The sequence below is a fragment of the Homo sapiens genome, chromosome 13 (genome assembly GCF_000001405.40).
Source record: "Homo sapiens chromosome 13, GRCh38.p14 Primary Assembly".
Taxonomy (NCBI): domain Eukaryota; kingdom Metazoa; phylum Chordata; class Mammalia; order Primates; family Hominidae; genus Homo; species Homo sapiens.
This window is the reverse complement of record NC_000013.11, coordinates 18,759,110-18,897,834: the sequence shown is the minus strand read 5'-3', so window position 1 is coordinate 18,897,834 and position 138,725 is coordinate 18,759,110. Positions and strand designations below refer to the sequence as shown.

The 138,725-nt window shown below is 41.4% G+C and overlaps 7 pseudogenes across 1 annotated transcript; 5 read left to right on the top strand and 2 right to left on the bottom strand.

Moving 5' to 3' along the window:
• SNX19P2 (sorting nexin 19 pseudogene 2) lies at positions 2,095–7,035 on the top strand (annotated as a pseudogene).
• RNU6-76P (RNA, U6 small nuclear 76, pseudogene) lies at positions 17,678–17,781 on the bottom strand (annotated as a pseudogene).
• ANKRD20A9P (ankyrin repeat domain 20 family member A9, pseudogene) lies at positions 25,868–86,692 on the top strand (annotated as a pseudogene). The gene is made up of 22 exons (NR_138091.1): positions 25,868–25,974; positions 27,034–27,169; positions 29,703–29,758; positions 36,291–36,321; positions 38,962–39,031; positions 42,973–43,058; positions 45,870–45,898; positions 45,991–46,063; positions 52,022–52,092; positions 56,122–56,283; positions 57,678–57,858; positions 59,034–59,566; positions 62,010–62,456; positions 63,989–64,126; positions 68,908–69,013; positions 71,040–71,169; positions 78,457–78,795; positions 79,382–79,561; positions 80,889–81,111; positions 84,505–84,550; positions 85,717–85,770; positions 86,573–86,692. The product of NR_138091.1 is annotated as an ankyrin repeat domain 20 family member A9, pseudogene (transcript).
• Positions 28,544–28,650, top strand: RNU6-55P (RNA, U6 small nuclear 55, pseudogene; annotated as a pseudogene).
• On the top strand, positions 59,573–60,068 carry RHOT1P3 (ras homolog family member T1 pseudogene 3; annotated as a pseudogene).
• LINC00328-2P (long intergenic non-protein coding RNA 328-2, pseudogene) lies at positions 87,787–88,005 on the bottom strand (annotated as a pseudogene).
• SNX18P26 (sorting nexin 18 pseudogene 26) lies at positions 88,980–90,559 on the top strand (annotated as a pseudogene).

The window sequence follows — 138,725 nt, the reverse complement described above, 5'->3', positions numbered from 1 at the left end:
CAGCTTAACTCTAAGGAAATGTTTATCTTTAGGAACATTGTATTTGGTTAATTAAAATTTTAGATTCTGGAGCATCAATTGTTCTCTTACATGAAAATAAAAGCATGAATTGGGAAATAATGGGTTCCCCAAATTTTTGTGGGGGGAACAAAACAACTATCCATGTACATACAGTTTTTGGTTCCCCAGATCATTGAGCCAACTTGGCCAAAATAAGTAACCCCTCATTCCTCATCTTAAGAAGGTGGTCTTGCCTTGCTTGGAGACTTTAAAATGAATTCACTGGATGTAGTTAACTTTTAAGAATATCAGTTTACTTCATGTCCCATTTTCAACCAGTTACTGTACCTGGAATAATAGAATCAAATTGTGTCATGCACAGGTAAATAAGTAAATTCTGTCATTTAATATCTAAATTATGTATATATATTTACATAACTATATTTTACTTGTAATTCGATGAAGATAAGGCTTTGTATGTATGCTCTGTGTAAAATATGCTGTCTATATTCTCATGATTACAAAGTATAGATTGAGTAATGGAATGTATTTGAATTTTACATGTATCTTTCATTTAGCAGCAGAAATAAAATCTTAGCACTTGATTTAGTAAATTCCTCCATTTAAAATAAGATGTTACTTTAGCAGAAACAAAATTTATCTTAATGGGATAATAATTCACTAGTTTACCTCTGATGAGCATCAGCTAGTATTTAATCCATTGTGAAATTACACAGCATCAAAATAAAATATAATACAGTTAAAATACAAAAATTATCTTATTGATTAATTTAGACATGAGGAGTTAGATTATAAAATCAAGGTATTTTTGGTGTTTGTTTTGTTTTTAGGATATTAGCATATACTACCAAACGTGAACCATAGTAAAAGCTCTTCAGTAACACTTACTATTCCATTTTCAAATAACCCGAGTTTATGTGTCAGGTTGAAAAGCTTTTAGATGAGTGGTTTATGTTTCTGTATGTATCCAAATATTTGTATATCATGAAGACAGCCCAAGAAAATATGCACGTATGTCAGCTATTGCATAGAATGGTAAAGAATACATTCTTAAAAGAAACAAGAGAGTGAGATACATTCACTTAATGTTACAAATAGGTCTCTAGTATCTCAAATGTACTATTCACCCATTACTTTCAAACATTATATCAGGGCCAGGCACCGTGGCCCATGCCTGTAATCTCAGCACTTTGGGAAATTGACATGGGTGGATCACTTGAGGCCAGGAGTTCCAGGCCAGCCTGGCCAACATGGCAAACACCTGTCTTGACTAAAAAAAAAAAAAAAAAAAAGCTAGGCATGGTGGCACGCCCCTGTAATACCAGTTACTTGGGATGTTGAGGCACCAGAATCATTTGAACCTGGGAGGCAGGGGTTGCAGTGAGCTGAGATCATATTACTGACTCCAGCCTGGGCAACAGAGCAAGACTCTGTCTCAAAAAAACAAAACCAAAAACATTATGTCGTGGTATGTGATTAATCTGAATTCAAAACATCTTAACATAAACTGAATGAAAATTATACAAAATTTTGCTTGTTTTATTGCATTCTCCTAATTCCTCTAGCATCTATTTAATTCTATTTGTTTTGAATTTACCAACAATTCAAATCTTGCTGAGAATATTTGCACTGTAAATATTTTTGTGATTATTGATTATATTCAAATGCGCTCTCATTTTCAAAGCAATGTGTATAAAATTATTATTAAAATTGTACATAGCTTGAAATAATGTAATTGTCATGGGATACATTTATATATAATAATTAAAAGCACATTACAACACTTGTACCTGATCTTAATATTACTTAACCTTAGAAATATAGAATAAATGATAGGAATAATATGGGAGACAAAAGACTGTGTGAAAAGCCACATATTGTATATCTCTATTGTGTTTATTAAACTTTTTTTCTCACTGCACTTACAAGTAAATTTGTCATGGACCATGGTAATTTTTATTGTAATCTTACTGTAGGTACATTATGTTAGCAGGTTAAATGAAATACATGATCAAAGTCAAAAATGTATGCAAGGAAAATATAGAAAATTTAAGTTATAAAAAGCTACTGTTGGTCGCCAGTGGCCGGCAGGCTGGCAGCCCTAACACAGGCAGGGCTGCGAGTGCAGTCACCCAGGTCTGCAGGAGCAGCAGGCCGAGGCCAGCGGAGATGACCCCGATGAGCCCACTTCAGGTCGGGGCTGAGTGTGGGCGCATGGTTCCCGGCAGCGTGTGACCCAGTCCTGGCCCTCCGCCGTCCTCTGCATGTGTAAGTGTCCATGGGCCCCAGGGCCACAAAGGGGCCTTCTGCCTGGGGCAGTATCAAGGCTGCAGAGTTTTCCTCCAAAGCCACACCTCCACTGGAAAGGGCGAGTTCAAGGACTCTGTGGGTGGTAGCCATGGGCAAATGCAGAGCTGCTGCTGTCGCTTTGCAGTGCCTGTAGGACTTCGAGGGCCTGGAGCCTCGGTTCCCTGAACAGCACCCAGATCACCCTGTATCAGGGATACAGTTCCTTCCCACCTTCCCTAACTCTGGAGTAAAATCTTGAGGCTGTCATCTGGGGAAGCCACCTTGTCCGTTCAGCCATGAAGACAGAAACAGTGCCATCGTTCCGGGAGACTCCAGCTGGATCCAGCTGTCACCTTAATAACCTGTTGAGTAGGCGAAAGGTGATGGCTGTGGGGGTCTTGCTTGCTGGCTCCTGGCCATACACCTTCTGGTCAGCGTGTGGCTGCTGTGCCTTCTGTCTGCATTGCTAGTGGTGCTGGGAGGATGGCTGGGCTCCAGTGTCTCTGGAGTGGCTTCAAGTCCACTGCTCCTGGAAGGCTTCATCCCATTGGCCACCTGTCCTCTATGCCCTGAGGCAGAAAGACAGCTGGAACAGGAGATCAACCGCACCATCCAGATGTGATTATTTGAGATTTTATATTATCCTTGTACCGTTCTGTGAGCCAGGAGCCAGCCTTTGCGGAGGAAATGGAGGCAGCCATGAAAGAGTTGGTCCAGGAGCTTCAGAGGAGGATGAGCATGATGGACCATCATGCTCTTGCCCAGAGTGTTCTGCCTCTCTGTCGTTTTTCACCTGCAGAGCTACATTCAGGCAAAGGAGGCCACTACAGGGAAGAATGGTCCAGTTGAGCCTTCCCACCTCTGGGAGGCTTACTGCCAGGCTACTGCCCCACATCCTGCTGTGCACAGCCCCAATGCTGAAGCCACCTATACATGTGGTATTGTGAATTTGTTGCTTCAAGGGCTGGTGCCCAAGTCCCACTTGGAGACTCATACTGGATGCCATGTAGTGGTTGAACTCATCATATGCAGTGTAGTCTTACCACTGATCAGCCGGCTGTCAGATCCTGACTGGATCCACCTTGTCCTCATGGGTATCTTTTCCAAGGCCAGAGATCCAGCACCCTGCCCAGCCAGTACCCCTGAACAGCCCTCAGTGCCCACATCTCTGCCACTGATTGCTGAGGTACAGCAGCTTCCAGAAGGGAGGGCTCCTTCTCCAGTAGCAGCCCCAGGGTTCCTAAGTAAACAGTGAGCCAGAGATTCCTGCAGGCCCCTCCTCAGAGGTTGAAGGTGGCCAGGAAGCTGTAGAGGGAGATTTGGGTGGAATGTCTGAAAAAAGAAAAGTAGGAAACAACTCATCTCATTTCCTACAGCCAAATATTCGAGGCCCCCTGTTCTTATGTGGAGACTCAGAGCTGGAGTCTCTGCTGTCTGAAGTAGGCTAAGAAACCATCATGCTAGACTCCAGGCCACTTTCTGTCTGACAGGATTCAGGATGCCCTGTGTGCCCTAGAGGGTTCCCAGGCTCTGGAACCCAAAGGTGGTGAGGGATCTGAAGGAGCAGAGGCTGAGGAGGGTCCAGGGACAGAAACAGAGACAGGCCTGCCTGTCTCCACACTGAACTTCTGCCCAGAGATCCAGATTGACACAGCAGACAAGGAGATAGAACAAGGAGAAGTTACCACCTCTGTTACAGCTTTGCTGGAGGGGCTGGAAAAGACCTGCTCCTCACGGCCCTCATGCTTAGAGAAGGATCTCACCAATGATGTGACCTACCTTGATCCTAGTCTGCCACCACTTCTGCTTTCCTCCTCTTCACCTGGTCCTCTCAGCTCAGCCACCTTCAGCTTTGAACCCCTAAGCAGTCCAGATGGCCCAGTTGTCATCCAGAACCTTCATATCACTGGCACCATTACAGCCCGAGAGCACAGTGGCACCAGATTGCACCCATGCACACGCTGTACTGTGAAGTATGAGACATCCCTTGTCGGTGAAAACAGCAGCCTGCAGCAGCTGGCCTACCACATTGTGAATCACCGCTATTGGGAGTTCTTGAATCTGCAGGCCGTCAGGAGAAGAAACCAGATCTATGAAAGTTCATTAGAAATGTGAAGGGTCCTAAAAAGCTCTTTCCAGATCTTCCATTTGGAAACATGGACAGTGACAGAGTAGAAGCCTGTAAGAGCCTCCTATAATAATTCCTGAAGCAACTGTATGCCATTCCAGCGATTGCTAACAACAGTGAGGAGGTGCAGGAGTTTCTTGCTGTGAACACAGATGCTCGCATTTCCTTTGTCAAGAAACCATTTATGGTCTCTAGAATAGAGAAGATGGTGTTGAGTGCCATTGTGGACACCTTGAAGACAGCGTTTCCTTGCTCTGAATCCCAGAGCCCCACAGAGAAGCTGAGTGAGGCCGAGACTGAAAGCAAGTCCCATATAGAAGGCAAGAAGGCTAGCAAGTCCAGGCTGAGGTTCTTACCCAGTAAAATATCTCCAGCACTAAGTGTGACTGAAGCACAAGACAAGATTCTTTATTGTCTCCAGGAAGGCAATGTGGAGTCCAAGACCCTATCCATGTCTGGGATGGAATCTTTTATTGAAAAACAGACAAAGTTACTGGAGATGGAGGCAACAGAAGCCCCAGAAAAAGATCCTGAACAACTTCCCAAAGGACATGTGGACAGCTGCTTGTCAGATGCAGCTGTGCCAGCCCACGATCCAGCAACGACGGTTCAGGAACAGAGACAGAGTTAGCTGACACAGCCGTGAATCTGCTTCTCTTGCTACTAACAGAACAGTGGAAATGGCTGTGTACTGAAAACATGTAGATGTTTCTTCATCTTATCTTTGGTACCCTAGTTTAAAGGTGGCTAGACGTGCAGGTAGCTAATTTAACAAGTCCACAGTGCTGGGTGCAGTACCTCTGGCTTCTTCTGGAGTCCATCTGGCCTGGTGGAGTTTTGCCTAAGTTTCCACGGCCTGTAAGGACCCAGGAGCAGAAACTGGCTGCTGAGAAACAGGCTTTGCAGAGCCTAATGGGAGTCCTCCCAGATCTCATAGTAGAAATTCTTGGGGTGAACAAATGCCAGCTGAGTGTCTAGTCTTGGAGTCACTACAACAACCACTCATCAACAGGCATTTGATTTACTGCCTTGGGGACATTATCCTGGAATTCTTGGATCTCAGTGCCTCTGTTGAGGAGTCCGCTGCTACCACCTCTGCTTCAGATACCCCAGGCAGCCCTAAGAGGCTGGGTGTCTCCTTTTAGCTGGTTATTCCCGCATCCTTCCCAGGTCAGGGAAGTAGAGTTACTCGGCCACCCAGAGACCAGTGAGGAAGCCCGTGCCCTCTGGAAGTAGGCTACAGCTCAGAAGGCCTAGGCTCTCAGTGGCTCAATTCTCTCCCACTTCTGCTCCATTTGTAGCAGGTGACACGGGGTATGTGTCCCAGTTGCATGCACATTTATTTCCATGTCCCTTTTGTGGTGTTGGGATTGTTGTTGGTGAGTAGATTCTGTTTCCTTTGGGAAAAGAAGATGTGAGGTAGAGGAACAATCCCCCTTTGCTTCTCCTTTTGCTGTCCTCCCTGAGATTGTTTGCCAGAACCCGGCCCTGTGCACAGATGTACTTAATCCACCAGCACACAAGCTCTGGATAGAACAGGAAAAAAGCTATGGCCAGATTTCTCTGGAGGAAAAAACAACCTTCTGAGCTCTCTGTTCCTACCTGGAAACTAAAAATTCATTCCAGGCCATTCTCAAAAACCAGACTCCTGGGTCTTATCTAGTTTCCCAACAGTTCCAGAAGAAGAAGGAGGGAAGAAAATTTTTCAAGGGACTTCTTGCTCATGTGTTGCTATTTCCCAACACATCAGCCTTATGGAAGATGTCATCAGGCTGCTTCCCTGGAAGGCTACACTTTTCCTTTCCAGAAGACTTCAAAGCTGATTGCAAAAGCTTCTGGTAAATCCACCCCACCTTTCACACGCTTTCCTGAGAGGCATTTGTACCACACATTTTATTTTTGTCTCTCCTCCCAACCCCCTGCCCTAGAGCAACTGGATTTTTGAATTTGTGACCCTCCCATTATCTTCAGCAAATTTGCATGACAACTTGCATATTCAGCCTCAGCTTTTCCCAGGAGAAGGTAAAGCACTTGCCTCCTGTCTTAACAATGCAAAAAGAGTAGGAATAGCAAGCTGGGGGAATGAAATCTCCCCTCATAAGTCTTTGATGGGGAACTTTTATTGCTCTGAACAGATAAGATTAGCAAACTTACAAGGAATAGCTTCTTATTTCCTGTTCCTTATGGTTATAATTAGCCTTTAAAGAACTCCAGCAAAATGTTCTGTCAGGCCACAACATCTACTGGAAAGGCAAAGAAATTAGGAATTGCTGGAGGAGAAGGATAAATCAGGAGGAATTGCTGGTAGAAGAGGATGCAGACAGTCACAGGGAAGTGGTATATATTAAATACATGTGAATAGCTGGCAAAAAGGTGTCAGGGATGTTACTCGGAGCCATTTGGCTTCACACTTGCCTGTTAGTGCCTTGCTTTCGCTGAATTACCAGAGCCTACCACTTGGAAGAAGGTCTTGGAGTTAGACTAATGAGAAGGCAATGGGGTGCCAAAAACAAGTGTCAGAGTTCTCTTAGATTCTGAAGTAGGTGGTGAGCACACAATTAAAGTGGTTTATGGAAGAAAAAAATGCTTCTCTTACTGAATCTCTTGATTATAATTTATAATCAAAATTATTGTAAAACTTTTCTCCATTTGTAAGTAATTACACATATAAAGTATCTCCCTCATTCGGTAGATTTCATATTTCTTTCAGAAATGTATATCAAGTATAAAACATTTTGAATTCTAAATTGCATTTAAAATTATTCATTATTGGTTATATTATATAATTATAACCAAGTACAATAATGACTACATACTGTAAACTTTCTTTGCCATGTGGCACAAATAGTTAATTTACCTTTTCTTTGTTTATCTATCTTCTATGTCCTAGTCTATTTCAGTTTTCTCATAAGTAGTGGTTTTCATTGAACTACCAAAAAGTTATAAGGGCAACCACACTCGAAGAAAAACGTGTTAGTAACATATAGTTTAAAGCTTTTTTTATTTATAAAATTATATTCCAAATTGTTAAATTAATTTTATTACGTAGACTTGATGTCTGAAAACTTCTTAAAATAGAGAAGTTCACAATATGAGATACAGTACCTTTCTTCATATAATGACAAAAGACTTCAGTTCTGAAATTTTAGGAAAAGTTTTGCTTTAAGATTAATTAAAACATAAGTTTGCATAAGCAGAGAGCATGTAGGTACAGCTATTTTGTGGAAAACTTACTTTGTTATTAGAGCTGTTAGGAACATCTTTTGAGAATACTCAGGCTATATATGATGCTGCAAATTTATTTTCATAATTGCTATAACTGGCAGGGCAAGCAGATGATATGTTTGTAGCTATCTCGTGGTAAGCACATCTCCGGGAATAAAGAAGGGCCTTAAGAAGAGGGAGGCAGGTGGCACAGTCATCACATCATGAACACAGAGGCAGTGGCTCCTGAGAAAGAGTCATGATGACAGCTGAATTCTTTGTTTCTGTCTTATATGTAATCTAATTTCAAGGAAGTATCAAAGTGTCGGGGTGGAGAGAGGATAAGAATCACTAGCATGAAATCTAAAGAAGTGCAGACATCCAGTTGCCTTATGTCTTCTGAGGTGGATCACCCAGATTCACAATACAGATAATTAAATTCAGAGCTGCAGAGATAGGGAAAATAAGATGTGGAAATAGGCTTCATCTGAAGTATTATTCAGGTCTCCTCCGTTTCTTCCAAATGTCGTCCCCATCAGTATACTCAAGACATCTGATGGCATTGATGAGCAACTGAAAAATCATTTAATCAATCATCAGATTCTTTATCCTTAGTTAAAAATGTAGAGTCACAAAAGTCATGTATCAAAATACGCTCTTTTTTTAATAGAGTCTACTACCCATTGTGTGTCCTCTTAACCTTTCCAGAGTAGCAAGGTGTCCTTACAGCATAAATTTAGCATAAAATTAGACATGTTCCATTATAAAATAAAATGAATAAAATAAAATGAAACCCCGTCTCTACTAAAAATACAAAAACTAATCGGGTGTGGTCGTGGGCTTTTGTAATTCCAGCTACTTGGAAGGAAGGCTGAGGTCCAGAGAATCACTTGAACTCAGGAGGCAGAGGTGGCGGTGAGCTGAGATTAAGCTACTGCAGTCCAGCTTGGGCAACAGAGTGAGACTCAGTCTGAAAACAAAAAAAAAAAAAGTGGGCCTATTAGGTCAAAGTGTATGTGTGTTTTAAATTTGGATATACTCAAGGTGCCCTTTAGATAGGATGTCTATTTGAAATTCCCATCAACAGCATATTAGTATTCAATTCCATATATTCTTACTAGTGATTTGTCATCTTTAGCTTGTTGTTGGGATTCAAAATAGTTTGAAACAGTTTTTCTTCTGTTTCTTTTTCAGCATCAGGACTTACTTCCGTAGCTTAACTTGTGGGAGGGAGCTGATAAAAATGAAAGTTCAGTGACAAATGAGTAGTGTAGACCAGTGGTCTCCAAACTTTGGTTGCTTACCCCATCACTAAAAATTTTGAGCATTAAGCAGGTGTGGTACATGGTCCTGTGGTCCCAGCTACATAGTTGGCTGAGGCAGGAGGATGTTTGAGGCCAGAAGTTCAAGGCTAAAGTTCACTGTGATTATAGTGAATGAATATATGAATGTGAATTATGAATATAGCCACTGTACTCCAGCCTGGGCAACATAGTGAGGCCCTGTCTCTTTAAAAAAAAAAAAAAAACTGATGGGCTGGGAAGAATGAAGTTAGAAAAAAAAAATGATACAAGTTCATGTTGTTGCTTTGAAAAAAGAGACAAAGAAAAAAATTGAGCATCAATTCTTAATCCTTAGACATTCAATTTACAAATAATAAACATAGTAACTGATTATTGTGGACTTTGTAAAATACAAACAAAAAATTAACAAGGATGATCATGATAATTAAAAATAAAGTTCAGATGTTTTCCCTTTTTACCCTGGAGCATCTTGGGTACACCTGGAGGCGTGTGTGTGTGTGTATGTATTTATGTGTGTGTGTGTCTTTGAGACAAGAGTCTTGCTCTGTTACCAGGCTGGTGTGCAGTGGTGTGATCTTGGCTCAGTACAACCTCTGCCTCCTGGGTTCAAGTGATTCTTGTGCCTCAGCCACTCGAGTAGTTGGGATTACAGGTGTGTGCCACCATGCCTGGTTAATTTTTGTATGTTTTAGTAGACATGGGATTTTGCCATTTTGGCCAGGCTGGTCTGGAACTCCCAGCCTCAAGTGATCCGCCTGCCTTGGCCTCCAAAGTGCTGGGATTCCAGGTGTGAGCCACCTTGCCTGGTCTCCTGGAGGTATGTTATACTTGCTTTGGATACTACTGTTTTAGACTCTTAAGGTTTAATATTTGGCATTTGTAGATGCTTGTTTTTGGGCATTTCACTAGTTTTGCAGATGGTCCAGTTTAGTTGGATTATGAATGCCTTTAAATGTTCCATGCTAGACCAGGTGCAGTGGCTCACGCCTGTAATCCCAGCACTTTGGGAGGCTGAGGCAGATGGATCATGAGGTGAGGAGATAGAGACCATCCTGGCTAACACGCTGAAACCCCTCTCTACTAAAAATACAAAAAACTAGCCGGACGTGGTGGCACGCGCTTGTAGTCCCAGCTACTTGGGAGGCTGAGGCAGGATAATCTCTTGAACCCGGGAGGCAGAGGTTGCAGTGAGCCGAGATTGCACCACTGCACTCCAGCCTGGGTGACAGAACGAGACTCTGTCTCAAAACAAACAAAAAAAAGTCCCATGCCCTTGAGAGTCATATCTGCAATAGGGGCAAAAATAAATGTAAAGCATCAGTTTGATACTTTTTGCATTGTTGAGGTGGCTGAATTTGAAAAGGACAAATTGTAGGATAAGAAGGAATGTAAATAGTCTATTTCTTTTAGATATGAAGAATTGATATTGTGTAGAGCATGTTTTTAAAAATTATGTTTTTGGGAAAGCAGTTTGGCTATAATATATATCTCCCTGTTTTTTAAGAGGTTAGGTCTTAGAGACTGAGTGAAGGGATGAATGATTGCTACTTGCTCTCCTTTGCTTTCAAAGTACCACAATTAACCTGTCACTAACTCTATTTGGATTAACCTGAGCCTATAACAAACTTTCCATGATGATTCTTAGATTAAAAGATTTTTTTTTTCTGGAGTTTGAATAAGTTGCTTTTGATCTGTGGCTGCCTGCCCCCTGACTCCTATAAATTATGAAATCAGGAAACAAGGCTTTTTGATTAGAAAAAAATGAGTCTTTTCTCCCTCATCATGGGGAAATTAATTTCAGTTATTTCATATGGGTCATTGGCAGGGAAAGATAATATTAAAATCTTAGAGATTGTGAAAAGAGATTATATTAAGCAACTTGAGTGATTTTTTTTTTTGCCAGTTAAAAGAAATGAGATAATTTATAGTGAAGATGATTGCTATATACAGTGCTTTGCACAAAAGGCTACATATCTCTTTTTACCTTAGGTAACATGATTTATAAGTTATTTTCACATGTATCTTCTTAGATCATCACAAGGATTTGAGAACATCATTTAATCAGGACTGTTGTGACTTGCTTGAGGCCACATGCCTAGTGTTTGACATCATGTTTAAAGAGGTAGACTGAAACTTCTGCAGAAATAGAGACTGGTGGCTGTTCTCTCCCTTGTTCCCTAGCAGTTAATACATTGCCTGGTACAGAGTAAGCTATCAATATTTGTGGACTAACTGTTTAAACTCCTGCATATTTATTTACACATGTAAATAAGTTATAGCATTATAAAATCAACAGTTATGTTTTCCATAGTTATATTGTTCCTTCATCTTATGTGCACAGAAAATATTTTTGTGGAAAAGGTCATGAATTTTAGATCAACCTTTCACATATCCCTTTACTTTCTCTTAAGATACTTTCATGGTGACAAAAAAATACTGTTAATGTCATTCCTTTCACTGTGTGTGTTAACTCCTGTGGCAAAACTGTATATTTGTATATGTGTAAGTATGTATTTTGTTTATTTAGTAGGCTGCTATTTATAAAGGAAACATACTCATTAGTTGGTCTTTGCGTACATAATGGTTCCCAAAACGTGAACTCTATGGTTTGCTGTGAGTGAATGAAAAAGAGCAGGTATGATTTCCCACACCTTTGTCATTCTCTCCAGTTTCCTGTACATATGGTTGACGTACTCAGCAGTAAGTGTAACTTCTTTATACTGAAGAAAATTAGTCTTCCAAAGAACTAGTATGCTACTTCCCCCTTGTTCTGCAGTACTTAAAATCCTGTTTGGTAAATGAACTAATACACTTTTATATACAGAAGAGACCCTGGATGGCCATGAATGGAAATATTAGTAGTGATTAATTTCTGTCTTGGTGGGATAATGTGTTTTTTTTTTGCTGCTTATTCTTTTATCGTTTCCCATTTTTCTACAATGAGCATGTATTACTTTTATAAGTAGGAAAAACTATTTTATTTTATTTTATATTTTATTTTTTGAGACAGAGTCTCACTCTGTCACCCAGGCTGGAGTGCAGTGGTGTGATCTCAGCTCACTGCAACCTCTGCCTCTCGGGTTTAAGCGATTCTCATGTCTCAGCCTCCTAAGTAGCTGAGACTACAGGCCACAAGCCACCACAGCCAGCTAATTTTTTTGTATTTCTTAGTAGAGATGGGATTTTGTTATGTTGGCCAGGCAGGTCTTGAACTCCTGACCTCAGGTGATCCGCCCATCTCAGCCTCCCAAAGTGCTGGGATTACAGGTGTGAGCTACCACACTCAGCCAAAAACTGCTATTTTAAGGTCTTTATTTTTCATTGGATGTCTTGTGAAGGTTTAAGTCACAGTCACCATTGCACCATTGAGAAAGTGGGTCGTTAACTGGCTCCAGTTCCTAAGAGGAGTGGCAGCTATAAGAAGTAGTATGGGAGCAATGGGGCAGGTAAGCTGATTTGAACTTTATCATTGTGAACTCCACTATGATTAAAGACATTCTGGGATTTGATAACAATTATACACAAGAGGACTTAGCCATCTAGTTTTTCTTTTCTTAATAAGCTGATTGAGAATTATGAAATAAACCTTAAGAAAAATCAGTTTCTATGAACTCTGTAAACAGAGAACTAAGCCCAAACTCCCAGGTTCTGTATCGGGTGTGTTTGTGTGTGAGAGTGTTGTGGTGTGTTTTAAAATACCAAGTGGAGTTGTAGCAACTCAGATGGGATATGATTTATATTAATACATCTAATGTGAATTGGAAGATATTTAGGCAAATTATTTTTATTATGACAGTATAGGCTTATTGGAGTTTTGGTGTTAATATACATCTGGGAGTTGAGCCATTCTAAGTTTATATACCCATCTGGTGATATTTTAGGAAGAGCTGTGTCATATATCCTCGAGAATTTAAGTGATTAGAGCTTGTTGGTTTTTGCTCTTAGTTTACTGCACAATTTTAGTGTTTTAAATGCTTCTGTGAATGGAGAACATCATTCAAAAAGGTTAGATTTCTGGGTTAAGACATTCGTTATTATCTGCCTTTATTCTTTTAAAGGGTAAGATTAGGCTGGACTCCGTGGCTCATGCCTATAATCCCAGTACTTTGGGAGGCCAGGGTGGGCAGATGAGGTCAGGAGTTTGAGACTAGCCAAGGCAACATGGCAAAACCCTTTCTCTACTAAAAATACAAAAATTAGTCGGGCATGGTGCTGGGCATCTGTAATCCCAGCTACTTGGGAGGCTGAGGCAGGAGAATCGCTTGAACTTGGGAGGTGGAGGTTGCAGTGAGCCGAGACTGTGCCGCTGCACACCAGCCTGGGCGACAGAGGGAGACTCCATCTCAAAAAAAGAAAGTTGAAGAGGAGTTGAGGTAACAATTGTAGGTACTGTTAGGTTGGTGCAAAATTAATCATGGTTTTGGATTGTGAATTTTGAATCATTATAACTAGGCCCAAACACATCTCTATGTATCAAAATAGGAACCATTACAATCAACACATTCTTCCAATGAGAAAGAAGTTTGTTTATTCCTGTAGTGTAAAAATTCATGCTTCGGGATTCAGTGAACTCTTGGAAAGCATTTTCTGCATCCTGCTGGTTGTGGAAGCATTTTCCCTGCAAAAAAATTTCTAGATGTTTGCAAAATTGGTAGTCGGTTGGCGAGAGGTCATTTGAATATGGTGGATGAGGCAAAATTTCATAGCCCAGTTCATTCAACTTTTGAAATGTTGGTTGTGCAACGTGTTGTCGGTTGTTGTCGTGGAGAAGAACTGGGCCCTTTCTGTGGACCAGTGCCGGCTGCAGGCCTGGCAGTTTTTGGTGCATCTCATTGATTTGCTGAGCGTACTTCTCAGATGTATTGGTTTTACTGGGATTCAGAAAGCTATAGTGGATCAGACTGGGAGCAGACCACCAGACAGTGACCCTGACCTCTTTTTCGTGCAAGTTTGGTTTTGCGAAGTGCTTTGGAGCGCCTTCTTGGTCTAGTCACTGAGCTGGTCATCACTGATCGTCGCTGTTGTTGAATGAAATCCACTTTTTTTCACATGTCACAATCCAACCAAGAAATGGTTCGTCGTTGTTACGTAGAATAAGAGAAGACAACACTCAAAAATGACGATTTTTAAAATTTTCGGTCATCTCATGAGGTACCGACTTATCAAGCTTTTTGACCTATTGGCTGGGCGTGGTGGCTCACGCCTGTAATCTCAGCTCTTTGGGAGGCCAAGGCGGGCAGATCAGTTGAGGCCAGGAGTTCAAGACCAGCCTGGCCAACATGGTGAAACCCCACCTCTACTAAAAATACAAAAATTAGTCGGGCCTGGTGGTGGTCACCTGTAGTCCCAGCAACTAGGGAGGCTGAGGCACGAGAATCGCTTGAACCCGGAAAGTAGAGGTTGTAGTGAGCCCAGATTATGCCGCTGCCCTCCAGCCTAGGTGATAGAGTGAGACTCCATCTCAAAAAAAAAAAAAAAGCTTTTGCACCCTTCCAATTTGCTTCAATTGCCAAACAAGCGTAGAATGGTTGACATTGAGTTCTTTAACAATTTCTCGTGTAGTTGTAAGAGGATCAGCTTCGATGATTGCTCTCAGTTGGTCATCACCAACAACTTCTGGCCGGCCACTACACTCCTCGTCTTCAAGGCTGTCGTCTCCTTTGCAGCACTTCTTCAACCACCACCGCACAGTTCCTGGGCCAAATGTGTAGTTGATGTTGCGAGTTGTCTCCACTGCTTTATGACCCATTTTGAACTCAAGAAAATTGCTTGAATTTGCTTTTTGTCTAACATAATTTCCATAGTCTAAAAAAAAACACCAAATAATACATTATTAGCAAAAAAAGGTGAGAAATGTGCATTAAAATGATGTATAAATAACCACATTTATTTAAGAACGTATTCCAGTATCAAATAGCAAATTTCAACAATGCAAAAACTACAGTTACGTTTGCACCAACCTAATAATATGTATATTTTTTAGTTAGAAATTTTATAGTACAGAATAACAGGCTTGTCAAATACACACACACAAATCCCATAAAGAATCTACAAATCCCATATAGAATCTGTCTGTCTCTGAATTCCACAACCTCAGCTTATTTTTTAAAGTAAAATTTAAATATTTCAAAAATTTAGAAAAATAATGGAGAATAATTTAACAAACACCATGTACTAGTAGATTTTTTTTCTTTTTCTTTTCTTTTCTTTTCTTTTTTTTTTTTTTTTTAAGATGGAGTCTCACTCTGTTGCCCAGGCTGGAGTGCAGTGGTGCAATCTTGGCTCACCGTAACCTCTGCCTCCTGGGTTCAAGCGATTCTCTTGCCTCAGCCTCCCGAGTAGCTGGGACTACAGGCACACATCACCACGACCAGCTAATTTTTGTATTTTTAGTAGAGACGGGGTTTCACCATGTTGGCCAGGATGGTCTCCATCTCTTGACCTCGTGATCTGCCTGCCTTGGTCTCCCTAAGTGCTGGTATTACAGGCATGAGCCACTGCGCCCGCCCCATTCAGTAGATTTAATAGATGCTGACATCTTGTCAGATTTGCTTCAAAGATGTGTTTATATATGTTTTTATTTATTTATTTATTTTTGACATGGGGTCTCACTCTGTTGCCCAGGCTGGTGTGCAGTGGCAAAATATCTGCGCACTGCATCCTCCACCTCCCAGGTTCAAGCGATTCTCATGCCTCGGCCTTTTGAGTAGCTGGAATTACATGAGCTCATCACCACTCCCGGCTAATTTTTATATTTTTAGTTTCACTGTGTTGTCCAGGCTTGTCTCGAACTGACCTCACGGGATCTGCCCGTCTTGGCCCCCCAGAGTGCTGGGATTACAGGGGTGAGCCACTGTGCCTGGCCTATATTTGTTTTTAAAAATTAAAATATGCATACGGTTGGAGTCCCTTTTGTCATCCTCTCAGATCCTATTTTCTTATGTAGAAGTTACTTTTTAGCTTCATGCACTTATATTCTTCCTACAAATATTTAAATATATTTAACATGTAGTATTGTGTTTCAAATTTATGTGATATTTTAGTACATACATTCTATAATTTGAAAAATGACATTTATGTTGATATATGTGTATTATTATTATTATTATTATTTGAAACAGTCTTGCTCTGTCACCCAGGCTGTAGTGCAGTGGCACAATCTTGGCTCACTGCAACCTCCATCTCCCAGTTTCAAGTGATTGTTGAGCCTCAGCCTCCTGAGTAGCTAGGATTACAAGTGTGAGCCCCTGCACCTGCCTTACTTCATTAATTTTAATAGCTATGTAGTATTCAGTTATATGAACGAATAGTACACAGTTTTAGTCCTTTATTGATAGTTGTTATCAACAAATAAACAAATGTAAAATTTTTCCTCAAATTGGGTCAAGCTATATATATTGTTCTAAATTAGCTCTTTTTCTCCCAATAATAATAGTGTGCAGGTTTGTTACATGGGTGTATTACATGAGGTTTGGGGTACAATTGATCCCATCACCCAGGTAGTAAGCATAGCACCCAGTAGGTAGTTTTGTTTTAGTGTTTTGAGACAGGGTAGGTCTCTGCTCCCCAGGCTGGAGTGCAATGTTGCAATCACTGGTCACTGCAGTTTTGACCTCTTGGGCTCAGTCGATCCTCCCAGCTCAGCCTCCTGGGTAGCTGGGACTACAGTGGTGGGCCACATGCCCTGCTAATTTTTGTATTTTTTGTAGAGACTGGGTTTTGCCCTGTTACCCAGGCTGATCTCGAACTCCTGGACTCAAGCAATCCACCCACTGCGGCCTCCCCAAGTGTTAGGATTATAGGCATGAGCCACCGTACCCAGCCCCCAGCAGGTAGTTTTGAACCTTCACTCCTTCCCATCCTCTCCTCTCTGTTATTTCCCTATATCTATTGTTCCCATGTTTATGTCCACCTTTACCCAATGTTTAGCTTAGAATGATGATTTCCAGCTGCATCATGTTGCTGCAAATGACATGATTTTGTTGTTTTTTATGGCTGCAGTGAACCTTTGGGTAAAGAAAATTTACAAAAATATCTCACATCTTTTTTTTTATGAAAGTAAGTAGTAGTAATCCATAGTTCAGATCTACTTTATAAGTGAGTCACTGATGAAGACAGTAGTTACACATTTTATAGCATTACCTTGATGTGGCAAATTTTTCTTGTTTTGTTTTTGTTTTACGTGAATTAATTTGGATGAGACTTTCTTGAATAATTTACATTTATAGTGTTTGCCTCCAGTGGGGTTGAGATGAGGAGCCTTAAATCCAACAAAGTTGTATACATGCATTCATGGGGTGACACTTAGGTTATTTAATCAGGAAACACTCATATTTGTCCACATGTAGATGCTACACGTGGAGTTAGTCCTATTCTTTGGAAATTTCACTATGTTGCCCACGCTGGTCTTGAACTCCTGAGCTCCAGTGATCCTCCCACCTTGGCCTCCCAGAGTGCTGGGATTATTGACGTGAGCCTCTGTGCCCAGCCAGAAATGTGATTTTAATTCCATAATATATAGTATATGTTACTGTGAATGCAGTGTATGTTTATTCCATAAGTAGCAAATTGACTCATTCAACAATTTCAATAGTTTTCCAGTTGTTTTGTCTTTAGTTTCCCAGGCAAATAATGCTATTGTCTTCAATCACAGTATTGATTAGTTCATCCCATTCTTCATACTGATCATTGTTTTTTGGATATGAAATAATACAGACTACTGTAATAATAAAAAAAGATGGAACACCTCCCCAATTTGCATGCCATCCTTATGCAGGGACCATGCTAACCTCTGTATTGTTCCAATTTTAGTATATGTGCTGCTGAAGCGAGCACTCCATTTCTGTAAAGCTTATGTATTTTATCTAATATATTTTTATGACAAATTTTAAATATAAAATAAAAGTGAGAACAGTGGCATTCATTTACGTTTTGCAAGCCTTTTGATCCAAACTCAACAGAAGATAGCTAGATTTTTCTGTTTTTGGATTCAGTATGTACTTAAATGCTGTTCTGGCTGACATATATGTAGAAAATCAAGCTTCACAAAATATGTAGTTGGAAAAGGGAAGAATACTATAATAGCCTTTTCAAATAGTTGTGAATATTCTTCAATAGTACACAAAAACATGGCAAGTAGTTTCTTAAAGCACAGTTGTGATAGGGAATCTGAAATAATTTCCATGAACTTTTCATCTTCTGCTGGATTAAAATTCACTGGTCTATCACGAAACTTAAATAAATTCTTTAGCTATGCATGGTCTTGTAACATCACACATTTGGAAAATATTAGCTCACTGAGTTATATGGATCTTCAAAATGTTGATGTATTCCATTGTACAATATTTTAAAAGTCACATTATTTAATAAAATCACCAGTCTCATTAAAAAGTCTTTAAGTACTGAGAAGTGGGTCAAATTCAAGGTGTAACATAGAAGTTTGCCACAGTTCTAATTTTTACTTGAAGCCTCCAATTTTATCATTGGTCACAAATACTATCAGTTGTTTTCTTTGATGTGGCAGGCTTACTTCGTTCATTTTTGGGAAAATGACTGCCAAATAACCAAGTCCGAATAACCACTATATGCCTGTCAATTGTTATTTCAAGGCAAAGTGTTGTTCCATTAAAGGGGCTTGTTCAGCCCCTTTATGGAAATAATTTTGAAATAATTTCAGAAGTGCTTTCCCTTGATAAAAGTCTCATACTTTGGTATGCAGTAAAACCTCTATGCATACTTCTTGTCACATTGAATATAAAAAAATAAAAAATAAAAAGACATGTTCCCAAGGATCAATTTTAAAAATTAATAATGATTTCAACTGCTTCATGAAATAAAACCCTCGAAAAACTGACCGTAAAAATTGGCAGTGAGGAATATTAGTGCAGTGTGGTGCCACTGCTTTAACTTTTTTGCTAAGGCACCAGAAATTTAATACACCATTGCTTTGCTACTCTCAGTGGAAATGTCAACCAAGCAGAATAGGCAAAAAACATCTCAGTTTGAAAATCGTTTGACCTTGTGGACTCCCAGAAAGGTTTGTAAGACATGTAGGGATTTGTAGACCACACTTTGAGAGCTACTGATGTGGAAGCATCATTTCCAAGCAGCAAGGTGCCATTCTAGCAGTGTATCTGGACTGGCTCCAGGAACCTAGATATAATCAATAAGGTGAGACATTGAATTTACTGTATCATTGAATTTTATTTAATTGTTTTGTATTGAGGAGAACAAACTCATCTTGTGAATCATCAGCTTTCTGTGGTTTTGAAATTACGGAATCTGCTCTTCTCTAGCAAGGGAGAGGGGTCTTCTTCTGCTGGCCCATAGCACTCAGAGCAATCTAGGAGCTCAGATATCTCCCTCTGAGATTCGTCTCTATTTTTGACATAGAAGACTTGCAATGGCTATTAATTCAGCTGCTTCTTAACTCCTAGCATCCTTACAAACAAATATTAATCCTGATTTTCAGCATATTCTGCCTTCTGGCTGCAGGAGGTAAGAGTCTCTTTAAAGACACAGTAGAGGCCTTCTTCTTTCATAGCAGGCCCTAAGCTAATATTTGGGTGACATGAGCCTGTTTTTTGTTTGTTTTCATCCTTCCACTGTAGTTGAAAAACCCAGCCAACATCACTTCTCACAGACTTACACACACGTGTGTGTGTGCAAATTGTAGAACTTCTGTAGAATGCATATATATTATATATATATATATATATAAATATGTATATGTCAGTGTTTTCTCTTTTACCTGTGCTTCCTCTGAGTCCACCATAGGTGAGAGTCTCAGTAAAGCGATACTGAAGCATAAAAGTGTTCATTACCATCCCATTTATTGTAGCAATGAAAACCCTTTGCCATCTGACTGGCAAGTAACCTAGTTAGAGTATCTCATCATGAAGGTTTGCTTTCTAGAACATTTTGGGTTACTGCAATAACCAAAATTGAACCAATAATTCAAATAAAAATATTTATTTGGTAGGTGATCTCAGGAAGCAAGTCAGTGAGTGAGGAAATAAATTAGAGGAGGGAAAAATAATAAAATATATGTTAATAAGTTGGTTACCATTGTGGAGAACAAGGGCTCAAGTCTACTCTGAATCTCCGAGACACTGTAAAAAGTACCTTACAATTGTCCCGTTCAGGGGTGAAGGCATGTATGTTGAAAGTTGGTTATCATTGTGCTGAATGAGGTTGGTTAGCATTGTGGGGAACTTCATACATAGGAAGAAGTTGGGATACTTTTCTTTCTTAGGCTGATGGTCACTCTTGGGACTTTGGTCCTTTTCCAGACAGTTCTGTGTATGAGCCAAACCTGCCTCAGTAGCCGGAGAATACCCTCAATCAGATGCCTAAGGTAGAAAACCAAATGTAGAGTTCTTCTTCCCTAAAGTTCTGGGTGAGCTCTGGGAGAGATCTGGGAGGGGCTAAGGAGTATGGGTGGGGCTCTGAAAATATATATCATAGATCTCTACTTCACATCCACATGCAAACCAAATTCAGGAAGATAAAAGGAAAAATTATAATATGTTTAGAAGAAAACCTCGCAACTGATGGACCTCTTAGTAGAGAAAGATTTCTTTAAACGGATACAAAAAGCACAAAACATAAAGGAAAATATCCAATGATCTCTCTTTCCTAAAAGGTACCATAAAGAGACTGAATAAAAAATGCTACAAACTTGGAGGAGATATTTGCAATACATGTAAACAACAAAGGGTTAGTGTGTAGTGTATCTAGATACTTCTGTGAATCAAAAAAGAAAAAAAAAAGGAAAAGAAAACCCAATAGACAAATGAAAAAAAAATCAATGAGCACAAACTTCAAAGATGACAAAACAAAAATGTTCTATCAATATTTGAAAAGATATACAATCTCATTAACCAGGGTAAAGAAAATTAAAACTATAAAATTAGAGAAAATTGAACTATGAGAATGTATCAGGTGCTGGCAAGAATGTGGGGCCACAGAAACTCTCCTTCACTTTTGATGAGGGTGTAAATTGTAACACTTCTGCGGAATGCTGATTGGCATTTCATAGTGAAGTTGAACATGCGTATTTCCTGTGATCTCTCAGTACCACTTATCGCTATATACCTAAGGAAACTTTTGCACAATAGGATGTGCATGAATTTTTAAAGGACGTGCACTCTTCTGTAAAGAATAGAGCCTTTAAAAATATATCATAAAACTTTGTAAACAAACTGACATAAGGAGGACGTTGAGTTTTGGTTCTGTTTCTTACTATTTGAGTGGACAGTTACTCAACCTCACTAAACCTCAGTTCCCTCATCAGTAAAATAAAAATAATAGTAATTTTTAACTCATAGGCTTGTTATGAAAATTAAATAATACATGTAATATCCTTATTAATGTGCTTTCTTGTTATTGGCTCAATAAATGTTAATAAAATGAGTGATTCTTATTTTCACTATGGAATTCCAGAAAGGACCATTTAAAGAAAAAAGTCATTCTTACTCCTTTGAGATTTTAAGAACTTGTTCAATAGCATTTTAATTTTATTTCTTTCTAGTCACCTGGCCTTAGTAATAGTACCTACCCCACGAGGTTGTGAAGAGAATTAAGTGAGATAAGATACATAATGTACTTTAAAAGGCTTCTGTGCCTGATGGTAGTCATGCAACCTGTGCAGCCACTGTTATTATTTTTCTATTGTACAGGACTATTTTCTATGTTGCTAAAATCTATGAAAGTTGAGGGTTACCAAAAAAGTGGGCAAAGGAGACACACAGACACTTTTCAAAAAAAGACATTTATGCAGCCAACAATCATATGAAAAAAACTCAACATCACTGTTCATTTGAGAAATGCAAATCAAAACCGCAGTGAGATATCATGCATGGCAGGGATATGGCAGGGGATAGGTTAGGGGCAGTATCCGGTGATACACTGCAGGTGGGTGGGGGGCGGGAAAGGGGGGTACAGGGAGGTGATTGGAGGGGGTGGTTTCGGGCGCTGTGGCGGGCTAGACTGCTCATGATAGAGGGGGGCGTTGGGTGCGCTATTGGGGGCTACACTGCCAGCGGCAAGGGACAGTTTGGGGGCGATACCCCACCAGTGGCGGGTGAGGAGGTGTGGGTTGTGGGCACCATTAGGGGGCTGTACTGTGGTCAATGGGAGCGAGTTAGGGGAGCTATCAGCTGCTGCACTGCCTGTGGCGGGGATCAGGTTTGGTGCGCTATCGGGACCATATTATCGGTAGTGGCATACGGGTTAGGGGAGCTGTCGGGGGCTAAGCCGTCCACGGGGGGTGCGGGCTGGGTGCGCTATCCAGGGCATCATACCCCGCGGCTGGGGAATGGTTGGGGGTGCTATCCGCTATCTGGGACTGCATTGCCCATCGTGGGGAGCGGGTTGGGGGCCTTAAGGATCCGTGGCTGCACTATTCACGGCGGGGATCAGGTTGCAGCGCTTTCTGGGGCGTCACTGCCCGCGGCAGGGGGGTTGGTTGCGGGTCCAATCCGTGGCTGCATGGCCCACGGCAGGGGGCAGGTTGGGGGAGTTATCTGGTGCTGCAGCGTCTGAGGCGGGGAGGTTGGGGGAGCTACTGGGTTCTACGCTGCAGCGGCGAGGGGAGGGTGTTAGGGGCGCCATCCCGGGGCCAACAGCGGGCGGCGGGTTAGGGGCGCTATCGGGGGGGGGGTGCCCTGAAGGACACTCCGGTGGCCGCGAAGTGCCCTTGCCAGCACCCGATCTCCCTTCCGAGGAGAAGCAGTGCGGGCCGCAAGGGCAGACAGGCCCTCCTCCTCAGGCCGGGCTGGCTGCGCGCGTGCGATTCTGGGGCCGCCCAGGCGAGCCCAGTAGAACCGGCGAGCCCAGCAGTGCCCGCCCGCAGCTGCAGCCCCACCTGCCAGCGCGTGCCGCTTCCCAGCGACTTCCGGGAGCCCGGCGGCCACCGCGGTGCAGGCGCGCGCCCAACGGCTTTGCCAGGCTCACTAGGTCTGAGAGGTCAGAGGCTGCGAGTGTCGCTGCTGAAGGCTGTGGTGGACCGGGCTGGATCGCGGATTTTGGAGATCATAGATTTGGGATCGCGGATTGGGGGTTGGATCGGGGATTTGGGGTTGGATAGGGGATTTGGGGCTGGGTCGGCGGGGGCGGGGGGTGGTAGTGAAAAGGTGACAGGGATTTTGATGTAATACACCTAATAAGGTCTGAATATTTTTAAAAACGTTTTCTTGAAGCTAGGCACAGTGACATGTTCCTGTAGTCCCAGCTTGAGCCTGAGTTTGAGTTCAGCTTGAGCAACATAGTGAGACTTGCCTCTAACAACAATAACAGCAAAAAAATAAACAAAAAAACCCCTCAAGGTTTGGATACACTCCTGATTAAGAACCCCAGAATAGATAATTGCAACCTATAAATTTCTGTATCTCAGAAACATAAGAAATCTCTAGAAGAAGTGGCGTTTGATAGGTGCTACTTCAAAGTTCTCCTTTTCAGTAATATTAGCCTGACTTATCTGTCTTTCTCTACGTCTGTGACTGGGAAGTGAAAGGAAATATTATTGGCAATATCTCTCAGCTTACAGAATAACACCTTTTCCTTCCCACAATTAATCATTCACTACCATTCAGAGTCTTTAGAAATTTGCTTATGGGTAATCTTTCAATAGGTAGAGGCTGATCCTTTCATGATTTGATGTCCCTTTGTCACCATGCAGGTGATTATGTGTCAACAAATGTTCATTACAAGTTGGGCTTTCTCAATTAGAATAGTAGCAAATCCTAAACTATTTTTTTTAGTTGAAGTTGTATTATGAACTAGCTCAGTATGTTTGCTAAGTTTATAGAGCTTTAGCATAACCAAAATGTCAGTTTTAAACACTGAAGTCCATGGAGTTAATAAAAATACAGATATGAATTCTTTTAATAATTTAGTTTTAGCAGTCCTATGAACCAATTATCTATTTGGTTAACAATCTGGGAAAATTATATACAAATATATTTTAAATGAATAAATGTTGGAAAAATTCTCGAAGCAGGTATTATGAGTCTTTTTTTTTTTAGCAATTTTTATTATATATGAGAGTCTGATTTTTTGGTAAAACATGATACTAGAGAAAGAAAATATTTTACATGCAAATACTTGGATTATACACAACCATTTAGTAACACTTTAATAGCGAATATAAAAACACAAGGGCTATATTCTAATGTGGTACACAGATTTGTTTGTTTGCCTCTGTAAGTTGAATCAACATGTAAAATTTAGAAGACTGGTGTAGATATCTGGACTTCAGGCTTATTCAAAAAAATCAAATCTGGTGTCCCCTGAGTTTCTATCACTGTTTGGTCTGCTGTGCAGAGGTTGCCCCTTTAGAGAAGGCAGGTATTCTCCAGTTTCCTACTGTGCCCACCTTAGTACTTCCTTTACTCAGGCAACCTTCCTTTGTCCTTGTAAGTATCTGAGTTTACAACTCCTATGTTATAGTATATTTCGATAAAGATTTCAAGGTTTTTAAGTCAGCACGTATTTGTTATAATATATAGTCTATAGAGTATATAAATCCCTCAGTTATGGAGTTGAATTTTAGAATTTAGAAGTTTTTGAAACTCTTTTCTTTATATATACCACAAATAATTATCTGCCCATAAGAATGCCTAGAAGCCTTTTTAGGTTATTCCTGGTTATAGTTGGATAATTTATGAATATTGCAGACATTACATCTTTCTCCTCAGTGCTCTTCCTTAGAAATGCAAGTGACTTACTGGCTTTTATTATGCGAGAAATAATTCATATGGATCAGTATGAGAATTTTTTTGATAAGCCATTATGTTTTTATTTCGGATTTATATTTTGTCTAAAATAAAAAATAATTTTAAGTAGCCCTTTAAGTGGAAGCCAATAAAAATGGATTTAAAAAGTAGAGCTGCCCTGGGGTCCCGGGATTACCATTATAATTGAGAATAGTATTTCTTACTGAGCTTTGGTTTTTTAAATATTTGTTCTTAAGTTTTTTAAACCTATTTCTCTTACACAGAACATACTGAGCTTTCAAACAGTAAAGATAAAAATCTATTCTCTTGTATTAGGGAAAAAACCCATGGACTATTTAATAATAAGGAAAATAAGTGCATTTGAAGCCAATCTCTCTTAATTCAAAGCTCATTTCCATAGTGACCCATTTGGAGCAGGAGTGCCTGACATTCGCATCTGGGATCCTGACACCATTGATAGAAGTGAATCAGGCAAGTTTGTACCACCCAGAAAAAACCTCCACCTGCATTGGGAAGCTCTGGCAACTGTACCCCTAAAACTCTTAATTCCTCAAATGTTAATGTTTGCCACAAATAGTATTGTCAAATGGGGATTAGGTAAAATTCAAGAGATTTCTTGATTATTGGACATAACATACAGTTTTATAATACTTCTCAAATGCAGATGGTCATGGAGTCTTTCTCTTGGGGTATAATACTTCTGGTAAGGCAAATATTCTTTGGAATATAGTTTAAGAAACACTGCTTTAGTGAGAATAATTTAGATCATTAATTTATGTAAAAAACTTAAAATGTTTGCTACTGTGTCTTAGGGTTTTGGGGCTATAGAGACAAAAGATACAGCCCTTGCCTCAAGAAGCTCTTGGTTTCAGTGGGACACAGTGAAATGATTACAATGTACCATGCTAAGTGCTGTGATCAAAGCAAGGATTCTTGGGACTGGTAAATGTTTAAAGTGAGTTTTGGCAATGACCACAGTTAATCCGGGGAGACAGAGGAGGGTTGTTTGCAAGGCAAAAAGCAGCACATCAGAAAGCACAGAGGAGTGAGAAGGAAGGGACTGCTTTTCATTTACTTCCTTTGTATATTGTATGTTGAAGTTCAAAGCACCTTAGAGAAGATTTTCAGTTCAGTTGAGAAATATGTAATTTTGTGAATTATTAATTTTTCCTGCTGTTTTATAGGACAATAATACCCCACTTTTATTCGCTATAATTTGCAAGAAAGAGAAAATGGTGGAATTTTTATTGAAAAACAAAGCAAGTACACATGCCGTTGATAGCCTGAGATGGTACAGTAGTTCTTTTTAAATGAAACCTGAGTATTCTAGAGTGGTAACAGTCACTCAAGTCAGAAATACTAATAAGAAGATTAATGTAATTATTGGCATGTAGTGAAAAATGTCACCATGAATAATCAGATAGATCAGCAAATATTTAGACTGAGTAACATAAAGAACAGTATATAGTAGGATTCATCTTCTCCTATAATACAGAGTGTTTGTTATTTATAATTGGATGTTTTTGGTACTGTAATCTTTTATTAGCTAAAGGGTTTTGTATTAGCTTTATTAAGTTTTTTTTGAGATGCAGTCTGGCTCTGTTGCCAGGCTGGAGTACAGTGGTGTGATCTTGGCTCACTGCAACCTCCACCTCTCAGGCTCAAGCGATTCTCCTGCCTCAGCCTTCCAAGTAGCTGGGACTACAGGCGCGCACCGCCATGCCCAGCTAATTTTTGTATTTTTAGTAGAGATGGGATTTCACCATGTTGGCCAGGATGGTCTCGATCTCTTGACCTTGTGATCTGCTCTCCTTGGCTCCTCAAAGTGCTGGGATTACAGGCATGAGCCCCTGCACCTGGCCAGTTTTATTAATTTTTAAAGTGTGGACTTTTAGTTTATGACTACTAGTATTATCATCATCATCATTATTGTTGTTGTTGTTTTCAGTCTGCAGATAGCTCTTATCTGACCCCTAGCTGATATAAATTACAATATATCAGACTAGGAAAGCAATGGGGAAATCTTCATCTAAATCTTTACCTGCTTTAGATAAGTGACCTCAGCACAGTTTCTTGGCCATCAAAGGACTATGAGTTAGCAACTTGTATTATGTCATACCCCAGTGGGACAGGAGGCTTCCTTATTGTCCTTTTCTTTTAGACTTGGTGACAATTTATAAAGATGAACACCTGAGCACCCTAGATGCTTATAGACCCAAGCTAGTACATGCAAAATGTTATTATGTCTACACTGACAGGTGGATATTAAATTGGTAAAGTGTATCAAACTAGCTGTTTAAAAAAGTCTTTATTAAAGTTCTTGAGTGGAGTGATTTCCTTGTTATTTTAGAACAGCCCTTATGCTTGCTGTGCACTATGACTCACCGGGTATTGTCAACATCCTTCTTAAACAAAATATTAATGTCTTTACTCAAGACGTGTGGACAAGATGCAGAAGATTACGCTATTTCTCGCTGTTTGACAAAGTAAGTGTTTATGTTAAAAGGCCAGTTAATATTGAATTGAAGTTTAAAATAATTGCAACTATTCCATCTTATACATTAGGTGAGAGTTCCTAGTTTTGTTCAGATGGTTTGAAATAGCAATGAGTTAGTCTACCTTTTAGCCAGAAATCAAGCAGAAGTCTAGATTAGTTAGAAGTAGAGTGCAAGATGTTTTCAGGATTTTTAAGACCTTTATCCCTAGGGATCTCAATGTTGTTCATTTTATTCTAAGTATAATCCCCATGCATGGGATAAAAAGAGCCACATTTTTTACTTCTTTTCCTTTCTTTTCTTTTTTTTTTTTTTTCCTTGAAACAAGGTCTCTGTTGCCCTGGCTGGTCTTGAACTCCTGAGCTCAAGTAATCCACCTGCCTCGGCCTCTCACAGTGCTAGCCACCGTGCCTGGCCTGACTTTTCTAATTAGTTATTGGGTCTTGAAATGTCCAATTTAGCAGAAAATCTTGTATTTTCCCGTGGGGCTATCTCCTGTGTCTTCCTTCTTTGAATTTTCCAAGAAGCTAAGGGGTTTCCTAAGTCCAAGGAAGGCAATCTTTCTTTACAAGTCAGAAGAAGGGGGAAAAAGGCCATTCTGATCTTTCTGTTGTTTCCATGGTCTCACTTCCTGTATTGTTGCCATTGTAACCAGTCCTGCAATCTGATAATGATTGACCTTTGCCACCAGGATGCCTTCACTCATTCAGACCCCTCAGTTTTTGTGGTGATTCACACATAGAGTTCAAAGCTACGGTGTTTATTAATTTATGTACTTATGCTCAGTCGTTGTTCCCAGCACCCTGATCTGGCAGCTAGGCCTCCTAGCTTTACCCACACAAATGTCGAGCAAGTTGATCCTCACCCTACAGTAAAAACCTTATTTGGAGCCCACATCTTAGCTAGACTTAGCCTAGGCATTCATGGTAAGTTATCCTTTGAGACCCGTGTTTGTCTGTTCTTTAACCAATATTAGTTGGGATTGCTCTCAACAGTCAGGGATGTTAAAATCATGTTGCAGGAAGAGATTAGGGTTCCCTTTCCCTTTTGCTATCAGATCTGTACCTTGAGGCCTTTTTACATCCTGTGGAGCAGCTTTTGTTAGATAGCAGAAGGTTCCATGTTATCTTTCCACCGAGTAGTGGGAACCAACTTGCAATTGGCCCCTCAATTAATGTGTCTCTATGATAATGAAAATCTCCTGGGCTAATCACAACTCTTCCAGGAGTTTTAAATGTATTTTAAAATTCTACCTCACAGGAAGCCATTCAATAAAATTCTCTGAATCTAAAGTCAGTGAGTTAGATTTAACAGAGCTAAGCCTCATCCATAACTCATGAGTATCCATTTATCAAACAGGGCTTTGTACTTGTTTCAGCAGCACATATTTTAAAATTGGATCAATACAGAGCAGGTAAGCATGGCTGCTGCCTAGGGATGGCACACAAATTCAGAAAGCATTCCATATTTTGCATAGTCCCGGGAAGGTCATTTGACTATTTGTTGAGTAGCTCCAAGGAAGCAGTGTGAGTGAAACCAAAACAGAAGACACCCAATATTGAAATTGTGATTATCACTATAAAACTATTGATGTAAGGTGATCTCTGAAATGAGAACAGAGCTGAGTAATAAGGGGATGTTACTTGTTGCTAGTACATGTCTTGGAAATGACAAAATGTCAACTTGCATTTCCTTCATGGAAGTGAAAAACAATAAAAGCAGGGTTTTGTCTCATCTGTTAGTTGGAGAGGACCATGGAGATCCAGCGTCCTAGCACAGATCTGCTGGCTCAGAGTTTGAGGAGGTAGAGAAGGAGAGGTAGTTGTCCAAGCCCAGGTTTTGACACCTATTAGTTTTCTGCCTTTGGTGTGATTGATGAGCTCAGTGATGGGAGACAATTAGGTAATCTATTTTAATCAGATTAGTTATGAATTAGGTAAAATGCCCTGAATTACAAGCCACAAAGAATACAACTTAATAACCAAAATTAGCACTTAATAACATTTTCTGAAAACTGCAACAATTGAATATTAGAACTTATAGAAAAACACACACCAAGCAATAAAGTTCAAGAATAAATCATTCCATTGCTTTACTATTTCCTGAACATTTAAACATGTAATCTTATTACATCTTCCTAACAACCTACTGAAGTAAGGTAGCAAAATCCTTATTTTTTAGAAGAAACCAGGGAGCCTAAGAGAAGCAACTTGTCTGAAAACAAAATATCTATTACAGAGTGAGGATTTATTCTGAGTGCAGGACATGTTACATGATGTCCAGCTAACTAGAGTTCATTTACTGAGCTATGCTTCCTCCATTTATGAGTACTTCACTTTTTTTCTTCTTTAATTATAAGCTTAATAAGCTTGTAAGGTTTAAAAATTTGAAGTATATGGGATATTAAAATTCTGATATTAGGTCTGATATTGCCTGAAATGGTTTTAGAATTTAATATGTTTGGTAAATATTTTTTATTTCAGTATTAAAATAGCAATTTTATTTATTACTTTTGTATACGTAGAATTCAACAACAAATTTTGGAACATAAAAAGATGATACTTAAAAATGACAAACCAGGTAAGACTTCTGATAGTGAATTTCTTATTTCTCTTGGTGTTCCTACTCTTGATTAGAAAGTAAAAAGTAAGATGTAAGATTAAGGTAGTGTTAATAAAAAAAGACCAGTTTAAAAATATATGTAAATTAAATGTGCATATATGTATATACATATGTAAATTAATTTTTAAAATTTAACTTCTTTAGTTTGAAATTCAGATTTATTTAAGAAGGTAGTTGTAGCTAACTTATAATCTCAAACATGATTGTCTGAAAAAATTCCTTTATTTAATTATGATCCCTAAAATCCTATGTAATATTTTTGCGTAAATAAGAAAAAAGACTTTTAAGTTAGTATGTTGTATGTTTCCTCTATAGTCACATTATAACAAATTGGACTTGTTATACAAATGGATCTTCTATTTCATTTTTATAATAAATTGTTTATATTTAGTAAACAAATAATTACAGTTGACCCATGAATAATGTGGGGGTGAGGTATTCTGATCCCTGTGCAGTTGAAAATCTGAGTATAACTTTTGATTCCTTCACCTTAGCTACTAATAGCCCACCATTGACTGGGAGCCTTCCTGATAACATAAACAGTTGGTGGACACCTATTTTGTTTGTGCTGCATTATTATATACTGTGTTCTTGCAATAAAGTAAGCTAGAGAAATGAAGCGGTTAGAAAGAAAATCATCAGGAATGATATATTGACTTTTCATAAAGCATTAAGTAGATCCTGACAAAGGTCTTCAAGATCTTCAGGTTGATTAGGCTGAGGAGGAAGAGGAGAGGTGGATCTTGCTGTCTCTGGGTTGCAGAGGCAGAAGAACATCTGCATATAAGTGAGTCGCTGCAGTTGAAACCCTTGCTGTTGAAGGGTGAACTGTATTACATATTGATTTGTGTCACTAAGAAAGTAACTATCTTTAGAACCAGGAACTCAGCAATTCCTTTCTGGTACCATAAATAAATGGCAATAAGAACTGTAAAACTGAACCAGCATGCACCCATACAAATAAGAGATTATTTTTTGAGGATAGCTACTGAGCACAGAAGACAGAAAAGCAATTCCTTCATGAGAAGCACAAGTTATATTACATATTCTTACACAAGCAAAATGGTTTTATCTGTCATAGTTTATACACATACACATACACACATGCACATATACACATACATATGTGCGCACGCATGTGCACACAGACACCAAGTTAAAAGTCCTGCTGATTCTTAATGACCAAATCCAACTGTTCGCGGGGAGTGGTGGATAACACATTCTACAGTTTGGATGCAATTCTTTTGACTTTTTGACTTGTTCTGTAATGAACTGCCTTTAATGGGTGAATCATGTTTTTAGTTTTATAAGAAACAAAGAAAAAGATTAGAAGCAAGTAAACAGAAACTCTATGATCAGTAGTAGACTATTATAGTATATTCAATAGTCATATGTTTTTCTCCAGTTATACAATTTACTTGAATGATGCACAATTAATCAATTATTATTATTATAGGAGATGGGGTCTCTCTATGTTGCCTAGGCTAGAATAAAGTGTCTATTCATTGGTGCAAACATAGCTCACTGTAGCCTTGAACTCCTGGGCTCAAGCAGTCCTCCTACCTCATCTTCCTGAGTAGCTGGGACTACAGTTTTGTATGGTTATATCTGGCCTGATACACAATTGTTTATTTATTTATTTTTGATACAGTGTTTCCCTCTGTTGCTCTGCACTGGAGTGCAGTGGTGCCATCTTGGCTCACTGCAACTTCTGCTTCCTGGCCTTAAATGATCCTTTCACCTTTCACCTTAGCCTCCCAAGTAGCTGGGACCCCAGGCATGCACCACCACACTTGGCTAATTTTCTTTTTAAGGTTTTTTTTGTTTTTTGTTTTTTTTTGTTTAATAGATGAGGTCTCACTATATTGCCAGGCTGGTCTGGAACTTCTGGGTTCAAGTGATCCTCCTGCCTCAGCCTCCCAAAATGCTGGGATTTACAAGTGTGAGCCACTGCACCTGACCTGCACAATTATTATAAAAAGGAATTAAGCCCAGTTGAGTTGCAGAAAATTGACCACCTTTTCATTATTTTTTCTAGAAACATTCATATTGTACAACATATTGTCAATCACCCAGATTCTCTGTTTTTTATTCAGTTAAAATAGGATTGCTGCTTATTCCACATTATTTTCTGATATTATTGTGTCATTTATTCCTTTTATGGCTTTATTCCTGTGGATAGATATAGAAATACAAGAATCTCCAAGTCAAATATCAAGGGAAAAAAAGAAAAGAAAAACAGTTTAGGGAAAATTATTCTGTGAAATAGCCATCTGATTACAGTTACATATATCATATCAACTTAATACAAATCTTACACAATGTATTTGTGTCAAGGTTTCCCAAGACCACCCCAGGTTTGATGGTTCACTAGAAGGACTCACAGGACTCAGCAAATAGTCATACTCAGATCTTTAATTGATTACAAGAAAGGGGACAAGCAAAATTAGTAGAGGAAAAAGGTGCTTGTGGTCAATTCTGGAGGAAACCAGGCTCAAGCCTCCAGGAGTTCTCTCCTGTGGAGTGCCCGGGATCTGCTTAATTCTCCCAGGCCCACATTTTGACAACATATGTGCAGTGATGTCTACCAGTACCAGAGTCTCATTAGAGACGAAGTATCCAAGTTTTTCTGTGGAAATTACTCTGCCTTACATGTACCCAAATTCCAGACTCGTACAAGGAAAGCAGATGTTCAGAGTAACCACACTGTTTCTATAAACACTTTAGACACAGTGAGCCACTCTTCTCAGGGAATGGTGGAAACCCTCCCAATTCCAATTTCCTTAACACCAGCCAAGGGCCAGCCTTGCATGCAGGCCTTTCTAAGGATGGCAGTCTCTTGCCTGCTATATGAAATCTTTTCTGCACAACGCTTATAGCCCCAATTTAATTTTTGGGTTTGTTTTAAAATTTCATTTTAATAAGACATAATATTATAAGATAAGGTAACTTGGTACTAATTTCTGTTGTATGATCCATCTTAAGTTGCAATGCTGGTTACTTTTTGACTTTTGGTGACTAACAGGTATTTGTATATAAGTTACCATAGCAATGTTAGGTAATTATAATCTGTCCTTTTTATCTCATTAAGCTTTCAGTAGAATTGTTAAATTAAATAAGCATAATAATTTTTGAGTTAAAATTAGAATAAAAATTGTATTTTATTTTGATTACATGAATAATCTAGTTTTCATATTGTGCTAAATCCCTGTTTAGAATTATGAAATAAGATATTCAATCATTTTTAACAATATTTTCTTACCTAAGCATGCAATTAAATTTATTTATTTTATATATTTCATATACTTCAATTTGAGAAATATAATGACCACATGCTGTCACTTTGGTCTTCAATGATCTCCAATTTCTAGGGTCACTGTCTCTTGCTTAAATATATCATCATAACAGGTTCAGTGAATATCTTTATTTTTTATTTATTTATTAATTTTTTTGCGACAGAGTTTTGCTCTGTTGCCCAGGCTGCAGTGCAATGACAGAATCTTGGCTCACTGACACCTCCACCTCCCGGGTTCAAGCAATTCTCCTGCCTCAGCCTCCCAAGTACCTGGGACTACAGGCATGCACCACCATGCCCGGCTAATCTTTTGTATTTAGTAGAGACGGGGTTTCATCATGTTAGTCAGGCTGGTCTGGAACTCCTGACCTCAGGTGATCCACCCACCTTGGCCTCCCAAAGTGCTAGGATTACAGGCATGAGCCACTGCGCCCGGCCATATTTTTTTTATTATTTTAATTATTCTGGAGATCCTGGGATGCATAAACAGTGAATATCTTTTTTTTTTTTTTTCTTTGAGATGGAGTTTCACTGTCTCCCAGGCTGGAGTGCAGTGGTGCGATTTTGGTTAACCACAATCTCCGCCTTCTAGGCTCAAGTGATTCTCCTGCCTCAGCCTCCCAAGTAGCTGAAATTACAGGTGCCTGCCACCTTGCCCAGCTAATTTTTGTATTTAGTAGAGGTGAGGTTTTGCCATGTTGGCCAGGCTGGTCTTGAACTGCTGACCTCAGGTGATCCACCCGCCTATGCCTCCCAAAGTGCTGAGGTTACAGTCATGAGCCACTGAGCCCTGCTGTGAATATCTTTTTTAAATCAATAACTTTATTTCTTAGAGCAGTTTTAGGTTCACAGCAAAATTGAGAGGAAGGTACAGAGATTTCTTGTATATTCCATGCCTCCAACACATGCATAGCCTCCCCCATTATTAGTATTTTCCACCAGAGTGTGGTACATTTGTTACAACTGATGAACTTACATTGACACATTATAATCACTCAAAGTTCATAGTTTACATCAGGCTTCACTCTTGATGCTGTACATTCTGTGAATTTGGACAAATGTATAATGACATGACATGTATCTATTACTGTTATATTATTGACAGAACAGTTTCACTGCCCTAAAAATTCTCTATGCTATGCCTGTTCATCTCTCCCTTTCTCCCTAGCAACTTGTGGCAGCCATTGATCTTTACTCTGTCTTCATAGTTTTACTTTTTTCAGAAGAGTCATATAGTTGGAATAATACTGTGGATATCTTTTTGAATAGTTAAAAAAATCAAAGCTCCATGGCAATTGAAGGTAGTCATTTAAGATGTTCTTTGTCCTTTTGTTTTTCTTTTGCTTTTTTATCATTGTAAAGAATGATATATGCTGATGAGGTATGCTTTACATACTTAGAAAACATGATTTGTATAGATATTTGGCACATAATGGAAAGGGTTGAGGAAAAGGACACCACGCCGTACCACACAGCACAACCTGGAGCATCTTGCTCTGTGAGGTGGGTCCAGATACACTGTCTAGCAATGGAAGGGGGCAAGCGCAAGGGGTTGTACTTTATAAAACTGGAATCACAAAGTCTTTCATACTTACCTTCGGTTGGAAATAAGACCAGGCAGTGAATGCTATAGGTAAATACATATGTTCCTCACTGATCCTCTTCCTTTGAGGGATGAGGTTGACAACAGCCTGTGTTATGATGACATGACTCACCTACAACTAGATTCTGTTATGAGGGATGGCAAGGGAGTTTTGCTTTATGTGAGGTGAAAAAGAATTTTTTTCTCCTACTAGGGAGAACAGCAAGCATTGGCACATTCTGGTAGTAAAAGGGCATTGATAGTTTTCTTTCTATATATTTTTCACATCAGATAATACTGCCCAGCAGCCTGCCACACCTCCCCAGTGTTTCTTAAGCTTCTCTCTGAATGTGGATAAGCTCTTAAAGGAGTGATCTTTCCAGTGGTTCTTTCTGTGGGAGGTAAAATGGCAGGTGAACATGGGCCTTGTTATATGTAGGGCAGAGCAAATAGCTACAACTAAGGAAACCACCCAGCACCTTCCCCAGAAGAGTATTAGCCAGAGTAACACAGTGGTCTCTCTCGAGCTCTTCTCCACTGGCAGCTGCAAAGTTTTTGCAAGGATTCCTGTTTCTGGTCTGATTACTATGTTTTGCTGGCTTCTGGTGATAGGGTGTTTTATCCTAAACTGAACAGTTTGAACTGAAGAGCTAGAGAGGCTGTGTTGTGTTATAACAAAATAAGTGCAGTAGTTCCCCCTTAATTGTGGGAGATACATTCCAAGACCCCCAGTGGATGCAAGAAACCATGAATAGTACTGAATCACAAACTGTTTTTTCTATACATACATATCTATGATAAAGTTTAATTTATAAATTAAATCTGATGTAATCTGAAGATAGGGTGTGAGAATTGAATCGTGCCATCAGCAGGAATGATTGCTTGCTTTTTGGTGGGGAAAAACTCTCCACACATTTGGTCACAGAAGCCTTCTTTGTTGATGATTGTTGCTGTGGCGTGAGAGCAGAGAAAAACATGTCAAGTATGTCTTTCCGCACATACAGTGGATAAGGGGTACTACTGTATCCTCTAACTGCTCCTCATATTTTGGTCCAGAAATCATGCTCTTTGACACTGTTGACTCATCACACCTGTTCTGCTAACAATACCATTTTTACTCAATCTCATAGGGTTTGGCTAGGATGACTTGTATACTGCAGTTCACTTGTAGATACCAAATTTTAATAAATTTATTCTTCTTTACATCTAATAAATACAAAGGGAAGAGTTCTTACTGCATTAATTACCTACCAATAGGTACAATTAATGTTAATTCTAATAAGGTCCCAGGCATGCTCCCAAAGGAATTCTTTGTAACAAAGCATCAGTCTTATGCTTTTAAAAAACAAACCAAAACAAAACCACCACCACCAACAACAACAAAAACAGGATCTAAAGCATACACACAAGTGTGCACAACTTTTTTTATGAAGGTAGTGTCTTACTATGTTTCCCAAGCTGTTCTCAAACTTCTAGATTCCTCAAGTGATCCTCCTGCCTCATCCTCCCGAGTAGTTTGGATTGCAGGCATGCATCACTGTGCATTCTTATGCTTTTAATATTCTGTACATTTATTATTGATTTAAAATGCATTCTACCTTTTTCTTTAATAGATGTTGGAAGTTCTGATGAATCTGCAGTCAGGTAGGATTTTATAGATTTAAAGAATTATGTTAACTAAGAAAACATAGATGGAAGAAACTAGTATCTGTTGAGTGTTATATTCTGGGCTAGACATCCTAATATGTTCTATGCATTTATCATCTCATAAAGCCATCACAACATCTGTGTTCCTATAACCTACTGTTTATTAAATAAACAACTATGGATTAGAGCAGTTGATTAATTGCCTTATAATCTCATAGTTAACAAAGTAGCTGGCCTACAGTTGGACCGTCAGCCTGCCTGGCTTCCAAATCCCTTCTCTTGCTCCTCAGCATAGATTGATAGACATCCATGCAGCACTTGGATCAAGGTATAGGTCTGAATCAGATTAATCAGATTCATTAATTTAATTAATGTCTAAATTAATGAGAGTTTAAATACCTTAAATACCTTAAACTCTCATTTAAGGTTATTGTTAGAATGTGGTTAGTGGAAGAGATTGTCCAGATAAATTTGACAATTTCAGTGGTAACCAGTATCTTATTTTTACCATCAAAGGCTTTAGGGCAAATCTTACTTAGCTTTGGCCATAGGACTGTAAGTTTTACAAAAGCAAGTTTAGGCAAGTCTTAGAGAGAAATCATTTGACTTCCCAGTTTGGTTTTCCATTTAGGCAAGTATTTCTGCTACTTCCATAATACTTTTGTTAGTCTTGTTTCTTTTTCCATGACTTTTCTATAATCTTGTCTTGATTTTTTAGAACTTTCTTCTCTGCTTTTCTTGCTGTTTCTTTTGTTCTATTATTTTTTAAAATTCTGCTGGGTATGTATTCCCAGTTTTCCTATAGACAGAATCAAGAGGACATAGAATTACAGAATTTTAAGGAATCTTAGAATTAATTAAAATACTTTCTAGTATTTTTACCTGTATTGAACATTCTGGTCAAGTGATTCTCAGAGAATGTGAGGCTCAAAGAGATTAGGATGCTTTTTTTTTAGACATAGGAATTGGCAGAAATGAGATTTGAACTCATTTTGAGGCCCAGTACTCTTCCTTCTTTTTATATCCTATTTGCATGTGCTTTAATAATACAAATGGGAGTGAGTCTGGTGCACCCAGTGGATAGTATGAGAATGGAATTAGCTGGTGAACCCAATGGAAGTAGATAAAAATGGAATGAGCAGGGGAAGGCCAAGTTTGAAGAGAAACAACACTGGATTGGATAGGAGTATGGACTCTTCAATAAGAGATCAAAATATTGGGGTTTATGAGAAGTTTGATAAAGAGTTCAAGGGAGCTCTAAAAAGTTCGCTCCTTTTGTTTAAATCAAGGACTGACAAACTTGAAGAATTTTACTGAAAGATGCTAAAACATTTTGAGACACTGGGAGGAGTGTCTACAGCAGATAGAAATGTAGTGTCATCTACTTCCGTCCTGACTTTCAGAGGGGTGGCTTAGAGCCCCTGGAGTACGAAGGGGCTGGAGATTGCTGGACTACATAGATGTGTGGCCCAGGACAGGTGGCCTCTTCACCTCTGCCTCTGTTCCCGATTCACTGATGTCCTTCCCATGTCCATGTAGGCTGGGTCAGGGGCATGATTGGCTGGCAAATCAGTCATGGAGTTCAGTTGGGTAGTTGGTAGTGTGTCTATGCTGGGTGCAGGTGATGGAGACTCCAGTTAGCTTGTTTTTCAGGAGCAGGGATATAGAGGGCTCCTACTCCTGGTCATTTGAGGCCATCCTTTCAGGAATCTGTGCTTTCATAGGCTGAAGATTTGAAGATTGGAGACTTCTGTGGAGCCCTGCAGAAGTGGAATCTGGAAGTGGGAGCCCATAGGAAGACAGATACTTAGATAGTACTTAGGGAAATAGAGGTACAACTACCAGGACTCTGTTTTTCTGGCAGTCTCTCTCCTTGGGTGTCTGAGTGCCTATGAAAATTTTTAAGGGCTTGCTAGTTTATGTGGACCTGAATAAAGTAGGACCTATAGAGTGAAAATAATGGGATTTTATAATTGCTAATATTTTAATCTTTCTGGGAAAAGTATTCTCAATAAGAACATACACTTTTGTTATTTGATTTTTGTACATGTAGCTTTCATACCTTTCAAATATTGCATGGGATTTCCTGTACCGATTTAGGGCAAAGGAAAGCAATAGGACATTCCTAAGTGGGTTCCATGTTGAGGAATCAAGACTGCCAATTTGAAGTGATGCAGATTAGTCTTTTAACCAGAGATAGATTATGGAAAAGAGACAGTGGATCTTTCTACCTTGTTTTAGGTCATCAGTTTTCTTCCAGTTTAGGTAACAAAATTTATGTCATCCATTAATTGAGTTTTAAGTTCAGCTTCAGGACAGATAATTTGTGAGGGCAAATTATTGTCAGGCTCTGCCAATATATTGACTGTCACTATTTGTTATGAAGCTGAAGGTTAGTTTTCATTGAACATTTTATAGATTTAGACAGGTGGAGGCAGAAATAGGTAACTAAAATCTATTTTTAGAACAGAGGACCTATTTTAATTATATCAAGAATCATAATTTAATATATAGATCACTGACCTTTCCCCAGATTATTCTTTCCTTTTTTGAGGGGGAAGCTGGATATAAACTGGCAGTTAAAAAATTGTAAAGAAATCAACTTGCTCATTTTCATTGTGTATTTTTGCTCCCAAGCATTTTCCATGAACTGTGTGTGGATTCATTGCCTGCATTAGATGACGAAGTCTTGAGTGTTGCTGCTAAGGTAAATTGGTCTCTTGTAAAATTAATTTTCTCACTCTGAATGTAGTTTTGCAGAGTATTTACTTTTCAAACTTAGCAGTGGTTTATCTGTCATTGTTTTATGGTGGTAACGGAAAGTGGGTCAGAGAAAAACATATATATGGCTAGTTGATTGAAAAAATTTGTTTAACTTTGGTAACTAACAAAGATTGATAAGTACCGTGACAGGGTAGGAGCTGAAAAAAAATGAACTGGAAAATAAGTAGTGACAGGAAAATCACATTAGGAAATGCTTTCTCCAATAGAGGAAATATGAAATTTGATTAAGCTTTATTTGGATAAATACTAATACTTTGAGTTTTAAATCCTGTGAGTGTGACTTTCATAATATTTATGCCTGTATAACTCTTCAGTGGATCAAATTATTTGCAGTAATCATGGAATCCTCCTGGTAACTTTTAGTTGCAAAAAGGTTCAGCACATAGCATATAGCTTTTCTTCTTGGAAACTTATTATTTTGGTATCATATAGTTTTTAGGAGAGATTGTTTCTCTACTTATATTATTGGTTCTATAGTGAGACTAAAATAATATTAAAAATTGTAGAAAAATAGCTGAGTGTGGTGGTGTACACCTGTAGTCCCTGCTACTTGGGAGTTTGATGCAGGAAGATTGCTTGAGCCCAGGAGTTTGAGAACAGCCTGGGCAACATAACAAGACTGTATCTGATTTAAAAATATAAATTGTGGAAACATAGAAATTTAAATTTATGTTCTCAAAATTTGTATTGCGAAGGGATTTTTGTGTGTTTTATGAGTTGTCCATGAAGAGTTTATATAAAACACTTCATCTAATTGAATAACATGTATTTTGCTGCAAATAACCAGTTCTAGAAGCAGAGACTCTTAATACCAATATGGTAAGACTTTATCATCATAATTTTGTCATTGTAGTTTATTTAAAATATTTAGTTGGCCAGACGTGGTGGCTCACACCTGTAATCCCAGCACTTTTGGAGGCCGAGGTGGGTAGATCACCTGAGGTCAGGAGTTCAAGATCAGCCTGGCCAACATGGTGAAACCCTGTCTTTAAAAAAAAAAAAAAAAAAAGCACAAAAATTAACCAGGCGTGATGGTGCATGCCTGTAATCCCAGCTGCTCAGGAGGCCACGGTGGGAGAATCGCTTGAACCTGGGAGGCGGAGGTTGCAGTGAGCCAAGATCGCACCATTGCACTCCAGCCTGGGTGACAGAGCAAGACTACATCTTAAAAAATAAAATAACCACTCAAAGTCCTTATATCCTATTCTGAAATTTTGAATGTCAGAAGGTTTTCTATTTAGTTGTTTAAATAATCATTGGAAGCTCCTGCATACTATAGGCTACTGGAGGTCAGTAAACATATTTGTGTGTATCCTGGAGTACCTAGAATATAGTCTTCCATGTAAGAAGCATTTTACTTGTTGTTTTTTGAGATGGGGTTTCACTCTGTCACCCAGGCTGGAGGGCACTGGTGAGATCTTGGCTCACTCCAATCTCCATTTCCTGGGCTCAGGAGATCCTCACACTTCAGCCATCCAAGTAGTTGAAACAGTAGAGCTATGTCACCATAGACCTGTGTCACCATGCTCGGCCGAGTTTTGTAGAGACAGGGTTTTGCCTTGTTGCCCAGGCTGGTCTTTAACTGTTGGGCTCAAGTGTTCTGCCCGCCTCAGCCTCTCAAAGTGCTGGGGTTACAGGCATGAGACATTCAGCCTTAATAGTTGTTTAATCTGAATAAATAGACAAATGAATTTTTATATAATGGAATGTTATAAGTAATATAATATACCTAATGTATCTAACAATTAAATATTGTATTTAAAATATTGCTTACATTTGTATTATTTTTTAATATTTAAGGGAGTATAAGTTTTGATGTGTTATGTTGAGAAATTATGCCATAATTAAAAAGGAAATAAATTAGAAATAGGTCATCAGTAGCAAAGAGGGTTACAATATATTTTCTAGTATCATTGAACTGGAATCTTAACATTGAGATTTTAGATTAACATTTCTTAAGCTTTTTATTAGTCCCAACTCAGGTTCTATTAAATATACCTTTTCAAGCCATACATTACCCTTTATTATTATTATTATATTTTAAGTTCTCGGGTACATGTGCACAACGTGCAGGTTTGTTACATATGTATACATGTGCCATGTTGGTGTGCTGCACCCATTAACTCGTCATTTACATTAGACATATCTCCTAATGCTATCCCTTCCCCCTCCCCCCACCCCACAACAGGCCCTGGTGTGTGATGTTCCCCTTCCTGTGTCTAAGTGTTCTCATTGTTCATTTCCCACCTATGAGTGAGAACACGTGGTGTTTGGTTTTCTGTCCTTGTGACAGTTTGCTCAGAATGATGGTTTCCAGCTTCATCCATGTCCCTACAAAGGACATGAACTCATCCTTTTTTATGGCTGCATAGTATTCCACGATGTATATGTGCCACATTTTCTTAATCCAGTCTATCATTGTTGGACATTTGGGTTGGTTCCAAGTCTTTGCTATTGTGAATAGTGCTGCAATAAACATACGTGTGCATGTGTCTTTATAGCAGCATGATTTATAGTCCTTTGGGTATATACCCAATAATGGGATGACTGGGTCAAATGGCATTTCTAGTTCTAGATCCTTGAGGAATCACCACACTGTCTTCCACAATGGTTGAACTAGTTTACAGTCCTACCAACAGTGTAAAAGTGTTCCTATTTCTCCACATCCTCTCCAGCACCTGTTGTTTCCTGACTTTTTAATGATCGCCATTCTAACTGGTGTGAGATGGTATCTCATTGTGGTTTTGATTTGCATTTCTCTGATGGCCAGTGATGATGAGCATTTTTTCATGTGTCTGCCATACATTACTCTAGAATTCTGGTGACCAATTCTTTTTCTGGGTGGAACGTTGATGGAAAGTTCCAGTTTTCTCTCTCTGTTATAATAATGTTCTTTCAGGTAGTGGTAGATGACCATATTTAGCTAATTGAATGTCTTATAGTAATAAACTCTATCACAGAAGTACTTACAAAAAACTAATTGTAGCATAAATATTAATTAGTATTATCAGGGATATGAAAGACCAAAAGGCTCTGTTATAGATCTATTTCCCCATGTACTTTATTGTACTTCATGTTGTTTCTTTTCTTTCTTGGCTTAAGCTCATATTTCATTGACCAATTAGGCTTCTTTTTTGTTTGTATCTCTCTTCATTCTTACATTTTAAATTGATATTTTTGGGGAGTCAGGGTCTTGCTCTGTTGCCCAGGCTGCAGTGTAGTGGCATGATCTTGGCACCCTACAGTCTCCACCTCTCAGGCTCAAGTGATCCTCCCACATCAGCTTCCCAAGCAGCTGGGACTACAGGCACACACCATCATGCCTGACTCCTTTTGGTATTTTTTGTGTAGAGATGTGTTCTCATTATGTTGCCCAGGCAGGTCTCAAACTCCTGAACTCAAGCAATCCACCCACCTTGGCCTTGCAAAGGGCTGAGATTACAGGTGTGAGCCACCATGCCTGGGCAACATTGAGACTGATTTAAAGAAATTGATTAGGGCTGGGTGTGGTGGTGCACACTGCTTATCTCAACACTTTGGGAGGCAGAAGTCGAAGATTTACTCGAGCCTAGGAGTTTGAGACCAGCCTGGGCAGTATAATGAGGCCTTATTTCTACAAAGATAACAATAGAAACATTAGCATGGCATGATGGTATGCACCTGTAGTTCCAGCTATTCAGGAAGTTGAGGTGGGAAGATTGCTTGAGGTCAGGAGTTTGAGACCACAGTGAGCCATAATCAGGCCCCTGCATTCTAGCCCTTGGTTGACAGAGTGAGACCCAGTTTCATAAAAAGAGATTGATAAGAAGCTCTTGATGCAACTCATAATTTTAAAATGGAAACTAATTCTTGATATTACCTTAGCAGTGTGTCCCCGAGAAAGTGTCAGAGCCTTTATGTGGACCTTCCCATGGAAAAGGAAAACAGAATAGTCAATGGAAAAGGAGAAGGTGAGAACTGTATTTTATTTAAAAAGTCATTTGTTGGAGGCTGGGTGCAGTGGCTCACACCTGTAATCCCAGCACTTTGGGAGGCCGAGGTGGGCGGATCACAAGGTCAGGAGATCGGGATAATCCTGGCTAACATGGTGAAACCCCATCTCTACTAAAAATACAAAAAATTAGCCAGGTGTGGTGGCGGGCCCCTGTAGTCCCAGCTACTTGGGAGGCTGAGGCAGGAGGATGGTGTGAACCTGGGAGGCGGAGCTTGCAGTAAACGGAGATCACTCCACTGCACTCCAGCCTGGATGTCAGAGTGAGACTCTGTCTCAAAAAAAAAAAAAAAAAGTCATTTGATGGAATGTTTCTTTGAAAATATGAGCACTAATAGAGTCTAATAGCTAAAGAAAATGTCCTATTAACTGTATAATAAGTAAAGGAGAAGTGAAATGGTGATAAGTTGTGTCTCTAACCAAGGGTCAGCAGTTGATTCTATTGGGAGTACCACTAAAGGAGCTGAGTTGTGGGTTCCATTTTAAGATACTCTAAGACCTGAGGCAAGTCAGGAGAGAGGGAAGAGGAAATGAATAAAAGAGAAAGAAAGATGAGGAGGGCAGAGTATACATGGAATAAATAAAAACACATATGCGGATGTATGTAATAGAGGGTAGTAAAGTCTAATTGATCTGTAGAAGAAGGAAGAACAGGGTGTTAGGAATAGGAAGGAAGATAAAGTGAGCTTCCCGTACCAACATATGTCAGAGAATTAGAGTAACATTTTCCTACTCTTGCTGTCATCCTCACTACTGGGGAGGCATTAAGGATTGAGGTATTTTACCACACAGACCTGTGTTTTATCTACCATAGATGAACATCACCATAAATGGTCAGCCATGTATGGCTATAATTTGGTTTTAAAGAAAATGTTGTAACCTCATAGGATAGTATCATATAGGCCAAATTAACATAATTGAAAATAATAGTGTTGGGTGATGTATGGAGAAGAAATTAATTAGAGAAGGTATTACCTGATTAAAAGTTCATTAGAAACATTATGGCTTATAATGTAGTATTAAATTCAGAGACATAATAGGGAAGAAATTGAGTCTAGGCCAAAAAGGGCAATTAGGGTAAACTAATATGGAAGCACATAAAGTGTAAAACAGGGCATTCAGATAGTCATGAATTAGTTGAGGAACTTCTGGAAACTGCACATTCTGATTTAGCAGGTATAGGAGTCTGCATTTCTCATGAGTACTCAGGTGATGTTGTTGCTGGTCCTTGGACACAGCTCTGAATAGCAAGGGAATAGCCTTCCTTTAGAGAAATCTGGAAAAAGAACCACTGGAGAGCAATTTGAATAATAGCAGAATCCAGGGAAAGCATTAATTTCCTTTTATTTCTGAGCACGATTCTAGCCACAGGGGAAGGAAAATGAGATGAAAAAAGAGAGATTACAGGTGTATACTACTGCTGAATACAGATGAAAAAAGTGGTCACAATTATCCATAAAAAGCAGTTAGGAAGGGAAGCATCAGGATGACAGATCTAAAAATCACTTTTTCAAAGGAAGAGGGATTGTGAAAGGACACAGAGGGAGGAAAGAAAGACATTTGCTGGGGTCTTGGGAGTTAAAGCCAAGTAAACTTGAGACAACTCACTTCCAGTTGCTTCAGCATATGCCCAGTCTCACAAAAGAGGTTATTGCTGTGGAGAGTACTGGAGGCAGGAGGGAGTGCTAGAATTGGGGTAAACCACAGCAGCTCATTTCACTTCATAATTGTCAGGCCTCAGAGAGAGAAGTTTCATTGACATGAGTGAATAAGATGTGATTAAGTTGCATATAGATGCTTTGGCTAATTTTTTTTGAGACAGCCAGTTCTTTGATATGATAGCTGCTTTATAAAAGTCCTTTACAGTGTAAGATGATATACCAAACTTAGTTAATTTTAGAAGCAATTGTATTATAAAATTCATTCTGTGAATACCAAAATACTCATTTTCAATAAGTACTGCACTGATTTTGAAATATAAATGTGTATTCGTATCCAGCAAGTCTGTGGTAATTCAGTGTTTTCTTTTTTGATAAATATTTTGATATTGGAAGCTTATTCGACATGGTTTATTTGATGTGTTTTATGGACCACCTCGCACAAGTGGATCAAGGAGCTCTAACTCAAGGCCAAATGAGGGGATAGGAGAAATGTAGGTGCTGCAGTAGCCCATGTGATCATGGGAAAAATGAGTATTTTGATTAGCTGTTATTTCATAAGTGTGCGTCCTAGCTGATCAATGTAGAACACTTTCTTTGATGAGAGGTGAATCACACATTCACCTGAACTGTCATCCCAACTGTGTATTTCCTCAGCGACAGGACAAGGGGAATTTATCTGTGGTGTGCTGGCAGCAATGCCTCTGATGTGTTGAGTTAAAATACTCTGTACATTCACCATCAGCTTTGACATCGATTCCCTCAGGTTTGATTTGCTCCTCTGTTTAGTGGTCCCTTTTCTCCTCATCAGCCCACGTGTTCACAGTGATATCCATGCTTTTCTATTTTAGGTATAGACATTTGAAACATAATCTCACTACTGAAATGTAAGCTGTGCATTTTAGGAATCCTGTATTCCTATTTTCCTCATTAGGTTTCTGTCATGTTGCTGTCCTAGGCAATGAAAAGAAGAAGCCAAGAAGAACCCTCAAAACCTTAAGTAATTATTTTCATAGCCAGGCATGAGAATTCAGCTCGATAGTAACACTGCATGAATGGTTGGCCCTGTCATACTTACATATAATTGATGACATATCCCTTTTGCTTTGTAGGGCCTCCTGCAAAACATCCTTCCTTGAAGGTAATTAATTATGTATATTTTTTGAATCACTAACTCCACATTGTATAAAATATATATGATTTATGAATCATTTTCTTTTAAAACCCATTCAGCCTAGCACTGAAATGGAAGATCCTGCTGTGAAAGGAGCAGTACAAAGAAAGAATGTACAGACATTGAGAGCAGGTACATATTCAATACAAATGGAATGCCGGAAATAAGTACATTCAATGATTGGAAGTACTCACATTATTCTTACCCCTAATTCTGTTTGTTCAAAACTGAATGGAAGGCATTGACGTAAATGTTATTGTTGGTATCCATATTTGAATAACAATAAATTTAGAAGCATAAAAAAGATTTTAAAAATGTAAGCTTTAACTCAGATGTTTCTCTTTTAATGTTTTGAATAGCATGAAGTTTTCAGTATAAAATTTTTATACTTGTCAGGGATTAAAAGCACTGAATTTTGAGACTCTAAGATATTTCCATTGATTTATGTGCTAGTTGGCGCTCTGATCTTTACGTAGAGGAAAGCTTTTCTTATTAACGTGTCAGTTTCTGTTTTAACTTTAGAGGCTTGCTGCTAGTGTTATTACACTGATGATCTGAAGCCAATCAGATGTTCTAGTGAGCAAGACTGTGTGTGGATGTGGATGTATAGGTGTGTGTATGTGTGTGTTTGTGGCATCTTTGACTACTAAAAATGAGGAAAGTAATTATTCATTTATAACTGGTAGACACAGTCTTTTAAAACGGTGATTTTGAGCCTTTTTGGTGTTAAGGTTTTTAAAACGTGATTGCATAGCGGCTACCAACATCATAAGTTGGTTGTTTTTCATTTCAATGCCCTTTTGAAATCTTTAACTATATTGTGATGCTCAGAAATAATATGCAGAATTTTTTATTTGTGTCCCAAAATGGTATGTGAGTGGTTATACACTTTACATACCTTTCTGCCACTTTCTTTGGTGTATTTTGTATTATGTTTTCCAGATGTATCCACATTGATATGATTATCTCTGGTTTAATTCATTTTATACTTTTCATTGTATTCCCTTATACCACTTTACCACATTTAGTTAGACTCTCCTGTTGCTGATAAATGAAGAAAGAAAGAAAAATAAAAATAATGTCAGATTAAGAGGGCTTTTCTTTAGTCAGTTTGTATAAATTAATATTTACTACATGAGAGTTTAAAGTTGAAAAGTTCAGAATACAAGCATGCACCACCATATTTTATAAATGTCCTTAGAACTGTGACTCATGAGCCTTTAGCCTATGAAGTTAGGACAATTCATTTCTCTGAAGAAGTTTGCTGTGCTATTCTCAGAAAAGAAAACTGAAAATAGCAAATGATATTGTCTTATTTGACCTCTTGGACATCCTTGAATGAAACTGAAACTCTAGGGATACTCGGATCAAAATTCAGAACTAATGTTTTGAACAATATAGTTTGTGAATGTCCAGTGATCATGAGCCCTTGATGGGGAAATGACCTTTCAAGTTTCACTTTTGCATTTTTTGCTCTTTTCCTTGACTTGTCTTAAAAGCTTAAATTCAACCGTTTTATTTTTACAGAAACCAGGAATATAACTTTTAAAATATATGTCTGTCCTGTCTCACGGTGGTGTGTACTCTTCAGATCTTTTGTGAACATAGACTTATATGGGAACAATTATGTTTTTTGTTTGTTCGTTTGTGTTTTTGAGACAGAGTCTTGCTCTGTCACCAAGGCTGGAGTGCAGTGGCTCAGTCTTGGCTCATTACCACCTCTGCCTCTCAGGTTCAAGCAATTCTCCTGCCTCAGCCCCTTGAATAGCCGATACTACTTGCACGTGCTACCATACCCTGCTAATTTTTCTATTTTTAGTAGAGATGGGGTTTCACCATGTTGGCCAGGCTGCTCTCAAACTCCTGACCTCAGGTGATCTGCCCACCTCGGCTTGCCAATGTGCTGGGATTACAGGCGGGAGCCACTGTGCCAGCTACAAATAAGATTTTTAAGGCTATTATATTTTATACAATTCTTTGGTTTATGTGAATTCTGAAGGCTTTCATGCATTGAGGGAAGATTATATCAGTTTAATGAAAGCAGTTTTTAATTTAATGTATATTCATTAAAATTTTTTTTGAAGTTTTTGTCTCTAGTACATAGAAATACACAATAATGTCATGGGTATTTGACCTTTATGTGTTTATGCACAAACTTAGTTATTCAAATATTTTCTTATCCCTAAAGAATCTTAATTACTAATAAACAAATTTCTCATTGAAAACAACATATATAATAGAGATCGTTGAGTGATTGAAAGTAAATTGTAGTAAATAACAGAAGCTTAGAACAAGTTAAGTAAACTTGTCTGAGTTAATAGCAATTACAGGACTTTTAAAATATGTTAGACCATGAGGGAGTGGTGTGTTTGTGGGGTAGAAGACAACATGGTACTGCTTCAGTGAAGAAAGAACTTTTACAACTTATTACAATTTGTATTACTATTTACATTCTAATAAATAAAAACTTTATTTTCAGATATTTTAGATTATGTTTCTACTAGTTGAACCATCAATAGTAAGACTTTTCAAAGATTTGGGAAGTTGTGAGTTGACGATAAATATCTGTATCGCCATCCGTGATCAAAAATCAGACAGCAACTACAGACTTTGGACACGCGAACTTCATAGTTAAAGAAAGGATTAATTTTGGAGCTGTGTTTCTATCAGGGAATTATACTCTTCATTGCCTGCATGAATCGCAGTTATTAGAGTAGAAAGAGAGCAAAGAAGGGAAAGAAGCATAGAAAATTTTATTCTAGATTACCTCGGTTGGCTTCATGCTACCATAGTTCTGACTTTTAAAAAGTCATTTTGTGATCAAAGGTACTTTGTGTTTACTCCCCTTATGCAGGCTACAACCAAACAGAATGGTTCTTAGCAAGGCATTTGTATTCTTCCCTTAAGGAAAGCAACATATAAATAAAGAGAATGAGGAGAAAGAGTGATTTCATTGAGGTTGTTATTTAACATAAATTTGAGTGTGGGTACCATGATTATATTTAGAATTTTGGGACTGGATGGGAAAACCAGCTAGACATCTACAGATTCCCTACTCAAACACAATGTGCCTTTGTTTTATTTTTATATCTCTAATTTTGCAATTATTCAGTACAACTGTATGCAGTGTCACTAAAAATACCTTCCCAAACCAAATATTAAATAATGCCTATGGCTTTCTGTTTTATAGTGTTGATTTTCCCAATATTAATGGGAACCATTGAGCATTTGCCTTGTGGTGTCTCCTCAGCTGTATTCACACATTCCATCACCTTGTCTTAATGGATAATCATACACTAGGAGTACGGTTTTCAGAAGAGCTGTGTCATTTAAAGATAACACAGGAGCATCAAATTTAATTCTGCTAGAACACCTGGTCTACTGATTAACTGCAGCTAATGTGGGGTCTACTTCACATACAAGTTAAATTCAGTGCCCTTAATCAGTCATATGATCAGGTCAACAGTAATAAATTATGCAATATTTTCCCCCACCCCTATAGTTTTAATTTCTTTTTCCCCTTATGTCTAGAATTAACATTTTGTTTTATAAAACATGATGATAATCTTCTAGAGTAGTGATGACAAGCTATAAATCCAAAGTTTGTTACTTATGCAGATGACTTGTTTGCTTCTATTTTCTCATGAGCTTGGTAGATCCAGGAAACAGAACTTTTAAAACAAAATCCCCATATGTGGCTGGGCGCGGTGGCTCGTGCCTGTAATCCCAGCACTTTGGGAGGCTGAGGCGGGTGGATAACCTGAGATTGGGAGTTTGAGACCAGCCTGACCAACATGGAAAAACACATCTCTACTAAAAACACAAAATTAGCTGTTCATGGTGGCAAATACCTGTAATTCCAGCTACTTGGGAGGCTGAGGCAAGGAGAATCGCTTGAACCTGGGAAGCAAAGGTTGTGGTGAGCTGAGATCATACCACTGTACTTCAGCCTGGGCAGGAAGAGTGAAACTCCATCTCAAAAAACAACAACAATGACAACAACAACAACCAACACAAAACCCAAATGCATTTCCTTGGCACAGTAAAACTGAAACAGAAAAAGTGTAAAGTAAATACAAGTAACTGAAACAGTTTATGTATATTATCTTACTTCTCATTTGATAAAATTTGTAAAGTAATGAGCAGAGGGTATTTCTCCAGGGACCTGGATATATACATTTATTCATTCAATAAAAATTCATTCTTATAATGGCCACTGATACTTGTATCCTAATCATTTCTGAAAACATCTCCTCAGGCCTGCATCATCTTTGCAACATTGCCATATTTTATCTTTGTTCATTTATTTATATGCCTCAGAATTTTATGCTCCTCACAGTATTTAGAGTTAATTATCTCTAATGTAAATAGATCCATGAACCACTCCTGAATACCTAATGTCCAAGCATCTTAAAGCTTTATATAAGGATTTCAGAAACTGACTTCTGGGTTGGGCACGGTGGCTCATGTCTGTGATCCCAGCACTTTGGGAGGCTGAGGCAGGTGGATCATTTGAGGTCAGGAGTTCAAGACCAGCCTGGCCAACAAGGTGAAACCCCATCTCTAATAAAACACAAAAAATAGCAGGTGGTGGTGGCATGCACCTGTAATCTCAGCTACTCCGGAGGCTGAGGCAGAAGAATTACTTGAACCCAGGAGACCGGGTTGCAGTGAGCCAAGATCATGCTACTGTGCTCCAGTCTGGGAGACAGAGTAAGACCTTGTCCCAAAAAAAGAAAAGAAAAGGAAACTGATTTCTGCCCAAATCTCTATCCGTAGCCCTTTCCCCATCTGCCTTTTTCTCTGGAATTACTCAGCTGCTGGTAATGGCCCCCTCACCATTCCTCTTTTGCAGAGAAATACATACTCTCTTGGAGGCTTCTCTCCCTCTCTTGTTGCTGCCTGGCATGTGCTAACCCTTTCCTGCCCTCTGCCTCACTTAATCTGGCGAACCTCACTCTCTAATTCTCAGCTCATGCATGATCTTTAGGAAAGCCATCCCTGACAGCTTTTATGTTCCTTCCTTATACCCCAGTGCCTAACACTTAGCAGGAACTCAATAAGTAATTATTTAGCAAAATTAAGACTGTTTATACAAAGATGATTCAAAAGATTGTCCTCTACAGTCTAGCAGCAAAGGGGATTGACATGTAAAGACATGATGTGCAGTTCAGGTGGTAAAGTGACACTAGAAAAATTGACAAAGTACTAAGGGACCGCAATGAAACAGACACCTGTGTGTGTGGAGAAAGATAGCTAGAATCAAGGAAGACTTCACACAGCATTCTGAGCCTTTTTTTTTCTCTTTTTCTGTTGTTGGAGACAAGTTCTTACTCTATCACCCAGGGTGGAGTGCAATGGCGTGATTGAAACTCACTGCAACCTCAAACTCCTGGGCTCGAGGGATCTTCTCACCTGAACTTCTTGAGTGGCTGGGACTACAGGCACATATCACCATACCTGCCTAATTTTTTGTAGAGTCAAGGTTATCTATGGTTTCCAGGCTGGTCTTACAGTCTTGGCCTCGAGTAATTCTCCTATTTTGGCCTTCCAAAGTGCTGGGATTACAGATGTGAGCTATTATGTCCAGCCTACTTTCTGAGTCTTAAAAGATGAAAATAAATTTTTCAGAATAGCAGGGGGAAAACATTTGCGATGTAAAAAATGGTGTGCACACTAATTAAGATATAAACAATAATTTTGCAAATTAGTAACTGCCAACTCAATTAGTGTCTTGTTAAAAAGATACTGTTATGTACATTGTATATTTTGACTGTATTTCAAAATTTTGTTTTGTTTCCAACAGTTTTGTTGATTTATGTTGGGTGGAACAATTTGTGAGTGACCCTGAGATTTTGTATGGCTTGAACCTGGTGATATCTAGTGTCTCCCCAAATGGTTTGTTGAAGTTTTGGATAATTAGAAGTATTTCTTAAAGAAGTAAATATTTCAGTAAACATTAAGCTTCATTTAAACCCTCAAAATATAAAATACGAAGAAATGTTATTTTCTATTTATTTTTATAAAGATTATAGTCTTTATCTAACTGTTCTTAGTTCATTTGAACTAAACCAATGAATTTGTCAACAGAACAAGCCTTACCAGTGGCTTCAGAGGAAGAGCAACAAAGACGTGAAAGAAGTGAAAAGAAGCAACCACAGGTATATGAAAATTTAAGTTTCTTGTTTAATATTAGGTTTTTTTTTGCTTTAGTAACAAAGCATAGTCCAAATGACATGACCTTTTAGACTATACCTTTAGAATCCAATAGATCATAATTTTATATTTAATTTTTAAAACATTTTAACCAGTTATGAAACTTAAGATATTCTTACTATCTCTAGTAACTTATTCATTATTCTAGTAATTCTTACTATCTCTAGTAACTCATAGCTGTCTTTACCCTTGGAATTGAGGCAAGAATTTTTCACAATTATCTTGCTCTTTTATTTGTATAACCTTACTCATAATACAGAAGGTAACATGAAATATTGGGTCATATTACTAAGGAATAGAAATTATGAACAATTTAATAACGATGGCCGCTGAGTTAAACTAGTGTTAAAAGAGTCATCATTGCCAATGGTTCAAATGTTGCAGTTTTATATTGCTGGTCATCAGTGCCGAGGTTAAAGATTTATTCTGTTTTGTGGTCACCAGTTGACTTCTGTGTCTGTGTTCAGGGAGTGAATGGGGTCATAAAAACCAACCCAGTTGCCTTTTAAGAGAATCCTACCTTGCAGAATGGGACCTTTGGTATCAGGGTACAAACAATAACTTTATTTCAACATAAATACATAGTAAATATTACTAAAATTAAAAAAATCCAAACACTATCACTACTGGAACTTAAAATATATTAGAAGTGGATATCATAGTATATCATTTGAATTAGAATTTAAAATTTTGCTTCTCTTTCTTATTGGTGTTCAGTTTGGCTCTTAATAATTTAGTGTTTGCCTAGTCTCTAGTTAATCTTCAGAAATATACATGCACTGTAGGGGCTCACTCTTTCTGGTATGCTGAGGTAAAGTCTTTGTAAGAGAGGAAGCTTTTATAATACTACCTATCATCTTTGAATTCATTTCTGGTAGACTTTACACATAATGCATTAAGTTTAGTCCAAACAAACACTGAGAGTTCAGCTTGCCGGTTTATGTTTCTGTCCTATGTTAAGCCAAGGCAAATTATTTTTCACTTTTTAGTTACAATCCCATAATTGAAGAGTGGCAACACGCAGATTAAGTTTCACAGTTAAATTTTAATTATTTTCTAATATTTGTTTATACTTGATTAAAGCTAATTTTAGAACATGCACTCTGACAGAAAAGACATCTGAGAAACAAAACAAGCAAATTTGTTTTCCATTTTGCACCTGCCAAAAAAAAAAAAAAAAAAAAAAAGCCTCAAGAACCAGAACTGGGTAAGAATTGTGATAAAGGGAATCTATCTGTATATTCACGACTTTCTTTAAAATTCATTACAAACAAGTTCAAGCTGAATATTGGTAAAGGTTTTGGAAACTCCAAAATTACTGCTTGCCCTGAGGAAGAGCTTCTACATAGTAACTCTAAAGAGGGATGAACGAAAAAGGAGTGCCCTCTGATCTGATGAATCAGGTCCCTGATTGTGAGGAGAAAAATGCATCTGGAGGGTCTAACTCTGTGGCATTCCAAGCAGCACCTGAATAGAGGAATCCCATGTCAAATGTCTTTTTATTCCATTCACACTCCAGGTCCCTGAAATACACTTACCAGTCATCTTCTAAGCTTCATTTAAATGAAAATAAATCAGACTATGAAAATGATAACAAACCAGACACATAGCTTGTTTCTAACACAGATGATGAAAATTTTTGTAATGATACAGAAACTGAAACATTAAGGAACCCAGTAATTATGATTGAAATGAAAGATGATTAAGAGTTTCACATGCAAATGGCAAAAAATACAAACCCAAATACCACTAATTGGAAATTAGACATTAGGCATTGGCCTCAGTCTAGAGATCCAGAAAGTCTTTTTGATTTGTGGTTTACCCACCCCAAAGAAATGAAGCATATGATTCAGATAGAAAGCCACAGTATTTCTGCTGCTACAGATACTTATAAAAACAGAAAACCAATACAGTGCTTACTCCAGAAGCCACTATATGACAATCCCAGTGCTAATAACTACAAAAGCATGAATCTTGAATTATAAAGTGTGGGTTTATTCTTTGCCACATAGTGAGAGAACATCAAAAATATAGCTAGAAGACACAGCAAGATATTCCAAGGTCACCAACATGGCACATGTATACATATGTAACAAACCTGCACGTTGTGCACATGTACCAGAACTTAAAAGTATAATAAATAGTAAAAAAGAATGAGGTAGCATGTTACAAGTAGAGTTCCTGGCTTTGGAAAAAGAGAAAGTCCAACTTCAAAAAGACAGAGGTTCACTTGCTGCTGCTTTTTTCTCTTTGTCAATTATTTGATTTAGTCAGATTTTCTATTCAAGAAAATCTCATGTGTACAGTTACAGTGGGGTTATCTAAATGTGTAATTGTGTGTCAAAGTAGATTAGTTTTGCTATCTAAATAATGGTTCTGGAGAATGTTCTCATAATGTTTGTTCATTAATCAACCTAAGTCTTCCTATCAGTCTTCCAAGTGGCGTATGAGCTGGGAAACTAATTCAGCCATATACCATGTGACCTTTATGAACCAGATCAACATAAAGAAATTGCTAAAGAAATAAGCTCTAGATTCTAGATTCTTTTTTCTGTATTCATTTAGAGATGAATTACATTTATTTAATGATAGAATGGTAATACAATGGGAGGGAAGCAATGACTGAGATGAGCCACAAAAACACGTCTAGCCTTGAGAGTTGCAACGAATATTCCCAGCCAAATGAGTCTGTTTAATATGTTTTCATGCATGCAAGTTTATCTGCTTAGCTCAAACTGCTTGAACTTATAGTCCCATCATGGTTATTTCCAATATTTTGAAAACAAATATATACTTCCACATATTTTTAAAAATCACCACTCTCCAATATTTCTGTTGAATCAGACCTTACATTATGTTGTTTAATAAAGTATGGTAAGTTTTGGCATGTATGATTTTTATCATGTAAGAAGCATAATTTCTTAGTCAAAAATTTAGCCTTTGACTCTTTAGTAGAAAGCTGAGTTCTGTACATTGTGTTCTAAAGATAGACAAAAATCTAGAGATTTTCTTCTTTCAAAGTAAAAGCAGATGAGGCCTTTTTCCACCCTCTGAGGCATTAAATTGCTTTGCTCAAGTTAGACTTTTAATATATTTAATTTGATAAATTTATCTGGTAATATATGTAATTCAGCAATATGGAATTGTATCATGTTATATGGTGCCATGAAATGCTAGGGAATGCCACCTCAAGAGCTCTGGATGAAACATTTAATATGTCTTGGTTGGTTTGACTCCCATTATCAGTAGATAATGGGGCTAAAGTAGGTAACTGTATCCTATGTTTTCCACCTATAAACTTTTGTGGTAATAGAATGTGAAATCTGGGAAGCATGTCGTTTTCCAGAATTCTGCACTAGAAACTCAGCAGTTTCACTCTGCTTCTTGTGTTGTGGCAAACTTTGGTTCCCATAGTTCAGGGAGCACCTTTACTTTTTTGATATCCCAGGATTCAAAAAAAAAAAAAAAAAAGAGAGATAAAAGGCACTGGGGAAAAGAATAGCTTAGTGCAGAAAAGGGAAATCTTCTTTACTGTTCCTGAAGCCCTACAAAGTCACATCCTCTAAATCTGGCTATTTCATGTAAAATCCAGGTGGTAAAGACAGAAGACATATGTTATGCCTGTGTCTTTTTATTTCTCTGTTTCTGCCAGTCAGATAGCATAAACATTTATGTCAGATAGCAAAGAGTGGATGGGAATAAAAGCACAAAATGGAGAAGAGGACTTTTTAAAATTTTGGAAAATTCTTCCATTCACTCAAACAGAAATGAGCAGACTTGACAAAAATTTCATTGATAAAATGGTGAGTACCTTATAATTATAATAATTATGTATAATGATAAAATTAAAGTAAGCACAAAATACCTTTATCATTAAAATGGTGATAGTTAACCTGAATCAAGTGAAAAAATCAGGGAAAAAGTTCTTTTTATGAATAAAATAATAATTATTATTCATATTACTTTTATTAAAGGTCAAAGAAGGAAATAATACATACAAAAGTGAAAAAATACAACTATCAGAAAATATATGTCATAGTACATCTTCTGCTGCTGCTGACAGATTAACCCAACAAAGAAAGATTAGGAAAACAGCCTCAGCAATTTCCCAAGAAACTGAAGGAAGAGCATGATAGGTAAGTAAGCCTATTGCAGTGTGTTTGTTTTGTTTTGTTTTGTTTGGGTTTTTTTTTTTTTTTGAGATGGAGTTTCTCTCTTGTTGCCCAAGCTGGAGTGCAATGGTGTGTTCTTCCCTCACTGCAACCTCTGCCTACTGGGTTCAAGTGATTCTCCTGACTCAGCCTCCCTAGTAGCTGAGATTACAGGGATGTGCCACCATGCCCGGCTAATTTTTTGTATTTTTAGTAGAAATGAGGTTTCACCATGTTAACCAGGCTGGTCTGGAACTCCTGACCTCAGGTGTTCTGCCCATCTCAGCCTCCCAAAGTGCTGGGTTTACAGGAGTGAGCCACTGTGCCTGGCCACCTATAGCAGTATTTCACAGGAGATAATTGTCATTGTGCTATAAACTAATTCAAAATTGGACTAATATTCCTTATGATTAACAAGTTTTATATTTTTACCAGGGATATTTAGCCCTGTCTGGTAATCAGAAAAATGTAAATTAACATAAAATAAGATATATTTTGTAAAGTCATGCTGATATTTAAAAAGTAATTACTCATGTTGGCAAATGTGAGGAAAAAGGCATTCTCATACACTGTTGGTATATGAAATTGGTAAATTATTTGTGAAGGGTAACTTAGTGCTGTGTATCAAAATTTCAAATAACCTGACATCCCTTTAACTCAACAACTCCACTTCTGGGACTAGATTTCCCAGGAAAACATAACTTGTGTAAACATACACAAACTTATTAAGGGCATTAATTATATATTACACATAATGAACAATAGGCTAATTAATATATAAAATATATGTAATAAGAAGGTGAATTGAAAGTATTAAGAAAGAATTATAAAAAGTGTGAGGTAACAGATGTTAGACTCTTTAGCCTAGTTTTGGATGACAGTCATTTGCAGATATAGTTTTTGTGAGAGACATCTTACTCTGTAAATCATTTGGAGAGACACCCGCAATATTTCGTAAAGATGAAAATTTATTTCTAGTGAACTTATACACTTGTCAGTAAATAGTAACTTTAAAATTTTAGTTGATTGTAAATGACCTTTTCTAATTAGGGAGTAATTATGACTGTGTGATTTGAAAAGGTAATTTTGAACTTGTAACTTTACTGAATTATCTCCAGTATCCTTTTTTATAATATATACTAGAGTCACTAGTAATAAAACCTTTAGCAGAATATTCTTTCCTTACTACTTCTCAAGTATATGCATTCTTTTGAAGATGTTGAAGTGAGAATTTAAATATCTGAGAACTGCAAAGGAAAAATAATCCAGAACATAGAAATTTTATTAGGATAATAAACAACATCTGCAGAGGTAGATAACAGGATGAACTCTTTATTTTTTAACAAAATGAATTTCAAGATAAATGTCTTTATCTGCAGATGCACCTTACAACAAGAAAATGAAGAAAAAACAAATGTTAATATGCTGTACAAAAAAAATAGAGAAGAATTAGAAAGGAAAGAGAAACAATATAACAAAGAAGTTGAAGCAAAACAACTTGAACCAACTGTTCAATCACTAGAGATGAAACCGAAGACTGCAAGAAATACTCCAAATCAGGTAAATCAATCTTTGGTAAAAATTCTATATTTTAAACTTTATTTTATCAGTGTTACTTACAATATCCACTTGATTTAATATATATTATTTAGGTAAAAAACAAACCAGAAATGTTATCTCATTTTTAAAAATGAGTGATGACACTTACAGGTACAATTATTAATATATATTATAAATCTTGGCATCCACATAGGATATTATTTTATTACAAAGAGCTTTTGAAAACAATAATATGCCATAATATATACTTAGTGATAACTTATTGATAAAGATTTTGTTCCCAGTAAAATTGTTCTTGTACTTTCCCCTATTTCATATTGATTACTGTACCTAATATTATAAAGAAGAAACAGAAATTATTGCAATCACAAATAATCTCATGATATTCTTAGAAGAGGTCTATAAATTTTATCTTATTTACCACTGGTGTTTTGAAATAAAAGTTTTCTTTCGTATGGATATATTTACACCACAGAAGTAACTGTGATCTGTTGGAGAACTAGAAGTAGAGTCAGAAGTCCTGGGGAAAATCCTGTAGCTTGCTTATATTTTTAACCTTTCTTTCTCAAAATTATGGTAACTAGATGAGTTCATCAATGAATGTATATAGGAGTGACTAGTATAATGTGTAGATTTATGTTAGTAAATGTAATTCTTATAACTGACTATAAAAGTGTTAAAAGAGTCAAATTGGAATAGAATGTTATCAGTGAAACAGAACTGTAATAACTCTGGGAAATTTCATCTGTCCAAATACGTGTGAACTAAGGTTCTTACTATAGGGTGGTGTATAGGTTAGATATCAAAGTGTAAATGCAATTTTTTGACATATTTTAATTTAGTCAAATTTGTTAATGCTTTAATTTATACTTTTGAGTTTGTTGTAATTCAGGGAAAGGCTTTTCCAATTCTGAAATTCTTAAAAATTCTCTGGTGTGCATGTGTGTGTGTGTGTTTACTTTTATAAATTCATTGACTTTAAATAAATTTCTGAACTTTTTGGAATTTATGCTCTATAAGGTTCAAAATTTTGCTTCAACTTTTTCTCCAGTTGGATATCCACTTACAGTAACCTTTTTAGTGCATGGATGTGCAGGTTATTCTTTAACTTCAGAGGTAATCATGATATGTTATTTTATTGAGTACTAGCTAAAACTTTCTGTTGTTTTATTTAGGATTTTCATAATCATGAAGAAATGAAAGATCTGATGGATGAAAATTGCATTTTGAAGACAGATATTGCTATACTCAGACAGGAAATATGCATAATGAAAAATGACAACCTGGAAAAAGAAAATAAATATCTTAAGGACATTAAAATTGCTAAAGAAACAAATGCTGCCCTTGAAAAGTGTATAAAACTCAATGAGGAAATGATAACAAAAACAGCATTCCGGTATCAACAAGAGCTTAATGATCTCAAAGCTGAGAATACAAGGCTCAATTCTGAACTGTTGAAGGAAAAAGAAAGCAAGAAAAAACTGGAAGCTGAAATTGAATCTTATCAGTCTAGACTGGCTGCTGCTATAAGTAAACACAGTGAAAATGTGAAAACAGAAAGAAACCTGAAACTTGCTTTAGAGAGAACACAAGATGTTTCTGAACAAGTAAAAATGAGTTCTGATATTTCCGAAGTAGAAGATAAGAATTAGTTTCTTACTGAACAACTTTCTAAAATGCAAATTAAATTCAATACCTTAAAAGATAAGTTCCGGCCGCCGCCGCCACTGCAGCCTGCTGGGCTGGAGGAAGCAGAGCTGGTGCTGTCCCGGCTCTCTTGCGGGGAAGCAACTGAGGGGGCGCCTTGGGGTGGGTGCTCCTGGTGAGAGGAGTCCACTCCATGCATGTGGGCGGAGGCCATCCCCCGAGAGCCGCCGACATGAAGAAAGACGTGCGGATCCTGCTGGTAGGAGAACCTAGAGTTGGGAAGACGTCACTGATTATGTCTGGTCAGTGAAGAATTTCCAGAAGAGGTTCCTCCCCGGGCAGAAGAAATCACCATTCCAGCTGATGTCACCCCAGAGAGAGTTCCAACACACATTATAGATTACTCAGAAGCAGAACAGAGTGATGAACAACTTCATCAAGAAATATCTCAGGCTAATGTCGTCTGTATAGTGTATGCCGTTAACAACAAGCATTCTATTGATAAGGTAACAAGTCGATGGATTCCTCTCATAAATGAAAGAACAGACAAAGACAGCAGGCTGGAGTGCAGTGGTGGGATCTCTGCTTGCTACAACCTTCACCTCCCAGCCGCCTGCCTTGGCCTCCCAAAGTGCTAAGATTACAGCCTCTGCCCACCCGCCACCCTGTCTAGGAAGTGAGCAGCGTCTCTGCCTGGCCGCCCATAGTCTGGGATGTGAGGAGCCCCTCTGCCCGGCCGACCCGTCTGGGAAGTGAGGAGTGCCTCTGCCTGGCCGCCACCCCGTCTGGGAAGTGAGGAGCATCTCTGTCTGGCCGCCCATTGTTTGGGATGTGAGGAGCGCCTCTGCCCTGCTGCCCCAAATGGGAAGTTAGGAGCGCCTCTGCCCAGCTGCCCCAAATGGGAAGTGAGGAGTGCCTCTGCCTGGCTGCCCTGTCTGGGAAGTGAGGAGCGCCTCTGCCTGGCTGCCCCAAATGGGAAGTGAGGAGCGCCTCTGCCCGGCCGCCCCATCTGGGAAGTGAGGAGCGCCTCTGCCCGGCCGCCCCGTCTGGGATGTGGGGAGCGCCTCTGCCTGGCCGCCCTGTCTGGGAAGTGAGGAGCGCCTCTGCCCGGCTGCCCTGTCTTGGAAGTGGGGAGCGCCTCTGCCCAGCCGCCCCGTCTGGGAAGTGAGGAATGCTTCTGCCCGGCCGCCACCTGGTCTAGGAAGTGAGGAGCGCCTCTGCCCAGCTGCCCTGTCTGGGATGTGAGGAGCATCTGCCCAGCTGCCCTGGCTGGGAATTGAGGAGCACCTCTGCCCAGCCGCCCTGTCTGGGAGGTGAGGAGTGTCTCTGCCCGGCCGCCCCGTCTGGGAGGTGAGGAGCGTCTCTGCCCGGCTGCCCCGTCTGGGAAGTGAGGAGCACCTCTGCCCGGCCGCCCCATCTGGGAGGAAGTGAGGAGCGCCTCTGCCCGGCCGCCCCATCTGGGAGGTGAGGAGCATCTCTGCCCGGCTGCCCTGTCTGGGAATTGAGGAGCGCCTCTGCCCGGCTGCCCATTGTCTGGGAAGTGAGGAGCACCTCTGCCCGGCTGCCCGGTCTGGGATGTGAGGAGCGCCTCTGCCCAGCTGCCACCCTGTCTGGGAAGTGGGGAGTGCCTCTGCCCGGCCGCCACCCCGTCTGGGAGGTGAGGAGTGCCTCTGCCTGGCCTCCCCATCTGGGAAGTGAGGAGCGCCTCTGCCCGGCAGCTGCCCCGTCTGGGAAGTGAGGAGCGTCTCTGCCCGGCCGCCCCGTCTGGGAAGTGGGGAGTGCATCTGCCCGGCCGCTCCGTCTGGGAGGTGAGGAGTGCCTCTGCCCGCCCGCCCCATCTGGGATGGGGGGAGCGCCTCTGCCCGGCCGCCCATCATCTGGGAAGTGGGGAGCGCCTCTGCCCGGCCGCCCCATCTGGGAAATGGGAAGCGCCTCTGCCCGGCCACCCCATTTGGGAAGTGAGGAGTGCCTCTGCCTGGCCGCCCTGTCTGGGAAGTGAGGAGCGCCTCTACCCCGCCACCCCATCTGGGAGGTGTACTCAACAGCTCCGAAGAGACAGCGACCATCGAGAACGGGCCATGATGACGATGGCGGTTTTGTTGAAAAGAAAAGGGGGAAATGTGGGGAAAAGAAAGAGAGATCAGATTGTTACTGTGTCTGTGTAGAAAGAAGTAGACATAGCAGACTCCATTTTGTTCTGTACTTAGAAAAATTCTTCTGCCTTGGGATGCTGTTAATCTATAACCTTACCCCCAACCCCGAGCTCTCTGAAACACGTGCTGTGTCAACTCAGGGTTAAATGGATTAAGGGCGGTGCAAGATGTGCTTTGTTAAACAGATGCTTGAAAGCAGCATGCTCCTTAAGAGTCATCACCACTCCCTAATCTCAAGTACCCAGGGACACAAACACTGCCTAGGAAAACCAGAGACCTTTGTTGACGTGTTTATCTGCTGACCTTCTCTCCACTATTATCCTATGACCCTGCCACATCCCCCTCTCCGAGAAACACCCAAGAATGATCAATAAACATTAAAAAAAAAAGGTACAAGAAAAAAAAAGATAAGTTCTGTAAGACAAGAGATACTCTCAGAAAAAAGTCATTGGCTTTAGAAACTGTACAAAATGACCTAAGCCAAACACAGCAGCAAATAAAGGAAATGAAAGAGATGTATCAAAGTGCAGAAGCTAAAGTCAGTAAATCCACTGGAAAGTGGAACTGTGTAGAAGAGAGGATATGTCAACTCCAACGTGAAAATCCATGGCTTGAACAGCAACTAGTTGATGTTCATCAGAAAGAGGATCATAAAGAGATAGTAATTAATATCCAAAGAGGCTTTATTGAGAGTAGAAAGACCTCATGCTAGAAGAGAAAAATAAGAAGCTAATGAATGAATATGATCATTTAAAAGAAAGTCTCTTTCAATATGAGAGACAGAAAGCAGAAACAGTAGTAAGTATCAAGGAAAATAAATATTTTCAAACTTCTAGAAAGAAAATTTAAACATTTGGTTCTGGATACATGTTGAACCTAGTTGAATATAAAAATCAGTAGATAAAAAGTGTGTTTACTATACTGTATAATTCCATTTACATGAAGCATCCAGAAAAGAGAAATGTATAGGTACAAAAAGTAGATTAATGTTTGCAAAGGGCTGGGGCTGGAAGGTGGTAGTGACTGCTAATGGGCGTGAGGGATCTTGCAGTGATGGAAATGCTCTAAAGTTGGATTGTAGAGATGGCTGCACAGCTCAGAAAATGTACTGAAAATCTTTAACTTTATGTTAAAACAGATACATCTATAGTATGTAAATTATATTTTAACAAAGCTTTTTGATTTAAAAAAAAAAGAAAAATGTGTTTATTACATCAGCTTAGAAACATACCTTGTTTCCATAGAGGTGAGAGATGATTTACTTTGAGAGAAGACATTGTGTCACCTATGACATTTTATTAGGCACAGAGTCATATTTTAAGGTAGATAGTCCTGTAGTGCTGAAATAATAATTTTAATGTCTTTATGTTGCCACATGTTAAGACCATGATGAAGGTATAAATGGAAATGTTTACACCTGAAATGAGTGTTTTCAAATTAAAATTTAATTGATTTGCTTCAACACTTAATTGTAGATTTCCCAGATGAAGTGTATTGCTGTGTCTTGTAATATCTTGCTTTAAGTAGTTTTTTATATATTTTAGTTGGTATAGCTTTATTATTATTCATATTAATTTAACTTAAATCTGAAAATATGTCAGTCTCAAATTACATATTTTTATGACCATGTAATGTTTTAAAGGCACCTACTTGTTATAAAATTATAATTTAGGGTAAATGTAAATTTTAGCAAAACTATATTTGATTTAGTCTTCCCACTGGTATTCATAATTTACTTTGAATATTTTTATTAATAATTAGCTCATAATTTTTATTTCAAGGCTCAATGACTATCATTTGAATATAACTTTGTCCAGTACAAAGATACTGTAGCTGCCTGTGATTTATGAGTTAGGCATTAGATCCCCATTTTCAGACTAAAGAGGGGTGGCAGGCTTCACGTACAGTGGGAATGGAGTAATTATAGGAGGGAGTTGTAGGAGCTTGAAGTCAGAGAGGGAGGTAGAGGCCTGTTTACCTAGGGCCTCAGAGGCCATTGGAATTTTACTTTTATTCTGAGACAGGAATCTGTTGGAAGGATTTGAACAGTTGATTATGTTAGGAACTTTGAGGTTGAGTTGAGCTTCTAAGATGATTGAATGGTGGGATGAATCTGTTGTATTAAGAGAACACCAATTTGGCAGGAGGATAACACATTCTGCATCCCTCACTGAATTCAGTAATAAATAAAAATGTGTACATGTGATGAAAAGAAGGTGAACTGATGTGTGTGAGATAATTTTCAAAGTAGGTATGTTAGAGTTAAATGTTATTAACATAATTTAATAATAAGGCAATTTATAAAATCAGCAACAAAAATATTTTATCAGGTGGTTGTGAGACAACTTCAACAAGAAGTGGCTGATTCCCTTAAAAAATTAACTATGTTAGAGTCTCCACTGGAAGGTACATCATGTTGTCACATTAATTTGGATGAGACACAGGCCTCAAAGAAGAAATTATTTCAAGTGGAAAGTCAAGTATGTATGGAATTTAACATGTCGACAGTTATTCTGTAGCTGGTTGAATTATATAACATGTTTTAGGATACTAATTTTGGCAGAAGCTTGATTTTGTACTTTCATTATAATTAATTATTTCCATTTTACTATCTTTATAATGTACTTTTTTTTTATATTGTGACTTTTGTTCTACCATTTTGAAAAAGGATTTCATACCTTTTCTCTTACAATATGTACCCTTGGAAAAGTTGATAATTATACATTATTCCTCAGAGAAAATTGACTTTTTTCCTGTTAAACATATTTTCAAGTAATTTTTGTATTGCTATGATGAGGCAGGCCAGATTAAATCAGAGGACAATGTTTAATGGAATGTTCCAGAAAATTGTCTTATTTCTTCACTTTTGTGAAAGGACACAGAATCTGTGTCTATTTCACAGATTCTAAGTTAACTTGTATAGAAAGGCCGTTATACTGTTCTTTGAAATGTACATGTTTTATGTCAATTTACAAACTATTTGAAAAGTAAGGCATTTTCTTTATTTACCTTTTATTTAAAATATACTATAAAAGTATAGAAATATTTAGATCTGATATAGTATGTACATCAAAAATTGAGAGCTGAGAAAATTATCTTGATCCTGCCATTGTATTTTAAAAACAGTTTCACTGAGATATAATTCATGTATCTGACAGGTCAACCATTTAAAATGTGCAACTCAGTATCTGTTAGTATATTCACAGCATTTTCATCACCCTGAAAAGCAACCCCACATCTCCTAGGCATGACTGCAGCCTTCCTCCATGTCCCTCCACCTACCCCTGTTGTAGGCAAACACCATCTACTTTTGTCTCCATAGGTTTGCCTGTTCTGCATATTTCATATACATAGAGTTAGACAATACATAGTCCTTTGTGACTGGCTTTTTCACTTAGCTTAATGTTTTCAGAATTCATGCATGTTTTAGCACACATTGGTAGTTTATTTCTTGTTATAGTTAAATGATACTCTATTGCATGGCTATACTGGTTTTCCATTCATTCATCAGTTGATGGACATTTAGGTTAGTTTCCACTTCTAGCTATTATGAAAAATGCTGCTGCAAACATTCACTTAGGGGTTATTATGTGGACATGTGTTTTTATTTCCCTGCCATTGGACTTTATCCTCAGAGTTAATTGGGCAGATTTCAGCACTTGTCTTGCTCATGCTATCCTTTCTGCCTTCTCAGTTTCTGTTCATCTAGCCTCATTCATTCAGACCTGGCAGACAATTTTTTTGTTTTTATGAAGCTTTCTCTGACTGTTCTGATTCTCATTGACCTTATGTGTTAGGAATTGTTGTCCAGTCTGTGCAGAAAAACTTAGTCCTTAATTTTATGTGGCTTTTTCTTTTTTATGGAAGATAATTTTGTCTCAGTATAAATTTGCTTAATGGGGGAATAATATATAATATGTATGGCACCTATCCTTGCATAAATTGAAAATATTTTAGCTTAGAAATTTTTAGCATACAATTAAATACTTTATACCATACCAATTATTTGTTCTTTGAGACCTTGACACAGTAAGATTTATATTCTAAATGTATTTTTAGCAATTAAATATCAAATCTAAACCAATTAGTCTAATAGAGGAGACTCGTTCAATCACATGTTTATGTTTTTCTCTCTAAGAAAAAGAATCTAAATTGGCCTTTTTTCACTATGCAGCCATTACTGTATTTCTGGACTGCTCCCAGTTTGTCAGCTGAACAGTTCTGGCTGCAGCTTGTCTGATGACGGATAGCACAGCCCCTCAATCTCAGTGCTCAGCAGAGTGCTTGCGAAGGCAGCACCACAGCAACAGTTGCTCAGAGGGAACAGATTCAGGAGCCTTGGTTTAGCAATAGAGTCCAGGGTTTTAAGCTCAGTGTCTTTAGCCTGTCTCTACTGGTCATGTCAGTTATGTACTATTCCATCCAGGAGATGCTATTTACATTGTAGTACATACATAGTCATTGCCTACTGAGTCATACACAGAGAAAAGTAAAAGTAAGTTATAAATTATATGCCCCCCATTTGCTGCAACTCTCAGTGGTGGGAAGAATGATTCAGTGCAGCTATAGGAGACTACTTTCATTGGCATGCCACCTGCCTAACATACACAATTTTGTTAAGATATACAATAAAATTATTATGCTAATAGCAAATATTTTATGTAGCTCACTATGTTCCACGTACTCTTGTAAGTGCTTCATGTTAGTCCCCAGTTAAACACCTGGTTGGGGGAGGTGGCTCATGCAAGTAATCCTAGCATTTTGGAAGGCTGAGGTAGGAGGATCGCTTGAGCCCAGGAGTTTGAGATTAGCCAGAGCAATATAATGAGAACCTGTCTTTAAAAAATAAATAAATAAATACTTAGAGGCATGGTGATGCATGCCTGTAGTCCCAGCTACATTGGGAGGCTGTGGTAGGAGGGTCGCTTGAGCTTGGAATATTGAGCCTGCAGTGCGTGTTGATCAAGCCACTACACTCCAGTCTGGGTAACAGAGTGAGACTCTGTCTCATAAATAAAACGTTTTGTATAGATTCCCATAGAAGTGAGTTAGACATCAGGCATAGTATTGTTAGCCACTTTGATGTCTGCCTTGGGAGTAAAACATATAATAAGGGACAGCATTAAACCATCTCAATCAATAGCCTCTAACTTCTCAAGAAGGTTCTTATCTCCTGAATTTCTAAGCAAGAGACTACCTGGATGAAGACATTTGGTGGACACTGTTTTGAGATGAAGAATCTCAAATGGGAAGAAGGGAGATGTCTACTTGACTGGAGCTTCCCAGTGATATATTTGAGTGTCCCCCAAAAGAAACTTTAGAAACTTTAGAACAAGACTTTCATCATGCCATATCTCTGGAAAAGGAAACTCTTTAAAATAAAACAAAGGCAAACAATTGATAATCTGATTCTCATGGGAAAGTTTTCATTATAAAAGAAAAAAGGGCTGGGTGCCGTGGCTCACGTCTGTAATCCCAACATTTTGAGAGGCTGAGGTGGGTGGATTACCTGAGGTCAGGAGTTCAAAAACAGCCTGACCAACATGGTGAAACCCTGTCTGCACTGAAAATACAAAAATTAGCCAGGCGTGGTGGTGTGCACCTGTAGTCCCAGCTACTTGGGAGGCCGAGGCAGGAGAATCACTTGAACCCAGGAGGTGGAAGTTGCAGTAAGCCAAGATGGCGCCGCTGCACTCCAGCCTGGATGACACAGTGTGACTCCATCTCAAAAAGAAAAATAAAAAGAAAAAAAGGGACAAAGTATACTGGTCCAAAAAAGAAGAAAGAAAGAAAAAAAGGACAAAGTATACTGGTCAATATCATAATGGTGAGACTGTCCCCCTTTAAGATTAGAAAATAACGGTATACTCAAAGTAACATCAATAAGAACCAACATAAAATAGACAAGATTCACTATCTACAAAAGTAATCTGTACCAAGTAGCAATGTCTTGAGCGTGTGGTTGAGAATATTGTCTATAATATGTGTACTAGAAGGAAGAGGCCTCAAGAAAAAGGTCAGAGCTCGAAATGCAGATTAGGGAATCTAGGTCAAAGTTTTGAGATTTTAGGAGTCCTGAGAGAATTTAAAAAGTGGAATAGCAGCCAGGCGTGGTGGCTCACGCCTGTAATCCCAGCACTTCGGGAGGCCAAGGCAGGCAGATCATGAGGTCAGGAGTTCAAGATCAGTCTGGCCAACATAGTGAAACCCCATCTCTACTAAAAATATGAAAAATTAGCCAGGTGTGGTAGCACACGCCTGTAATCCTAGCTACTTGGGAGGGTGAGGCAGGAGAATCGCTTGAACCCAGAAGGCGGAGGTTGCGGTGAGCTGAGATTGTGCCACTGCACTCCAGCCTGGGTGACAGTGGGGGACTCCATCTCAAAAACAAACAGAAAGGAATAGGACTGAAGAACAGAGGTTGCTGCATTTAGAAATGAAGCGGGGTCAGAGGAGCAGAGGGAACATTTGGTCACTGCTCGCAGCTGCTGCTGAGTAAAGGAGGATAAAGTCCTTCATGACCCTTGGACTTTTTTATTGGAATTATGAAAAATCAGATTTCCATATTAAAAACACAATAAGTGATGAAAAATAGATTTCTGGATGAGACCATGTGTCACAGAGTCCAGTGGAAGGGGAGAAACAGGATAATAGAAAAACCACAAAAAGTAGACAAAAGTTGTGTTTTTGTTTATTATAGAAAAAAACTTTATTTAAAGAGAAAGGGTTAAGAGAAAGGGAAAAACTGAAACCTGTGGGTGAATACTTACAGAGAATGACAGTATTTAGCTCAACCTGAAGACAGATGAGGATCAAAAATGTAATGGGGAATAGATAAGAGTTTTCTAAAAATCGTCTTAGTAAGATGTAATTTAAGAAAACTTGGAATATCTTAAACTATTAATGACAATGTTTCTAGAGCATCTTTAAAAAGTAAAATGTAAATATAACTACACATTTTTTACTAACCTTTAGTATTTTATGTGTAAAAACCCTTGTTTGTAACGAACATTTTTGGCAGTTTAAATTTCAGAAAATATAATGAAAGTATGTATCATTTTTAGCAGTTTTAAGAAAAGTGACTGTTTTTGAAATCTGCACTTATTGGCATCAGGTTTATAAAATGCACTTTATACCCCTGCCTAAATACATATTACTTATCAACTTATGAGAAATAATATTTTTAAGATAAAAGAGGGTCTCTAGATTTTACAAAAATAATTTTAAACAGTTTTTTTTAAGCCTGAAGAAAAAAATGAAGAATTAAGGAAACTTTTTAAGTTAGTATCATCACTGGAGTATAATGTGAATCAAATAAGAAAGAAAAATCATGAATTAGAAGAAGAGGCAACTGGGTGTGGTTTTCATATTGTAGAACATGTTAATCATTTATTAATTGATTTATCACTAATTTTACTTGACTAAAACTGAGATACAAATTCATTTTATGTCTCCATTTTCATAATTAAATGAATTCTATTTTAAAATGTATTTCAGAAACTCACAACACAACTTTATGGGCATGTGCATCATGGGGTTGGGAGTCAGCTGAGCTGCTGGGGTGAGGTTGGGATGAAAAAATTTGTATTAAAATATGTATAAAAGAGAAACATCTGAAAATTTTTTGAATGCCAAAATATTATTTATTTATTTATTTTTACTTTTATTTATTATTTTTTTTTTGAGACAGTGCCTCTGTCTCCCAGGCTGGATTGCAATGGCGCCATCTTGGCTCACTGCAACCTATGCCTCCAAGCAATTCTCCTGCCTCAGCCTCCTGAGTAGCTGGGATTACAGGCATGTGCAACCACACCCGGCTAATTTTTGTATTTTTTAGTAGAGAGGAGGTTTTGCAAAGTTGGTCAGGCTGGTCTCAAACTCCTGACCCCGTGATCTGCCCGACTCAGCTTCCCAAAGTGGCACGAGCCACCGTGCCCGGACGCTTATTCTTTAATGATTTTGAAAACAATGACAAAGCCTTGGGCATATAATGTCAAGTCCACTCTTCATTACCTAGTTTGAATTTTTATTTCTGAAGTTATTTTTGCTGTCTGTGGTCATCTTTTCTTCCTTTTGTAGTATCCTCTGCTGCATTCAAATTCTTTAAAGAAGACCTATTGTGTCATTCTTTAACATCAAAATTTATCTTGATATATAGCTTCTATTTTGTTTCTGCTTCTTTTTCTTTTAGACATAAAACATATGGAAATGTACTCATTTTACACAGATACCTCCATTGTATACACGAAGTATACATGTTATTAAACTTCTGTTTTATAGAAATAAATTTCATATATATAAAAATATATGTATAACTTAAAATGAGCATTCATGTTTTGATCACAGATTTTTTTTTAAAATGGAATGTGTCTTTGAAGCCCTGAACACAGCTACTTTTCTATTTATTTACTGAGCACTTAAGTTGGTTTTCTGATTCTAATCTACATTTTTCTGTCATTGCCTTTCTCTACATTGTTTTGTATCTCTTTCATTTTGTTGACATTATGTCAGCAAAGATCTCTAGATCTCTTCTTCAAAGTCTTTAAATCGTCACACATCTCTCTGCCCCTTTCTTGGTCTTCTCTTTTTCTACATTGAATAATGTCCTTGATGCTTTTTGTGTGTACTTTTTTTTCTTCTTATAGACTGTGAATGGGTATTAAAATGTAATTTTTTGTCTTTTTCAAATGTATGTGTTTTACTTTTTTATCTTGGTTACTCATTTCTGGGTTATGGCTTATATTTAGTAATAGGTTATTTTATCTTAGCATACCAACATGGATATGAATAGTTTATTTACAAAAAGTGTATGGTTAGGCCAGGTGTGGTGGCTCACACTTGTAATCACAGCACTTTGGGAGGCCAAGGTGGGTGGATCATTTGAGGTCAGGAGTTCAAGACCAGTCTGACCATTCAAGGCCAGTCTGACCAACATGGTGAAACCCCATCTTTACTAAAAATACAAAATGAGCTAGGCGTGGTGCTGCATGTCTGTAATCCCAGCTACTTGGGAGGCTGAGGCAGGAGAATCACTTGAATCCAGGAGGCAGAGGTTGCAGTAAGCCGAGATCACACCATTGCATTTCAGCCTGGGCAACAAGAGTGAAATTCCATCTCAAAAAAAAAAAAAAAAACAACAAAAACTGTATGGTTGTGATACCACTTTACCTGCCATATATGCCATAAAATTGTTCTTCATATTATTTATCTAAGATTATACTTTCATATAGGGTGCTTCCAAACTATGCTCAGTTGAAACTGAAAGGATCATAGTTTATAGATGTGTTTCTTTGATATGCTATAACATAATATCTGTTTAAACAATTTTAAAATATTTACTCTTAAAAATATTTGACTTACTAATTCTGTACATTTCTGCAGATATAAGAAATTCCTGGAAATGACAATAAATATGTTAAGTGTATTTGGAAATGAAGACTTCGATTGCCATGGAGACTTAAAAACAGATCAACTGAAAATGAATATTCTGATTAAGAAGCTAAAACATAAGGTAATTTTTTAAAGAAAATATCAAGGTCTAGATTACATGTGTGAGATGTGCAGGTTTGTTACATAGGTAAACGTGTGCCATGATGGTTTGCTGCACCTGTCAATCCATCACCTAGATATTAAGCCCCGCAGGAATTAGCTATTGATCTTGATGCTCTCCCTCTTGACCCCAACAGGCCCCAGTGTTTGTTGTTCCCCTCCGCGAGTCCATGTGTTCTCATCGTTCAGCTCCCACTTATAAGTGAGAAAATGTAGTGTTTGGTTTTTTGTTCCTGCATTAGTTTGCTGAGGATAACAGCTTCGAGTTCATCCATGTCCCTGCAAAGAGCATGATCTCATTCATTTTTATGGCTCCATGATGTATATATACCACATTTTCTTTATCCTATCACTGATGGACATCTGGGTTGATTCCATGTCTTTGCTATTGTGAATAGTGCTGCAATGAACATGCAAATGCACGTATCTTTATAACAGAATAACTTATATTCCAACATACGGTAATTTTAAATCAGTTTTGGGATTAAAAATCAAGTAATTTGGGAACATATTGATAATGGAAAAACCCAAATTCTACCAAAATATGTTGAGAAAATAGAGGATAAATATATCTTTTCAGACTTTAAATGCATCAGCCTCTTAGTTCATCTTCCCCAGATCTGGGAAGACCTAGAAGGGGAGAGATTGGGCTACATTAATGAGGGCCATTTCAATCTCTTGGCCCTGCAGCAGCCATTTCAAAATATGTCAGAAAAATATATTTGGGGGTTAAATATTTTGATTTCCTTCAGCTTCTTCTCTCTGTGATGCTGTACCAGAATCAGGTGAGAAAGTAATCCACATTATAAGAGTTAATAAAACCCATCTGATGAGATTTAATAGTTTGAAGTGTGTGATTCTCAGACCCTTTAGATAGAAATCGGGGCCAAAGAAAATGAGGTCTTATTCCTCAATATAAATCTCTCAGTGCTTTAAGCAGTCAAAGAAAGATTTTTCATTTAATTTTACAGAATTGATACTAATGAAAAGGATAGTTTTTAAAATATAAACCTTTTTTCTATAAAAAGGACATGCTGTTGATTCTCTTATGTCTTTAACTCTGGCCAGTGATCTGAAACCAAGCAGTACCTGTCTCCAGACCACTAGTACCAAATTAATTTGGGGGGGCTGGGTAACAGGTTTATTGAGAAATAATGAACACACCATGCAAGTCACTCATTTAAAATATACGAGTCATTGACTTTAGTATTTTCAGAGAGTTATGCAGTCATCATCACAATCAATTTTAGAACATTTTCATCACCCTGAAAACAAACCCCACATCACTTAGCCATCTTCACTAGTTTCCCTTCCTCCGTCGGCCGTAGGGAACCACCAACCTCCTTTATATAGATTTGCCTATAAGCCTCTGAAATAAAAAGCAAGTGGTCTACTGTGACTGGCTTATTTCACTTAGCATAATTTTTCATGCTGCATCTGTGCTGTAGCAGGTATTGATGTGGGGTTTTTCTCATTAGTTCAGCTACATCTGGGTTCTTCTCTCATGACCAGGAAAAATTAAGCACGCAGACACATTGAAGGGTGAGGAGGACAGAATTTATTAAGTGAAAGGAAAGCTCTCAGCAAAGAGAGTGGTCCTGCAAACAGGTTTCCACCTCACAATTGAATACCAGGAGCACATGAGCTGAAGTGGCCAGGCTCCTCCCCTGCATAAGGCGTGAATTCCTGGTGGCTCCACCCCATCCCCCCAGTGCATGTGGGCCTCTGATCTGCTGCAGGCATGTCCAGGCAAGACAAGTCCAGGTTCCCTTATCTGCACTTAACTTCTGGTGTAAACACTTGTGGGGCTGGTTGGAGATTCTCCAGGGACCCTTCCATATCTGCCTAGGCATTTTGCTGTCTCCTTCTAATACAGTATCAGTACTTAATTTCTTCTTATTGCTGAGTGATATTCCATTGTATGGATACATCAAACAGTTTATTTATCCATTCACCAGGTAATGGACCTTTGGGTTCTTTCCCACCCAAAGGTGATGGACGTTCTGGTTCTTTCCACTTTCTGACTCATATTAATAATGCTGCTGTAAACATTTATGTATGAGTTTTTGTGCTTCCATGATTTTTATTTTTCTGGAGTATATACTTATGACTGGAATTTCTGGGTTGTATGGTAACTTCATGCTTAACCTTTTGAGGAGCTGCCAGTTTGTTTTCCAAAGCGGCTGCATCACTTTACATCTCCAGCAGCATTGGATAAGGGTTTTAATTTCTTTACATTTTTCCTAACACATTTTCTCTTTTTTATTGAACAAAGATTTTATCCTGTGGTGTGAAGTGATACCACATGTGGTTTTGATTTACATTTTCCTAATGACTAATTACATCAAGCATCTATTAATGTGCTCATTATCCATCTTTTCATCTTCTTTGCAGATACATCTATTCAAAATCTTTGCCCATTTTAAAAATTGAATTATCTTGTTACTCATGAATTGCAAAGGTTCTTTACATATCCTATATATGTAAGTCGCTTATCAGGTATATGCTTTTCATATACTTTCTTCTACTTAGTGTCTTGCCTTTTCACTTCTTGATACTGTCTTCTCAGGCACAGCAGTTTTCAATTTTCAAGTCCATTGAATCCGTTTTTCCTTTGGAGTCATAGCTAAGAAAACACTGCCAAATGCAGTCACAAATATTTATGCCAGGGTTTTCTTCTGAGAGTTTTATAGTTTTAGCTGTTACAGTTAACTGTTTTATTTTGAGTTAATTTTTAAAAAAGATATTTGGTCCTAATTTATTTATTTTTTGCATATGGATACCCAGTTGTCCCAGCACCATTTGTTGAAAAGACTATTCTTTTCCCATTTTGTTCTTTTGTTAACTTTATATAAAATCAATTGACTGTAAATGCACAAGTTTATTTTTAGATTATCAATTCTTTGTTTATGTCTATTCTTATGCCAAGGCCAAAATGAATTTACTGAGAAGTTTTTTTCAATCATGTTGCATATTACCAGTTGTCTTATGTTGTAATAAAAAATTAAATTTAGTGGAATATCTTTAATTTCACCTTTTGTGTCTCAAAGGAGTCTCTGGCCAGCTTATACCTCACTTACTCTAAGACATGATGGGAAGCCAGGCCTATAAGACATACTTTATTTATTTTTTCTCCATTCAAATCTTTAGTCTCTTTTTCATTGCCTCCCGCTATAGTTTTGTTTTCAGTAAGTTTTGGTCACAGGATCTGCTGACATAGTCTAATATTTAGTGCATTATGTTTTGCTAACTCATTATAATTCATAGAATCTTCCATAGATGTTTACCATCCAGGAAGGAGAAGTTTAAGTCTGAGCCGCCAGCTTTCCTCAGTGGAAATCAAGTGAAGTCATCATCTTGCAGTTCACAGATCCTCTTTCCCCCTGGTAGCTGGTTCTCTTGGGTAGCACTGTGGCTAATCCTTTTCTTGGTGCAGATCTTGCATTCTCAGAAACCACAGTTAGCTGTATTGACCGCCTTTTACTGAAACAGAGATGCACAGCTCTGCTTTCTAGCTCAGTAGAGGATTCCTGGAATATAAAGTTTAACTCATTCCAAGAAAAGGTCTTAGGAGTGCAGCACTTCAAAATCAGGTAATATTCAGGCAATTTATCAGAGACACATAGTAGATTAGTATTTTGACTTTCAAAATTTCAGAGCCAAGTTGTGTGCTATAGAGAAGTCTTGTGGTAGAGCATAGAGATGGGATGGTCTTAACTTCTCCAAACAAACAAGCTTGAAGTAAGGTAAAGGAGAAATTGCACTTGATTGCTTAACACTCAAAGCACACTATGTTTATTTTACTTCTGTGAAGACTAAAAATCATTTCATAATGTTCTCATTTCCTCATTGAGAAAAGGAAAATAAAAATTAAATACTAGATTGATTAATAAATACTGAAAGCTTATCTTTTAGAATTTTAGTTAATTCAAATCAGGTAAATGTCTGATTTTGATTGTGTAACCAAGTATTTCTAGTTTTTTTTCATACCATATGTCTTCTTCTTGCTTCCCAGTCTTATTTCCTAACTTGAGGGGAAACCGTAAGGAGACACCCTTGCCTTGTTATCAGAGTTCATAATTGAAGGAGTTTTAGGAAAAGTTCCTCCTCAGCAGCTTATGTCTCTGTCCTGGTTATCTGCTGCTTCTCAATAATGTTTGCCATCAATAAATTAACCTCAACATTTATTAGATCCTACTTTAAAGGAGACTCTTTTCTGCTGCATAAGTTATGTTTCCTGTTGTCTCTTTTTAAAAGTTACTTTTCTAACAATTACCCACAGTTTTGTGGCTTAAAAGAAAAATATTTATTTTGTTAATGAACCTGTGGTTTGGAAAAAGCTTGGCCAGGACAGCTCGTCTCTACTCCCCTCAGCTTCCCTAGGAACAGCTATCAGTTGGGGAAATGGAATCCTCTGAAGCGTTACTCACCCACGTGTTTGATGGTTGATGCTGGCCATTGGCTAGAACCTTGGTTGGGACAGGCAGTATGAACACTGACACTGGCACTGCCAGGTTCTCTTTGTGGCCTGAGTGCTCTCACAATCTGGGGGCTGGGTTCCAAGGGAAAACAGTCTGAGATAGGTAAGCCACATGGTATCCCTTTTACTGCATTCTATTCATTAGGAGGAAGTCAGTAAGGTTGGCCCATATTCTGTTTTTTTAAATGGGATCGATGTAACTTCTCTTTTGTTTTAATTGACACATATATACATAATTGTGTTATAGAGTGATATTCTGATACATGTAAATAGGGTGTAATGATCAAGCTAACTAGCACATTTACTACTTCAACCATTTTTCACTTCTTTGAATTGTGAACATTCACAATCTTCTGGCTTTTTAAAAATATACAAGAAATCATAGTTAACCATATTCACCCTACAATGCCGCAGAACACCAGAACTCATTCTTCTTATCTAACTGTAATTCTATATCCATTAACCAACCTACCTTCCCCTACTTCTTTGAGATTTTTGTTGTTGTTAAGAGACAGGGTCTTGCTAGTGTAGTCTGGGCTCTGGGCAACTATAGTCACCCAGATGGGAGACAGTGGTTTGATCATAGTTCACTGCAGCCCCCAACTCTTGGGCTCATGTGATCCTCACACCTCAGCCTCCTGAGAAGCTAGGATTATTGAGCATGCACCATTGCACCCGTCTGATTTTTGACTTTATAGAAATATCTCCCTATGCTGCCCAGGTGCTCTGGAACTTTTGGCCTCAAGTGACTCTCCTGCCTTTGTCTTTCTAAGTGCTAGGAAATTACAGGCGTCAGCCATGTTGCCCAGCCCTCAATTTTTGTTTAGCTCCCACACAGGAGTGAGAATGTGCAGTATTTATCTTTCTGTGTCTGCACTTAACATAACATCCTCCAGACTGATCCACGTGGCCACGATAACAGGATTTAATTCCTTTATACGGTGAATAGTATTCCATTGTGTATGTGTGCCACAGTTTTTTTTCTTTTCATTTGGAGATGGATATGTAGGTTGATTCCATACATTAGCCGTTGTGAATAGTGCTACAATAAACATATGAGGACAGGTATCCTTTTGATCTATTGTTTTCTTTTCTATTGCCTGAATACCCAGTAGTGGGCTTGCTGGATCCCTCGGCAGTTCCATTATTAATTTTTTGAGGAAACCTCATGTTGTTTTCTATAGTGGCTGCACTAATTTACCTTGCCACCAACAGCACGTAAGAGTTTACTCTTCTCTGGAACCTCACCAGCATTTTTTTTTTATCTTTTCAATGATAATAATTTATTCAAATTGAAGCAAGATTATATCATATTGTAGATTTGATTTGTATTTCTCTGAGGATTAGTGATACTGAGCATTGTTAAATTTATTTATTGGCTATTTGTATTTCTTTTTTCTAAAAAAAAAGTATAGTTAGATATTTTGCCCAATTTTGAACTCAGATTTTTTTTTTACTGTCAAGTTGTTTGAATTTCTTGTACATTTTGGATATTAGTCCCTTATTAGATTAATAGCTTGATGATATTTTCTCCCATTCTACAAGTTTTGTCTTCACTCAGTTGTTAGCTGGACAGAAGCATTTTAGCTTAATGTAGTACCATTTGTCTATCATTTGTTTTTTGCCTATGCTTCTGATATCTTACCCATAAAAATCTTTGTGCAGACTGTCCTCAAGAACTTTCCCTATGTTTACTTATAGTAGTTTGATAATTTTGGGCCTTGCATTTCAGTCTTCAATTGATTCTGAGTTTATGTTGTTATATGGTGTTACATAGGAAGCTAGTATCATTCTTCTCCATATGGATATTTAGTTTTCCCAGCGCCATTCATTTGAAGAGGCTGTCCTTTCCCCAGTGTATGTTCTTGGCACGTTCATCCAAAATCACTTGGCTGGAAATATGTGGATTTATTTCTAGGTGCTGTATTCTATGGCCTTTACCCCAAGAATCATTACTTCTTAAAATGCAACTCAAATTAGCATGAAACATTTGCAGTTTAAGGAAAGGCTTATGGCATCAGAATACTTATTTATAGGATTCATTATTTTGTGTTTTTTTGAGATATGGTCTTTGTCTGTCATCCAGGCAGAAGGGCAGTGATGTGGTCATAATTCACTGCAGCCCTGAACTCTGGGTACAAGCCATCCTTTTGCCTCGGTCTCTCAAATAGCTGGGTCTACAGACATGAGCCACCATGCCCGGCTAATTAAAAAAAATTTTTTTTTGTAGAGATGGGGCCTCACTATGTTGCTCTGGCTGATCTCAAATTCCTGGCCTCAAGTAATCTTTCTGCCACAGCTTTTTAAAGTGCTAGGATTACAGGCACGAGCCACCATGCCTAGTATAGAGTGTTATATTATTTTCAAAGTCTTATTCCTAGAGCCATTTATTGACTTCGGCCTAAATAACTCAATGTGATATTTCTGAAACTTTTTTTGACATATTATGGGGAATGATAATGAGGGAAGGGGGATAGACACTTTTTACTAAGAGATAGCTTAGTGCCATTTAAGGAGGAACAAAAAATTATCAGAAAAATAAAAGTAAGATGAAGTGCAAAAGTTCTGTGGCAAAGATGATGATAGTTAAATAATGTATTTTTGTGACTCATGGTAGCTTTAACTTTGTTCTTAAAATTCTGAGTAATTTAAGGGTTCACATTTGAATAATTTACTGCACTACAAATAACAGTTTATTCCAAGTAAATGCATTTCAAAATTTGCTATTGATTTTGTATTAGATTATTCTCAGCCTACTTCATTATCAAGCTATACTATTTTATTCATGCAGTTTGATGATCTTACAGTAGAGAAGGAAGCTGTATCTTCAAAATGTGTCAATTTGGCTAAAGACAATCAAGTTCTTCAACAGGAGTTATTATCGATGAAAAAAGTACAACAGGAATGTGAAAAACTTGAGGAGGATAAAAAGATGTTGGAAGAAGAAATATTAAATCTTAAGACACATATGGAAAACAATATGGTAGAACTTAGTAAACTACAAGAATATAAATCGGAGCTAGATGAAAGGGCAATGCCGGCAGTAGAAAAATTAGAAGAAATCCATTTACAGGTTAGTTTTTTAAATCAGGTAAGTTTATCTGTAATGTGCTTTCCTTTATTTCACCGCAAATTATATTTTGGATATGTGTATATTGTGTTTCCTCTGCCTCTCTTGTAGCAATTTGCTTTGTAGAGTTTTAGAAAAAAAATGGCATCTGTTTTTTCTTTTAAATATTTAAATTTCCATTATTATAACAAAATCAATCTTTCAGAGTAATGATTCTTACTATGGAGTCATTTGATGATTAAGACCAGTTGGCATAAGAAAAAGTTGTGATTTAGAAATTATGTGATACTTTTGAATTGGTCTTAAGCTACATTGTTCGTTGATCACTTTTTAAAATTATGAATGGATTCTGTTGCTTTTTATATGACCAGATTACGTTAATACTAACATAATTATGATTTCAAATTTTTATAAATCAGACTTTATTCTGAATTCAGTTATTAGTTTTGATACTGCTGATAAATATTTTAAGCTTCAGCCTCTTTTTTTAACATATTCAAAATTGCTCTTTGAATCACTGGCTCAAAATGAAAGGCAACAAACATAATAATTAGGTTATAATTATTTTAAAAATATATTCTTTTCATTTGTTTTAGAAACAAGCACAATATGAAAAACAATTAGAGCAGTTAAGGATAATACGGCTTCACTAAATAAGAAGGAACTCACACTTAAAGATGTGGAATGTAAATTCTCCAAAATGAAAACTACTTATGAAGAGGTTACAACCAAATTAGAAGAATATAAGGAAGCCTTTGCAGCAGCACTGAAAGCTAACAATTCCATGTCAAAAAAATTAACGAAGTAAGTCCAAACATACACTCATAGAAAATGAATTCAGCTCATTAATTTGTTTTGAAAGCATAATTTTTAGTGAGATGGCTTCAGGATATTAGTAGGAAGTGAATGCTAATTTGACAATGTAATTTTGGAAAATAATGTTAGTAAGTAATCTTACCTTTAAAATGTTAGTCAAGGATAGTTTCTGTCTCTCCTCTCATTTTTTTTTTGTTTTGTTTTTGTATGGCTTTTTTCCCCTGAAAAGTCTGTTGTAGTTAATCTGTTAGTTTTTTTACTAAGTATTTTTGAAGCTTTATAATTAATAAAGTGATCTTGTTTTAAATTACTTGTCAGAATTTCCATAAATAGTAATATTAATGAGTTTACTTTTCGGTAGATCACGACCTAAACCCAAAGTGTCAAGTGGTACTGATACTCTGGGCACAATCGTTTTTGATTGTGATCTTTAGTATTATCACTAGAGGGTGCCTCAAGAAAGAATATTTGTGTAACATATTCAAGATGTTATAGAAAGGCATCCTTATGAAATAGGGAATAATTATCACAGGAATTTAAAGAAGTGTAATTCACAAAGTGGTTAAAAAATAACACCTTGTTCAGTCTGAAGGGGTGTGTGGAAGGCAAAAAGAACAAGCCCCACCTCCAGTGCCTTGGTCACAGTGCTGGGGGCTAATTGCCTTCAGAGATGCTTTAGTTCTTTTTGATCAACAACCAAACAATCTAGTTCTCCCCTAGGAGTTGTTGCTCTGAATTATTCCTCATTACCAAATGTTTAATTGGTCCTAGATAATTGGTGAAATGTACAAGGGTGAAACCTAAAACTGGTTTACTAAACACAAGTATTCCTAGATTTTTTTTGTTCATTTTAGTTTTCTTAACCTACCTTAAAGAGTACAACATGATGTTTTGATATAATTATTTCTAGTGAAGTGGTTCTTATAATCAAGCAAATCAACATATTCCTTTTCCCATGTTGTTACCCTTTAAATACAAGTATTTCAAGTGGAATCTTCAGAATCTTTCAAGTAGAGCCATTTTAGAAGGCAGCAAGTTTTACCTGTTGAGCCATACATCACTGGTAGCCATTTCTCTTCCCTGTTTGAGCTGCTTGTTCAGTATAAATCACCTTAGAAACACAGGTGCTTCTTTAGAATGATTTTAAAAGTATAATTCCTTGCAACAGGTATGCTCTCACACATCTTCAGTGTGAAAACACTGTTTAGTGGGTAATTTGGTTTACTCTCAGGGCAAGTTTTTAAAAACTACAAGTCATTAAGAATCATTTAAGGAAAAATGAAATACTAAGCATTTGTCTTTGCTATCTTTATAGATCTAATAAGAAAATAGCAATGATCAGCACCAAGCTCCTTATGGAGAAAGAGCGGGTGAAATATTTTCTCAGCACTCTTCCTACAAGGCGAGGCCCAGAGTCACCTTGTGTTGAAAATCTTACTAGTATAGGACTCAACAGAAAATATATTCCCCAAATGCCCGTAAGAATTCCTACTTCAAACCCCCAGACCTCAAATAACTGCAAGAACTACTTGACTGAGGTTCGTTATATGACCGTTTCTTTTTAGGGTTTCATTTCTCTAGCGTAATTCTTGTTTTTAATTTGGTGAAATACTGAGTTGTTCTGTTGACTTATGCATGTTAAGTAAAGATCATAATTAGCTGTGTTAACACAGAAAGGAAATGGGAACGTTACATTTTTTAATTCCCTGGAGCTCTCATTTTTGAGAGATATCCATTTGCTAACTTTATTCAATAAATGTGACTAAACTGACACGTTTAAAATGTCTTTAAAAGCTGCATTTATGTTAGGTTTTAGAAATTGCATGTTATTGCCTTATAACTGATGATATACTTTGAGATACTTTGGCTTACTCTCTAATTGATTGTAGTTTAGCTGTGGTTCATACCACATTTTTTTTTCTTTTTTTTGAGGCAGTGTCTCACTCTGTCACCCAGGCTGGAGTGTCGTGGTGCCATCTCCATTCACTGCAACCTCCACCTCCCGGGTTCAAGTGATTCTTCTGCCTCAGCCTCCCAAGTAGCTGAGACTACAAGCACCCACCATTACACCCAGCTAATGTTTGTATTTTTGGTAGAGACAGGGTTTCACCATATTGGCCAGGCTCTTCTTGAACTCCTGACCTTGTGATCTGCCTGCCTCAGCCTCTCAAAGTGCTGGGATTACAGGCATGAGCCACCGCACCCGGCCCACGTCACTTTTAAGTTTCTTTGCACCAGCCAGGTGCGGTGGCTCATGCCTGTAATCCCAGCACTTTGGGAGGCCGAGGCAGGTATGTCACGAGGTCAGAAGTTCAAGACCAGCCTTGCCAAGATGGTGAAACCCCATCTCTACTAAAAGTACAAAAAAAAAAATAGCCAGGTGTGGTGGCGGGCACCTGTAATCCCAGCTACTAGGAAGGCTGAGGCAGAGAATTGCTTGAACCTGGGAGACAGAGGTTGCAGGAGCTGAGATCGCACCACTGCACTCCAGCCTGGGTGACAGGGCAAGACTCCATCTTGAAAATAAAAAATTAAAAAAAAGTTTATTTGCACCATCTCAACTCTTCCCACCCATAATCACAACTGAATGATTGGCATCCAAACACTTTACCACATATGGATGTTTATTATTTAGTAGAATCCAAAATAATTGCATTTTATGAATTAAACCAAACACTAAAATGTTCATTTCCATTTTTATGTTAAAAGCTTTGTGCTTGGCCAGGCGCAGTGGCTCACACTTGTAATCCCAAAATTTGGGGAGGCCGAGGCACGTGAATCACCTGAGGTCAGGAGTTTGAGACCAGCCTGGTCAACATGATGAAACCTGTCTCTAGTAAAAATACAAAAATTAGCAAGGCATGTTGGCAGGCGTGTGTAATCTCAGATACTCAGGAGGCTGAGGCAGGAGAATCACTTGAACCCAGGAGACAGAGGTTGCAGTAAGCCAAGATCATACCACTGCACTATAGCCTGGGTGATGGAGACTCCGTCTTAAAAAAAAAAAAAAAAAAGGCTTGTGCTTTTCTTACATAAGAGTACATCTTCTGACTATAAAAATCCTGGAAGAAAACCTAGGAAATACTCTTCTAGACATCATATTTGTCAATTTATGGCTAAGTCCTCAAAAGCAATTGCAAGAATAACAAAAATTGACAAGTGTCATCTAATTTAGCTAAAGAGCTTCTGCACAGCACGAGAAAGTATCACGGGATTAAACAGACAGCCTAAAGAATGGAAGAAAATATTCACAAACTATGGGTATAGCAAATGCCTATTATCCTATTATCCAGAATCTATAAGAGACCTAAACAAATCAACAAGCAAAAAATAAATAACACCATTAAAAATGGGCAAAGGACATGAACAGACACTTCTCAAAATAACACATGTAAGTGGCCAACAAACATTAACAAATGCTTACCATTGCTAATCATCAGAAAAATGCCAAACAAAACATCAGTGAGATACCATTTCACACCAGTCAGAATGACTTTTGTTGAAAAAAAAAAAAAAAAGATGTTGGGGAGGCTGTGGAGAAGAGGGAACACACACTGTTTGTGGCAATGTAAATTAATTCAGCTACTATGGACAGCAGTTTGGAAATTAAGAACTAAGAATAACCGTTGGATGCAGCAACCCCATTACTATACTGGGGGTATACTGAAAGGACAATAAATCATTGTAACAAAAAGATGCATGCACATGTATGTTCATTGCAGCACTATTCACAATAGCAAAGACATGGAGTCAATCCAGGTGCATCCAAGGTAGATTGAAAATCCAAGGTAGATTGGAAAATTCCATATATACCATGGAATACTAAGCAGCCATAAAAAGAACAAAATCACATCATTTGCAGCAACATGGATACAGCTGGAATCCACTCTCCTAAGCAAACCAATGCAGAAACAGAAACCAAGTATCTCATGTTTTCACTCATGTGGAAGCTACACATTGGGTGCACATTGTCATAAACATGGGAATAATAGACACTAGGAAATAAGAGCAGGGAGGGACAGAGTGGGCCAGGGTTGAAAAACTACTTACTGGGTCCTACGCTCACTACCTGTGTGATGGGCTCAATTGTACTGCAAACCTCGGCATCCCTCAATATGCCTTTGGAAGAATCCTACGGAGGTACCACCTTAATTTAGAATACAAACTAAAAAAAAAAAAGAAAGAAAAGTTTACTATAAGTAGAGAATAGAAATTTCTTTTTAAGTTAAAATTTATTAAAGTAAAAAATGGATTAAACTTTTATAAAGGGCAGAGTTTTCTAAGAATTTCAAAGCAATGCATTCATTGCAAAAGATGGCTTTAATTACTTAATTATTATTTTTTTTTTGAGACAGGGTCTCACTCTGTCACCAGGCTGGAGTGCAGTGGTGCAGTCTTGGCTCACTGCAACCTCCATCTCCTGGCTTCAAGCAATTCTCCTGCCTTAGCCTCCCAAGTAGCTGGGACTACAGGTTCACATCACCACGCCCAGCTAATTTTTGTATTTTTAGTAGAGATGGGGTTTCCCCACGTTGGCCAGGATGGTCACCATCTTCTGACCTTGTGATCTGCCTGCTTTGGCCTCCCCAAGTGCTGGGATTACAGTATGAGCCACCATGCCTGGCCATTGTTTAACCTTTGTACTAATAAAACACTACCTTTCTAAAATCATGTAATGCAATAGATCAATATTAACTGTATTTTTGTCCGATTACTCTAAACAGCATTACACATATACATCCTCTGTTATCTAAACTTAAAATAAGTAGAAATTTTAATTTATTTATGTGATTATTTTTCTATTTAAGCAAACTTCAAGTTATGTCTAGTCACTAAAAATACTAAAGGCCACATTTTGTAAATGATACATTATTTTCATGATAATGTTTCTTGTTTAACTTAAACATTATTATTATTTTTACTTATTTTAGGTGGAGCTGGACTGTGTAGAACAAATAATTAGAGAAACAAAGAGAAGTATGTTGCCAAAATTTTTAAATTAAATTTAGGTTTATTTTAGAAATAAAGTGTAAATAGCAAATGGCATTCCTTTTCATTCTTGGGTTAGTAGATACTACGTCAAGTATTTTTTTCTTACACACATCTAATGAAAGATGTGAGAACAAAAACTTTCACAGAGAAGACTGTACTTATGCACCATAAATTCATCATGTTCTGTAGCTTAAAAAATTCCCAAGAAGTCTGTGCATCTCTTTTTCACTGGCTCTACACTTTCTTAAGTTTTGCCATCCTCATGGAACTGTCAGCCAGCACACTGAAACGATTCTCAGAAAACACAGGCATCATCAAGTTCTCAGGGTTTTGGTAGAAATTGAAGGCCAACAGACCTCAGACTCATTCAGAAATGCTTAGTTGAGCAATAACCCTTCATAAGCAGTCACTTGACAGGTGACATTTTAAATCTCCTGTCATTTACTGTGTCATTGGCTTACACTTGTTCTCAGGAAACATTCCAGATTTTTCACCATGAAATAAAAACACCCATGTCAATGTAATTCTTGTCAAGTTACTCAGCCTTGTCTCTCACCACTTACTGCACTCTGCCCTTTGCTCTAGCCCAAACTGGATGGAGGGGAACTCTGCAGGGCTCTTCCTCACCTCAGGCTCTTTGCCTTCGCCTCTTCCCTCTATCTGGCAAGCTTTTCCTTGTCCTTCAGGTATCAACCTATGTTATCTCCTCCATCAGAAAGCCCATGATATTGACATAAAAGTGGGTAGGTGTCCCTTCTGTGTGTTCCAGTAGTGCCCTGCTGTATATCTGTCATGGTATCTATGACTCTATATGGACATTACCTGCCTGTCTGTTTTTTTAGGCTATGGCATATGACTGTTGAGAGGTGGACCACACCATCTTCATCTTGTAATTCCAGTGCTGGTTCTAGTACCTTGGCACATGGCTGTTGATTACATGAATGAAGAATGAAAAAGCTCTGATATTTAAACACAATTAGAATTAATGCCATGTTAAATTATTAAATAGTAATTTTGTATCGTAAATGTACATACATATTTCTCATACTTATTAACTCTGATAAAGTTCACAACTCTTTAGTTTTTAAACTCACACTTAGTTAACTGAAGTGTTTTATTTAAAGGACATAATTCTTTATTTTTCTTTCTAGCTGTTGCTGTGTTGGACACTTGCTCCCATCTATTTTCTTCTCTAGAATCCACTGGTAAGCCACATCTAATGAAGAGAATATTTAACCATAAAGTTTTAAGGAAAAATTGTATGATTTAAAAGATTATAAAACTTTATTACTGGGCTATTTACACATTTTAATTGTTTCTCATAAAATATATAACATTACAATATTTACTGAAGTAGGATATTTTTGTATCATATGTACGATGATAATTTATAGGGTATTTTAAATGATGTTTTTTAGCCTCCTTAAGTTTTAAGTGGCTCTTGCAAATGAAAACAAGTATTATTGAGTTTGACATACTCAAATTGCCCAAATATCAGCTGTTTAAACAACCAAGTCATCATTGATACTTTAATAAAGGTTAGTAAAGGTCATCGAAGGCTTATTTGCAGTTTACAGTTTTTATTACTTAGGAGACTTAAGGAGTACCTGCCAGGTTTGTCCATGCTAACGCTACGATTTTGTTTTTGTAGTTCAACTATATTTTGTATGGAGATACTTTGAGGCTCTGTAAATATCTGGTTATTCCTCAGAACCCACTAGATTTAGCATTTCATGGATGACTTGTGTTTGAACAATTATTACTATGATGGTTGCCAGATGATTATTTTCTTATTCTCTTCTTTGTTCTACATGGAGAAATAAAACCAATAAATAAGGGAGAAGGAAAGCTCATGATTCTGATGCTCCAATTCCCCAAGATTAGGCCAGTGGTAGACATTCCAAGCCGACTTGATGTGTTTTTGATTTGTCTCCATTACTCTGTCAGCACTTTTTTACTTTCTGGCACAAGGTGTTCTCAGCTCATCGTGTATTTTCTCTGCCCCAGCGCTGGAATGAGTCATTTTTTTTAGAAGCAGAGGTGGAGCCACTGAGGAAGCACAGGCGAGCCCTCCCCAGCGTGTACTCACTGGTCCCCAACAGAAGAACAGCTGCCGCATCCACTGAGGTACCAAGAAACTAGCAAAGGGCCTTCTGGCTCTCTGGGGACAGTCCTCATGTGGTCCCTGGCTCAGCCTCAGAGGTTCTGGATTAGTCTTCCTGTAGCCTCTGTGCTGTGTCTTTAGATCGGGGCTCTGTGGGAAGGGCCCTGAGAGACCCAACAGCACAGTGTGTCTCATCTGCCAAATGTCCCTCCCTTCCTAACACTCTGACACTCAGGAATAGGGTAGATGGCGTGTCCAGGCAGTGCCAGGCCACCTCACTGTCTCCTTTGAGATGGGCCCAGAGGGCCTTTGGGGTGAGTGTGGAGCTGGAAACCTGGAGCCTGAGGCCGACTGTCTCTCCCTGTGTCTTGGAGGAAAGGCCATTTCCCAAAAAAAACCCCAGGGCCTGACCTCTGGGCACATATGCAGGGAGGGAGGGTCTGTGAGCTGAGGGGGACATTGTAATAAGACTTTGAGCACGGCTGCTCAGGGGCCTGGTCAGTGGACCATGGTCAGAGGTGACCTGGTCATCAGGACCTAGTCATTTGGGACCTCATCAGCAGGCGCCTGGTTAGTGGTGGGCTCCTCAGTAAAGGCCTCATCAGTGGGGACCTGGTGACCTAGTCATTGGAAGCCTGGTCAGTGGGGGGTACCTCATCAGTGGTGGCCTTACTAGTGGGGCCTGATTGGTTGGAACATAAACAATGAAAAACTGGTTTGTGGGGCATATACAGTATACCAGGGGCCTGGTCAGTGTGGGACCTTGGTGGCTTGGAGCCTGGTCAGTGAGGGCCTGGTCAGAGGTGGCTTGGTCAGCTGGGGACTCATCCATGGAGAATTGTTCAGTGGGGGGTCGGGTGAGCAGCAACCTGGTAAATAGTGGTCTTGTCAGTGGGAACCTGGTCTTGTCACTGGGGACCAGGTCAGTGGAAAATTGGTCAGTGGAGTCTGGCCCATGAGGCCTATTAAGTGCGGGCCTGGTTAGGAAGACATGGTCAGTGGGGACTTGATCAGTGGGACCTGGTCAATGGAGGAGTGGTCATTAGGGGCCCCATCACTGGGAACCTGGTCAGCGGCGGTTGGTCAGTACCTGGCCCGCTGGCCACTGTGTGACCTCAGGGGGTTTGTCTGTGGAACCTCACCTCCATCTGCAGGGAAGGTGAGTCAGGGCACCCTGGAGGGTGGCTGGAAAGAGAAGGTGAGAAGATGTGTTGAATACAATACTGTTTGGCAGACCTACAACTTTACAAATTACCTGTGTTCCACCTAGAGAGGGTGCCAGCCCTCTCAGCATTATGCAGTGCCCCTCCTCTGTCTGCATCCCCAGGACCACCATGGGTGGGGAGGACAGAGATTGGGGAGCACCTATAGAGGCTCTAATGCTCTAAGGTGACAGTGATGAGGACCTGGGTGCACCCATGAGTGGAGAAGCTAGGCCTGTCCAGAGAAGTAAGACAAACACACACATATGTGCGCACACACAGGCACACATGCATACACAAACACATTGCATGCACACATGTCAGTTCAGGGGATAGAGGACACTGACTCTGGGCCCTGTTGACCCAAGCAGGCTTCCATTGTGGTGGGTTGTGTCACCCAACAATGTCACTGTTGCTGAGTTCCCATCGCCTCTGTGTTGTGGAGCAGTTAGAGACACACAGCAGTGTCTGTGAGTGGCTCTGTGTGAAGGACCGTTTTCTAGATGAGAGGCACATCTCAACACAGCTCACTGACTCAGGTGAGTGGGACCTGCTCTCTTCTCTTCCTCCTGGCTTGGGGACAGTCACTATGAGGTGGGTGGTTTTGGCCTCTGGGCAGCTACTGAGGGGAATCCCTGAACACTCACCGGGTGTCTGTTCTGTGCTGACGGTCGTCTCATCCATCCTCGCAGCAATTCCATTCTGCATTTTTCTCATCACCCCCGTGACCACCCAGGACAACCCCATCAGGGCCCTGTCACCAGGCCCAGTCCAGCTCCATGATAACCAAGACGCAGGTTCAGAGACAACCGTCCTGCATCGTGCCTGCGTCTGAACCCCCTTGGTGGGTAGTGACCAGCACAACATGGAAGAAGCCAGGGCAGCATGCGGCCAGCTGCTCTGCAGCCCCAGATGGCTCCTGGGCCTTGGGAAGTCATTCTTAAAGGGGAAGCTGGTCACTTTGAGGTCCCTGAAGGGAAGGGTGAACGTGCATCCCAACAGCCCTGGCAGCCAGCAGCATGCCATACATCTTCTCACCCAACCTGTGTGACAGAGGCCCCCTCCTGGGGCACAAGTCCCATACCTAAAGCATCCTGTCCCAGTTGGACCTCATCCTGAGCCCTGGGAGGGGAGGGGCCCCATAGGCCCCCCTGCAGCAGCCAGGATTACCACCCAGGGGACTTGGCCTTCTGTGGCCCTGGCCAGACTTAGAATTTGGCCCAAGAGAAGACAAACTCACTCGGAGCAGCTTGTCAGTACCCGGGACCTGTGTATGCCAGGAGAGGCCAAGCTGGCTCAAAGAGCAACAAGCTACCTCTGCAAGGGTGTGCCAGGAGCAGGTGGACCAGCCACCAACCTCCCCCACTCAAAGGAAACAGGGATGGCCAGGTTCCCACAGCCTGAGTGACCACCACCTGACAGCTGATGGAGTGGAGGCCTGAGGAAAAGCAGATGGCACTGGGGCTCTACCTCCAGGGCAGAATAACTGATTTACCCTGACTGGCAGGGAGTGAGGTTGGTGGCTGGTCCACCGGCTCCTGGCACACCCTTGCAGAGGTGGCTGGTTGCTCTTTGAGTCAGCTTGGCCTTGCCTGGCGTGCACAGACCTCAATGCAACAAATGTGCTGCAAATGGAGCCACATAGAGGAAATGAGCAGCAGGCTCAGGAGCGGGGTGTGCGCTGCCTTTCGGGCTCCATTCCATGCATCAGGGCTTCTACAGCACCGTGGGCTTCTTGGATGCCAAGAGGCAGACCACAGGCCATCTTGAGAAGGACTCTGGTAAGAGCTTACTTGGGTATGTGGATGATGTCCAGGATGTTGGCCTGGTGTCCCTGAGACAGCATTAACAGGTCCATGACTGGGTCCAGGTCCTGCCTGGGCTGATTGGCAAAGAGCTCACTGACAGTGTGGAAGGCATCTATGGTGAAGTGGTGTCTATGTTCAAGTGCAGAAAGGGCCCAATCTGGTGGATGAACCACACGGCCAGCTTCTGGATGCAGGCACAGTGCCACATTTTTTGTCACTTCCTGATGCGCCCCACCAGCACCAAAGAGACAGCCTGGAGACAGGGCAAGAGGAAGGCTGAGAAGGATGAGTTGGTGAGTGCCAGATTCTTCCTGGCCCTGAGCCCACCCCCAGGGCGACACTCAACCTTTAGAGTGGGAGAGCAAGATTGATGGCTTCAAGTGCTTCACCAAGAAGATGGACAACAGGGCACTCACCTCAACTTCACAGCCAATGAGTGGTGACAGGCTTTAAGAAAGAGCATCAGAAGGCTGCCAGTTCTTCAGCCTCAGCCAGGCCTTGGAGCTGGACCAGGCCATTCACTTCAGTATAGATGCCTTCCACACTGTCAGTGAGGTCTTTGCCAATCAGTCCAGGCAGGACCTGGACCCAGCCATGGACCTGTTAGTGCTTTCTCAGGGACACCAGACCAACATCCTGGACATCGTCCACATACACAAGGAAGCTCTTACAAAAGTCACGGAGAGCAGACAACAAGTGGCAGAAGGGAAGATAGAGGTGCAGAGGCTGATGATGTCAGAATCACAGGAACAGCATTTCTTTGGCCACTTTGGCTGAAATTCACCACTTCCATCCAATTCCAGTGAGAGACATGGACTCACAGATGCAGCATTTCTTGCAACAAGAGATACTACTTTTTCAAAAAGTCACCCAGGAATTGATAGTGTTGAATGACTTGATACTCCATTGTGGGCTGTTTCCAGTTCAAGGATACTTTCTACAGCAGAATAATAACACTAGCAAAGAGCTAGTAGAAGGATGGTTTTGTGCTCAACTGAAATCCAGCTGAATACAGAATTGTATAGGAAACAGTTAATATCGTGATAGAATAGAAACAGTAGCAAATGTGAACTAAATCATGCTATGAATGCCTAAACTACCGCTGTAACTTTTGGAAAAATGATAATACCACTTTATTGCTTTTTGAAGTATGAATATTTTAGTGTATATGCTCTAGACCTCAAACCCTATAAAGAGTCTCAAAGAAGTTGGCTGGATAAAGCCTGCTGTGGATGTCTTTATATTCAAAGATTGATGATGCAATTCGAATATGTGTCCACACCGAATCTCATGTTGAGTTATATTTCCTAATGTGGAAGGTGGATCCTGCTATAAGGTGATTGAATTATGAAGGCAAATTTCTCATGAATGGTTCAGCACCATGCCCTTGTACCATCCTCACAATAATGAGTGACTTCTCATGAAATCTGGCCACTGAAAACTATGTCACATCCCTACTCTCTGTTTTCCCCTTGCCATGTGAGACAGCTGATTCTTCCTTTGCCTTCCATGATTATTGAAAGATTTCTGAGGCCTCCTAGAAGCAGAAGCACTGTGCTTAGAACCATGAGACAATTAAATCTCTTTTTCAAAATAAATCTACAGAAAATGGCAAATGAAGACTGGAGCATTGTTATAAAGATACCTGGAAATGTGGAAGCAGCTTTGGAACCAGGTAATGGATGGAGGTTGGAAGAATTTGGAGGGCTCAAAAAAAGACAGATAGAAAACTTTTGGACCATCCTAGAGACTGGTTCAATGGTTGTGACAAAAAATCCTGACAGAAACATGGACAGTGAAGGCCAGGCTGAAGAGGTCTCAGAGAGAAATAAGAAGCTTTCTGGAAAATGTCTTCCTTTTGGATATGGAAAGCTTACACAATGCCTGTACCATCATTGTACCTTAGAAGCAGTGAACTTGCTTTTTGTTTCAGAGACTCATAGGCAAAAGAGACTGTAGCCTTGACCCAGATGACACTTTGGACTTTGTAACTTTGAGTTAATGCTGAAGTGAGTTAAGACTTTGGGAGACTGCTGGCAAGGCATGATTGTATTTTGCAATGTGAGAAGGATATGAGATTCGTGGGGTCAGGGACAGAATAATATGGTTTTTCTCTATGTCCCTACCAAAACTCATGTGGAATTATATTCTGTGATGTCAGAGGCGGGGCCTAGGTGGAAAAAGATTTAGTCATAAAATGGTGCAGGTAGATCCTTCACGAATGATAAAGGACCATCACCTTGATAAAGGACCATCACCTCCTGATAGTGAGTGAGTTCTCATGAGATCTGATTCCTTAACAGGCTGTGGAACCTCTTTCCTCACTCTGTCTTCCTCCTGCTCCTGCTTTAGGAGGCATCTCATTTTCCCTTGGCTTTCTGATATAATGAGGAGGCTTCCTGATTCCTCCCAGAAACAGAAGACACTATGCTTCCTTCACAGCTTGCAGAACCATGAGTCAATTACACCTCTTTTATTTACAATAATACAGAAAATTAGAACTGCAGAGAGGAGCTGTGAAATGTCTTCAAGGCCTTTTTTCCTTTGTCTTGGCTATTAGCACAGGGCTTCTTTATAAGCAAATTTCTGAAATCTTGAATTTTTCCCCTTAAATGGGATTTTTGTTATTGCTACATAGCCAACCTGCTATATAGATACCTGAAAAAGTAGAAGCAGGCTCAGTAGTGGGTAGCAAACAAATATTGGAAGGGTTTGGAGGGATAAGAGTATGAGATGGAGTGGGAGGGAGTGATTTAATCATGGGTGGGGGTGGATGTGGAAGGGAAAAAGGGGTGGGTACGGTGGGAGGGAGTAGACTGGCTGTAGGGTGGTGGGAGGGTGGTGGGTAGTAGGAAGGGGGAGTAGCCTGCTGCAGAGGCAGAGCCTCATGGAAAACCCCTACTAGGGCAGTGCACCTGTGGCTTTGCAGGTTTGAGACCCATGGCTGCTCTCATGGACTGGACTAGTGTTGAGTGCCTGTAGCTTTTCCACACGGAGGGTGCAAGCTGTTGGTGGGTCTATGAATCTGGGGTCTGGAGGGTGGTAGTCCCCTGTGTGGGGGCTCCAAGTCCATTTTTTCCTAATGCACTGCCCTAGTAGAGGTATCCCAAGAACTCTGCGTCTGCAGCAGGCTTCTGCCTGGAAACATTGGGAGGTGGGGGTGGGAGGCAGATCCTTCACCAATGGTTAGGCAGCATCTTCTTGATGCTGTCCTCATGATAGTGTGTTCTCATGAGATCTGGTTATATAACAGGGTGTGGCACCTCTTTCCTCTCTCAGTCTTGCTTCTACTCCTGCCATATGAAACATCTCCTTGCCCCTTGGCCTTCTGGTATGATTGGGAGGCTTCCTGATCCTCCCAGAAGCAGAAGCCACTATGCTTCCTTTACAGCCTGCTGAACCATGAGCCAATTAAACCTCTTTTCTTTTGATCATACAGAAAATTAGTGCTGTGAAATGGAGCCACGAAATGCCTTCAAGGCCCTTTCCCCTTTGTCTTGGCAACCAGCACTCAGCTTCTTTTCATGGAAATATCTGAAGCCTTTGTGAATTTTCCCCCTGAAAATGGACTTTTCTCTTTTACCACATTGCCAGGCTGTGATAAAGATAGCTGACAATGTAGAACCAGGTTCAGAAGTGGGTAAAAGACAGAGGTAGGAAGAGTTGGGAAAGCTTAGAAGACAACAAGATGAGGAAAATATTGGACCACTATAGAGAATTGTTAAATACTTGTGATCAGAAGGCTGAGAAAAGGGTAAACACTGAAGTCCAGACTTAAAAGTTCTCAGATGAAAATGAGGAATTTCCTATGAACAGGGGCCAAGATTACATTTGATTGGCCTTAGCAAAGGACGTGGCAGCACAGGGACCCTGCCCTGGAGATCTGTGAAACTATGAACTTGGGGGTGATGATTTAGGAAGTATCTGGTGAAATGAACATCTAGGCAGCATAGCACAAGAGGTGTCCTGTCTGCATTGAACAGCCTGTGTTCTTATGTGTGACCTAAGAAATAACTTCAAGTTGGAACTTCAAGTGGAGATCTAAAATTTGGAAAATTTGGAGCCTGGCCAAGTGGTCAAAAAGAAAAGCCGATTTTGAGGGGGAAAATTCAAGAAGGCTTAGGTTATTTGCATAAAAAGGAACACAGTGCAAACAGCCAAGACAGTGGGAAACTGGCCTTGAAGGTATTTTAGAGACCTCTGCAGCAGCCCTTGCTGTCACAGACCGTGGGGCCTAGGAGAGAAGAATGGTTTCCTGGGCCAGTCCCATGGCCCTGCTGCTGTGCTTAACCACAGGGCACTGCTGCCTGCATCCCTGCAGCTCCAGCACCAGCCATGGCTGAAAGATGCACAGGTACAGCTTGGGTCACTGCTTCAGAGGTGGCGCAAAGCCTTGATTGTTTCCACATAGTGTTAAGCCAGTAGGTGCACAGAGAAAGAGACTAGAGGCTTGGGAGCTCCTGTCTAGACTCCAGAAGATGTACAGAAAATCCTGGATGTCCAGGAAGAAGCTTTTCCAAGAGGCAGAACCTCATGGGGAACCTCTACTAGGGGAGCAAAGAAGAGACTTATAGGGTTGAAGCCCCAACAGAAGGATGCATCAATCTCCAAACCCCAGATTCATAGACCTACAAACAGCTTGCACCCTCAGTGTGGAAAAGCTATGGGCACTCAACAACAGCCCTGTCCATGAGAGGCAGCCGCGGAGGCTGAACGCTGCCAAGCCACAGGTCAGATCTGCCCAAGGCCTTGGGAGCTCAGCTCTCACAGCCCTGTGCCATGGATGTGGGACAAGGATTCAAAAACGATGATTTTGGAGCTGTAGGATTGAGTGACCGGCCTGCTGGGTTTTGGACACTTATGTATCCTATGAGTCCCATCTGTGTTTTGTGCTTCTTTCTAGCAATTTTTTTTCTGTTGCCTGGGAATGCTTACCCATTGCCTGTACAATCATTTACCTTGGAAGTAGTAAACTTGCTTTATAATTCAGTGGCTCATGGGCAGAAGGGAGTGTAGACTTGTCTCAGATAATACGCTGGGCTTTGGGCATTTGAGTAAATGCTGGAATGAGTTAAGATTTGAGAGACTCTAGGGAAGGCATCATTGCATTTTGCAATGTGAGAAAGACATGAACTTTAGAGGACCAGGGACAGAATAATATGTTTTGGCTCTCTGTCTCTACCAAAGTTCAAGCGGAAGGTTAATGGGAAATGTTAAAGGTGGGGGCTGGTAGGTGATTTAAACATGATGGAGAGTGGAGGTTGGATGGTTGAGGGGGTTGGGAGGGTTGGGGTGGAGTGGGTGGTGGGGAGGGTTGGAGGGGATTGTGGTGGGGTTGGGGGTGTAAGGCAGGGGTGGGGGTGCATCCTTCACAAATGGTTGAACACCATCTCCTTAATGCCGTCCTTCTGATAGTGAGTTCTCTTCATGATTTTGGAGCTGTGAGATTGAATGAACACTGACCTGCGGGATTTTGGATGTCCGTTGGGCCTGTGGTCCCATTTGTGTTATTGTTCTTGGAAATTTCTTCCCTTTGGATTGAGAAAGCTTACCCAATATCTGTACCATCATTGTACCTTGAAAGAAACGAACACCCTTTTAACTTCAGGGACTCATAGGCAGAAGAGACTGTAGCCTTGTCTCAGATGAGACTTTGAACTTTTTACACTTGAGTTAATGCAGGAATGAGTTAGGGCTTTTGGAAACTTTGAAAAGGCACGATTATATTTTATTCTGTGAGAAGGATATGAGATTTGGGGGGGTCAAGGTCAGCATAATATGATTTGGCTATGTGCCCCTGGAAAAACTCATGTGGAATTGTAATCCCAAATGTTGGAAGTGAGGCCTGGTGTGAGATTATTTAATCATGGATGGGAGGGGTATGGGTGGAAGAAAAAAGGGGTGAGTAGGGTGGGGAAGAGTAGGCTGGCTGTAGGGTGGTGGGAGGGTGGTGGGTAGTAGGAAGGGGGAGTAGCCTGCTGCAGAGGCAGCGGTTCATGGAAAACCTCTACCAGGGCAGTGGGCCTGTGGCTTGGCAGGCTTTAGCCCCCATGGCTACTCTCATGGGCTTGGCTGGTATTGAGTGCCTATCACTTTTCCATACTGAGGGTGTGAACTGTTGGTAGGTGTACGAATCTGGGGTGTAGAGGATGGTGGCCTCCTGCATAGTCACTCAAAGCCCTTATTTTCCTTCTGCACTGCCATAGTACAGGATTTCCAAGAGCCTCTGCCTCTGCAGCAGGTTTCTGTCTGGAACGGTAGGGGGTGGAGCTGTGTTGGGGTGCGGATCCTTCACCAATGGTTAAGCACCATCTTCTTGATGCTGACCTAGTGATAGTGAGTTCTCATGAGATCTGGTTATAGGACGGTGTGGCACGTCTTTCCTCTCTCAGCCTTGCTCCTACTCCTGCTGTATGAAACATTTCATTGCTGTTTTCCTACTGGTATGATTGGGAGGCTTCCTGAGTCCTCCCAGAAGCAGAAGCCACTATGCTTTCTTTACAGCCTGCAGAACCATGAGCCAATTAAACCCCTTTTCATTATGATCATACAGAAAATAAAGTACTGCGAAGTGGAGCTATGAAATATCTTCAATGACATTTCCCCATCGTCTTGGCTATTAGCACTGGACTTCTTTTTAATGCAAATATCTGAAGGCTTCTTGAAGTTTCCCCCTGAAAATGGACTTCTTTTTCTTCTGCATTGCCAGGCTGCAACAAAGATAGCTGAAAATGTAAAGCAGGTTCAGAAGTGGGTAACAGCCAGAGGTTGGAGAGTTTGGAGATCTTGAAAGAAGACAGGGAGAAGAAGGAAAATTTGGACCACTGTAGGCACTTGTTAAATAGTTGTGATTAAAAGGCTGGCAGAAGGATGGACAGTGAAGGCCAGGCTTACAAGGTGTCAGATGAAAATGAGGAACTTACTGGGAACAGGAGCCAAGGTTACCTTTTGTTTTGCTGTAGCAAAGAACACGGCTGAAGGGCGAACTTGCCCTCAAGATCTGTGAAACTTTGAACTCGAGGGTGATGATTTAGTGCATATCTGGTGGAATGTACTTCTAGGCAGCATAGCACAAGGGGTGGGGGGAGGGCCTGTCTGCATCAAACAGCCTGTGCTCTCATGTGTGACCGAGTTTATGTGTGACCGAGGTTATGTGTGACCGAGGAAATGACCTCAAGTTGGAACTTATATTTAAATGACAAGCAGAGCTCAAAAGTTTGGAACATCTGCAGCCTGGCCAAGTGGTCAAAAAGAAAAGCTGATTTTCTGGGGGAAAATTCATGAAGGCGCCAGAAACTTGCAGAAAATGGAGGCCAGTGCTAATAGCCAAGACAATGGGGGAAAAAAGCCTTGGAGGCATTTCAGAGATGTTTGCAGTAGCCCTTGCTGTCACAGGCCCTGGGGCCTAGGAGAGAAGAATGGTTTCCTGGGCCAGCCCCATGATCCTGCTGCTGTGTGCAGCCTCAGGACACTGCTGCCTGCATCCCTGCAGCCCAAGCTCCTGCTCCGACTTTGGCTGAAAGATGCACGGGTACAGATTGCATCACTGCTTCAGAGGGTACAGGCTATAAGGCTCCATGGCTTCCACATAGTGTTAAGCCCGCGGGTGCACAGAGCACTAGCCCAGAGGCTTCGGAGCCCTCATGTAGATTTCGGAAGATGTATGAAAATGCCTGGGTGTCCAGACAGAAGGCTGCCAAAAAAGCAGAACCTCCTGGGAAACCTGTACTAGGGCAGTGCAGAAGGAAAATATGGGCTTGGAGTCCCCACACTGGAGGCCAGCATCATGCAGACCCCAGATTCATAGACCCACCAAGAACTTTGTACCCTCTGTGGGTAAAAACTACAGGCAGTCAACACCAGCACAGCCCATGAGGGCAGCTGTGGGGACTGAACACTGCAAAGCCACAGGTAGAGAGCTGCCCAAGGCCTTGGGAACCCAGCCCTCATACCCTTGTGCCCTGGAGGTGGGACAAGGATTAAAAAAGGATGACTTTGGAGCTGTAGGTTTGAATAAGTGGCCTGCTGGGTTTTAGATTTTCATGGGACCTGTAAGTCCCGTTTGTGTTTTGTTCTTCTCTGGCAAAAATCTTCCTTTTGGTTGGGAATTCTTACTCAATGTCTGGACAATCATACCTTGGAAGTAGTTAACTTGCTTTGTATTTCAGAGGCTCAGGAGCAGAAGGGACCACATCTTTGTCTCAGATGGGACTTTGGGCTTCAGACATTTAAATAAATGCTGGAATGAGTTAAGGCCTTGTGGGTCTTAGCCAAGACGATGGGGAAAAGTCATTGAAGGCATTTCATAGCTTCACTTCACAGTACTAACTTTCTATATAATCATAACAAAAAGGGGTTTGATTGGCTCATGGTTCTGCAGGCTGTAAAAAAAAAAGCATAGTGGCTTGGGGAATGGTAAGTAAGGCATCATTGTATTTTCAAAGTGAGAAGGACATGAGATTTGTGGGGCAGGGACAGAATAATAAGATTTGGCTGTGTGTCCCTATGGAAACTCATGTGGAGTTGTAATCAGAAATGTTAAAAGTGGGGCCAGGTAGAAGGTGATTTAATCGTGGAGGGCACTGGGTGTTGGAAGGTGGAGATTGGGGAGTATGGGTGGATTATGGTGGGGGTGAGTGGTGAAAAGTGGGGGTGGGTGGAGGATCCCTCACAAATAGTTAAACACCATCTCCTTAATCCTTTCCTCATGATGGTGAGTTCTCGTGATGGTTTTGGAGCCGTGAGATTGAATGGATACTGGCCTCCTGGGTTTTGGACTTGCATTGGCCCTGTGATCCCATTTGTGTTATTTTCCTGGCAAACCTCTCCCCTTTGGATTGAGAAAACTTACCAAATGCCTGTATCATCATTGTACCTTGAAATAAAAGGACTCCCTTTTAAATTCAGGAGCTTATAGGCAAAAGGGACTTTAGCCTTTTCTCAGGTGAGATGTTGAACTTTTTACATTTGAGTTAATGCTGAAATGACTTAAGACTTTCGACATCTTTTGAAAAGGCCTGATTGTATTTTACTCTGTGAGAAGGATATGATATTCGGGGGATCATGGTCAGAATAATAAGGTATAGCTGTGTGTCCCTACCTAAACTCACATGTAATTGTAATCCCGAATGTTGCAGGTGGGGCCTGGTGGGAGGTGATTTATTCATGGTTGGGACAGGGGTGGGGTTGGAAGTAAAAACAGGTGGGTAAGGTTGGGAGGGGTGAGCTGGCTGTAGGGTGGTGTGTAGCAGGAGGGGAGTAGCCTGCCGCAGAGGCAGAGGCTCGTGGAAAAACTCTACTAAGGCAGTGCACCTGTGGCTTTGCAGGGTTTAGCACCTGTAGCTGCTCTCGTGGGCTGGGCTGATGTTGAGTGCCTGTAGCTTTTCCATACTGGGGGTGTGAGCTGTTGGTGGGTCTATGACTCTTGGGTCTGGAAGATGGTGTCATGGGGGCTCCAAGCCCATATATTCCTTCTGCACTGCCCTAGTAGAGGTTTTCCAAGAGGATCTGCCTCTGCCTCAGGCTTCTGCTTGGAAACAGTGGGTGGTGGATATGGGATAGTGGGCGGATCCTTCACCAACAGTGAAGCACCATCTTCTTGATGCTGATCTCCTGATACTGACCTCTCATGAGATCTAGTTGTATAACAGGATGTCGCACCTCTTTCCTCTCTCTGTCTTGCTTCTACTCCTGCCATATGAAACATTTCATTGCTGCTTGGCCTTCTGGTATAATTGGGAGGCTTCCTGAGTCCTCCTACAAGCAGAAACCACTGTGCTTTCTTTACAGCCTGAAGAACTGTGAGTCAATTAGACCTATTTTCTTTATGTAGATACAGAAAATTAATGTTGTGAAGGGAAGCTATGAAATGACTTCTAGGCCTTTCCCCCAATCTCTTGGCTATTAGCACTGAGCTTTTCTCAATGCAGATATTGGAGGCCTTCTTGATGTTTCCCCCTGATAATGGACTTTTCTTTTACCACATTGCCAGGCTGCAACAGAGATAGCTGACAGTGTAGAAGCAGGTTCCAAATTGGGTAATGGCCAGACGTTCGAGAGTTTGGAGAGCTTGGAAGAAGACAGGAAGATGAGGGAAAGTATGGACCATTGCAGAGACTTGTTAAATAGTTGTGATTAAAAGGCTGACAGAAGGATGGACAGTGAAGGCCAGGTTTGTAAGGTCTCAGATGAAAATGAGGAACTTACTGGGAACAGGAGCCAAGGTTTTTTTCTTTTGCCTTAGCAAAGTAATTGGCTACACAGTGACCCTTCCCGGGAGATCTGTGAAACTGAACTTGAGGGTGATGATTTAGGATGTATCTGGTGGAATGAACTTCTAAGCAGCAAAGCTCAAGAGTTGTCCTGCCTACATCGAACAGCCTGTGCACCTATGTGTGATCAAAGAAATGACCATAAGTTGGAACTTATATTTAAATGACAAGCAGAGCTTCAACAATGGGGAAATTTGTAATCTGGTCCAAAAGAAAAGCTGATTTTCAGGGGGAAAATCAAGAAGGCCTCGGATATTTGCATAAAAAGGATCCCAGTGCCAATAATTCAAGACAATGGGAAAAAGGCCTTGAAGGCATTTCAGAGACCTTCTTGGCCGACCTTGCTGTCACGGGCCCTGGGGCTTAGGAGAAAAGAATAGTTTCCTGGCCCAACCCCATGGCTCCACTGCTGTGTGCAGCCTCAGGACACTGCTGCCTGCATCCCTGCAGCTCCATCTCCAGCTCCAGCCATGGATGAAAGATGCACAGGTACAGCTTGTGTCACTGCTTCAGAGGATGCAAGCTCCAAGCCTTGGTGGCTTCCACATAGTGTTAAGGCAGCAGGTGCATAAAGCACAGGACTACAAGCTTCAGATCCTTCATCTAGAATCCAGAGGATATATTGGAAAGCTTGAGTGTCAAGCCAGAAGCTTTTCCAAGAGGCAGAGCCTCATGGTAAACCTCTTCTGGGGCAGTACAGAAGGAGAGTATAGGGTTGGAGTCCCCACACAGGGAGGCACCATTTTGCAGACCCCAGTTTCATAGACCCACCAACTGCTTGCACCCTTAGTGTTTAAAAGTTACAGGCACTCAACACCAGCCTAGCCAATGAGGGCAGCTGTGGGGGAAAGATTCTGCAATGCCACAGATGCAGAGCTGCCCAAGGCCTTGGGATCCCAGCTGTCACAGCACCCTGTGCTCTGGATGTGGACATAGATTCCAAAAAGATGATTTGGAGCTGTATGATGGAATGACTGGCCTGCCGGGTTTTTGACTTGCAGGGAGTTTGTAAGTCCCATCTGTGTTTTGTGCTTCTTTCTGGCAAATTTCTTCCTTTTGGCTGGGAATGCTTACCCAATGCCTGTACAATCATTGCACCTTGGAAGTGGTTATCTTGCTTTGTATTTCAGAGGCTCGGGGCAAAAGATATGGCAGCCTTCTCTCAGAAGAGACTTTGGGCTTTGGATATTTGAGTAAATGCTGGGATGAGTTAAGACTTGGGGGACTCTAGGGAAGGCATCATTGCATTTTGCAATGTGAGAAAGACATGAATTTTGGGGGACCAGGGACAGAATAATATGTTTTGGCTCTGTGTCTCTACCAAAACTCATGTGGAATTTTAATGGGAAATGTTAAAGGTGGGGGCTGGTGGAAGGTGATTTAATCATGGTGGAGGGTGGAGGTTGGACGGTTGGGAGGGTGGGGAGGGTTGGGGGAATTGGGGGGTGGGGAGGGTTGGGGGGATTGTGGTGGGGTTGGGGGTGAAAGGCAGGGGTGAGGGTGGATCCTTCACAAATGGACATTTGAGTAAATGCTGGAATGAGTTCAGACATTGGGGGACTGTAGAGAATGCATCATTGTATTTTGCAGTATGAGAAAGACATGAGATTGGGGGGCCAAAGGGAGAATAATATGATTTGGCTCTGTGTCCCTACCAAAACTCATGTGGAATTGTAATGGGGAATGTTAAATGTGGGGCTTGGTAGAAGGTGATTTAATCATGGTAGAGAATGGGGATTGGAAGGGGGATGTGGGAGAATGGGGGTGCATGGTATGGGTGGGGGTGAAACGTGGGGATGGGTGGCAGATCCTTCACAAATGGTCAAATACTATCTCCTTAATGCAGTCTGTGTGATAGTGAGTTCTCATGGTAAATGAATGCTGTCCTGCTGGGTTTTGGACTCGGATTGGGCCTGTGTCCCATTTGTGTTATTTTTCTGGGAAAATCTTCCCTTTGGATTGAGAAAGCTTACCCAGTGCCTGTGCCATCATTGTAACTTGAAAGAAAAGAATTGTCTTTTACATTCAGGGACTCATAGGCAGAAGGGATTGCAGCCTTCTCTTGGTTGAGACTTGAACTTACTACATTTGAGTTACTGCTGGAGTGAGTTAAGACTTTTCAAAACTTTTGAAAAGGCATGTTTGTATTTTTCTATGTGAGAAGGACATGAGATGTGGGGGTGTCAGGGTCAGAATAATATGGTTTGGCTGTGTTTCCCTACAAAAACTCATGGGGACTTGTATTCCTGACTGTTGTAGGTAGGGTCTGGTGGGAGGTGTTTTAACCAAAAACGGGAGAGTGGTAGGGGTGGAAAAAAAGCAAGTGGGTAGGGTGGGGAAGAATAGGCTGGCAGTAGGGTGGTGAGAGGGTGGTGGGCAGTAGAAAGGGGGCGTAGCCTGCTGCAGAGGCAGAGGCTCATGGAAAACCTCTATACCAGGGCAGTGCACCTGTGGCTTTGAAGGCTTTAGCCCCATGGTTGCTCTCATGGGCTGGGCTGGTGTTGAGTGCCTGTAGCTTTTCCATACTGAGAGTGCAAGCTGCTGATGCGTCTATGAATCTGGGGTCTGGAGGTTGGTAACCTCCTGTGTGGGTCCTCCAAGCCCATATATTTTTTCTGCACTGCCCTAGTAGAGGTTTTCCTAGTGGCTCTGCCTCTGCCTCAGGCTTCTGCCTGGAAACAGTGGGGGGTGGGGGTGGCAGGGGGCAGATCTTTCACCAGTGGTTAAGCAACATCTTCTTGATGCTGACCTTGTGATAGTGAGTTCTCAGGAAATCTGGTTGTATAACAGGTTTATACACACATGTGGCACCTTTTTCCTCTCTCTGTCTTGTTTCTACTTCTGCCATATAAAACTTCCCATTGCTGCTTGGTCTTCTGGTATGATTGGAAGGCTTCCTGAGTCCTCCCAGAGGCAGCAGCCTCTATGACTTATTTAAGGCTTGCAGAACCATGAGCCAGTTCAACCTCTTTTCTTTCTGATTATACAGAAAATTAGTGCTGTGAAGTGGAGCTATGAAATGCCTTCAAGACCTTTTCCTTATTGTCTTGGCAATCAGCACTCAGCTTCTTTTCAGGCAAATGTCTGAAGCCTGCATTAATTTTTCTCCTGAAATGGACTTTTCTTCTTTTACCACATTGCCAGGCTGTGACACATGTAGCTGAAAATGTAGAAGCAGGTTGAGAAGTGTGTAATGGCCAGAGGTTGGAGAGTTTGGAGGTCTTGGAAGAAGACAGGAAGATGAGGAAAAGTTTGGATCAGTGTAGAGACTTGTCAAATAGTTGTAATTAAAAAGGTGGCAGAAGGATGGACAGTGATCACCAGGCTTAGAAGGTCTTACATGAAAATGAGGAATTTGCTGGGAACAGGAGGCAAGGTCACTTTTGTTTTTTTCTTAGCAAAGAACGTTGCTGCACGATGCCCCTAACCTGGAGACCTGTGAAATTTTGAACATCAGGGTGATAATTTAGAGTGTATCTGGTGGAAGGAAATTTTAGGCAGCAAAGCTTAAGAGGTGTCCTGTCTGTGTTGAACAGCCTGTAGTCCTACATGTGACCAAAGAAATGACCTCATGGTGAAACATATTTAAAAGTTTGGAAAACTTGCAGCCTGGCCAAGTGGTCAAAAAGAAAAGCTGATTGTCAGTGAGAAAGTTCAAGAAGTCTTCAGAAATTTGCATAAAATGGAGTTCAGTGCTATTAGCCAATACAGTGTTAAAAAGGCCTTGAAGGCATTTCAGAGACTTTTGCAGCAGCCCTTGCTATCACAGGCCCTGAGGCCTGGGAGAAAAGAATGGTTTCCTTCTCCAGCACCGTGGCCCAGCTGCTGTGTCCATCCTCAGGACACTGCTGGCTGCATTCCTGAAGCTCCAGCTTCAGCCATGGCTGAAAGATGCACAGGTACAGCTTGTGTCACTGCTTCAGAGGGCACAAGCTGCAAGCTTTGGTGGCTTCCACATGGTGTTAAGCCAGCAGGTGCGCAGAGCACAAAACTGGAAGCTGGGGATCCTTTGTCTAGACTCCAGAGTACATATGGAAAAACCTGGGTGTCCAGGTCAGAATTTTCCAAGAGGCAGAGCCTCCTTTACTAGGGCAGTACAGAAGGAACATATAGGGTTGGAACCCCCATACAGGGAGGCACCATTCCACAAGGGCCAGATTCATAGACTTTCTAACAGCTTGCACCCTCATTGTGGAAAAGCTGCAGGTACTCAACACCAGCCCAGCCCATGAGAGCCACTGTGGAGGTTAGACCTTGCAAAGCCACAGGTGCAGAGCTGCCCAAGGCCTTGGGAGCCCAGGCCTCATACCCTTGTGCTCTGGATGTGGGATCTGGATTAAAAAAAAATGATTTGGAGCTGTAAGATTCAATTACCGTCCTGCTGGGTTTTTGACTTGCACAGTGTCTGTAAGTCTCAACAGTGTTTTGTGATTCTTTCTGGCAAATTTTTTCCTTTCGGCTGGGAATATTTACCCAATGCCTGTAAAATCATTGTACCTTGGAAAAAGTTAACTTGCTTTGTATTTCAGAGGCTCAGGGGCAGAAGGGACTGCAGCCTTGTCTCAGAAGAGACTTTGGGCTTTGGACATTTCAGTAAATGCTGGAATGAGTGAAGACATTGGGAAACTGTAGAGAAGGCATCATTGTATTTTGCAGTGTGAGAAGAACATGAGATATGGGGGCCAGGGTCAGAATAACATGATTTGGCTCTGCATCCCTACCAAAATCATGTGGGATTATAATGGGGAATGTTAAAAATGGGGCCTGGGGGGAGGTGATTTAATCATGGAGAAGCATGGGGTTTGGAGGTAAGGGAGTGGGGAGAATAGGGGAGATTATTTTGTGGGTGGGAGTGAAAGATGAGGGTGGGGGCAGATGTTTCACAAATGGATAAACACGCTCTCCTTAATGCTGTTCACATGATAGTGAGTTCTCTTGATGATTTTGGAGCTGAGAGATTGAGTGAATACTGCCCTGCTGGGTTTTGGACTTGCATTGGGCCTGTGGGCCCATTTGTGTTATTTTTCTGGGAAATTTCTTCCCTTTGGACTGAGAAAGCTTACACAATGTCTCTACCATCATTGTACCTTGAAAGAAAAGAACTCCGTTTTAAATTCAGGGACTCATAGACAGAAGGGACTGTGTGGCGTTGTCTCATATGAGACTTAATTTTTTACATTTGGAATGAGTTAAGACTTTTGCAAACTTTTGAGAAGTCATGGTGGTATTTTGCTCTGTGTTAAGGACATGAGATTCTGGAATATCAGGGTCAGAATAATATGGTTTGGCTGTGTGTCCCTATAAAAACTGAGGTGGAATTGTAATTCCAAATGTTGAAGGTAGCGCCTGGGGGAGATGATTTAATCATGGATTGGAGGTGGTTGGGGTGGAAGGAAAAGGGTTGTAACCGAGTGAGTTGTAGAGAAATGCCACACCATGAGACGACTTCAGGAGACCTTTATTGCCGGCAACTGAGAGACGGCTAGTGCTCAAAATTCTCTTGGCCCGGAAGAAGGGGCTAGATTTTCTTTTATACTTTGGTTTAGAAGGGGGACAGGGAGCCTAGCTGAAGGAATCTCACAGCAGCAAAACTGGCAAAAAAGTTAAAAAGATAAATGGCTACAGGAAAACAAACAGTTCCAGGTGCAGGGGCTTTAAATCCATCCAAATGTGATAGATGTGGGGGCTTTGGGTGCTATCAACTGGACACAAATGTGGGGGTTTTGGGTACTATCAACCGGGCGAAGGGCGGGAACTGTGGATGTAGCTTGCCAGAGTATCTTATCAGGAATTGCGTTCTTTGATGTGCTGGGAGTCAGCTTGCACAAGTTAAGTCCTTGAGGAAGGGGGGTGGGTAAGGGGCTGCAAGTGAAGGAGCCAAGATGGAGTCTGTCTGGCTCTGTCAGCTAAGGGAGAGTCGACCAGGTTAATACAAGGTAGGGTATCACAAAAGGGTTGGTTAGGGTGGGGAGGAGTAGGTTGGCAGTAGAATGGTGGGAGGGTGAGGGGTAGTAGGAAGGGGGAGTAGCCTGCTGCAGAGGCAAAGCCTCATGGAAAACTTCTACTAGGACACAGCACCTGTGGGTTTGCAGGGTTTAGCCCCTGCAGCTGCTCTCACGGACTGGGCTGTTGTTGAGTGTCTGTAGCTTTTCCACAGAGGGTGTGAGCTGTTGGTGGGTCTATGAATCTGGGGTCTGGAGGTTGGTGGCCATCTGCATGGGGGCTTCAAGCCCATATTTTCCTTCCACACTTCCCTGGTAGAGGTTTTCCAAGAGGCTCTGCCTGTGCAGCAGGCTTCTGTTTAGAAATAGTGGGAGTTGGGGGTGGGTGGTTGTTCCTTCATCAATGTTTAGGCACCATCTTCATGATGCTGACATTGTGATAGTGAGTTCTCATGAGATCTGGTTGTATAATAGGGTGTGGCACTCTCTCCTGTGTCTGTCTTGTGCCTACTCCTGCCACATGAATCATCTCATCGCCCCTGGACATTCTGGTATGATTGGAAGGCTTCCTGAGTCCTCCCAGATTCAGAAGCCATTATGTTTCCTTATGGCCTGCAGAATCATGAGCCAATTAAACCTCTTTTCTTTATGATCATAGAGAAAATTAGTAGTGCAAAGTGGAACTATTAAATGTCATTGTCTTGGCAATCAGCACTCAGCTTCTTTTCATTCAAGTATGTGAAGGCTTCATGAATTTTCCCCCTTAAAATGGACTTGTTTTCCTTTACCACATTGCCAGGCTGTGCAAAGATAGTGATAATGTAGAAGCAGGTTCAGAAGGGAGTAGCGGACAGAGGTCGGGAGAGTTTGGAGGGCTTCAGAGACAAGAAGATGAAAGAAAGTTTGGATCTTTGTAAAGAATTGTTAAACACTTGTGATCAGAAGGCTCACAGGAAAATGGTCAGTGAAAGCCCGACTTAGAAGGTCTCAGATGAAAATGAAGCACTTACTGGGAACAGAAGTCAAAGTTACTTTTGTTTCCTTAGCAAAGAACGTGGCTGCACGGTGACCTTGCCCTGGAGATCTGTGAAACTTTGAAGTTGAGGGTGATGATTTACTGAGTATCTGGTGGAATGAACTGGGCAGCAAAGCTCATGAGGTGTCCTGTCTGCATCAAACAGCCTGTGCTCTTATGTGTGATGGAGGAAATGACCTCTGGATGAGACTTACATTAAATGAGTCCCAACTCTTACATTACGTGGGAAACAGAACTCAAAAGTTTGGAAAATTTGCAGCCTGGCCATGTGGTCAAAAAGAAAAGCTGATTTTCAGGGGGAAAATTGAGGAAGGCTTCAGAAACTTGCCTGAAAAGGAGCCCAGTGTTCATAGACAAGACAATAGGGAAAAGGCCTTGAGGGCATTTCAGAGACCTTTGCAGCAGCCCTTGCTGTTACAGGCCCTGGGGCCTAGGAGAGAAGAATGGTTTCCTGGTGGAGTTCCATGACCCCCTTCTGTGTGCAGCCTCAGGACACTGCTGCCTGCATCCCTGCAGCTCCAGCTCCAGCTCCAGCTCCAGCCATGACTGAAAGATGCACAGGTACAGCTTGGGTCACTGCTACAGAGGGTGCCGGCTAGAAGCCTTGGTAAGTTCCTCATAGTGTTAAGCCACTGGTGGACGGAGCATGAGACTAGAGGCTTGGGAACCTCTCCATAGATTTTGGAAGATGTATGGAAATGCCTGGGTGTCCAGGCAAAAGCATCCCAAGAAGGCAGAGCATTATATGAAACTTCTACTAGAGCAGTGCAGAACGAAAACATGGGGTTGGAGCCTCCACACTGGAGGCCACCATCATGCAGACCACAGATTCATAGACACCCAACAACTTGTATCCTTCGTGGGGAAAAGTCACAGGCACTCAACACCAGCCAAGCCCATGAGGGCAGCCATGGGCATAAACCCTGCAAAGACACAGGTGCCAAGCTGCCCAAGGCCTTGGGGGCACAGCCCTCACACCCCTGTGCCCTGGATGTGGGACAGGGTTTCAAAAAGGGTGATTTTGGAGCTGTAGGATTGAATGACTGGCCTTCTGGGTTTGGAGTTTCATGCGGCCAGTAAGTCCTGTCTGTGTTTTGTTTTTTCCTGGCAAAATTCTTCCTTTTGGCTGGGAATGCTTACCCAATGCCTGTACAAGCATTGTACCTTGGAAGTAGTTAACTTGCTTTATATTTCAGAGGCTCATGGGCCTAAGCAACTGTAGCCTTATGCCAGATGAGACTTTAAGCTTTGAACATGTGTATAAATGCTGTAATGTTATAAGATTTTAGGAGACTGTAGGGAAGGCATCATTGTATTTTGCAACGTGAGAAGGACATGAGATTTTGGGAGCCAGGGACAGAATAATAAAATTCAGCTCTGTGTCTCTACCAAAACTCATGTGGAATTGTCATTGGAATGTTAAAGGTGGGGCCTGGTGGAAGGTGATTTAATCACGGTGGAGAGTGGGTGTTGGAAGATGGGGCGTAGGGAGAATCGGGGATTTATGGTGCGGGTGAGGAGTGAAAATTGGAGTTGGGGGGCGGATCCTTCCCAAATGATTAAACAATCTCCTTATTGCTGTCCTTGTGATAGTTCTCTTCATGACTTTGGAGCTGTAAGATTGAATGGATACTGGCCTTCTGGGTTTTGGACTTGTATTAGGCCTGTGGTCCCATTTCTGTTTTCTTCCTGGGAAATTTCTTCCCTTTGGATTGAAAAAGCTTACCCAAAGCCAGTACCATTATTGTACCTTGAAAGAAAAGAACATCCTTTTAAATTCAGGGACTCATAGGCAAAACGTACTGTACACTTCTCCCAGATGAGATGTTGATTTTCTTACATTTGAGTTAATGTTGGAATGATTTAAGACTTCTGGAAACTTTTGAAAAGGCATGAATATATTTTGCTCTGTGAGAAGGATATGAGACTGTGGGGATCAGGGTCAGAATAATATGATTTGGCTGTGTTTCTTTACCAAAACTCATGTGAATTGTAATCCTTAATGTTGGAGGTGGGGCCTGGCTGGAGGTGATTTAATCATGGATGGGAGGGGGGCGGGTGTGGAAGGAAAAGGGGTGGGTAGGGTGAGGAGTAGGTTGTTAGTAGGGTGGTGAGAGGGTGGTGGGTAGCAGGAAGGGGGAGTAGCCTGCTGCAGAGGCAGAGGCTCATGGAAAGTCTGTACTAGGGCAGTGCACCTGTGGCTTTGCAGGGTGTAGCCCCCATGGCTGCTCTCATGGGCTGGGCTGGTGTGGAGTGCCTGTAGCTTTTCCACGCAGAGAGTGCAAGCTGTTGGTGGGTCTATGAATCTGCAGTCTGCAGGATGGTGGCCTCCTGTGTGGGGTCTCCAAGCCCATATTTTCCTTCTGCACTGCACTGGTAGAGGTTCTCTAAGAGGTTCTGCCTCTGCAGGAGGCTTCTGCCTGGAAACAGTAGGTGGTGGTGTGGGTGGATCCTTCACCATTGGTTAATCTTCCTGATGCTGATCTCCTGATAGTGAGTTCTCATGAGATCTGGTTGTATTACCTGGTGTGGCACCTCTTCCCTCTCTGTGTCTTCTTCCTACTCCTGCCATATGGAACACCTCATTGTCACTCGGCCTTTTGGTATGATTGGGAGGCTCCCTGAGTCCTCCCAGAAGCAGAAACCACTTGCTGCCTTTACATCCTGCAGAAACATGAGCCAATTAAACCTCTTTAAAAAATAATATTACAGAAAATTTGTACTGTAGAGTGGAGCTATGAAATGCCTTCAAGGTTTTTTCCTCATTTTTTTTTTTTTGACTATTAGCATTTGGCTTCCTTTATATGGAAATATCTGAAGCCTTCTTGAATCTTCCCCCTGAAAATGGACTTTTCTTCTTTTACCACATTGCCAGGCTGCCACAACGGTAGCTGAAAATGTAGAATGAGGTTCAGAAGTGGGTAACGACTGGACGCTGCACAGTTTGGGGGGCTTGGAAGAAGACAGAAAGATAAGGGAAAATTTGGACTATTGTAGAGATGTGTTAAAAGGGTGACCATAGAGACTTGTTACATAGCTATAATTAAAAGAGTGACTGAAGGATGGACAGTGAAGGCCAGGCTTAGAAGGTCTCAGATGAAAATGAGCAACTTACTGGGAAGAGGAGTCAAGGTTACTTTTGTTTTGACTTAGCAAAGAACTTGGCTGGATGGTGTCCCTGCCCTGGAGACCTCTGAAACTTTGAACTTGAGTGTGATGATTTTGGGTATATCTGGTGAAATGAAGTAGGCAGCAAAGTTCAAGAGGTGTCTTGTCTGTTTTGAACAGCCTGTGGTCTTCTCTGTGACTGAATAAATGACCTCAAATTGAAAGTTATATTTAAATGAGAAGCAGGGCTTAAAAGTTTGGAAAATTTGCAGCCTGGCCAAGTGGTCAAAAAGCAAAGCTGATTTTCAGTGGGAAAATTCAAGAAGGCTTCAGAAATTTGCATAAAATGGAGCCCAGTGCTTATAGCTAAGGTAATGTCTAAAAGGCCTTGAAGCCATTTCAGAGACCTTTGCAGCAGAGCTTGCTGTCACAGGCCCCGAGTTCTAGGACCGAAGAATACTTTCCTGGGTCAGTCCCATGGTCACGCAGCTGTGTCCATCCTCAGGACACTGCTGCCTGCATCCCTGCATCTCCAGCTCCAGCTCCAGCTCCAGCCATGGCTGAAAGATGCACAGGTACAGCTTGCATCACTGCTTCAGGGGTGCAAGCTTCAAACCTTGGTGGCTTCCACATAGTACTAAGCCAGCAGGTGCACAGAGCACAAAACTAGAGGCTTGGGAGCCTTTGTCTAGACTCCAGAGTATGTATGGAAAAACCTGTGTGTTGAGGCAGAAGCTTTTCCAAGAGGCAGAGCCTCATGGGAAACCTTTACTAGGGCAGTACAGAAGGAACATATGGGTTTGGAGCCCCACACAGGAATGCACCATTTTCCAGACCCCAGTCTCATAGACCCGCCAACTACTGGCATCCTCAGTGTGGAAAAGCCAAAGGCTCTCAACACCAGCCAAGCCCATGAGGGCACCTTTGGGGGATATACCCAGCACCGCCACAGATGCTGAGCTGCCCAAGGCCTTGGGAGCCCAGCCATCCACCCCTGTGCTCCAGATGTGTGGTATAGATTCAGACAAGATGATTTGGGAGCTGTAGGATTCAATGACTGGCCTGCTTGCTGGGTTTTTGACTTGCATGGGGTCTGTAAGTCCCATCTGTGTTTTGTGCTTCTTTCTCGCAAATGTTTTCCTTTTGGCTGGGAATGCTTACCCAACGCCTGTGTAATCATTGCTCCTTGGAAGTAGTAAACTTCCTTTATATATAATTCAGTGGCTCATGGTCAGAAGGGACTGTAGACTTGTCTCAGATAAGACTCTGGGCTTTGGGAACTTGAGTAAATGCTGGAATGAGTTAAGATTTGAGAGACTCTAAGGAAGGCATCATTGCATTTTGCAATGTGAGAAAGACATGAACTTTGGGTGACCAGGGAGAGAATAATATGTTTTGGCTCTCTGTCTCTACCAAAGCTCATGTGGAATGTTAATGGGAAATGTTAAAGGTGGGGGCTGGTGGAAGATGATTTATTCATGATGGAGAGTGCAGGTTGAATGGCTGGGGGTTGGGGAGGGTTGCGGGGGATTGGGTGGTGAGGAGGGTTGGAGGGGATTGTGGTGGGGTTGGGGGTGTAAGGCAGGGGCGGGGGTGCATCCTTCACAAATGGTTAAACACCATCTCCTTAATTCCGTCCTTCTGATAGTGAGTTCTCTTCATGATTTTGAAGCTGTGAGACTGAATGAACACTGACCTGCGGGATTTTGGATGTCCATTGGGCCTGTGGTCCCATTTGTGTTATTGTTCTTGGAAATTTCTTCCCTTTGGATTGAGAAAGCTTACCCAATACCTGTACCATCATTGTATCTTGAAAGAAACGAACAACATTTTAACTTCAGGGACTCATAGGCAGAAGAGACTGTAGCCTTGTCTCAGATGAGACTTTGAACTATTTACATTTGAGTTAATGCAGGAATGAGTTAAGGCTTTTAGAAACTTTGAAAAGGCACGATTATATTTTATTCTGTGAGAAGGATATGAGATTTGGGGGGTCAAGGTCAGCATAATATGATTTGGCTGTGTGCCCCTGGAAAAACTTATGTGGAATTGTAATCCCAAATGTTGGAGTTGGGGCCTGGTGTGAGATTATTTAATCATGGATGGGAGGGGTAGGGGTGGAAGAAAAAAGGGGTGAGTAGGGTGGGGAAGAGTAGGCTGGCTGTAGGGTGGTGGGAGGGTGGTGGGTAGTAGGAAGGGGGAGTAGCCTGCTGCAGAGGCAGCGGTTCATGGAAAACCTCTACCAGGGCAGTGGGCCTGTGGCTTTGCAGGCTTTAGCCCCCATGGCTACTCTCATGGGCTGGGCTGGTGTTGAGTGCCTATCACTTTTCCATACTGAGGGTGTGAACTGTTGGTAGGTGTACGAATCTGGGGTGTAGAGGATGGTGGCCTCCTGCATAGTCACTCAAAGCCCTTATTTTCCTTCTGCACTGCCATAGTACAGGATTTCCAAGAGCCTCTGCCTCTGCAGCAGGTTTCTGTCTGGAACGGTAGGGGGTGGAGCTGTGTTGGGGTGCGGATCCTTCACCAATGGTTAAGCACCATCTTCTTGATGCTGACCTAGTGATAGTGAGTTCTCATGAGATCTGGTTATAGGACGGTGTGGCACGTCTTTCCTCTCTCAGCCTTGCTCCTACTCCTGCTGTATGAAACATTTCATTGCTGTTTTCCTACTGGTATGATTGGGAGGCTTCCTGAGTCCTCCCAGAAGCAGAAGCCACTATGCTTTCTTTACAGCCTGCAGAACCATGAGCCAATTAAACCCCTTTTCATTATGATCATACAGAAAATAAAGTACTGCGAAGTGGAGCTATGAAATATCTTCAATGACATTTCCCCATCGTCTTGGCTATTAGCACTGGACTTCTTTTTAATGCAAATATCTGAAGGCTTCTTGAAGTTTCCCCCTGAAAATGGACTTCTTTTTCTTCTGCATTGCCAGGCTGCAACAAAGATAGCTGAAAATGTAAAGCAGGTTCAGAAGTGGGTAACAGCCAGAGGTTGGAGAGTTTGGAGATCTTGAAAGAAGACAGGAAGATGAAGGAAAGTTTGGACCATTGTAGGCACTTGTTAAATAGTGGTGATTAAAAAGCTCACAGAAGGATGAACGGTGAAGGCCAGGCTTACAAGGTCTCAGATGAAAATGAGGAACTTGGAACGGGAGCCAAGGTTACCTTTTGTTTTGCTGTAGCAAAGAACATGGCTGAAGGGTGAACTTGCCCTCAAGATATGTGAAACTTTGAACTCGAGGGTGATGATTTAGTGCATATCTGGTGGAATAAACTTCTAGGCAGCATAGCACAAGGGGGGAGGGCCTGTCTGCATCAAACAGCCTGTGCTCTCATGTGTGACCGAGTTTATGTGTGACCGAGGTTATGTGTGACCGAGGAAATGACCTGAAGTTGGAACTTGTATTTAAATGACAGGCAGAGCTCAAAAGTTTGGAACATCTGCAGCCTGGCCAAGTGGTCAAAAAGAAAAGCTGATTTTCTGGGGGAAAATTCATGAAGGCGCCAGAAACTTGCAGAAAATGGAGGCCAGTGCTAATAGCCATGACAATGGGGGAAAAAAGCCTTGGAGGCATTTCAGAGATGTTTGCAGCAGCCCTTACTGTCACAGGCCCTGGGGCCTAGGAGAGAAGAATGGTTTCCTGGGCCAGCCCCATGATCCTGCTGCCGTGTGCAGCCTCAGGACACTGCTGCCTGCATCCCGGCAGCCCAAGCTCCTGCTTCGTACTTGACTGAAAGATGCACAGGTACAGATTGCATCACTGCTTCAGAGGTACAGGCTATAAGGCTCCATGGCTTCCACATAGTGTTAAGCCCGCGGGTGCACAGAGCAGTAGCCCAGAGGCTTCGGAGCCTTCATATAGATTTCGGAAGATGTATGAAAATGCCTGGGTGTCCAGACAGAAGGCGCCAAAAAGCAGACCTTCCTGGGAAACCTGTACTAGGGCAGTGCAGAAGGAAAATATGGGCTTGGAGCCCCCACACTGGAGGCCAGCATCATGCAGACCCCAGATTCATAGACCCACCAAGAACTTTGTACTCTCTGTGGGTAAAAACTACAGGCAGTCAACACCAGCACAGCCCATGAGGGCAGCTGTGGGGACTGAACCCTGCAAAGCCACAAGTAGAGAGCTGCCCAAGGCCTTGGGAACCCAGCCCTCATACCCTTATGCCCTGGAGGTGGGACAAGCATTGAAAAAGGATGACTTTGGAGCTGTAGGTTTGAATAAGTGGCCTGCTGGGTTTTAGATTTTCATGGGACCTGTAAGTCCCGTTTGTGTTTTGTTCTTCTCTCTGGCAAAAATCTTCCTTTTGGTTGGGAATTCTTACTCAATGTCTGGACAATCATACCTTGGAAGTAGTTAACTTGCTTTGTATTTCAGAGGCTCAGGAGCAGAAGGGACTGCATCTTTGTCTCAGATGAGACTTTGGGCTTCACACATTTGAGTAAATGCTGGAATGAGTTAAGACCTTGGGGGTCTTAGCCAAGATGATGGGGAAAATCATTGAAGGCATTTCATAGGTTCACTTCACAATACTAATTTTCTGTATGATCATAACAAAAAGGGGTTTAATTGGCTCATGGTTCTGCAGGCTGTAAAAAAAAAAGCACAGTGGCTTGGGGAATGGTAAGTAAGGCATCATTGTATTTTGCAAAGTGAGAAGGACATGAGATTTGTGGGGCAGGGACAGAATAATAAGATTTGGCTGTGTGTCCCTATGGAAACTCATGTGGAGTTGTAATCAGAAATGTTACAAGTAGGGCCAGGTGGAAGGTGATTTAATTGTGGAGGGCACTGGGTATTGGAAGTTGGGGATTGGGAAGCATGGGTGGATTATGGTGGGGGTGAGGGATGAAAAGTGGGGGTGGGGAAGGATCCTTCACAAATGGTTAAACACCATCTCCTTAATTCTTTCTTCATAATGGTGAGTTCTTGTGATGGTTTTGGAGCTGTGAGATTGAATGGATACTGGCCTCCTGGGTTTTGGACTTGCATTGGCCCTGTGATCCCATTTGTGTTATTTTCCTGGCAAACCTCTCCCCTTTGGATGGAGAAAACTTTCCTAATGCCTGTACCATCTTTGTATCTTGAAAGAAAAGAAATCCCTTTTAAATTCAGGAACTTATAGGCAAAAGGGACTGTAGCCTTTTCTCAGGTGAGACGTTGAACTTTTTACATTTGAGCTAATGCTGAAATGACTTAAGACTTTCGGCAACTTTTGAAAAGGCATGATTGTATTTTACTCTGTGAGAAGGATATGATATTCGGGGGATCAGGGTCAGAATAATATGGTTTAGCTGTGTGTCCCTACCTAAACTCACATGTAATTGTAATCCCGAATGTTGCAGGTGGGGCCTGGTGGGAGGTGATTTATTCATGGATGGGAGAGGGGTGTGATTGGACATAAAAACAGGTGGGTAAAGTGGGGAGGAGTAGGCTGGCTGTAGGGTGGTTTGTAGCAGGAGGGGAGTAGCCTGCCGCAGAGGCAGAGGCTCATGGAAAAACTCTACTAAGGCAGTGTACCTGTGGCTTTGCAGGGTTTAGCACCTGTAGCTGCTCTCATGGGCTGGGCTGATGTTGAGTGCCTGTAGCTTTTCTATACTTGGGGTGTGAGCTGTTGATGGATCTACGGGTCTGGGGTCTGGAGGATGGTGGTATCCTCAATGGGGGCTCGAATCCCATAGTTTTCTTCTAAACAGCCATAGTAGAGGTTTTCAAAGAGGATCTACCTCTGTCTCAGGCTTCTGCTTGGAAACAGTGGGTGGTGGATACGGGGTGGTGGGCAGATCCTTCACCAACAGTTAAACACCATCTTCTTGATGCTGATCTCCTGATACTGACCTCTCATGAGATGTAGTTGTATAACAGGATGTCGCACCTCTTTCCTCTCTCTGTCTTGCTTCTACTCCTGCCATATGAAACATTTCATTGCCGCTTGGCCTTCTGGTATGATTGGGAGGCTTCCTGAGTCCTCCTACAAGCAGAAACCACTATGCTTTCTTTAGAGCCTGAAGAACTGTCAGTCAACTAAATCTCTTTTCTTTATGTAGATACAGAAAATTAATGCTGTGAAGTGAAGCTATTAAATGACTTCTAGGCCTTCCCCCAATGTCTTGACTATTAGCACTGAGCTTTTTTCAGTGCGGATATTGGAGACCTTCTTGATGTTTCCCCCTGATAATGGACTTTTCTTCTTTTACCACATTGCCAGGCTGTGAAAAAGATAGCTGACAGTGTAGAAGCAGGTTCTGAATTAGGTAATGGCCAGAGGTTATAGAGTTCGGAGAGCTTGGAAGAAGACAGGAAGATGAGGGAAAGTTTGGACCATTGCAGAGACTTGTTGAATAGTTGTGATTAAAAGGCTAACATAAGGATGGACAGTGAATGCCAGGCTTACAAGATCTCAGGTGAAAATGAAGGACTTACTGGGAACAGGAGCCAAGGTTTTTTTGTTTTGCCTTAGCAAAGTAATTGACTACACAGTGACCCTTCCCAGGAGATCTGTGAAACTGAACTTGAGGGTGATGATTTAGAGTGTATCTGGTGGAATGAACTTCTAAGCAACAATGCTCAAGAGTTCTCCTACCTACATTGAACAGCCTGTGCACCTATGTGTGATCAAAGAAATGACTATAAGTTGGAACTTATATTTAAATGAGAAGCAGAGTTAAAACATATGCAAAATTTGTAATCTGCACAAGTGGTCAAAAAGAAAAGCTGATTTTCAGGGGGAAAGCCAAGAAGGCTTCAGATATTTGCATAGAAAGGAGCCGAGTGCTAATAATTCAGGACAATGGGAAAAAGGCCTTGAAGGCGTTTCAGAGACCTTTGTAGCAGCCCTTGCTGTGACTGGTCCTGGGGCCTAGGAGAAAAGAATGGTTTCCTGGGCCAGCCCCATGGCTCCACTGCTGTGTGCAGCCTCAGGACACTGCTGCCTGCATCCCTGCAGCTCCATCTCCTGCTCCAGCCACGGATGAAAGATGCACAGGTATAGCTTGTGTCACTGCTTCAGAGGATGCAAGCTCATAGACTTGGTGGCCTCCACATGGTGTTAAGCCAGCAGGTGCATAAAGCAAGGTCTAGAAGCTTCTGAGTCTTCATCTAGACTCCAGAGGATGTATCAGAAAGCCTGATTGTCCAACCAGAAGCTTTTCCAAGAGGCAGAGCCTCATGGTAAACCTCTACTGGGGCAGTACACAAGGAGAGTATAGGGTTGGAGTCCCCATACAGGGAGGCACCATTTTGCAGGCCCCAGTTTCATAGACCCACCACCTGCTTGCACCGTTAGTGTTGAAAAGCTACAGTCACTCAACACCAGCCTCGTCAATGAGGGCAGCTGTAGGGGAAAGATTCTGCAATGCCACAGGTGCAGAGCTGCCCAAGGCCTTGGGATCCCAGCTGTCACATCACCCTGTGCTCTGGATGTGGACATAGATTCCAAAAAGATGATTTGGTGGTGTATGATGGATGACTGGCCTGCTGGGCTTTTGACTTGCAGGGGGTTTGTAAATCCCATCTGTGTTTTGTGCTTCTTTCTAGCAAATGTCTTCTTTTTGGCTGGGAATGTTTACCCAATGCTCGTACAATCATTGTACCTTGGAAGTAGTTAATTTGATGTGTATTTCAGAGTCTCAGGGCAGAAGGGACTGCAGCCTTGTCTCAGAAGAGACTTTGGGCTTTGGATATTTGAGTAAATGCTGGAATGAGTTAAGATTTGGGGGACTCTAGGGAAGGCATCATTGCATTTTGCAGTTTGAAAAAGACATGAGATCTGGGGGACCAGGGACAGAATAATATGTTTTTGCTCTGTGTCTCTACCAAAACTCATGTGGAATTTTACTGGGAAATGTTAAAGTTGGGGGCTGGTGGAAGGTGATTTAATCATGGTTGAGCGTGGAGGGTGGATCCTGGGGGTGGTGGGGAGGGTTGGGGCTATAGGTGGGTGGGGAGGGTTGGGGGATTGTGGTACAGTTGTGGCTGAAAGGCAGGGGTTGGGGGTGGATCCTTCACAAATGGACATTTGAGTAAATGCTGGAATGAGTTCAGACATTGGGAGACTGTAGAGAATGCATCATTGTATTTTGCAGTATAAGAAGGATATGAAATTGGGGACCACGGGGAGAATAATATGATTTGGCTCTGTGTCCCTACCAAAACTCATGTGGAATGTAATGGGGAATGTTAAATGTGGGGCTTGGTAGAAGGTGATTTAATCATGGTAGAGAATGGGGGTTGGAAGGTGGATGTGGGAGAATGGGGGTGCATGGTATGGGTGGGGGTGAAACGTGGGGGTGGGTGGCAGATCCTTCACAAATGGTTAAATACTATCTCCTTAATGCAGTCTGTGTGATAGTGAGTTCTCATGGTAAATGAATGCTGTCCTGCTGGGTTTTGGACTCGGATTGGGCCTGTGTCCCATTTGTGTTATTTTTCTGGGAAAATCTTCCCTTTGGATTGAGAAAGCTTACCCAGTGCCTGTGCCATCATTGTAACTTGAAAGAAAAGAATTGTCTTTCACATTCAGGGACTCATAGGCAGAAGGGATTGCAGCCTTGTCTTGGATGAGACTTGAACTTACTACATTTGAGTTACTGCTGGAATGAGTTAAGACTTTTGGAAACTTTTGAAAAGGTATTTTTGTATTTTTCTGTGTGAGAAGGACATGAGATTTGGAGGTGTCAGGGTCAGAACAATATGGTTTGGCTGTGTTTCCCCACAAAAACTTATGGGGAATTGTATTCCTGACTGTTGTAGGTGGGGCCTGGTGGGAGGTGATTTAATCACAAACGGGAGGTTGGTAGGGGTGGAAGGGAAAACAAGTAGGTAGGGTGGGGAGGAGTAGGCTGGCAGTAGGGTGGTGAGAGTGTGGTGGGCAGTAGGAAGAGGGAGTAGCCTGCTGCAGAGGCAGAGCCTCATGGAAAACCTCTACCGGGGCAGTGCACTTGTGGCTTTGCAGGCTTTAGCCCCCATGGCTGCCCTCGTGGGCTGGGCTGGTGTTGAGTGCCTGTAGCTTTTCCATACTGAGAATGCAAGCTGTTGGTGGGTCTATGAATCTGTGGTCTGGAGGATGGTAAATTCCTGCGTGGGGCCTCCAAGCCCATATATTTTTTCTGCACTGTCCTAGTAGAGGTTTTCCAAGAGGCTCTGCCTCTGCCTGAGGCTTCTGCCTGGAAACAGTGGGGGGTGGGGGTGGTAGGGGGCAGATCTTTCACCAATGGTTAAGCAACATCTTCTTGATGCTGACCTTGTAATACGGAGTTCTCAGGAAATCTGGTTGTATAACAGGGTTACACAACGTGTGGCACATTTTTCCTCTCTCTGTCTTTTTTCTACTTCTGCCATATAAAACTTCCCATTGCTGCTTGGTCTTCTGGTATGATTGGGAGGCTTCCTGAGTCCTCCCAGAAGCAGAAGCCTCTATGATTTATTTAAAGCTTGCAGAACCATGAGCCAGTTCAACCTCTTTTCTTTCTGATTATACAGAAAATTAATGCTGTAAAGTGGAGCTATGAAATGCCTTCAAGACCTTTTCCCTATTGTCTTGGCAATCAGCACTCAGCTTCTTTTCAGGCAAATGTCTGAAGCCTGCATTAATTTTTCTCCTGAAATGGACTTTTCTTCTTTTACCACATTGCCAGGCTGTGACACATGTAGCTGAAAATGTAGAAGCAGGTAAAGAAGTGTGTAATGGCCAGAGGTTGGAGAGTTTGGAGGTCTTGGAAGAAGACAGGAAGATGAAGAAAAGTTTGGATCAGTGTAGAGACTTGTTAAATAGTTATACTTAAAAAGGTGACATAAGGATGGACAGTGACCACCAGGCTTAGAAGGTCTCACATGAAAATATGTGACCAAAGAAATGACCTCAAGGTGAAACATATTTAAATGACAAGGAGAGCTTAAAAGTTGGGAAAATTTGCAGCCTGGCCAAGTGGTCAAAAAGAAAAGCTTATTATCAGTGGGAAAGTTCAAGAAGGCTTCAGAAATGTGCATAAATTGGAGTTCAGTGCTAATAGCCAATGCAATGTTAAAAAGGCCTTGAAGGCATTTCAGAGACTTGTTCAGCAGCCTTTGCTATCACAGGCCCTGAGGCCTGGGAGAAAAGAATGATTTCCTTCTCCAGCCCCATGGCCCCACTGCTATGTCCATCCTCAGGACACTGCTGGCTGGATTCCTGAAGCTCCAGCTCCAGCCATGGTTGAAAGATGCACAGGTACAGCTTGAGTCACTGCTTCAGAGGGTGCAAGCTGCAAGCCTTGGTGGCTTCCACATAGTGTTAAGCCAGCAGGTGCGCAGAGCACAGAACTGGAGGCTGGGGATCTTTGTCTGGACTCCAGAGTATGTATGGAAAAACCTGGGTGTCCAGGTCGAAACTTTTCCAAGAGGCAGAGCCTCCTTTACTAGGGCAGTACAGAAGGAACATATGGGGTTGGAACCGCATACAGGGAAGCACCATTCTGCAAATGCCAGATTCATAGACTCACTAGCAGCTTGCACCCTCATCGTGGAAAAGCTACAGGTACTCAACAGCAGCCCAGCCCATGAGGGCAACTGTGGAGGTTAGACCCTGCAACATCACAGGTGCAGAGCTGCCCAAGGCCTTGGGAGCCCAGGCCACATACTCTTGTGCTCGGGATGTGGGATCTGGATTCAAAAAGAGTGATTTGGAACTGTGGGATTCAATGACTGGCTGTTGGATTTTTGACTCCTATGGGGTTCGTAAGTCCCATCTGTGTTTTGTGCTTCTTTCTGGCAAATTTCTTCCTTTTGGCTGGGAATGCTTACCCAATGCCTGTACAATCATTGTACTTTGGAAGTAGTTAACTTGCTTTGTATTTCAGAGGCGCAGGTAGAACGTATGGCAGCCTTGTCTCAGAAGAGACTTTGGGCTTTGGACATTTCAGTAAATGTTGGAATGAGTTAAGGGATTAGGAAACTGTAGAGAAAGTATCATTGTATTTTGCAGTGTGAGAACAGCATGAGATATGGGGGCCAGGGTCAGAATAATAGGATTTGGCTCTGCATCCCTACCAAACTCATGTGGAATTGTAATGGGGAATGTTAAAGGTGGGGCCTGGTGGGAGGTGATTTAATCATGGAGAAGCATGGGGTTGGAGGTAAGGGTGTTGAGAGAATGGGGAGATTATTTTGTGGGTGGGAGTGAAAGATGAGGGTGGGGGGCAGATCCTTCACAAATGGTTAAGCACTCTCTCCTTAATGCTGTTCGCATGACAGTGAGTCCTCTTGATTTTGGAGCTGAGAGATTGAGTGAATACTGTCCTGCTGGGTTTTGGATTTGCATTGGGCCTGTGGGCCTATTTGTGTTATTTTTCTGGGAAATTTCTTCCCTTTGTACTGAGAAAGCTTACACAATGTCTCTACCATCATTGTACCTTGAAAGAAAAGAACTCCGTTTTAAATTCAGGGACTCATAGGCAGAAGGGACTGTGGCCTTATCTCAGATGAGACTTTGAATTTTTTACATTTGGAATGAGTTAAGACTTTTGCAAACTTTTGAAAAGTCATGATGATATTTTGCTCTGTGATAAAGGCATGAGATTGTGGAATATCAGGGTCAGAATTATATGGTTTGCCTGTGTGTCCCTATGAAACTCATGTGGAATTGTAATCCCTAATGTTGAAGCAGGTGACTTAATTATGGACAGGAGGTTGCTGGCGGTGGAAGGTAAAAGGGATGGGTAGGATTGGGAGGAGTGGGTTGGCAGTAGGGTGGTGGGAGGGTGGGGGTTAGTGGGAAGGAGGAGTAGCCTGCTGCAGAGGTAAAGCCTCATGGAAAACCTCCACTAGGGAAGTGCACCTGTGGCTTTGCAGGTTTTAACCCCTCAGCTGTTCTCGTGGGCTGGGCTGGTATTGAGGGCCTGTAGCTTTTACACACTAAGTGCGTGAGTTGTTGGTGGGTCTATGAATCTGGGATCTGGAGGCTGGTGGTCACTTGTGTGGGGGCTCAAAGCCCATATTTTCTTTCTGCACTTCCATAATAGAGGTTTTCCAAGAGGCTCTGCATCTGAAGGAGGCTTCTGCCTGGAAACAGTGGGAGTCGGGGGTGGGTGGGAGATCCTTCACCAATGTTTAAGCACCATCTTCTTGATGCTGACCTTGTGATAGTGACTTCTCATGAGATCTGCTTGTATAATGGGACATGACACCTGTTTCCTTTCTTTGTCTTGTTCCTACTCTTCCCATATGAGACATCTCCTTGCCCCTTAACATTCTGGTATGATTGGGAGGCTTCCTGAGTCCTGTCAGATGCAGAAGCCACTATGCTTCCTTACAGCCTGCAGAATCATTAACTTATTAAACCTCTTTTCTTTATGATCATAGAGAAAATTATTACTGCAAAGTGGATCTATTAAATGTCTTCAAGGCCTTCTCCCTAATGTCTTGGCAATCAGCAATGGGCTTCTTTTTATTCAAGTATCTGGAGCCTCCTTGAATTTTTCCCCTGAAAATGGGCTTGTCTTCCTTCACCACACTGCCAGCCTGTGACAAAGATAGCTGACAATGTAGAAGCAGGTTCAGAAGGGGGTGGCAGATGGAGTTCTGGAGAGTTTGGAGGACTTCAAAGACGGGGAGATGAGGGAAAGTTTGGATCTTTGTAAAGAGTTGTTAAATACTTGTGATCAGAAGATTCATAGGAAAATAGACAGTAAGGATCAGATTGAGAAGCTCTCAGATGAAAATGAGGAACTTACTGCAAACAGGAGCCAAGGTGACTTTTGTTTTGCTGTAGCAAAGAACGTGGATGCACAGTGACCCTGCCCTGGAGATCTGTGAAGCTTTGAAGTTGAGGGTGATGACTTACTGCGTATCTGATGGAATGAACTTCTGGGCAGCAAAGCTCAAGGGGTGTCCTGTCTGTATCAAACAGCCTGTGCCCTTATGTGTGACTGAGGAAATGACATCTGGATGGGTCTTACGTTAAATGAGTCTCAACTCTTATATTAAATGAGAAACAGAACTCAAAAATTTGCAGCCTGGCCAAATGGTCAAACAGAAAAGCTGATTTTCAGGGGAAACCTGAGGAAGGATTCAGAAATTTGCAAGAAAAGGAGCCCAGTGCTAATAGCCAAGATAACAGGGAAAAGGCCTTGAAGCCATTCCAGAAACCTTTGTAGCAGCCCTTGCTATCATAGGCCCTGGGGCCTAGGAGAGAAGAATGTTTTCCTGGGCCAGTTCCATGACCCCACTCTATGTGCAGCCGCAGGACACTGATGCCTGCATCCCTGCAGCTCTAGTTCCAGCCGTGGCTGAAAGATGCACAGGTACAGCATGCATCACGCTTTAGGGGTGCAAGCTTCAAGCCTTGGTGGCTTCCACATAGTGTTAAGCCAGCAGGTGCACAGAGCACAAAACTAGAGGCTTGGGAGCCTTTGTGTAGACTCCAGAGTATGTACGGAAAAACCTGGGTGTTGAGGCAGAAGCTTTTCCAAGAGGCAGAGCCTCATGGGAAACCTTTACTAGGGCAGTACAGAAGGATAATATAGGGCTGGAGTCCCTAAATATGGAGGCACAATTCTGCAGACCCCAGATTCATAGAGCCACCAACAGATGGCACCCTTAGTGTGAAAAGCTACAGGCACGCAACACCAGCCCAGCCCATGAGGGCAGCTGTGGGTGATAGACCCTGCACAGCCACAGGTGCAGAGCTGCCCAAGGCCTTGGGAGCCCAGGCATCACACACCTGTGCTCTAGATGTGAGATGTAGATTCAGAAAAGATGATTTGGAGCTGTAGGATTCAATGACTGGCCTTCTGGGTTTTTGACTTGCATGGGGTCTGTAAGTCCTTGTACATTTTAGTAATTGCTGGAATGAGTTAAGTCATTGGGGACAGTAAAGAAGTCTTCAATGTATTGTGCAGTGTGACAAGGATACAATATTTGGGGAGCAAGAGCCAGAATAATATGATTTGATTCTGTGTGCCTACCAATACTCATTTGGAATTGTAGTAGGGAATGTTAAAGGTGGCACCTGGTGGGAGGTGATTTAATCCTGGAGAAGAGTGGGTGTTGGAGATAGTCGTGTGGGGAGAATGGGAGAGATTATTTTGTTTGAGTGAAAGATGAGGGAGGGGGACAGATTCTTCACAAATGGGTAAACACTGTCTCCTTAATGCTGTCCGCATGACAGTGAGTTCTCTTGATGATTTTGGAGCTGTGAGATTGAATACTGCCCTGCTGGGTTTTCGACTTGCATTGGGCCTGTGGGCCCGTTTGTGTTATTTTTCTGGGAAATTTCTTCCCTTTGGATTGAGAAAGCTTACACAATACCTCTACCATCATTGTACCTTGAAAGAAAAGAAATCTCTTTTAAATTCAGGGACTCATAGGCAGAAGGGACAGTAGCCTTGTCTCATATGAAACTTTGAACTTTTTACACGTGGAATGTGTTAAGGCTACTGGAACTTTTGAAAAGGCATGATTGTATTTTGCTCTGTGATAAGGACATGAGATTCTGGGATATCAGGGTCAGAATAATATGGTTTGGCTGTGTGTACCTATAAAGATTCAGGTGTAATTGTAATTCCAAATGTTGAAGGTGGGGCCTGGGGGAGATGATTTAATCATGGATTGGAGGTGGTTGGGGGTGGAAGGAAAAGGGTTGTAACCAAGCGAGTTGTAGAGAAACCCCACACTATGAGACGAATTCAGGAGTCCTTTATTGCTGGCGACCGAGAGAGTGCTAGTGCTCAAAATTCTCTCGGCCCCTAAGAAGGGGCTAGATTTTCTTTTATACTTTGGTTTAGAAAGGGGAGGGGGAGCCTAGGTGAAGCAATCTTACAGAAGCAAAACAGGCAAAAAAGTTAAAAAGATAAATGGCTACAGGAAAACAAACAGTTCCAGGTGCAGGGGCTTTAAATCCATCAAAAGGTGATAGATGTGGGGGCTTTGGGTACTATCAATTGGACACAAATGTGGGGGCTTTAGGTACCATCAACAGGGTGAATTCCTGGGAACTGTGGATGTAGCTTGCCAGAGTGTCTTGTCAGGAATTGCATTCTTTGATGTGCTGGGAGTCAGCTTGCACAAGTTAAGTCCTTGAGGAAGGGGTGTGTGTAAGGGGCTGCAAATGAAGGTGCCAAGATGGAGTCTGTCTGGCTCTCTCAGCTAAGGGAGAGTCGATCAGGTTAAAACAAGGTAGGGTATCACAAAAGGGTTGGTTAAGGTGGGGAAGAGTAGGCTGGCAGTAGAATGGTGGGAGGGTTGGGGGTAGTAGGAAGGGGGAGTAGCCTGCTGCAGAGGCAAAGCCTCATGGAAAACCTCTACTAGGGCAGTGCACCTGTGGCTTTGCAGGGTTGAGCCCCTGCAGCTCCTTTCATGGGCTGGGTTGGTGTTGAGGTTTGCAAAAGCCTGTAGCTTTTCCACAGAGGGTGTGAGCTGTTGGTGGGTCTATGAATCTGGGGTCTGGAGGTTGGTGGCCATCTGCATGGGGGCTTCAAGCCCATATTTTCCTTCCACACTTCCCTGGTAGAGGTTTTCCAAGAGGCTCTGCCTGTGCAGCAGGCTTCTGTTTGGAAACAGTGGGAGTTGGGGGTCGGTGTTTGTTCTTTCCTCAATGGTTAAGCACCATCTTCATGATGCTGACATTGTGATAGTGAGTTCTCATGAGATCTGGTTGTATAATAGGGTGTGGCCCTCTTTCCTCTCTCTGTCTTGTGCCTACTCCTGCCACATGAATCATCTCGTCGCCCCTGGACATTCTGATATGATTGGGAGGCTTCCTGAGTCCTCCCAAATTCAGAAGCCATTATGTTTCCTTATGGCCTGCAGAATCATGAGCCAATTAAACCTCTTTTCTTTATGATCATAGAGAAAATTAGTGGTGCAAAGTGGAACTATTAAATGTCATTGTCTTGCCAATCAGCACTCAGCTTCTTTTCATTCAAGTATGTGAAGGCTTCATGAAATTTCCCCCTGAAAATGGACTTGTTTTCCTTTACCACATTGCCAGGCTGTGGCAAAGATAGTGATAATATAGAAGCAGGTTCAGAAGGGAGTAGCGGACAGAGGTCGGGAGAGTTTGGAGGGCTTCAAAGACAAGAAGATGAAAGAAAGTTTGGATCTTTGTAAAGAATTGTTAAACACTTGTGATCAGAAGGCTCACAGGAAAATGGTCAGTGAAAGCCCGACTTAGAAGGTCTCAGATGAAAATGAAGCACTTACTGGGAACAGAAGTCAAAGTTACTTTTGTTTCCTTAGCAAAGAACGTGGCTGCACGGTGACCTGGCCCTGGAGATCTGTGAAACTTTGAAGTTGAGGGTGATGATTTACTGAGTATCTGGTGGAATGAACTGGGCAGCAAAGCTCATGAGGTGTCCTGTCTGCATCAAACAGCCTGTGCTCTTATGTGTGATGGAGGAAATGACCTCTGGATGAGACTTACATTAAATGAGTCCCAACTCTTACATTACGTGGGAAACAGAACTCAAAAGTTTGGAAAATTTGCAGCCTGGCCATGTGGTCAAAAAGAAAAGCTGATTTTCAGGGGGAAAATTGAGGAAGGCTTCAGAAACTTGCCTGAAAAGGAGCCCAGTGTTCATAGACAAGACAATAGGGAAAAGGCCTTGAGGGCATTTCAGAGACCTTTGCAGCAGCCCTTGCTGTTACAGGCCCTGGGGCCTAGGAGAGAAGAATGGTTTCCTGGTGGAGTTCCATGACCCCCTTCTGTGTGCAGCCTCAGGACACTGCTGCCTGCATCCCTGCAGCTCCAGCTCCAGCTCCAGCTCCAGCCATGACTGAAAGATGCACAGGTACAGCTTGGGTCACTGCTACAGAGGGTGCCGGCTAGAAGCCTTGGTAAGTTCCTCATAGTGTTAAGCCACTGGTGGACGGAGCATGAGACTAGAGGCTTGGGAACCTCTCCATAGATTTTGGAAGATGTATGGAAATGCCTGGGTGTCCAGGCAAAAGCATCCCAAGAAGGCAGAGCATTATATGAAACTTCTACTAGAGCAGTGCAGAACGAAAACATGGGGTTGGAGCCTCCACACTGGAGGCCACCATCATGCAGACCACAGATTCATAGACACCCAACAACTTGTATCCTTCGTGGGGAAAAGTCACAGGCACTCAACACCAGCCAAGCCCATGAGGGCAGCCATGGGCATAAACCCTGCAAAGACACAGGTGCCAAGCTGCCCAAGGCCTTGGGGGCACAGCCCTCACACCCCTGTGCCCTGGATGTGGGACAGGGTTTCAAAAAGGGTGATTTTGGAGCTGTAGGATTGAATGACTGGCCTTCTGGGTTTGGAGTTTCATGCGGCCAGTAAGTCCTGTCTGTGTTTTGTTTTTTCCTGGCAAAATTCTTCCTTTTGGCTGGGAATGCTTACCCAATGCCTGTACAAGCATTGTACCTTGGAAGTAGTTAACTTGCTTTATATTTCAGAGGCTCATGGGCCTAAGCAACTGTAGCCTTATGCCAGATGAGACTTTAAGCTTTGAACATGTGTATAAATGCTGTAATGTTATAAGATTTTAGGAGACTGTAGGGAAGGCATCATTGTATTTTGCAACGTGAGAAGGACATGAGATTTGGGGAGCCAGGGACAGAATAATAAAATTCAGCTCTGTGTCTCTACCAAAACTCATGTGGAATTGTCATTGGAATGTTAAAGGTGGGGCCTGGTGGAAGGTGATTTAATCACTGTGGAGAGTGGGTGTTGGAAGATGGGGCGTAGGGAGAATCGGGGATTTATGGTGCGGGTGAGGAGTGAAAATTGGGGTTGGGATCCTTCCCAAATGATTAAACAATCTCCTTATTGCTGTCCTTGTGATAGTTCTCTTCATGACTTTGGAGCTGTAAGATTGAATGGATACTGGCCTTCTGGGTTTTGGACTTGTATTAGGCCTGTGGTCCCATTTCTGTTTTCTTCCTGGGAAATTTCTTCCCTTTGGATTGAAAAAGCTTACCCAAAGCCAGTACCATTATTGTACCTTGAAAGAAAAGAACATCCTTTTAAATTCAGGGACTCATAGGCAAAACGTACTGTAGAAGTGTCTCAGATGAGATGTTGATTTTGTTACATTTGAGTTTATGTTGGAATGATTTAAGACTTTTGGAAACTTTTGAAAAGGCATGAATATATTTTGCTCTGTGAGAAGGATATGAGACTGTGGGGATCAGGGTCAGAATAATGTGATTTGGCTGTGTTTCTTTACCAAAACTCATGTGAATTGTAATCCTTAATGTTGGAGGTGGGGCCTGGCTGGAGGTGATTTAATCATGGATGGGAGGGGGGCGGGTGTGGAAGGAAAAGGGGTGGGTAGGGTGAGGAGTAGGTTGTTAGTAGGGTGGTGAGAGGGTGGTGGGTAGCAGGAAGGGGGAGTAGCCTGCTGCAGAGGCAGAGGCTCATGGAAAGTCTGTACTAGGGCAGTGCACCTGTGGCTTTGCAGGGTGTAGCCCCCATGGCTGCTCTCATGGGCTGGGCTGGTGTGGAGTGCCTGTAGCTTTTCCACGCAGAGAGTGCAAGCTGTTGGTGGGTCTATGAATCTGCAGTCTGCAGGATGGTGGCCTCCTGTGTGGGGTCTCCAAGCCCATATTTTCCTTCTGCACTGCACTCGTAGAGGTTCTCCAAGAGGTTCTGCCTCTGCAGGAGGTTTCTGCCTGGAAACAGTAGGCGGTGGTGTGGGTGGATCCTTCACCATTGGTTAATCTTCCTGATGCTGATCTCCTGATAGTGAGTTCTCATGAGATCTGGTTGTATAACCTGGTGTGGCACCTCTTTCCTCTCTGTGTCTTCTTCCTACTCCTGCCATATGGAACACCTCATTGTCACTTGGCCTTTTGGTATGATTGGGAGGCTCCCTGAGTCCTCCCAGAAGCAGAAACCACTTGCTGCCTTTACATCCTGCAAAACCATGAGCCAATTAAACCTCTTTAAAAAATAATATTACAGAAAATTTGTACTGTAGAGTGGAGCTATGAAATGTCCTCAAGGTTTTTTCCCCATTTTTTTTTTTTTACTGTTAGCATTTGGCTTCTTTTATATGGAAATATCTGAAGCCTTCTTGAATTTTCCCCCTGAAAATGTACTTTTCTTCTTTCACTACATTGCCAGGCTTCCACAACGGTAGCTGAAAATGTAGAGGGAGGTTCAGAAGTGGGTAACGACCGGACGCTGTACAGTTTGGGGGGCTTGGAAGAAGACAGAAAGATAAGGGAAAATTTGGACTATTGTAGAGATGTGTTAAATTAAAAGGGTGACCATAGAGACTTGTTACATAGCCATAATTAAAAGAGTGACTGAAGGATGGACAGTGAAGGCCAGGCTTAGAAGGTCTCAGATGAAAATGAGCAACTTACTGGGAACAGAAGTCAAGGTTACTTTTATTTTGCCTTAGCAAAGAACTTGGCTGGATGGTGTCCCTGCCCTGGAGACCTCTGATACTTTGAACTTGAGTGTGGTGATTTAGGGTATATCTGGTGAAATGAAGTAGGCAGCAAAGCTCAAGAGGTGTCTTGTCTGTTTTGAACAGCCTGTGGTCTTCTCTGTGACTGAATAAATGACCTCAAATTGAAAGTTATATTTAAATGAGAAGCAGGGCTTAAAAGTTTGGAAAATTTGCAGCCTGGCCAAGTGGTCAAAAAGCAAAGCTGATTTTCAGTGGGAAAATTCAAGAAGGCTTCAGAAATTTGCATAAAATGGAGCCCAGTGCTTATAGCTAAGGTAATGTCTAAAAGGCATTGAAGCCATTTCAGAGACCTTTGCAGCAGAGCTTGCTGTCACAGGCCCTGTGTTCTAGGACCGAAGAATGCTTTCCTGGGTCAGTCCCATGGTCACGCTGCTGTGTCCATCCTCAGGACACTGCTGCCTGCATCCCTGCATCTCCAGCTCCAGCTCCAGCTCCAGCCATGGCTGAAAGATGCACAGGTACAGCTTGCATCACTGCTTCAGGGGTGCAAGCTTCAAACCTTGGTGGCTTCCACATAGTTCTAAGCCAGCAGGTGCACAGAGCACAAAACTAGAGGCTTGGGAGCCTTGGTCTAGACTCCAGAGTATGTACGGGAAAACCTGTGTGTTGAGGCAGAAGCTTTTCCAAGAGGCAGAGCCTCATGGGAAACCTTTACTAGGGCAGTACAGAAGGAACATATGGGGTTGTAGCCCCCACACAAGAATGCACCATTTTCCGTACCCCAGATTCATAGACCCGCCAACTGCTGGCACCCTCAGTGTGGAAAAGCCACAGGCACTCAACACCAGCCCAGCCCATGAGGGCATCTATGGGGGATAGACCCTGCACAGGCACAGATGCTGAGCTGCCCAAGGCCTTGGGAGCCCAGCCATCCACCCCTGTGCTCCAGATGTGGGATATAGATTCAGAAAAGATGACTTCGGAGCTTTAGGATTCAATGACTGGCTTGCTGGGTTTTTGAATTACATGGGGTCTGTAAGTCCCATCTGTGTTTTGTGCTTCTTTCTCGCAAATGTTTTCCTTTTGGCTGGGAATGCTTACTCAATGCCTGTAAAATCATTGCACCTTGGAAGCAGTAAACTTCCTTTATATGTAATTCAGTGGCTCATGAGCAGAAGGGACTGTAGACTTGTCTCAGATAAGACTCTGGGCTTTGGGGATTTGAGTAAATGCTTGAATGAGTTAAGATTTGAGAGACTCTAGGGAAGGCATCATTGCATTTTGCAATGTGAGAAAGACATGAACATTGGGGGACCAGGGAGAGAATAATATGTTTTGGCTCTCTGTCTCTACCAAAGCTCATGTGGCATGTTAATGGGAAATGTTAAAGGTGGGGGCTGGTGGAAGGTGTTTTAATCATGATGGAGAGAGGAGGTTGGATGGTTGGGGGTTGGGGATGGTTGGGGGGGATTCGGTGGTGAGGAGGGTTGGATGGGATTGTGGTGGGATTGGGGGTGTAAGGCAGGGGTGGGGGTGCATCCTTCACAAATGGTTAAACACCATCTCCTTAATGCTGTCCTTCTGATATTGAGTTCTCTTCATGATTTTGGAGATGTGAGATTGAATGAAAACTGACCTGTGGGATTTTGGATGTCCATTGGGCCTGTGGTTCCATTTGTGTTATTGTTCTTGGAAATTTCTTCCCTTTGGATTGAGAAAGCTTACCCAATATCTGTACCATCATTGTACCTTGAAAGAAATGAACACCCTTTTAACTTCAGGGACTCATAGGCAGAAGAGACTGTAGTCTTGTCTCAGATGAGACTTTGAACTTTTTACATTTGAGTTAATGCGGGAATGAGTTAAGGCTTTTGGAAACTTTGAAAAGGCACGACTGTATTTTATTCTGTGAGAAGGATATGAGATTTGGTGGGGTCAAGGTCAGCATAATATGACTTGGCTATGTGCCCCTGGAAAAACTTATGTGGAATTGTAATCCCAAATGTTGGAGTTGGGGCCTGGTGTGAGATTATTTAATCATGGATGGGAGGGGTATGGGTGGAAGAAAAAAGGGGTGAGTAGGGTGGGGAAGAGTAGGCTGGCTGTAGGGTGGTGGGAAGGTGGTGGGTATTAGGAAGGGGGAGTAGCCTGCTGCAGAGGCAGCGGCTCATGGAAAACCTCTACCAGGGCAGTGGGCCTGTGGCTTTGCAGGCTTTAGCCCCCATGGATGCTCTCATGGGCTGGTCTGGTGTTGAGTGCCTATCACTTTTCCATACTGAGGGTGTGAACTGTTGGTAGGTCTATGAATCTGGGGTCTAGAGGATGGTGGCGTCCTGCATAGTCACTCAAAGCCGTTCTTTTCCTTCTGCACTGCCATAGTACAGGATTTCCAAGAGCCTCTGCCTCTGCAGCAGGCTTCTGTCTGGAACGGTAGGGAGTGGAGCTGTGTTGGGGGGAGGATCCTTCACCAATGGTTAAGCACCATCTTCTTGATGCTGACCTAGTGATAGTGAGTTCTCATGAGATCTGGTTATAGGACGGTGTGGCACTTCTTTCCTCTCTCAGCCTTGCTTTTACTCCTGCTGTATGAAACATTTCATTGCTGTTTTCCTACTGGTATGATTGGGAGGCTTCCTGAGTCCTCCCAGAAGCAGAAGTCACTATGCTTTCTTTACAGCCTGCAGAACCATGAGCCAATTAAACCCCTTTTCATTATGATCATACAGAAAATAAAGCACTGCGAAGTGGAGCTATGAAATATCTTCAATGACATTTCCCCATCGTCTTGGCTATTAGCACTGGACTTCTTTTTAATGCAAATATCTGAAGGCTTCTTGAAGTTTCCCCCTGAAAATGGACTTCTTTTTCTTCTGCATTGCCAGGCTGCAACAAAGATATCTGAAAATGTAAAGCAGGTTCAGAAGTGGATAACAGCCAGAGGTTGGAGAGTTTGGAGATCTTGAAAGAAGACAGGGAGATGAAGGAAAATTTGGACCACTGTAGGCACTTGTTAAATAGTTGTGATTAAAAGGCTGGCAGAAGGATGGACAGTGAAGGCCAGGCTTACAAGGTCTCAGATGAAAATGAGGAACTTACTGGGCATGGGAGCCAAGGTTGCCTTTTGTTTTGCTGTAGCAAAGAACATGGCTGTAGGGCGAACTTGCCCTCAAGATCTGTGAAAGTTTGAACTCCAGGGTGACGATTTAGTGCATATCTGGTGGAATGAACTTCTAGGCAGCATAGCACAGGGGTGGGGGTCTGTGTGCATCAAACAGCCTGTGCTCTCACGTGTGACCGAGGTTATGTGTGACCGAGGAAATGACCTCAAGTCGGAACTTATATTTAAATGACAAGCAGAGCTCAAAAGTTTGGAACATCTGTAGCCTGGCGAAGTGGTCAAAAAGAAAAGCTGATTTTCAGGGGGAAAATTCATGAAGGCTCCAGAAACTTGCAGAAAATGGAGGCCAGTGCTAATAGCCAAGACAATGGGGGGAAAAGTCTTGGAGGCATTTCAGAGATATTTGCAGTAGCCCTTGCTGTCAGAGGTCCTGGGGCCTAGGAGAGAAGAATGGTTTCTTGGGCCAGCCCCATGATCCTGCTGTTGTGTGCAGCTTCAGGACACTGCTGCCTGCATCCCGGCAGCCCAAGCTCCTGCTCCAACCTTGGCTGAAAGATGCACAGGTACAGATTGCATCACTGCTTCAGAGGGTACAGGCTATAAGGCTTCATGGCTTCCACATAGTTTTAAGCCAGCGAGTGCACAGAGCACTAGCCCAGAGGCTTCAGAGCCTTCATATAGATTTCAGAAGATGTATGAAAATGCCTGGGTGTCCAGACAGAAGGCTGCCAAAAAAGGAGAGCCTCCTGGGAAACCTGTACTAGGGCAGTGCAGAAGGAAAATATGGGGTTGGAGCCCCCACACTGGATGCCAGCATCATGCAGACCCCAGATTAATAGACCCACCAAGAACTTTATACCCTCTGTGGGTAAAAACTACAGGCAGTCAACACCAGCACAGCCCATAAGGGCAGCTGTGGGGACTGAACACTGCAAAGCCACAAGTAGAGAGCTGCCCAAGGCCTTGGGAACCCAGCCCTCATACCCTTGTGCCCTCGATGTGGGACAAGGATTAAAAAAGGATGACTTTGGAGCTGTAGGTTTGAATAACTGGCCTGCTGGGTTTTGGAATTTCATGGGACCTGTAAGTCCCGTTCGTGTTTTGTTCTTCTCTCTGGCATAAATCTTCCTTTTGGTTGGGAATTCTTAATGTCTGGACAATCATACCTTGGAAGTAGTTAACTTGCTTTGTATTTCAGAGGCTCAGGAGGAGATGAGACTGCATCTTTGTCTTAGATGAGAGTTTGGGCTTCAGACATTTGAGTAAATGCTGGAATGAGTTAAGACCTTGGGGGTCTTAGCTAAGATGATGGGGAAAACTCATTGAAGGCATTTCATAGCTTTACTTCAGAGTACTAATTTTCTGTATGATCATAACAAAAAGGGGTTTAATTGGCTCATGGTTCTGCAGGCTGTAAAAAAAAAGTACAGTGGCTTGGGGAATGGTAAGTAAGGCATCATTGTATTTTGCAAAGTGAGAAGTACATGAGATTTGTGGGGCAGGGACAGAATAATAAGATTTGGCTGTGTGTCCCTATGGAAACTCATGTGGAATTGTAATCAGAAATGTTAAAAGTGGGGCCAGGTGGAAGGTGATTTAATCATGGAGGACACTGGGTGTTGGAAGGTGGAGATTGGGGAGAATGGGTGGATTATGGTGGGGGTGAGGGGTGAAAAGTGGGGGTGGGGGGGATCCTTCACAAATGGTTAAACACCATCTCCTTAATCCTTTCCTCATGATGGTGAGTTCTCGTGATGGTTTTGGAGCTGTGAGATTGAATGGATACTGGCCTCCTGGGTTTTGGACTTGCATTGGCCCTGTGATCCCATTTGTGTTATTTTCCTGGCAAACCTCTCCCCTTTGGATTGACAAAACTTACCCAATACCTGTACCATCTTTGTACCTTGAAAGAAAAGAAATCCCTTTTAAATTCAGGAACTTTTAGGCCAAAGGGTCTGTAGACTTTTCTCAGGTGAGACTTTGAACTTTTTACATTTGAGTTAATGCTGAAATGACTTAAGACTTTCGGCAACTTTTGAAAAGGCCTGATTGTATTTTACTCTGTGAGAAGGATATGATATTCGGGGGATCATGGTCAGAATAATATGGTTTAGCTGTGTGTCCCTACCTAAACTCACATGTAATTGTAATCCCGAATGTTGCAGGTGGGGCCTGGTGGGAGGTGATTTATTCATGGATGGGAGAGGGGTTGGATTGGAAGTCAAAACAGGTGGGTAAGGTGGGGAGGAGTAGGCTGGCTGTAGGGTGGTGTGTAGCAGGATGGGAGTAGCCTGCTGCAGAGGCAGAGTCTCATGGAAAAACTCTACTAAGGCAGTGCACCTGTGGCTTTGCAGGGTTTAGCACCTGTAGCTGCTCTCATGGGCTGTGCTGGTGTTGAGTGCCTGTAGCTTTTCCATACTTGGGGCGTGAGCTGTTGATAGGTCTATGAATCTGGGGTCTGGAGGATGGTGGTATCCTACATGGGGACTCCAAGCCCATAGTTTTCTTCTAAACAGCCATAGTAGAGGTTTTCCAAGAGGATCTACCTCTGTCTCAGGCTTCTGCTTGGAAACAGTGGGTGGTGGATATGGGCTGGTGGGTGGATCCTTCAGCAACAGTTAAGCACCATCTTCTTGATGCTGATCTCCTGATACTGACCTCTCATGAGATCTAGTTGTATAACAGGATGTCGCACCTCTTTCCTCTCTCTGTGTTGCTTCTACTCCTGGCACATGAAACATTTCATTGCTGTTTGGCCTTCTGGTATGATTGGGAGGCTTCCTGAGTCCTCCTACAAGCAGAATCCACTATGCTTATTTTATAGCCTGAAGAACTGTGAGTCAACTAAACCTCTTTTCTTTATGTACATACAGAAAATTAATGCTGCAAAGTGAAGCTATGAAATGACTTCTAGGCCTTCCCCCAATCTCTTGGCTATTAGCACTGAGCTTTTTTCAATGCAAATATTGGATGCCATCTTGATGTTTCCCCCTGATAATAGACTTTTCTTCTGTTACCACATTGCCAGGCTGTGAAAATGATAGCTGATAGTGTAGAAGCAGGTTCTGAATTAGGTAAGGGCCAGAGGTTAAGAGAGTTTGGAGAGCTTGGAAGAAAACAGGAAGATGAGGGAAACTTTGGACCATTGCAGAGACTTGTTAAATAGTTGTGATTAAAAGGCTAACATAAGGATGGACACTGAAGACCAGGCTTACAAGATCTCAGGTGAAAATGAAGGACTTACTGGGAACAGGAGCCAAGGTTTTTTGTTTTGCCTTAGCAAAGTAATTGACTACACAGTGACCCTTCCCAGGAGATCTGTGAAACTGAACTTGAGGGTGATGATTTAGAGTGTGTCTGGTGGAATGAACTTCTAAGCAACAATGCTCAAGAGTTGTCCTGCCTACATTGAACAGCCTGCGCACCTATGTGTGATCAAAGAAATGACTATAAGTTGGAACTTATATTTAAATGAGAAGCAGAGTTTAAACATATGCAAAATTTGTAATCTGCGCAAGTGGTCAAAAAGAAAAGCTGATTTTCAGGGGGAAAGCCAAGAAGGCTTCAGATATTTGCATAAAAAGGATCCCAGTGCTAATAATTCAAGACTATGGAAAAAGGCCTGAAGGCATTTCAGAGACCTTTGTAGCAGCCCTTGCTGTCACTGGCCCTGGGGCCCAGGAGAAAAGAATGGTTTCCTGGGCCAGCCCCATGGCTCCACTGCTGTGTGCAGCCTCAGGACACTGCTGCCTGCATCCCTGCAGCTCCATCTCCTGCTCCAGCCACGGATGAAAGATGCACAGGTACAGCTTGTGTCACTGCTTCAGAGGATGCAAGCTCGAAGACTTGGTGGCTTCCACATGGTGTTAAGCCAGCAGGTGCATAAAGCAAGGACTAGAAGCTTCCGAGCCTTCATCTAGACTCCAGAGAATGTATCAGAAAGCTGGATTGTCCAACCAGAAGCTTTTCCAAGAGGCAGAGCCTCATGGTAAACCTCTACTGGGGCAGTACACAAGGAGAGTATAGGATTGTAGTCCCCATACAGGGAGGCACCATTTTCCAGGCCCCAGTTTCATAGACCCACCACCTGCTTGCACCGTTAGTGTTGAAAAGCTACAGGCACTCAACACCAGCCTCATCAATGAGGGCAGCTGTAGGGGAAAGATTCTGCAATGCCACAGGTGCAGAGCTGCCCAAGGCCTTGGGATCCCAGCTGTCACGTCACCCTGTGCTCTGGATGTGGACATAGATTCCAAAAAGATGATTTGGTGGTGTATGATGGATGACTGGCCTGCTGGGCTTTTGACTTGCAGGGGGTTTGTAAATCCCATCTGTGTTTTGTGCTTCTTTCTGGCAAATTTCGTCTTTTTGGCTGGGAATGATTACCCAATGCCTGTACAATCATTGTACCTTGGAAGTAGTTAATTTGCTGTGTATTTCAGAGCCTCAGGGCAGAAGCAACTGTAGCCTTGTCTCTGAAGAGACTTTGGGCTTTGGATATTTGAGTAAATGCTGGAATGAGTTAAGATTTGGGGGACTCTAGGGAAGGCATCATTGCATTTTGCAGTATGAAAAAGACAAGAGATCTGGGGGACCAGGGACAGAATAATGTTTTTGCTCTGTGTCTCTACCAAAACTCATGTGGAATTTTAATGGGAAATGTTAAAGTTGGGGTCTGATGGAAGGTGATTTAATCATGGTGGAGCGTGGAGGTTGGATGCTGGGGGTGGTGTTGAGGTTTGGGGCTATAGGTGGGTGGGGAGGGTTGGGGGATTGTGGTGCAGTTGTGGCTGAAAGGCAGGGGTTGGGGGTGGATCCTTCACAAATGGACATTTGAGTAAATGCTGGAATGAGTTCAGACATTGGGGAACCTTAGAGAACACATCATTATATTTTGCAGTATAAGAAAGTCATGAGATTGGGGACCAAGGGGAGAATAATATGATTTGGCTCTGTGTCCCTTCCAAAACTCATGTGGAATTGTAATGGGGAATGTTAAATGTGGGGCTTGGTAGAAGGTGATTTAATCATGGTAGAGAATGGGGGTTGGAAGGTGGATGTGGGAGAATAGGGGTTCATGGTGTGGGTGAGGGTGAAACATGGGGATGGGTGGCAGATCCTTCACAAATGGTTAAATACTATCTCCTTAATGCAGTCTGTGCGATATTGAGTTCTCATGATAAATGAATGCTGTCCTGCTGGGTTTTGGACTCGGATTGGGCCTGTGTCCCAATTGTGTTATTTTTAAGGGAAAATCTTCCCTTTGGAGTGAGAAAGCTTACCCAGTGCCTGTGCCATCATTGTAACTTGAAAGAAAAGAATTGTCTTTTACATTCAGGGACTCATAGGCAGAAGGGATTGCAGCCTTGTCTTGGATGAGACTTGAACTTACTACATTTGAGTTACTGCTAGAATGAGTTAAGACTTTTGGAAACTTTTGAAAAGGTATTTTTGTATTTTTCTGTGTGAGAAGGACATGAGATTTGGAGGTGTCAGGGTCAGAACAATATGGTTTGGCTGTGTTTCCCCACAAAAACTTATGGGGAATTGTATTCCTGACTGTTGTAGGTGGGGCCTGGTGGGAGGTGATTTAATCACAAACGGGAGGTTGGTAGGGGTGGAAGGAAAAACAAGTAGGTAGGGTGGGGAGGAGTAGGCTGGCAGTAGGGTGGTGAGAGGGTGGTGGGCAGTAGGAAGAGGGAGTAGCCTGCTGCAGAGGCAGAGCCTCATGGAAAACCTCTACCGGGGCAGTGCACTTGTGGCTTTGCAGGCTTTAGCCCCCATGGCTGCCCTCGTGGGCTGGGCTGGTGTTGAGTGCCTGTAGCTTTTCCATACTGAGAATGCAAGCTGTTGGTGGGTCTATGAATATGTGGTCTGGTGGATGGTAACCTCCTGCGTGCGGCCTCCAAGCCCATATATTTTTTCTGCACTGTCCTAGTAGAGGTTTTCCAAGAGGCTCTGCCTCTGCCTGAGGCTTCTGCCTGGAAACAGTGGGGGGTGGGGGTGGTAGGGGGCAGATCTTTCACCAATGGTTAAGCAACATCTTCTTGATGCTGACCTTGTAATACGGAGTTCTCAGGAAATCTGGTTGTATAACAGGGTTACACAACGTGTGGCACATTTTTCCTCTCTCTGTCTTTTTTCTACTTCTGCCATATAAAACTTCCCATTGCTGCTTGGTCTTCTGGTATGA